Source organism: Gopherus evgoodei, chromosome 9, assembly GCF_007399415.2.
Source record: "Gopherus evgoodei ecotype Sinaloan lineage chromosome 9, rGopEvg1_v1.p, whole genome shotgun sequence".
Lineage (NCBI taxonomy): Eukaryota > Metazoa > Chordata > Testudines > Testudinidae > Gopherus > Gopherus evgoodei.
The window spans coordinates 104,110,982-104,232,877 of NC_044330.1; the positions used below are offsets into that span (position 1 = coordinate 104,110,982).

The 121,896-nt window shown below is 42.7% G+C and overlaps 2 protein-coding genes and 3 long non-coding RNA genes across 9 annotated transcripts; 3 read left to right on the forward strand and 2 right to left on the reverse strand.

The window, feature by feature from the left end:
- The first annotated feature begins 4,461 nt into the window (after positions 1-4,461).
- On the forward strand, positions 4,462-13,406 carry LOC115658124. 2 transcript variants are annotated; one of them, XR_004002164.1, is made up of 5 exons: positions 4,462-4,545; positions 7,003-7,152; positions 8,975-9,053; positions 11,063-11,381; positions 12,404-13,406. It is a non-coding gene; the product is annotated as an uncharacterized LOC115658124 (long non-coding RNA). The 2 variants fall into 2 exon arrangements; XR_004002163.1 differs by lacking the exon at positions 12,404-13,406 and having other exon boundaries at positions 11,063-11,642.
- Positions 13,407-32,223: 18,817 nt separating this feature from the next.
- On the reverse strand, positions 32,224-58,051 carry HPRT1 (hypoxanthine phosphoribosyltransferase 1). Its single transcript, XM_030576675.1, is given in 10 exon segments — positions 32,224-33,385; positions 34,009-34,085; positions 36,859-36,905; positions 39,559-39,631; positions 39,634-39,649; positions 42,871-42,888; positions 44,250-44,315; positions 52,582-52,765; positions 54,392-54,498; positions 57,970-58,051. Coding segments are annotated over 10 exon segments (663 nt in total). The 5' UTR covers positions 57,997-58,051; the 3' UTR covers positions 32,224-33,337.
- A 32-nt stretch (positions 58,052-58,083) lies between these two features.
- On the forward strand, positions 58,084-94,113 carry LOC115657196. The gene is made up of 3 exons (XR_004001908.1): positions 58,084-58,151; positions 87,572-87,631; positions 93,771-94,113. It is a non-coding gene; the product is annotated as an uncharacterized LOC115657196 (long non-coding RNA).
- On the forward strand, positions 58,671-69,859 carry LOC115657197. Its single transcript, XR_004001909.1, has 3 exons — positions 58,671-58,688; positions 68,796-69,003; positions 69,552-69,859. It is a non-coding gene; the product is annotated as an uncharacterized LOC115657197 (long non-coding RNA).
- PHF6 (PHD finger protein 6) lies at positions 74,775-114,185 on the reverse strand. Of its 4 annotated transcripts, XM_030574649.1 has the most exons (13): positions 109,689-109,759; positions 107,723-107,905; positions 107,403-107,504; positions 103,176-103,309; positions 102,859-102,902; positions 91,518-91,573; positions 91,109-91,229; positions 86,507-86,670; positions 86,194-86,337; positions 82,361-82,465; positions 80,988-81,121; positions 78,516-78,645; positions 74,775-78,232 (listed from the first exon to the last, which is right to left on the reverse strand). In XM_030574649.1, exons 2-12 carry the CDS (start codon positions 107,858-107,860, stop codon positions 78,516-78,518), a joined length of 1,272 nt encoding a protein of 423 aa, XP_030430509.1. In that variant the 5' UTR covers positions 107,861-107,905; positions 109,689-109,759; the 3' UTR covers positions 74,775-78,232. The 4 variants fall into 4 exon arrangements, with proteins under 4 accessions (XP_030430509.1, XP_030430507.1, XP_030430508.1 ...); XM_030574647.1 differs by lacking the exons at positions 91,109-91,229; positions 91,518-91,573 and adding an exon at positions 114,042-114,185 and having other exon boundaries at positions 86,507-86,673; XM_030574648.1 differs by lacking the exons at positions 91,109-91,229; positions 91,518-91,573; positions 109,689-109,759 and adding an exon at positions 114,042-114,185.
- Positions 114,186-121,896: the final 7,711 nt, after the last annotated feature.

Below are 121,896 nucleotides of genomic sequence, written 5' to 3' on the forward strand. Positions count from 1 at the left end.
CTAGTTAATCTATAACAAACCTTCCTCCCCTTGCAGGGAATAAGGCTCCCTGCTAACATTCTCCTGCTGCCCTCTGGCAATGCTGTATTACAGCACTTAAACCTGATTATCAGTGATTTCAGCTGCAGTGGTCACTTAACAGAACAAAATACTATCTATGGAGCCTAATCAGCTCTGTCTTTAAACAGTGGAGAGGGACAGGTCCCCACCCTCTCTTTTGATGCCCTCAATCAGCACAGGCTAAGTACAGTTCTACTGCCCTTTACTCATACAATAAGAAAAACATTTCATTCCCAACCCCCCACCCCCTGCATTCAAGTGATTTGTAACCCAACCCCAGCCAAAATCTATCACTTGGGCAACACAACTCTGTTTGCTGGATAGCTAGGTAGATTAGGTGTGAATGTAAATACAATCTGGTCCTGAAGCCTTTCCCCCCCAGCCCCCAGCTCATCACTAGCTGTCAGGGAGAGCTCAGTTAGACTTTGCTTACAAATCATCATTTGAAATTATTAGGTTGGCCAACATCACTGAAATGAATGCACTGACATTGTCATAAAAAACAGCAGCTGTAAAAGGAAGCTAGTCTATGTTCATACTTTTCAAATCTATTATACTTTCTGATACACTTATTTTTTATCATATACTATATATGCTTTTAAAGTGTGTATTAATGTTTCAATTTCAATTCAAATTTCCAAACAGTCACTAAATTGGCATGTTTCAGAGTAGCAGGTGTGTTAGTCTGTAGCCGCAAAAAGAACAGGAGGACTTGTGGCACCTTAGAGACTAACAAATGTATTTGAGCATAAGCTTTTGTGGGCCCACTTCATCGGATGCATAGAAAGGAACGTATAGTGAGGAGGTATATATACATACAGAGAACATGAAAAGGTGGGAGTTGGCCAACCAACTCTAAGAGACTAATTAATTAAGATGTGCTATTGTCAGCAGGAGAAAAAAAACTTTTGTAGTGATAATCAAGATGGCCCATTTAAGACAATTTGACAAGAAGGTGTGAGGATACTTACCATGGGGCAATAGATTCAATGTGTGTAATGGTTCAGCCATTCCCAGTCTCTAAGCCTAAACTGATTGTATCTAGTTTGCATATTAATTCAAGTTCAGCAGTTTCTAGCTGGAGTCTGTTTTGAAACTTTTCTGTTGCAAATTGCTACCTTTAAATCTGTTACTGAATGGCCAGAGAAGTTGAAGTGTTCTCTTACTGGTTTTTTGAATGTTATGATTCCTGATGTCAGGTTGTGTCCATTTATTCTTTTGCGCAGACTCTCTGATTTGGCCAATGTACATGGCAGAGGGGCATTGCTGGCACATGATGGCATATATCACATTGGTAGATGTGCAGGTGAACGAGCCCCCGATGGCGTGGCTGATGTGATTAAGTCCTATTATGGTGTCATTTGAATAGATATGTAGACAGAGTTGGCATTGGACTTTGTTGCAAGGATAGGTTCCTCGATTAGTGTTTTTGTTCTGTAGTGAGTATTTGCTTCAGGTTGAGGGGCTGTCTGTAAGAGAGGACTGGTCTGTCTCCTAAGATCTGTGAGAGTGACGGATCATCTTTCAGGATAGGTTGTAGATCTTTGAGGATGCGCTGGAGAGGTTTTAGGTGGGGGATGAAGGTAACGGTCAGTGGCATTCTGTTATTTTCTATGTTGGGCCTGTCTTGTAGTAGGTGACTTCTGGGTACTCTTCTGGCTCTGTCAATCTGTTTTTTCACTTCAGCAGGTGGGTATTATAGTTTTAAGAATGCTTGATAGAGATCTTGTAGGTGTTTGTCTCTGTCTGAGGGATTGGAGCAAATGTGGTTGCATCTTAGAGCTTGGCTGTAGACAATGGATCGTGTGATGTGGTCTGGATGAAAGCTGGAGGCATGTAAGTATAGTGGTCAATAGGTTTCTGGTATAGGGTGGTGTTTATGTGACCATTGCTTATTAGCACAGTATGGGATTGGTCTAGGCTGAGGTTGATGGTGGGATGGAAACTGTTGAATTGGTGGAATTCCTCAAGGGCTTCTTTTCCATGGGTCCAGATGATGAAGATGTCATCAATGTAGCGCAAGTACAGTAGGGGCGTTAGGGGACGGGAGCTAAGGAAGCGTTGTTCTAAATCAGCCATAAAAATGTTGGCATACTTTGGGGCCATGCGGGTACCCATAGCAGTGCCACTGACTTGAAGGTATATATTGTCCACAAATGTGAAATAGTTGTTGGTGAGGACAAAATTGCAAAGTTCAGCCACCAGGTTTGGCATGTAACTAGTTCACAAAACTGGAGGGGGTGCTGGGGAAATTCAGGGGGGGTGCAGGGAAATCACTGTCTGTCTCTGACTGACCAACCCACCAGGGGACTTGGCATGGCTTATTTTGGTTGCAGGTACTTCAGCGCAACTCTCCCCCCACCCAAGGCACAGCTCTGCTTCCCCACACACATTGTCCACCCCAGCACACAGCACCACTCCCCCACATTACCCCCCCCCGAAAGCGCACAACCCCACCCCCTCCTCCTCCCCAGGGCATCGCCCCCCAGTGCACAGCCCTGCCTCCCTTGGGGCATCATCCCTCCCAATTCACAGCCTTGCCTCCCCCTGGGGATTACCTCCTCCTATCGTGCTTCCCATGAGGCATCATAACCCTCCCCCCAAAAAGATTAAATATTTTCCACTGCAACAGTAACTCAGAATGATGTTAAACAGCAGCTACTAATTTGAACATTTTAAATCAGTAAGTCCAAATAACTTGTATCCAAGAGATTTAAAGGAGCTGGCCTTGGAGTCTTGGAACACTGAGGAACTCCACAGGACTAGATCAAAGCAGTGTTTAAATGGGATGATCTGAGTAATTGTAGGCCTGTCAGCCTGAGATCTAGCCCAGGCAAAATACAGACTTAAAAGAGGGTAATGTCATGCCAATCAATGTGGGTTTATGGAAAATAGGTCTTGTCAAATTAACTTGATATAGTTTTTTATGAGATTACAAGACTGATAAAGGTAGTAGTGTTTAGGTAATATACTTAGACTACCGACAGGCACCACATAACTTCTTGATTCATAAATTAGAACAATACAAAATTAACATCACACATTAATAACCTGGCTAACTGATAGATCTTAAAATGTAATTCTACATGAGTAATCATTGAGTGGATGAGTTTTGAATAGGTCCCACAGGGATCAGTTCTTGACCCTACGTTATTTAAAATCTTCATCAATGACCTGGAAAAAAACAAAACCAATATAGATGACATTTGCAGATGAATAAAGCCTGGGATGGGGGTAAATGATGAAGAGGGCAGGTCACAGATAGAAGAGTGATCTGGATCACTTGGTAAGCGGGGCGCAGGCAAACATTATGCATTTCAGTATAGGCTAACTGTAAGGCTGTGCAAAACATGCAGGCCATACTTACAGGATGGGGGACCCAGCTCCGGCAAGCAGTGACTGTGAAAAAGGCTTGGGAGGTGGGGGGTCATCATGATGGACAATCGGCTGACCGTGAGCTCCCAGTGCAACCCTGTGGCCAAAAGGGCTGACGTGATCCTTGGATGCACAGAGAACCCTGAGTAGGAGTAGACGGGTTGTATTACCCCTATATTTGGTACTGGAGGGACTACTATTGGAATACCGCGTCCAGCTCTGCTGTTCACAGTTGATAAATTGGTGTCAGTTCAGAGACTAAATGATTAAAGGATTGGAAAACAGGCCTTCCTGTGATAGATTCAGGAGCTCGACTCGTTTACTTCATCAAAGAGAAAGTGAAGGGGCTACACGATCAGTCTATAAGTGCCTATATGGGGAACAGAAATATGATGCTAGAGGGCTCTTCAGACTAGCAAAGATCTAACACTATCCAATGGCAGGGAGTTGAAGTTAACCAAATTCAAACAGGAAATAAGGTGCAAATCTTTAACAGCGAGGATACTTAACCACTGGAAGGACTTACCGAGGGCTGTGGTGAACTCTCCATCACTGGACATTTTAAAATCCAGACTGGATGTTTTTCCAAAAGCTCTGCTCTAGTTCAGCCACAGCTACTGGACTGGAAAGCAGACATTAATACAGGGAAGTGCTAGGACTGGTGTCATGCAGCAAGTCAGACTAACTACAACCGGCCCTTCTGGCCTTGGACTCCATGAACCAGGGCACAGAGGGTCACCCTCTCCCCTCCCAGCAGGGCACAGCCTGCTTCCCCAGGTCCCTGCCTCCCACCCCAATGCACAGCTTTCTTGTCCCCCAAAACTCAGCGTCACTTGCCCCAGAACCAGCACATCATCCCAGCACCCAGCCTGGCTCCCGCCCCCACCCCGCTTCCCTTCCTCCCTTGCCCGTCCGGACCCGTTCCGGCCCGCGCGCATCCGCCGGCCCGCGCGCAGCGCAGCGCAGCGCAGCGCGGGCGGTGCCGGGCCGAGCCGAGGCGGGGGCGGTGCCTGCCCCCCCCAGCCCCTCTCCCAGCAGCCCTTGCAAACGCCTACAATGAAATTTGCGAAGTTTTTTCGGTTTCGGCGCCATTTTCGAGTGGACTCGGAGGTGAGGAGGGAGGGGGGCGCGGGGAGTCACCGGCTGGGCCGGGGAGGGGGTGCGGGGGAGGGGAGCCCCGGGAACGGGGGGGCAGGCAGGCAGCGACCCCCCGCAGGCCGGCGGCGAGCGGGTTAAAAACTTTCCAGGGGAAGAAAAGAAACCAAAAAACTTTCAATTTGCAAAAAGCCCCCAAATGCAGCATCCCCCCCGCGCAGCTGGAGGAAGGGGGCTGGGGGGGGCATGTTTGAGTCGCACGCGTCCACCGCCGCGGGGGGGGGAGGGGGCAGGAGAGTGCTCATCGGGCGTGGGGAGTAAACAAGTTCTTCGGGGGGGCTGCTTCGGAGCCGGTGATGCAGAAAGGGGGGCAATCCTTTTTAACGAAAACCAGGCGCGTGCCGTGCAAAAGCCCCATGGTGGCAAAAGGGTTAAAGTGCAACTGTCCCCTTGCACACTGTCCCGCTCACATCCGGCGCCTCCAGCCCCTTGCACACTGCCCCGCTCACACCCGGCGCCTCCAGCCCCCTGCACACTGCCCCGCTCACACCCGGCGCCTCCAGCCCCTTGCACACTGCCCCGCTCACACCCGGCGCCTCCAGCCCCTTGCACACTGCCCCGCTCACACCCGGCGCCTCCAGCCCCGGGCTACCCCCTTGCACACTGCCCCGCTCACACCCGGCGCCTCCAGCCCCTTTCACACTGCCCCGCTCACACCCGGCGCCCCCCCGCAATTGACGACACTCGGCCTGCGATCGATGCCCTCGCTATTGTATCAGCTAATGACGCAGTTGAGAAGTGACAGGAGACACTTTGTAACCTGCCTTCCCGGGGGGCACATGCGCCCCCCCCCTCAGCGAGGGGTGGGGGAGGGTCTAGGGTACAGGCCGTTACAAAGCTGCCGGGCGCCGGGAGGGGACGGGTTAAAAGACGGGACCAATTAATTCAATCCAAGCAGTTGAAAAATTGCAAAAGGGATTGGGAGTGTAATTTGGCCGCGTGTGGACACATTCAACCCAGGGCATTTTCAATTCGACTTTTGTTTTCGGAACGAGTTTATACGGAAATGTTGTTAAACTAAACGTTTTGGGGAACTAGATCTGTAACTTGTTTGTATATATGTTACTGGGGATATACATTTTAATGCAGGTTTTTTTTAATTATTATTTTACAAAAGGTCCATTTTTCAAGTATATGCGTCTTGTTTTATTAAGGGGGAACGTCAGCAGTTTTTTTTATTGACTTGTCAACAATACTGACGTATTTTGTAATTAAATGACTGGATTCAGGATCAAAATCTAATTTAACTTGTACAGTTCTGCTTCTGAAAGCCTTTAAAGTGCTTAAAACTGAGTTTTATAGTGTTTTAAAGCTATTGTATCTTGTGGGATAAACCTTGTGATTCTGTTAACGTTTGTTTTGACGGCTGGAAATGTGAAAAGTGACACTTGAATTTCTAGATCTAAGACTCCCACTCCCTCCCCAAATTCTGTTTTGAAAAATTTGATTTTCTAATAACTTCCAACGAAAAATTTAGTTTAAAAATATTATTGTATGTAATATTTTTTATTATTTGTAGAAATGTCTATTGTAATTTAAAATATTAATTTATATTTAATATCTAATTTGGTATCAGAATTTTTTTTTAAATATTGGATTGTTTATGTTACACATGTAACTTACTAAAAATGCCAGAATTAACATTATTTTAAACAATTTATTAGTGGTGGAAAAGTTGATGACTAAATTCTCATAAAAATATAAATATGTGGATGTATATAAAATAGTAGATTATTATAATAATTTAAGACTGTCTGAAGTGCTAAATAATTGAAAGAAGGGGGGTAAACAAAAAATCCTTAAGTAGTTAACAGTTTTCTACCGACCTGTTTCATACAGGAAATATGAATATCCTGGCAAGCATGTGAGATTCTAAATTATGTTTTGGTTAGATGAGTTACTGTCTTTCTGCCTGTTTACAGTGAGGAGAGCAGTGTGTATAATTTGTGCATATTTTTTACTGCATGAAAATATCAGATAAGTAAAAGCAATATTTCAGTGTATAGGAAAATAATTTTCCAAAGCTAGAACAACTGTGCAAAATAAATATTTAAAAAAAATGTACTGTTACATGTACATACGTAGGTGTGCCAACATCTGTCTGTCTTCAGCATAATCTGAAGAAATCAAAATAACTTCATTGTTCATCATCTTTATGAATATTTAATAATCTCAAGGAGTCCATTTTTATAGGAACCTAGTAAAACAGTGAACTGCAAATACAGTAAATGCTTACAGAATCTAGGAGGGAAGTTTTAGATGGGCTTTAAGGAAACTGATCCAAATGTGAAGAATATAATTACTGCATGCTCGTTATGCTTTGAATGAATATTCATCTGACCAAAAAAAAAAAAAAATCACAACAAAAAATCCATAGTTTTTCTTTCTGTTCTTAACAAATAAACATTTTAGGAGTTCAGGTTCCAGATCCTTCCCTTATTATTTAAAACTGGATGAGATGATGGTGAAAAAATGGAACCAAGAAGCACCGTACTGTTCTTCAGTTCTGCAGTTTTGAGGAAAAACTGGATCCTGGAAATTTTACTGACGTTCTGAAGTACAGTAAGTTAGGATCTGATCTTACAGGCCTTGCAAGCACAAGTAGTCCTTTCTCACATGAATAGACTTATTTAAATAAATGAGACTAGTCATGTCAGCATTTGCAGGATCAAGCTCTTAATTTTGTAAAACTAGAAGCTTTAATATATTTTTTAAAATCAAATGATTATGCACTTTATTGTAACAGTTTGATATCCAATTTTCTGTTCCATTTCCAATACCTCCTTAAAAGAGAAGTTGAGTACTTAATCATGTAACTTTTAAAGGTAGAGTATGCCAAAACTTAGGCATATTTATGTTCATATAATGCTCTTTATTTTAAGAGAAATAGTAGAAGTTAATTTGTGGTGGTGGAGAGGATAGATTCAGTACTTTCAATACAAGTGCACTGGAAAATATAAAAATTTAATCTTCACCCATTTTTTTATATATTATATTATATATATGTGTGTGTGTGTGTGTATATATATATATATAATAAATTTTAAAATTATTTTATTTTGTTCACTTTTATATGGGTACCTTGCTACCCAGTAAAGAGTGCTTAGTAATGATTGTTGCACGACACTTTGCATGCAGATTAGTTTCACTTGAAATGTTGGTGCAAAGGAAAACAACTTCACTATGATACATCTATTAATACAGTGAGCTGTTAATTTAATAGGTAGGATTTGTAAAGAGAAATTACTAAATCCTCAGCTCAATCTCGGCAGTCTGCGAGTTGAATTGTTAAGGGAATTTAATAGAGAAAAACACATGGTGGTTGTCGATAAAACATAGGGTATAGTTCTGCCTATTAACTATGTTTGTGAATATTAATACTTTACACTATTTAAATTACATTTGTTCAAATTAAAACTGAGATGAAAATGACTGACTTACTAGCACAGTCAGCTATGAACTATTTAAGTGGGTGGGACTTACTACTTTAGTTTTGTTTCATCACCATATTCAAAATGAGTGGTGTCTTATTTGTTGGATGTCTGTTTTCAGATTGCAATGAGGATGACTAGTTTTAAATATTTGTTAGAAAGTAAATGACTTGTCTGATATTCCCCCCCATGGCAACGTTAGTGTTTCTGCTGTGTCAAATGTCTCCTAAATAGCCAATTTGATAGCTGATCTCAATTTCTGATCCCCTTCATTGCAGACAAGATGGACCATATTTAATGTTCTTGTTTAATGGTAGTATATCTTTAAAATCAGCATAAATAAGGGTTTTTCTTTTCATCTGGTCTGTCCAACAAATCTGCTTCTGTTGCTATTGTGTATGAAGCAAATGTATGAAGTGGTGACACTTCCTTTTTCATCATATTTTTGTGTGGTATTTTTATGCATTAGGTTATAGAGCCCAACTCACCCTCATAACTGCAATTTCTTCCAATATGAATTCTACACAGAGAACTCATTGCAAACAACCTTCCTAATATTACTGTATCTAATCCCATTATGCATATTAGTATGGATTGTGTATAATTCCTAATAAGCAAAATCCAGGCAACCAGTCTTCAGTGATCCCGGTATTATATAAATTATAGTACAATGATGAGGGAAGGGATAGATCTGCTACAGCACTGTTTAAATACTTATCTTTGTATTACGGTGTATTTTGGAATGAAAGCAGGAGTCCCCTCGCTCCCTCCTCCTGCCCACCCAGTTGATAGGATGAGCACACATTAAAGCCTTTAATAGTCTTTGTCTTTAGGTCTAACTGGCAAAAAATGTGATTGCTGTTTAATTAGTCAGTGCACTGCAATGTATATCACCTGTCTAAGGTACAGTCTGTTGGAACTCTTTATAAACTCTACTTTGTGTTGTTTTCTAGTTCATATTGAAAAAGAAGTTAAATTGTGTCCAAAGAGAATCATATTTGCAGAACTGATGCATCATTGCGTTCAGTCAAGGTGAGTTGGAAAGGTGAACCTAATATAGCCAATAACTTTTCAAGTACCCTTAGGACAGGGATGGGCAAACTGCGGCCCATGGGCCACATCTGGCTGGCCAGCCATTTTAATCTGGCCCCTGAGGTCCCACTGGGGAGCAGGGTCTGGGACTTTCCCCGTTCGGGCGCTCAAGCCAGGGAGCAGGGTCAGAGGCTTCTCTGTGCTGCTCTCGGAAGCAACAGCATGTCTCCCTTCTGGCTCCTATGCACAGGGACAGCCAGGGAGCTCCTCTCCTCACATTGCCCCAGCCCCAGGCACTGCCCCTGCAGCTCCCATTGGCCAGGAACCACAGCCAATGGGAGCTGCAGGGGCGACATATAGCAGGGCCACCTGGCTGCGCCACCATGTAGGAGCTGGAGGGGGGATATGCTGCTGCTTCCAGGAGCTGCTTGAGGTAAGCACCGCCTGGAGCCTGCACCCGAGCCACACCCCAACTCCCTGCCCCAATTCTGATCCCCCTCCGAACCCCTTGGTCCCAGCCCAGAGCACCCTCCTGCACCGCAAACCCCTCATCCTTAGCATCACCCCACATCTCAGTATAATATAGTATATTATAGTATATTATATAGTATAGTATATTATACTGAGATGATTAATAGCATTATACCCGTTTGAGAGAATTGTTCTGTTGGCTTGCATGAGAATATTTTCTCATATGTGTATTATGTTGTACATCTCTGTTGGCCTCATGTTCCACTCCCAAATAACCCTATTTACATTGTGAAAACTGACTTCCTCTTTTCTCCAAGTAAGTGTTTGGTGGTCATAGATTGGCAGTGGCTTGGAAATGTCATCCTTTTTAAAAGGCAGGATCTGTTTGCCCTCTTGGTTTAGAAGTTGATTTATTTTAAGGATTTGAGGAGTTCTGCACACCCAGTCCCTTGAGATCACTATTCTGTAACTTGAATCTCAATCTAGAACAAGGATGGGCAAACTTTTTGGCCTGAGGGCCACATCTGGGTATGGAAATTGTATGGCGGACCATGAATGCTCACAAAATTAGGGGTTGGGGTGCAGGAAGGGGTGAGGGCTCTGGTGGGGGTGCAGGCTCTGGGGTGGGGCCAGAAATGAGGAGTTCAGGGTGTGTGAGGGGGCTCTGGGCTGGGACCAAGGGTTCGGACAGCGGGAGGAGATCAGGGGTGGGGCAGGGGGTTGGGCTGTGGGAGGGGGCCGGTGGTGCAGGCTTTGGGCAGCCCCTACCTCAAGCAAGTCCTGGAAGAAGCAGCATGTTCCCTCTCCGGCTCCTACGTGGAGTCACAGTCAGGTGTTCCTGCATGTTGCAGTGTTTGCAAGTGCTGCCCCTGCAACTTCTCTTGGCCGCGGTTCCCAGCCAATGGGAGCTGTGGAGGCAGTGCTTGGCCCTAGGGCAGTGTGTGGTGCCACTTGGCTTCCCCTATGTGTAAAAGCCAGAGGGGGGACATGCCACTGCTTCCAGGAGCCACGTGGAGTGGGGCAAGGCCTGGACCCCGCTCCCTGGCAGGAGCTTGATGGCCAGATGTGGCCCCTGGGCTGTAGTTTGCCCACCCCAATCTAGAATCAAAATTGAGTTCTAGAACCTTGGGCTTGTTTTTTTTTGCTTATTAAATGAAACCACTTACCCTTTTGGGTATTGTTTTATTTCCTCTCTCAAACAGACTTAAGCAGATACAGTCAAGCAAGATATTGTTAGAGGAACAGTACAAAATAGGGTTAAGTAGCATTCACCCTTTTAGAGTTGTTTGGCTGACAATACCAGTATTAAAGTGAGAAGGCAAAATAGGTCTGCTTGCAAAAAAGCAGTAGTGTAAATTTGCATAAATTGGAGCTTTTGAATTCCCATTTTAAAGTTCTGTTTAAATGGGGCGTTGGGGGGCATTACATGGACCCCCAAAATGTTTTCAGAGTGCTTAGCACAGGTGTAGCATACTGTTGTAGGAGACATCTCAATGATATATTTCTAACACTGTTCCTATTTTTTTCATGACGACAAGCCCTAAGAAGATGAGTTGGAGGAACATACCTGTTAGTACTGCTCCTAACTGATTTATCACATATCTGCATTTCTTTTTGACATTTTCACAGTTATGTCAAGCAATCTGTACTGGTGCTTAGGCTAACTTGTAATTACATCTTAAGGTTGTATACTGTGAAATCAGGGACCCCACAAAAAAACCTACTTCACACTCCTCTTCTCCCTCCCTTGCCTCTTCCAAGTTTGTTGTTCCCTATCTGCCTAGGCAGGGAATGTTCTGAAAAATTTCAAGACAGCTGGGATCATTTCTCATTGCTGACTTCATTCAGATTTGAAAGGTAAAATCTGAGCTGCATGGACCCTAAAAACAAACAGAAAAAGAGAATTATTTGCTTCAAATTATGTCCTGAAACTGAGTCTGAGGAATCTGGATCATCTAAATCGAAATAATTCAGGGAAATGGCAAACACTTGAGCACTGTAGCTATTTCTTACACAGCTATCACTGCTTGTAAGATGTCCCTAGCACCAGGGGTGGCTCCAGGCACCAGCATGCCAAGTGTGTGCCTGGGCGGCAAACCACAGGGGGCACTCTGCCGGTTGCTGCAAGGGCGGCAGGCAGGTTGCCTTCGGCGGTATGCCTGCGGAGAATCCGCTGGTCCCGTGGCTTTGGCGGACCTCCCGCAGGTGTGCTACTGAATCCGTGGGATCAGGGACCTCCCGCAGGCAAGCCGCCGAAGGCAACCTGCCTGCTGTGCTTGGGGCGGCAAAACACCTAGAGCCGCCCCTGCCTAGCACTGCAGTGTACACACAAAAAAAGCTGTAGACTATTCAGATTTCCCAATAGTCTATTTCAGAGGTAGGCAACCTATGGCACGGGTGCCGAAGGCGGCATGCAAGCTGATTTTCAGTGGCACTCATGCTGTCTGGGTCCTGGCCACGGGTCCGGGGGGCTCTGCATTTTAATTTAATTTTAAATGAAGCTTCTTAAACGTTTTAAAAACCTTATTTACTTTACACACAACAATAGTTTAGTTATATATTATAGACTTAGAAAGAGACCTTCTAGAAACGTTAAAATGTATTACTGGCACGCAAAACCTTAAATCAGAGTGAATAAATGAAGACTAGGCACAGCACTTCTGAAAGGTTGCTGACCCCTCACCTATTTGAAAGGGCCAGAAAGTAGTGGGGAGGGGGGGAGGGAGAAGAAAGCAGGAGTTCTAGTTGGTCTGAAAATGTAGCTAACTGCAACAAGTCTACTATGTATTTTGGGCAAATGAAGTAGGGTTTTTTTATTTTTTAAAAAATTATTGTAGTCAGATACTCTTGTATAACTACTTGCTCTCTTTTTTTTTTAGTTGCAGATTTTCTGGTAGAACAGGATTGAAGAACATTTAAACTTTTGTAAAAAGTGAATGTTAAAAATGTCTTCATTGGATTGTATTGTGCTCTTCAATACCTTATATCATGTTAAAAAATAGTCAAAATACCATTTGGAATTTCAACATTGTTGGGCTTTGAGGAGATGTAGCAGCACATCATGGTTTGTAGGGACAAGGAGATACAGACCATTCTGGGCTGCCTCATTACCTCAAGGATAGACAAGAAAGGGAGCTTCTGGGTGTCAGCTGTGGAAGCTGCCACATTCTCATATATCTCTTAGATCAGTTGAACAGGTATGTTTAGATACGTTTTTGTAGTGATTTTAATATGTACGCTTTCTTTCCAGCCTGCAAAGATAGAGTATTGGTTTTATGTCTTTGGTGAATTTGCCTAAAACGGCCCAGGGATTTGCGATATTCTAACCTGTTGACCTGATCACAGGCCATGTAATTGTTCAATATTTCATCACCTTCCAATATCAGCAATAGCTTCATCTTAATACACTAAGTCATCTTTAACGTTGTCTTCACAGCTGGCTTATACCAGTTGCATGTTGCTTGAAGTAATTCTGCTTCCTGTTTTGTTCAACATTCTTTCCTCTGTTTAAGACCAATAACAAATTATAGGTAGTATGACAACCAGCAGGGATTGTAAAAGGGTTCTGGAAGTCACGGAGACCTCTTTACAATGGAAGCATGTCAGCAGTGCTCTAGCAGCACGTAAATACTGGAGTTTAGGATTGCCTAGCTGCTCTCCAGTATTGCATTGCTGCTTTAGTGAGGCTGGATGGGTCGTGCCCACGGCAGGAACCAGTGCTGTCACTACCAGCCTGTGGTGCTTAGGGCAACAAAACAATGTTATTGCACTGTTAAATTCAGGGAGATGCTGCATGATCAGGTTTTTAAGAGGGGTATTAAGAGGTTTCCTGGTCTGTAGATCTGACATAAGAACATATTAATATAAAGGTGGGAAAAACTGTTTGTGAGCTGTGTATTATTAAGGGGTTGGTGGTGCTGGAGACAGAAGCAAGAGGCGTTAGAAGGATGGATAGGGAGAGATTCCTCTGCAGCGTGGGGCATAGGTCACTTGCTGGTGGATTCTCTGCAGCTTGAGGTCTTCAAACCACAATTTGAAGACTTCAATAACTCAGACATAGGTTAGGGGGTTGTTATAGAAGTGGATGGGTAGGGTTCTGTGGCCTGCTTTGTGCAGGGGGTCGGACTAGATGATCACATTGGTCTCTTCTGACCCTAGAATCTGAGTCTACTCCCTAATCTTGCCCATATGTTCACTTCACTGTCTGAATTGTGGGTATCTTAATTCGGTTTATTAACAGCAGCCCCCAGATTCAGAATGTGCTCCGGCCTCCACTGGTGCAGTTGAATAAGAATGCAAGGTGGGCCGGCTGGACAGGCCAGGGGCCGGCTGCGTGAGTGCAGAAAGAGGCTTGCGATGGCCAGGGCCAGCTGCTGGGGCTGGCTCATGACTTGCTGAGGGTGGGCAGAGCCATGAGTGCTTGCCTGGCTGAGCTGTTCCCTGAGGTGGGAGACTGGTGGGTTAGCGCAGACCTGCCTCTTGGCAAATGGGGGCCAGGCTAAGAATAAAAAGCAGCACTAGCCAGGGCCCTGGACTGGCCTCTCTCTCCCTTGGAGGTGCTGCTGGAGGCTAGGCTGTGCAAAGTGGGCCCTACCCCTGTAGGAGTGTAGTGAGCCTGTGCTCTTGGGTGGCTCACCGCGGGCTTGGGTAGCTACCACCCTCTATGAGGTGGGGAGCTGAGCCCCAGAGCTGTGCTAAGGCCCAAACAAAGGCACCAGCCAGCTGCCTACGGGCTCAGTTTGTTCCCGCGAGGGGCTGGGGGGCAGACGCTGTCTGTGGTTCCCAGGCAGCCTCGGGCTCAGGGTCCTGGCCCGCTGGGGAAGGTATCTGGGAAAACGAGGCTGCGAGTTCCCCGGGAGCCGCGGGACCCCAGCAAGCTGCTAACGCCACGTGCCCCGAGCGCAGGGGGTGTCTGCTGCGCCCCCGCCCGGCCTCCCTGTAACAGCAGCGCCGCCGGTCGCTCGGAGGGGCCCTGCAGCGCAGCCCAAAGCCGCCAGGGGGCCCCGCGGGCAGGCGAGCGAGCACGTGTCCCCGCGCTGCAGTTGGGGTTTGGGCGGCTGGGCAGAGCCCCCGGTTGAGCGGGCCCCGACCGGCCTCTGGCCCCTGCTCCCCGCGGCACGGGGGGAAACGCAGCGGGGCCGCGGGGCCTCCCCGCGCTTGCAGCAGCGATGCGGGCGGGGCTCGGATCCGCTTCCCGCCCGTTCACACCCGCCACGTGCCGGTTGCCGCCTCGCTTCGGCGCCCAGAGCCGGCGGGGGGGTCCGCGGGGTCTCTGCGGGCGCCCGGGGCTCGAACCAAACCCGACCCGACCCTCCTGCGGGAGAGGCGCCGCCCTCACGCCGGGCCCTGGCGTGGGGGACACCGCGGGAGACCTGACAGCCCTGCCCCGACAGCAGAGGCGTCGGGCAGGCTCCTGCCCCGGGCGCGCCCCTCCCAGCGTGTAAGGCGGGAAATCCTGAACCCAGGGCGCGGGGACTCGCTCCTTGCCCTGGAAGGCTCCGAGCCGGCTCCCGGCTCCGAGTGCAGCGCCGCAGGGGGCTCTCGCCCCGCTTCTCCAGCCCCCGGGGAGCGGCCGGTGCTGGGTGCCGCTCCTCGGGGCGCCCCGGGCAGCAGCTGCCCGGCCTGGCTGCAGCCTCCGGAGCGCCGACGGGCGCGGGCTGTTTCCAGAGGAAGAAGGTGGAGAGCAGAGCAGCAGGGGCCGGCGCTGCTGGGGGAGGTGTGGGCGGGGGAAGCCGGGAAGTTTCTGCTCTCAGAGGCGGCGGGGCCGAGGGTTTGGGGGAGCAGCGCCTCCGAAAGAAAAGGCGGGAACCTCCTCCCAAGTGTGACCCCTCAATCGCGGCCGGGGTGCTCAGTGCCGCTGGAAAGCGGGACACCCCGGGGACCCGGATTTCACAATTTGGCCAAAGCGTCCAGTCCTGAGCGCCTGTGTGGCAAACTCCTGTTGAAATCAATAGACACGCTCTGCTGCCGTGGTAAGGCAAGAGTAGAGAACTCAGCCTGGTTTTCGGGTGCCAGGTAATATTTGCTGGGCTGGTAGAAAAATATCGTTTTTCACGGGGAGTTTATCAGCTCTGGAGCCTGATTCTGCAACCTGCCTTCTCAAGCCCTGTTTTTGTAGCTATTTTTTGAAGCACACCAGCTACTCACCCTTCAGGAGCAACTTGTGGCAGTCTTTCACCTTCAAGCTACCACTGCCTTGCCCAGCACCTCTCAACCCTCCATGTTCCTAGGCTTCCCATCTGGCATGGTGCTTTTACCTGTAGCCAGCGGGGCAGCATCTGAGCACTTCCCAGGAGTGCATTAAGCAATCTGAGTAGCACCTGTTACTGGTGGTTCTTTCCCATCCTGCCTGGTGGCAAGTGGTTGGTCACAAGAGGAGCTGGTCCCCTTGGTGGTTTGTGGCTCTGAGAAGGGATCTCCCCTTGCTAGGGTGGGGAAAATCACAGCTAGCTCTTTAACCTCCGGGCTGGTGTCAGCAGGCAGATACCCGTGAGAAGTTTCTGCAGCTACAGTCGTCGCCCACTTGTCCTCAACTACATCATTCATTGATCAGAGAAATGTTTCCCGCATCTTTGCTGCAGCGTGGGTACATCATTCCAGCAGAGCAGCTTTGCCATTCTAACTGCTCACATTTCAGCCATTTCTTTCTCAGGCTTTAAAATGGGTTGGCTAAGTTCTAGCTTTGCATATTAACATGAGAAAGAGAACAGGGATTTTCTAAACCTCCTGCAGCTTCCAACAAACACACACACACATATGACAGTTTTGTAACTTCTCTTTGTTTTTTCCTTTAGTCATTTCTGAAGAAACCTAGTCACATACTAATCATGAAAGTCAAGGTAAGCAATGCAGTGGGTTCCATAAGTGAAATTGTTAGGGCTGTTGAATATTCATACTTTCTTGATGTGTACCACAGTAGCACCCAGAGGCCACCATCAGGATTGGGGCTTCATTGTAGTTGATATTGTACCGACATACAAAAGAAAGCAAGCCCCTGCCCTGAAGAGCTTACACAGTCTAATCTTTCCTTCTGGATTTAGATCTGTTATCCACAATTTACATTTGGGTCCCTCTGCAGAATACATCCCTGCCGCTGCAGGGAGCAGTTACATCCCTTCAGCCAGCCAAATAACCCATTCCTTCAAATGATTCCTATTTATATTCAGGACACAGGAACGCAGAGCCTGAAGTATAGCTGAGAGCTAGCTGGTGATGTTACCCCCCAAAGGAAATGGTGATTAGCTCAGGGTCCTCTTTTGTGGGAGGGTAGCTGGCTCACAATCTGAGGGGCTTGTCGGATCTCCAAATCCTATGCACTGACTAGCATTTTCTGGAGCTGCTCTTTAATCACCTGCATCTGGCAAGGAGGTTGCAGCTTTTTCCTTCAGATGCAGCCCTCAGATGCACCAGAGCCCCACCTGCTGCTTGTCCAGGAAGGGAGAATGGGGAAAGTAAGCAGGGGAGGGGGCAGAACAGAGATGGTTGGCACCACAGTCTGGTTGCTGGGGCCCCTTCTAAGTATGGGTCTGGCGCCACTGTAAACCCGGTACTGGGTCAGGTGAAAGGCCCCGAGGTATGGGTGAAGTAAACATCTGTGGGGTTGTGAGATCAGATCTGCGTGGGGCAGGAGTGGCAGCAGCTCTACTGCCAAGTGTAGTAGCCTGCGGAACCAGTGCAGGCAGCATGGAATAGTTAACTTTCATGTGTCCAGTAGTTCTGACTGTACTGCTGATATTCCACTCCTGGAGAATAGCGCTGGAAAGTAAGAGATAAATAGAAGAAAGCACCCATCTCCCATTTTTTTTTAGCCAGTTTTAAACCCATTTAATGTGTGCAATGTTCATTTTATATCATTTTAGTTTTTTAAGCCAAATGTCATGTGGTTCTAAGTCAAAACACTTACAGACGTCTTAATATATTATTTCAACACTATTACTTTTATCAACCAAACTTCTAATCTCATCAAAAAAAAAAAGTTAGTTTGACAGGATCTATTTTCCATATACCCGTATTGATTTAATTAAATTAACCTCCTTTAGTACTTTATTAATAGCGTCCCGTATCAGTCACTCCATTATCTTGCCCAGGATCAATGTCATGCTGACAGCCCTATAATTACCAAATCATCCCAATTACCTTTTTAAAAAAAAATATATATATATATATATATATATATATATATATTGCAATAGCAGGGAATTGATTAGGTAAGGTATACTCAGATGATCCCAGCAGGCAAACCACATCACTTGCTTCTGGGGAAAGCAGGACAAAAGAAAGTCCCTGCCAATCTGACCCATGGGAAAATTCCTTCCCAACTTCAAATAAGGGAGTGAGTCTGACCCTAAGCATGTGAGCAAGACACACAGCCAGGCATCTAGAAAGAGAATCTTTTGTGCCACCTTAGACCACTGGTCCACCCTGAATGATGTTCCAGTTCTAGCTGTAGCCAATCTAGTCAGCTGTACATCAGGGGAAATAATTCCTGCCTGACCACTGCAGGCAACCCACTGAAGTCCTGAAGCATGAGATTTAATTATATAGAGCTGCAAGTGTTATGAGCATCGTGAGCACACAATTATGAAGTGTAGCAACATAGCTTCCATATCCATCTCCCATTAGAAGGCAGTGGGATCTAGCCACCTTACCCTTCTGTGACTTTTGAAAATTCCCTTTCAGTCTACGATTGGGGCAAAGTTGTGGTATTAATGTACTCCTATAATGATGTTTGATTATTAATCAGAAACTGAGAGCTGCTGTAATATAATCAGTACGTGCAAGGCTTTCATATGAAAGCAACAGCTTGATTCTTCTGCATAACATCCACCTCTCAGGGCACAGTTACAGGGGGGTAGTTAAGAAGTGCTTGTGAGAGTCTAAATATTGTATGTTCTGTAGAACAAAGTTGAAAAATGCAAGTAGTTCAAACTGGAAGACCACACTTACTAGACACTTTAGCAATTAAAATTCAACATTTCAAACACTGGGTGAAAGCTATGTTGATAACTTTAGAATCCAGTTTCGAAGGCAGAAAATGGGCTAGGAGACATGGCAGGTACTATTATGGTAAGAGATCTGTAAGTGTAGTAGAGCTGTTGGCAGTAGGTGAATCATGCCATAAAGATAAGGGGGTTGAATCTTTCTCACAGTGCACATGGGAGAAGTCAGTAGGATTACTTGCATGAAGTAAGCAGTCTTTGGTCCAGGCTGCAGTAATCTTTAGATGTATTTCCCTACTAAGATTTGTGGTTGAAGGGAAATAGCTTATTCTCTACATACCATGTCTGACTGACAGAAATATCACAATACTACATTCATTATTTAAAAGCTTTAGTTTAAAGCTTGTAAATTACCACCCTAAAACACTTTTCAAATATTTGGCATAGCATTAATAAATCAAGTTAAATAATGGATAAACAGAAACCTTCATAACAGTAAGGGGGAATGTAATCTCCTTCTTTACACACACACTCTCCAAGTGTAATTTAGATTAACTCTTTCACTTTACATTGCTAGTCTCAAACTTTGTTAATGCCACAAAGCTGTAAGTATTACTTATAATATGAAAGAGAATCAAAATAAATGCACACAGTTGGGACTTGATTTTAAAGAGGCCTTACCTGACAATTTTACATGCAGAGTTTTGTGCCCAAAATTAGTTATAGGTACAAATTGTAGTATTGGGACATATAGCTACCTGATTGCAAGAGCAAATCAGGCAGGTATGTACAGCCTTTAATTTGCATGTAAGAAACTTCTGGAAAATCAGGTCCTTAATCACTGTGAAAAACTTATTTCCCTGCTAGTCATTTCACTTCAACATGGCAAACAATCAGAACTGACCATTGTAAAGTGGAATTTGTCAGAAAAGTGATTACATAATTCTGAATTTCAGTATTTCTTCACTCCATCAGATTTGTTTGGTTTTCAAGTCAAAGGATGTTTTGAATGAGCAGTCCTACCTATTGGGTCTGGATTTCTTAAATAATCACCACTGATAAGGCAGGGAGAGAGAGCTCAGTGGTTTGAGCATTAGCCTACTAAACCCCCCAGGGTTGTGAGGTCAATCCTTGAGGTGACCATTTGGGGATCTGGGGCAAAAATCTGTCTGGGGATTGGTCCTGCTTTGAGCAACAGATTGGACTAGCTGAGGTCCCTTGTAACCCTGATATTCTATGATTCTGCAATCAGAACTTGTCAATTTTGTTCAAGATATAGGAGGCAAAATCCACTTCAGTCTTCCACAGCTGTAGTTGTTTCACAGCATTAACTCAAGCAACAAATTTATCAGTACAGTAAGCAACTGTGACAAACACAGGGAAGAGTGTGGTGCCACTTTTCTGACCATGACCAAACTTTAACTGGCAAACTGAAGCTTTACATTTTAGGGTTATACACATCGAGTCTAAAAGTTACACAATATAAGGGTCCTGTTAGCTCACTGAGTCCACTCACTGCAAACAATCAATGTAGTGTGCTCAAAGGGGATATTACAGGTTTAATGTGATATTACACTTGTGCTGATCAAAAAGGATAAGAAGCTGCAAGAACTCTGAACAAGCAATTTTAGTGGATAAATCAAGCCAACAGGAAATGCCGTACCATAGTTAGTACAATACAGCCCTCATAAAAACCAGTTTAATGGAACATATTTACCCAGTTAATATGAACATCTCTATCTAAAAGACTAGAGCATAATCAAGTGGACGCATGATTTGTCATGAGCCACTGCGCCATTGTTTCAGAAATTAGATGTCAGATAGGTATGTCACTCTGTTTTTGTTGTTTTTCCAGTTCTTGGTGGTGTTTCTCCCTCTCTCGTTGGTGGGCTGCATCTTTGGCTGCTTGCTCTCTTTTGTAGGCTTCCTCTTTGATTTTGTCTTCTCTTTCTCTTAGCTCCACCTCTTTTTCTCTTATTTCTATTTCTTTTTGTTTTCTTTCCATATCTTGCTTGTGTGCGAGCCCCTGACATGAGCGCAGCGAAACAGGAGAACTGTTAGCGCAAGATAGCTCCCTGACTGGTATTTATATACTTGTAACTTCACCATGAACTAGGTACTGTACAAACACATAGGACTATATGTAGTACCTGCTTCAAAGAACTGAGGGTATTTCTAAGCATAAGAATATTTGTGCAGTCACAGCAAGGAGAACGTAAGGATGTTTCTGTGCCTTTGGTCTGTTGAAAGGGATGGACTGGCAGGGGGCCATGGGGCTCCATGCGCTGCCCCCGTCCTGAGCACTGGCTCTGTACTCCTATTGGCCAGTTCCCAGCCAATGAGAACTAGGGGGAAGGAGGGGTGCCTGCAGACAAGAATGTGGAGTTGCGTGGTCCACAGTGCACCCTGGCAGAGCCACCAGAGGTAGGTCTGTGCCCGCATCTCAATCCCCTGCCCCAGACCTGAGCTCTTGTCAACCCAGAACCCCTCCTGCACCCAGCCCCTCATCCCCAGCCCAGAGCCCTGACACCTGACTGCACCCCAACCCCCAGCCCTGAGCCCCCCCTCAACCCAGAACCCCTTCCTGCACCCCAAACCCCTCATCTCTGGCCCCACCCCATAGCCTGCACCCCCAGCCCAGAGCCACCTCCCACACCGTGAACTCCTCGCCCCCACACCCCAACCCTTTGCTCTAGCCCTGAGCCCCACCCAAACCCTTCATCCCCAGCTCCATGGGGTCACGGGCATCAACAATTTTCTTCAACTGGGTCCCCAGAAAAAATGTTTGAAAACCACTGCTCTAAAACATAACCCTTCCTCCTCCAAAACATGAGCAAATTGGCCTCAGGTCAGTATTCCAACAGTCTGCTTGACAGCAACACCTCCAGTCCAATAACAATGACTCGTTTTTTAAAAGGTTAAACCAGGGGTTGGCAACCTTTCAGAAGTGGTGTGCCGAGTCTTCATTTATTCACTGTAATTTAAGGTTTTGCGTGCCAGTAATACATTTTAACGTTTTTAGAAGGTCTCTTTCTATAAGTCTATAGTGTGTAACTAAACTATTGTTGCATGTAAAGTAAATAAGTTTTTTAAAATGTTTAAGAAGCTTCATTTAAAATTAAAACGCAGAGTGCCCCGGACCGGTGGCCAGGATCCAGGCAGTGTGAGTGCCACTGAAAATCAGCTCGTGTACCGCCTTCGGCACCCGTGCCATAGATTGCCTACCCCCGGGTTAAGCCAATAAAATAGCGTGAGAGTTGATCCAGCATCATGTTTACGAAGAGCTGATGGTCACAATGTGCTGCACCAGACTGATCTTATATAAGAAAATGTGTTGCCACGGGGATCTTTGGTTTTATATTTATTTTGTTTTCAATACTTGTCTTTGATTTTAATGTGTGTATGTGCATTAATCAGGTGAAGCAGTCCCAATACAGGTTTACAAAAAATAGGTACGTCTGATGCCATGGAAACATCAAAGTCGTGCGATTTTATGGCTGTGGAATAAGATTCTTTAATTTGTCTTAATGATCAGTTTATAAAGTTGCAGCCTTGAGGTACTTTATGATAGGTTAATGTACATCCCACTATGTTGCTTCCATTTAATTGCTGGGTTTAGGATGTAGGGTCTAGACAAGACAATTACCACTCATGGTTTCACTAGTCTTTGATCCAGACTGAAAATCAAGAGACCCCTTCCCCTCAACTTCTTATTTTAACAAGGTAATATGATGAGATCCATGTTAGATCTTCCCCCCATCTGCCAAGCTGTCTCATTGTCCTCCAACTCCTTTCATAAGACTCTCCTTTGCTGGAGTACCTATAACACCTCCCCCCTGCACACACACACTTGACTACGGTCAGGCTGCTGGTGTGCTGCTACCATTGTCTATCATACTGGCCTATCTTGTCTCATTGCATTCCCCCATCTACCTGTCTATATTCATCTGTTATCTTGTCTTATACGTAAGCTCTTGGGGACAGAAGCTGTCTTTTTGTTCTGTGCCTGTGCAGCACCTAGGATGCTAGGAACCTGGTCCCTGACTAGGGCTACTTGGCAATATGGGAACACAAATAATGATTATTAATTGGGTCTTATTCCTTGCACCAGTGGGTCTGGGAGTGCTGCAAAAGTACTTGGAAAGAGTGAGAATGCAAGAAGTACCTCCTTTTACTGACTGCTGTGTCATAAACAGATAGTTAAGGGTTAATATCTCTTTTACCTGTAAAGGGTTAACAAACAGGGAACCAAAAAAACACCTGACCAGAGGACCAATTAGGAAACAAGATATATTCAAATCTCGGTGGAGGGAAGCCTTTGTTTGTAGTTTTTGGGTTTTCCATCTCAGATGTACCTCTCTATTTCCTCAGGAACACCATCTAAGAACTGCTCCATTTGTATCAGGAGGTGCAGCTCGTCCATATTGTTAACCTTTGTTCCTGATATCCAGGCCTCATAATTCTTTGCAATGTAGTAGGCGTGTTGGGGGAATGACACATCTGGGTTCCATTTTAGGGTTCTGAACCGCCGACGGGCATGTGCAGGTGTTATCCCCATTCTGTATCTGGCCTTGGTTTGAAAAAGTTTATAATCGTTCATGTTCTCCTTAGGCATTTCAGCCGCCACCTCTGCTAAGGGGCCACTGAGCTGTGGCCTCAGCTCTACCATGTACTGGTCTTCAGAGATGCTGTACCCAAGGCAGGCCCTTTCAAAATTTTCTAAGAAGGCCTCAGTGTCATCACCTGTCTTGTAGGTGGGAAATTTCTTGTGAGGTGGAACAATCATTGGCGCAGGGTTGTTAGGACTGGCTGGAGCATCCTGCCTGGCCCGCACCAAGTCCATTTCATGCTTTCTCTCTTTTTCCCTCTCTTCACTCTGTTTTTGTTGTTTTTCCAGTTCTTGGTGGTGTTTCTCCCTCTCTCGTTGGTGGGCTGCATCTTTGGCTGCTTGCTCTCTTTTGTAGGCTTCCTCTTTGATTTTGTCTTCTCTTTCTCTTAGCTCCACCTCTTTTTCTCTTATTTCTATTTCTTTTTGTTTTCTTTCCATATCTTGCTTGTGGTCGGCGTCTCTGATGTGTTCCTCTGCATCCAATCCTGCCAGTTCCTGTTTCAGGTCCCTGGTAGTCATGGTTCCTGCTTTCTTGTGTTGGGGTGCCCTCTGGTGTTTTACTGCCTGAACTGCTGCTTCTTTGTTGCCTAGCAACAGTGCCTTTCTAACTGGCCTTCCTGGATGAAACTAGAACAAAAAGAAACCCTTCATTTGCATGTTTGTTGCCTGTCCCAAAAAACAGGTCCAATCCTTCTTAGGCTTGGCCAGGTATTACGGGCGATTTGTACCACACTACAGCCAAATCGCTGCCCCACTGACCGACCTGACCAAAAAGACCCAGCCGAATGCAGTCAAGTGGACTAATGAGTGTCAAAAAGCCTTTACCCATCTTAAGGCAACGCTCATGTCGGACCCTGTGCTAAGGGCCCCGGACTTTGACAAACCATTCCTAGTAACCACAGATGCATCTGAGCATGGTATAGGAGCAGTTCTCATGCAGAAAGGACCAGATCACAACTTCCATCCTGTCGTGTTTCTCAGCAAGAAACTGAGAGGGAAAGTCACTGATCAGTCAGTGAAAAGGAATGCTATGCCATTGTGTACGCCCTGGAAAAGCTACGCCCATACATTTGGGGACGGCGGTTCCAGCTACAAACCGACCATGCTGCACTAAAGTGGCTTCATACTGCCAAGGGGAACAACAAAAAACTGCTTCGATGGAGTTTAGCTCTCCAAGATTTTGATTTTGAAATTCAACACATTTCAGGAGCTTCTAACAAAGTAGCTGATGCTCTCTCCCGTGAGAGTTTCCCAGAATCCACTGGTTGATATTTGTCCTTGAAATGTAGAAAGTCTTGTAGTTTACATACGTAGTAGATATGTAAAGGTGCATGTGTTGTATTAATCTGTTTATTCTAAAGTTCTAGGAAGAAATCCCCGCCAGTGAGGTTCCCCACTGTCTGTGATTTGGGGGGCGTGTCATAAACAGATAGTTAAGGGTTAATGTCTCTTTTACCTGTAAAGGCTTAACAAACAGGGAACCAAAAAAACACCTGACCAGAGGACCAATTAGGAAACAAGATACTTTCAAATCTCAGTGGAGAGAAGCCTTTGTTTGTAGTTTTTGGGTTTTGCTTTGTTCTCTCTAGGCTCTGAGAGTGACCACACATACCTACAGGCTCTCTAATCTTCTGTTCCAATTTTGTAAGTACAAAAGTAGAAAGACAGTTTGTTTTTCTGTATTTGCAACTGTGTATCTGGCTGGTAGAGTTTTAATGTGTATTGGGGTGAAAGTATTTTAAATTGTATTTCTGCTGGAGAAAGCTTTCTTTCTATTGTCTATAAGCTGAAAGACCCTGTAACTTTTTACCATCTAAATTGCAGAGATAAACCTTTTACTTTTTTTCTTTCTTTTTTATTAAAAGTTTTGCTTTAAGACCTGTCTGATTTTCTTCTCCTAGTTTAGGCTCAAAGGAATTGAGTCTGTACTTTACAGGGAAGGAGAAGGGAGGGGAACGGTGGAATCCCTTTGTTTTAGATTCACGGAGCTTGAATCTGGATCGCCTCTGGGGGAAGGTATCATTCCTCTCTGTGTAGTGATTCAAGGAATTGAATCATGGTAATCTCCTAGTGTACCCAGGGAGGAAAGATCTGGGAGGAGGTAAAGGTTTATTTCCCTTTGTTGTGAGACTCAAGGAATTTGGGGAGACCAGAGTTTATCAGGTACTCAGAATCCTGATTGGTGGCAGCCTATCAGATCTAAGCTGGTAATTAAGCTTAGGGGAATTCATGCTAGTACCCATATTTTGGACGCTAAGGTCCAGATTTGGGAATTATACTATGACATGCTGCCTCTGCTTAAGTAAGATACCGACATGGCTAGGACCAAGAGGGCATCCTATTATGCCAGTTATGTCAGGCTGGAATGACTCTGTCCATGACATGCCATGAGATCTGTAAAGTGAGATACAGCATCACAGCTTAAAGATGTGGAAGGCACACAAGCATCTAGCAAACCAGAATCCAAGTCAGAGCTCGTAACAATAAAGCTGAGCCCCCTACAGCAAGACTCCAATGACCTATTCAGAGAGTAAGTGGTGAAGGGTCTCCTGGATGCAGTGATGACTGCAGGGGTCTTGGAAATTAACTTGCTGTAAGAAAAAAAAAGTACAACTTTAAATCTTACTTTTCTGGATTGAAAACTGCCAAGTATCATGAAAGCAGCAGATTGCACTTACCTTACAGAGTCTCACATGCATAAGCGAATGGTTTTCATGCTCAAACAACAAAGGAGGGTATTAAAAACTACTCAAGATACAATTCAATATTCAAGTTCAATATAAGTCTCTATATAAAAACTATCCAATATCTCAGGTCTCAATCTATGCTGTGCCAAACCAAATCAGAGCACACCTATGGCCTTACCCCATAAAATGAAAACAAATTACCTTTGAGTGTGCATAACTGGCAGGAGGTGTATCAGACATGCAGAGAAGGGAGTGTGGAAGATACACAAAGGCTGGTGCTCTGTAGCAGACAGAAAAGCTAACTAACTTGTGCTGTCATATATCGCACATGACATTTCTAATACTAAATAAGTTTTCTTATCAAATCTCTATAAGTAATTTTTGGTGTGTTTGGGAGAGGGAGGGTGGAGAGAAGGAGGAAATGCCAGGAAGAGATGTTTAATGGACAAATGTGTGATAAATATATTGCAATGTTTTTTAAAGGTGACCCTTAGTGAGCACCTGAGTCTGCCTGAGAGTTTGCAGTGCACAATGAAGCCTGCTTGTCACTGAGTGGCAGCAGCAGCTTCTAAAATGGAGTGGTTAGACACCAAATTGAAAATGACTTGGCAGCCAGTGTTATCTGGGGGAGAATCATTCTTTGGAAGGTAAATAGCCTCTGTTTTGCCCTAATGCTCTTTGCAGTTGTACATTGAAGATGGGCTTTTCAGAAGGGCTTAGTGAAGTCAATGGGAGTTTTACACTATCTGGAGCAGCCTTAGGCTGGCACCGAGCCCTGTGAAAATCGTGCCCAAATGCATGAGCATGTTTACAACAAGCACTGTCCAGCAGAGGGTGATCTCCTCTACCAAAGGCAGGGTCAAGAGGAAAACCTCCTGAGACCCGGGGTCGGCAACCTTTCAAAGAGGAGCCATTTTTTTTGTTTTTGTCTTTGACCAAAATATTTTGAGAGCCGCATCATATGCAAAGCTACTTGTAGAGTTAGAATTTAACAACTAATAATAATTGAACATATTCAAATTATTACTACTCACCAACACTTGTTTTGATTGAAGGTATTTAACTGATCTATTTTATTTCTGACGTTAAGACTTTTTCAAACCGCTGGACGTTGGAACATATTAGTAATGCAGAGCACATCTGCTCTTTCACAAGAAATTCCAAGAGTTTGATTGGTAGACAGCAGTTGCCTTGGTAATGAGCTGTTCGAATCTGAGTATAAAACAGGAGAGGGCTCCGGGCTGGGGCAGAGGGTGCAGGAAGAGGTGCGGGGTCTGGGAGGAGTTTGGGTGCAGAAGGGGCTTCTGACCTGGGGCATGGGGGTGGGGGTGAGAAGGGGTGTGAGGTGCAGCCTCTGGCCAAGAGGCACGACTCAGGCTGCCTGCCTGCTCGGGCCCCACACCACTCCCGGAAGCGGGCGGCTGCTAGTGGGGGTGGGAGGCAGCTCCACGTGCTGCCCCATCCCCAGCGCTGTCCTCACAGCTCGAATTGTCTGGGAACCAGCCGATGGGAGCTGCAGTGGTGGTGCTTGCAGGCACAGGCAGCACACTGAGACCCGCTGCCCCCTTCCCCCCAAGGGGCATGCAGAGACGTGCCAGCGGTGTGGGGCTAGGGCAGGCAAGCAGCCTGCCTGAGTCCTTCTGCGCTGCCGGCCGGGAGCTGCCTGTGTAAGCGCCTGCACCTTGCATCCCTCAAAAAACGGCTGCCAGCAAGGGGGCAGCCGGAGCCGCAGGTTGCCAACCCCGTCCTAGACCCTAAACAGCAAGGTTCAAAAAGTTAACAGCATTTACTGCACCCACACAATTTAATAGACTCTGGAGTAAAGGCATTTAAACATGTCATATAAAATAGAAAAAGCTACCACAGAAATAATAAACATTCTGATGGAAACTGGTGACTTTGGTTACTATTGACAGAGCAAGTATAAAGAAAAAGAAATTGGGCCAAATTCTGACCCCACTGATACCCTGTGGCAATCCCAACAACAGAAGGTGTAAACTGGGCAGTGGGCAGGTCGGGAGCTAATTACCTAATTGCAGAGGCCAATGTACCATGGACATGTGAGTTAAATGTTGGACATAGACGTGGAGTTTAAAAGGGACCCAGCAGGACACTGCTGTTGATTTGGTTATTTTTCTGCTGCAGTTGTGAAAGGGCGGGAGCGTAATCAACACTGTGTGCTCTCACAGGAAGTGGCTATCTTCTGGGAAGAGGCCTTTTCTAAAGCCACGGGTTTATCATTCACAATAGGCAACTGATTGTCTGCAAACTGAAGACCTCAAAAATCACAGGCAAGTGTTTTTTCTGATTGTAGTTGGAAAGGAAGAAGCCAAGAATCACAACAGCAATTGCAAGGAAGGGGAGGATTCAGCTATATCTGAACTAACAAGATGCTGACGGCCTGCAGCCAGACCTGCGTTCATTTTAGTGTAATACTAGAGAGGTTTTTCAGCATCAGTGACTGATGAACTCAGAGCGGAGTCAAGCTAAAGAAACCTGTTCACCCTAGCCATCCCAAGTAGCTTTTTCTTCACCCGCCTGACAGTGGCAGCAGATACTTTTGTTACCTGACCACTGCTAGTATGTTCCCTCCCTCAGCAGCTCCCGTAATAAAAGACTCCCTCACCTTTACCTCTGTCCTTTTCTTCCCCCCCACTCTTCACATGGCTCCTGATGTGCTTCAAGAACTAGTGTCTTTATTTTCAGGCATGCAACAGTTGTAAGCGTGGTGGATCCTGGTACCTTTACAGAATCAGGAAACTCTCTCACAAACAAAAGTGCTTCCCCCACCTTTTTGCCTGTGAAATAAAGTGATTTTCAGACCCTCATAAGGGTTTATGATGGTAGAGGGGGAAAAAAGGAGTGACAACTGCATAAGAACATTGTACCTTCTCCTTTCACTAACAAAAGAGTGTGCACACACTTTCGAAACCTGATCCTGCGAGATGCAACTGGAATGAGCAGTTTGCACCACACAAGAACAGTCCTCTGGTGAACCCTGGGCACCTACTTACCTACCAGGAGTGTCAGATTGCACCGTTGATCTACTATAGAAACGTAAAGGGACTTTAGAGCATATTTAAGATGCAATGCAACTAATGTCTAGTAATCAGTTAAATGTACAATTACAAGGCAATTTAAATGTGTTTGTTCGGCTGGATCCTCAGACAGTAAATTTTCTATTGCAATCGTATCCAAAGATGAACTGAACAAACTGCAAGCACCTCACAACTGTATAAAGGACTTTTAGTCAGCTTCATCAACGTGTTCTCTAGAATACTTTTTCAGTTCAACCTCATTAATGCTTCGTTGATCTCGAATACTTAAGCTTCACTTTATAACAAAGACTGGAATTTTTGTTTTTTTCACACACAACAGAATTGTAATTTGTAGCTCTCAGGCAGCTAAAATAAATGTGTTCCATGGTTTGAATTATCCAGTATAAAATTATAGATGCATCAGGGATTGTGTATCACCTGTAAGCATTCAAAAGCAAGCATTCCCCCCTCCCTCGCCCATATGCATGGCTCCTGTAAATGAAGCAGGTTGAGTGTCCCTGTGCCAGAACAGGTGCTCCCAGTTTGGTCAATTCAAGAGGATGGGGCAGCATCTGGGGCCATAATAAAAATCAGGGAGACCTGGAGAGTCAGGGCTTTCTGAGGGTCAAGTCAAGAAAAAGGTAGTGACAGCTGCCTGGGAGTGAGCACTTGGCAGGTGAGAGCTGCCAGAGCCAGTATGTGGCTCCTAGGGGAAAACAAGAGAGCAGCAAGGGGCATTTCCAGCTGACCTCCCCGATCCAGGGCCAGAGCAGCAGAGGGAGTTACCTATTGTTGTCTAAGCCAGAGAGCCAAAGCTGCAGGCCAGAGAAAGTGAAAGGCAGGGGAGCAGCAAAGGGGCATTCCTGCTGCAACCTCCACACTGGAAAGGTAGCACCAGGGGAATGAGGGATGCAAGCACTGAGACGGGTGGGGGTTTCCCCACTGGGAAAAGTGGGGATTTTAAGGACTACATACACTGGCTTTGAGAAATGGCCTTTTGCTGGAGATTATTTGAACTATGTGTTGGGAATAAACCAGCCCCAAGGAGGGGTATTAAGCAAGAGAGCCTGAAGTGGAATCACTGGGAACAAACTGGAATCTGACGCAGCTGAGCCTGCTGTACCACAGTCACCCATAGGAGGGCGCTCAAGGCAAGGTTACCCTATGAGAAATGTCTATTTGGGTTACAGAAAGAGAGAGTTTAACCTAAAAAAAATGCCACTCAACCCCCAGCCCTTTATACCACATAACAAAGTAATTTATTTTTTATTTCTTTTCAGGTTTTGACTATGTCATTTGTATCTATGTGGTACATTTTAATGTTTAAAATTAGACAGCAATAATTCAGAAGTGTTCTAGCTAGGACAAAATAGTGTACAATGAAGTTTCTTATTATGAACAATATTTTTTAAATCAATAAACTTTTAAATCAGAGCCCTGCTTCCTAAGGATGAACAAAGTTCATCTATGATGTATACACAATTTTATATATGAAGTGCAAAAAAGAAGGGTCTCTTGCTTCCAAGAATTCTATATACTGAGAAACTAAACAAAACAGATTCAGAACAAAATGTTTCACAACTGTTATAATTTATCAGTCCACGCATGACACTGTTTTTTTAAAGCCTACAGGCTGTTTGACCCTACAAAAGAATGGAAGAACGGTTTTGTGGTTAAGCCAGTTTCATGGAACTCAAGAGATTAGAGTAATTCCCAGTTTTTCCACACCTCCTGCATGACCATGAGCACGGCACTTAAGACACATCTACACTGCAACCAAGGGTGTAGCTGTACCCAGGCTTGCTTTAACCCAGCTACCTTGCTAAAAAGAGTTAGGAGGATGCCGTGGTGCGGGCTTCAGCTTGCTTGACCCTCTCTGGATACGTACCTGTTTATGCAGCTTGCGCCACCATATCCTCACTGCTATTTCCAGGGAGCTAGCTGGATTCAAGCCAGCGCAGGTACATCAACATGAGCTGCAAATCACAGTCCTGGCTGTAGTACAGGCATACCCTTCATCTTCCTCTGGCTCCGTTCCCCATCTGTTACGGGTATTGGGAGGATAGTAGATTCATTTATTTGAGACACTCAGACACCACAGTGATGGGGTACGTGCAAGGACCTAGAGAAGAATACTTCAGGACAGAGACTGTTTATGGGCCTAATCCTACAATGTGCTAAACGTCCCTGACTCTCATTTTTTGTCTTTTACCTAGGTAGGTACATACATTTTCCCCTCCAGCCCACCACTGTAGTATCTGACGGCCTTAGAAACATTAATGGATTTACTCTCAGAGGACCCCTGGTGAAGTAGGGAACCATTACTCAAGTCAGTGGGTCCTCGGTATTTTGAAGGATTGGGCCCTAAATGAAGCCAGGACTAAGGCTTTGTCTACACTAGCACTTTTGTCGGTCATGGGTGTGAAAAAACTCCCCAAATGGGCATAAATTTCACCAACAAAAATGCCGCTGTGGACAGCGCTATGTCAGTGGGAGCCACTCGCATGCCAAACATAGCTGCCACTGCTCCTTGCGGCTGGTTTAATTATGCCGCTAGGAGAGCTCTCTCCTGCTGGCTTAGAGCGGCTACACGGGAAACCTTACAGCGGTGCAGCTGCAGCGGTACAACTGTGTCACTGTCAAGTCCATGGTGCAGACATAGCCTAAGTCAAAGGCCAACTAGGTGAACTGATTTTGGAGGGTTTTATGCATTTCTCTCTTCAAATATTTATTTTGCTCCTAGTCTCCTTTTCTTGGCATTGCCAAGTATACCGGATACCACATATACTCAGCAGTCGAAGGGCCAATGCCTGACCTTGAAAAGACACATGCAAACACCATTTTAGATCCTAAGACAAAATGCTAAATAGTCAGCTACTGCATAGTGGATTTAGAGGAACTCTTTGGAATATTAAATATAAAACTCATACCACTAAAAACATTTAAAAATGCAGTTCAGTCACACATGACCTGTATACTATTCCGGAATGACTAGATTCACAAACAAAAGCCTTCTACTGATTATGACTATTAAGACTAAACTACATTTTGTAAATAATGCATGTTGTACTTATGCCAATTACCATACAGCTGGACCAGAGCACACTAGGCATGGACAATATATCTCAGAGAATGTGCACTACTAGGAAAAATTATGGAAACAAGTTACACTTCAAAAAGAAAAACAAAATGATCCAACATATGCTAAAACATTTAGTGGATCTTGCCTGGAAAGAAAACAATATGTATTATGCCCTGAATTATGTAAAGTCCTGAAAAACAAGGAAGGAATCTAAGTATGTTGTACAGGAATTGTGAATGTCAAGAGACTAAAAAAAGTGACCGAGATGGACTCTGTACATCCAGAATAATATCAGTATTCTTCAAGGTTTCTCCAGGGCACAGACAAGTCAACAAGACAAAACATAAGGATCACTCACAAAATATTTGTATATTTCCATATGAATGTGTTTAATAAGCAATTATCTCCACTATTTACCTTGTCAAAGCAGACCAAACAACAGTGTTTAAACACCATATTCTGTGAATCTAGTTTGATGTAGCACATGGAAGCATTTCTATGTTTCCGCACCCAGTGCTATATTTTTTCTATATATGGTATACTAGAATTAACTGAAGTCTTTGAGAAACTACCAAAGGCAGAGAGTCTGCCTTCCTGCTGGAAAGACTTAGGACCAAATATAATTAGCAAAAGAAAGCACATTTCAAGAGCATTTTAATGTATACAATGAGGGTGTAGGTGAATAGGTTTCATTTTAAAGAAACAGTCTTTAATTTAAAGTACTTTGCTCTGTGGATCTTATAAATATTACCATATTTTTTCACAAATGTAAAATATATTATAGCTGTTTAGATTTAAAAGGCAATTCCCACTGGGTGATAAATATTTTTTAAAAAATATTAACCTACAAGAAAAGGACAGCTCCGTGAGAACTAGTTTTTAAACATTCAGTTGTCATCCAACTGGCCAAGCTGACATTTTTCACTCAGCCTTCCTTTAATGGCATAAGGCTACTCTGCAAGCCGTGGCAATTACCACTGTAACGGGCTGCTCCTCATGCTAACACCCCAAGAGTGCACTTATCAATAATCACAACTGCGCAGTAAAATAAATTTACACATTTCAAAATATTGTTAATAGACATCCCTATTTTAAAATGGCTTCCATTAACAGGACTTTGAATTATTTCAGCTGTGTGTTGATTAGGTTTAAGCAATTCACCACTTCACGAATGCAGCTCACAAACAACACAACCCACCAAGGGGTAGCGATAGTCAATAGGATTCATAGTGCAAATGAAAATCAGAATTGCACTAAATTATTTGACATTTCAAAAATATAAATGAACAAGACAAGTTTCTTATACTGTACACGCAATAAGGTATAGTGAGCATACGAAAATGAGGCTGGGACATTCTACACAGTTAGCTGGTGTTCCAGACTTGAATCTGTTCAAAGACAGGACTCAGTAAATAAAATGTTGCAAAGCAATGTTGTTATAGCACTTGAACTATGCTCTCAAGCTTTGTATTTCTGTTTCCCAGTCTCACTAATCACACAAATATGCTGAAACAAAACAGAAAGCTCATGTTAGAAAACTAACATCTACGAGTCAAAGACTGAAGTTTCACACATTTATTCAATAATGCAATTCTGGGGGGGAGGGGGGAGTGCATCACACATTTCCATGTTATTAATCACTCATTTAATGAGTTGACTTATATAGAATAATTTTAAAGTCTTGTTTTTGTATCAAAATGTTAATTCCCCCATAACCCACCTGATCCCTGCCAAGAGACTTGCGCCGCCCAGAGAACAAGGCTCAGGAATGGGCAGGAACGCAAGGGCAGTTCATTCTTTATTCCAGATTGTCCTTTTGTTGTTAATTGTGAAAAAAACTGGTAAGACAAGAAACTCCCCACTACAGCTGTTCCATTCTTTCCCATCTAGTCAATAAGGAGCATGTAAGGCTCCTTTCTCCAGAGCTAAGCAGAAGATCCATGTTGGCCTGACTAATGAGAGTTGAATGGCTGCTCTCCTGCTAACGTTTTCCCCTGGTCACTATATTACTAACAAAGTGATCAGGCTTGTACATGAAAGTACAGTTGAAGTAGGAAAAAACTGAATTATCCTATTTCCTCCTCCCTAGTTTTGAAAGAGTAAAAAGTATTAACAAAAACATTACTTACATTCAAATCTCGAAAGTATTCATTATAATCAAGGGCATAACCCACAACAAACTTGTCCGGCACTTCAAATCCAACAACTGAAAAGGACCATAATTCATCATTTTGTTAGACTTCAGGTACCAGTATTTAAAAAAAAAACAAACAAAAAAAAACAAACTGTCATTTTAGCATATATATTTTTAAAAACCCTAATGTCCTTATTTTCTCCTCAAGCATCCTCAGTTTCTAAACTATTTAACAAATCTAACTGACTTTTCACTATCTAGTCCATTAACTTCATTCACTTCACTCATCTTAGAAATAAAAACAAACTAGATAATTTCATTTTCTGGTTTTCATGCAGTAGCACAATGCTGCAATGTATAGCTTACAAATGTTTGCTTCAAATAAAAATCTATTTGTATTGAAATTCATGAATGCATTTCTACTAATCTAGATTTTATTTTAAGTTTCATACACAAAAGTTACTTACTCTATAGTAACCATGGTCCTTCAGGATGTGTTGGCCACATGAATTCTACTTCTGGTGCACATGCACCCTGTGCAGACAAGATCAGATTTTTTTGAACAGCAGACTCTGCTGAGGCCATGCCTGTATCCCTGCACCCAAGGGCATAAAAGGCAGAGTGGGTCAAACTGACCCTCAGTTCCTTCGCTAGGACAGAATGCAGGTAACTACAGGATTCCATTGTGGTGGGGAAGAAGGGTGGGTCATGGAATACATGAGGTCAACACATCTCAAAGAACCACTGTTACTGTGCGGTAAGTGACCGTTTTTTCCTCCTCAGGCAACAGTCCATGTGCAGCCCACATCTTGTGACTCAAGCAGTGCCATGGTAGATAGGAAATGGACGCTTGAATTGCATCTGAATACAGACTACTGGGAAACGCTGCCAAAGTGGGCATCAGATCTTGATGCCTCCACTTTGTAAAATCATAGACTTTTCCTGCACTACTTCTACAAGGATCTCAAGAGTGTCTGCCATTCAGCGCAGAAATTCCTGGAACATCTTATGGTTGTCAGGCTGTGAAGATGTAAAGGGCACTACTGCCTTGTCTGGTGAGGACAAGGAGATAGCTGCGGTTCTTCATTTTCATGGTCCTGCTGCTGACAGCGTGAGACACCCGTGCCTTTGCACAGCCCTAGGGGATCTTGTAGCGGAGGGAGAAGTAGCCTTAGAGAGAGCAGTAGAAGTTGGCTTTCTTGTTGCCTGTGCCCCAAGGGGCCCATGCAGAGCCAGGAATGACCCTGTAATAGCAAGGGCAAGGGTAAGGGGCTACAGGGGTGGGCACCATGGAGAATGCTCTTCCCTAGATCCCTAGGTTTGTGTGTGCAAGAACAGGTCCTAGGTGCCCTGTCTGACACATAGGGGTCATACGAACAGGACCACGGTAGGAGGGCGGAGGACGCCTCCTTGCTGTGCTCAGAAGCTGAGGAAGCGAGTACCCCTCTTCTAGATGTGGGACGGCTTTAACAAGGTTCCCAGGGTGAGGTATGGACTCTGCTCTTGCCAGGATCAAGAAAGTGCTCGGTACTGTAATGGCACTAGTGGTCAGCACCACAGAAGGCACTCGCACCATTGAAGACAGTAGTGGTGATTCAGGCTGAGCAATCAGTCAGATCACCTGCTACCAAAACTGGCTTCAGTGTCTAGGTCAGTACCGAGAAGAGCTGTACCGCAGTCATCAGCACGGGAGTCGTAGATGCTGAGGCTGTCAGCACCAGGTGCACCGAGGTCAGCGCTGGGCGAAGCACAGAGCTCTGCTTGAGATGGTACTCTTGCCTGGTCTCTGTGATGGATGTCAGAGGGATCCCTTCTGGGCCATAACCTATCCTTTGAGGAAGCAGGCTGAGGTGATCTCCGCCTCCTGCTACTAGGTCCCTCTGAAGGGGACCTAGACCTGTGCTCTCTAGAGGAACCACGTTCTTCCCTACCCCTCTCAGATGACTTAGCTACTTTGTTGGTCTTGGCTGACGCCTTCTTAGATCAGTGAGATCTAAGATCTGCAAGATGAAGGCTGTTCAAACCCAGCAGGGCCTTTTTTCTCCAGATAGAAGGAGATTGTTCTAACCCAAGGCAAGTCTCTTGCCTTTTGTGTTCTTTTATGGAAAAATGGCAGATAATACACAATACAGCAGATATACGCCTCCCTGAGGCACAAAGACACCTCAGGTGTCCATCCTTCACTGGAATAGCTGCATTGCAAAAGAGGCAAGTTTTGAAGCTGTGCTAGATCCCTGTACTTGATAAATCCCTAACTCAAAGATTTTTTTGTTGCTTTGTCTGTCTTATAGTCCACAGGTATCAAATACTAGTACTAACTCCACTAAACTGTCACTACCCTGTCTATATTAACATGCTCATTATTTATAAAATAAGTCAGGTTTTAGGTTGCACAGTATGCAAGAAAAGCAGAACCTATCTAGGGGTCTGGCTTATGGCTACAGGCACTAGGCAAGAACTGAGGGAGGTTTGGACCTACTCTGCCCTATCCCAACAGACACTGCTGGCCAAAATAATCCAATCTTGTGTGCATTGGGAACGTGTGTGTCAGAAGTAGAATCTATTCGGACAATCACTGGAAGAACCACCTGTATTTTGGACATACTTACTAGACAATGTCCCTTTAACATAAAGTGTGTCACAATAAGGTACATTCTGCCAACATGTAGTGTAATGGACTAAATAAATCAGAGTACATTGCCCAAGAATTTTCAGAAAAAAGTGAACTGCAGACAAACATTCCAAATATTCTTACAGTTTGACTATAACATTTCTCTATACTTTGATAACGTTTCTTGGTTAATTTTAAAATATTTATTGATGATTGGCAGAAAGGGTCACTTACAGTCAGGCCGATATCCCACACTTCGAGGAGTTCTTTTTACCAACAAGCTGTCAATTAAAACCAGTAGAAAATTAAATATGGAAATCAGCAGCTAGAAGGTGTTCAAAAAAACTAGACAGAGAATTAATTACTAAAAACCAAGCCAGTCTTGGACTTCACTGACACTGAATGGGTGTAACTGAAGGCAGAATTTCATCTATTAAATACATCCTGCATTGATCGGATCAAGACTTCTGGTTGAATCACAAACAGTTGACAATCTAGCTAAAAGGACAAGAGTCAGACATGTGCCTGAGGCAGAGAGTAGACATGTCAGCCAGGAGTTATGGTAAAATTCAGTTCTGAAAAGTGATTCTGTAAACTGGCATAATAAGGCTCCATGTTCACTCTGTCTAAGAAACCTCAGCTACAATGCTCTGCTCACAAGAAAAGAGACAGCTTTTCTAGTTATCACACCTGCAAATTCAGCCTGTGAGCTGAGAGCCAAACTGGGTTCCTTCCTTCTTATGTACCATCGCCGGTAAATAGAAGTTCTGCAGGCCAAATTGCATCCACCTTTACAACAGTACGTCTTCAACAAGTTTGCACAGGTGCTCCTGATTATCTCTGTTAGTGGAATTTAATAAACATTCCTGTTGATGAGGCACATCGAGGCATGGAATCCAGCTCCCCCTTTCTCAGCTGTGGTGACTCTGCAGAGCTAACAGTATTGTCACTAAAGTCAGCAGATGTAACCGAATCCAAACACGGCGCAGATTTGCCAAGACCAGATAGTGACATTTTTACTGTCACTTTTCAGAACAAAAAGGCACTTTCCAGGAAGTAGAGAGAAAGGAGAACAGAGTGAGTGTTCTCACACTTTTTGCCCATCATCATATATTGCGGTACTATTTCAGTGACTCAGGGTAGTCCATGGATGCTCCTACACCCACATAAAGGGCCATTGTGGTGTCTGGTATTTAGTTGCAATTGTTTGGGGAAGGCTTGTGGGGAGAAAAGAAAAGAGAAGGTCCCGTGTCTGATGGATGAACACTGGAGACAGCTCAAGCTGATTATGTACTCAAAAGTGTCACCTACTTCAGGGAAGAGGCTCTCTCAGAAGAAGATGGAAGAAGAGGCCCTGCTAAGCCCCATGACCTGGTATCATGATGCCTTTTGTCCTTTCTCTCAGGGATACTTGCCCTCTGGTCAACTTTTCACAAGCCTCTCTGTATTCCCCCATACGCCTTTTCCTACCTGCAAGTCAGCTACATTCCTTAAGGGTGGAAGAAGATCTGCCATTGCCTATCAACATAACACTAAATCCCTTTGTATCTCTGAACCTAGCGTTCAGTTGGGTTTCTGAAAACTTGTCAGCTTTCAGACTTTGTTGACATTTGAGGTTTACAGACGTTTTGGCTGGATGAGTTAATTTTTGAAGGCTGTTATCAGTTTGGGATTTGACCAAGGAAGCTCAAATCCACTTGAGATGTGTTGGAATCTCTGCACAACATCTGCATCACACAGCAATGCAAAACACACAAGCAGGCAAGTGTTACAGGTATAAAATGTAAAACATCTCACCTTTATGCCAACTCTGGTATTTGCATATTTATGGCTTAGATGTTTGACAAATTTTCAGTATTACAAAAAGCTTTCTTCTCTTTTTTCAAGTTATATGATGTGACCAGAATGTAGTTTTACTATTACACTATATGTATATGATGTAAAATGTAACGGCAGGGCCCATGGGCCTTCTTAAAAGAGCTTATCAGGCACACTCTTCAAACTCCTCAACATGTTGTCATGACCTCAGAGATAACGAACCAATAAGAAGTCTGTAACCATCTCACCCTCAACATGTCACTCCAAGATTACCAGCAAAAGAGGCTACCTGAGACACGTCTAACTGCCTGACTAGATGCCACCTCCACCCTCAGTTATCTACAATTCCTATCAGTTAATATACCTGTATTGTGAAACGCATATAAGACTCAGTTTGACAATGAAAGAGAACAAGCGATCTGAAATGTAAAAACCATTAGGCTTGACAGCTACTTTGTTAGTAACATTAAATTATCATCAGTTTTGGTTGTTTGGTCATAAGTTTTTTAAACAAAATAAGTCTTACAAATATTTTGACTAAAAATTTAAAAATCCTAAACAGTAAAACCCAGCAGATGATATGGCCTGATTATTCTTGGGCATTTGATTGTTATAGCCGAATTACACACAGTTACTGCAGGCTAATGGCAATTTTAAAAATTGCTAACCAGGGTTCCAATTTTGCAATCAGATCATGTGCACAGGTCTGCATCCAACAACATTAAAAAAAAACCCTTAAGATTAATGAGAAAGCCCAGAGCAGAAACATTAGGAGGCTTTTAAAAAAATCCTAGAGTAATCAAGATAAAATGCATTCCCAACACACTCATACACACAGACCCAGTCCGTACATCCTTCTTTACTACTAAATCTCGTAAGCAGTAGGATACAAATAATAGAAAAGTGCTCCTCTCAGTCTAAATAAATGCACCTTTTCACAGTGAAGAGACCCTATACTAGAAAAAGTGAGACCATGCACAATACATGAAAGGTGTTTCACCTTTTGTGTCATGGGGAAAAAAAAATTCCCTTCAAATATAAAAGCATTCTATAATCCTATTTCACTATTTTTATAGTTCTTTAAAAAGTATACATAATGCAAGCAGCCATAATCACAACTCAACCTGACTACTTTCCACCATCTTTGGATTGTACTGCTTCAGCAGAGACAGCAATGTTTTCATTGTTTACCAGTGTCAATTATATCCTGATGATAAAAAAGCCACGTCAGAAAACTATATAAAAGTTGTTAAAGTAGCACTTCCAGATTCTAATCATAGAGCCCATGTCATATTGAGTTGCGCTGACATGAAAATAACTTGTGAAGTGGAAATCAGGCTTTTCCTGCACATAAACAAATATAGGTGTTATTCCCTACTGCACTGTTGTGGCCATCCTTTATGTGTAATAGTTAATTTCTATCGGCAATAACCATCTATTTCTATCATATTAATAACCATTGCAATGAAAGTGTTACCACTGAAGCATCAGAATCACTCTCCACTTCCTAATTTGGGTTGGATTAACACAAAGCCACGAAGTTCCTCCTAGAGGAACATTCTTCTATCTGGTCTGAAGTCTGGTGTACATAAAGAAGTAGGTGGCACTGAAGGCAAAACTGATTGCTGCATCTTATCTTTATATAACTTCCCCCTAAAAACCCCCAACCTACCTCAGGATTATGCCAGGCTGTATTTAACTGGCGCTTCAAATCATGGATGTTAACACAAGTCTGAGCAAGGGCCCTGGGTGTGCACACTAAACAGATCAATGCATGGACAAAGGTAACCAGGCCTAACTGCCATATCAGTAGCTTTTAAAGTCGAGAGAGAAATCAGCTACATCACTGACTTGTCACTGTTTGACCCTGTGGTTACATGTGGCAGATCTGTTCTCTAGAGTCTTTTTTGCCAGCCACAGGAGGCACCATATGAAAAATCAAGGTACTATCATATATAAGGAGATAAGTTATAGCAGAAGTTATTTTTATTGTTTGATTGATTGACAAGCAGAATGGTGATTTGTAATGGTGTTCATATTTTACAAGAATCTGCTATGTAGAAGACATATGTCACTGAACAGATGAGAAACTAATTTATTTAGCTGCCTGGTACTCAAAAGACATAAATTAATTAATCTGAAATGGCACCCATATAGAATTCAATGTACTTGCCCTTCAGAAGTAAAATCCACTTCAAAAGAGACAATGATCACATATGTGACTGAAATGTTTGTGTGGAACAACAAGTAGGAAAGTAAAAATTGATGCACACATACTTTGGGAATGGGTGCACTAACACAGAATATATAACTGACAGACTAGACCAGCCTTCCTGGATCAAAGCAGGATCCTGTGTAAAAACCCAGGATTCCAAGATAGGAACTTTGGTCTGACAAAAGGAAGTTCTCACTCCCTTGTGCCATAAAAGGATCAGTTTTAGGAAATGGCTCTTAAATGACAATCATCGTTTATTTACGTGAAAAGAAGTTGATATGATTTTAAGTCTCCAAACACTGTTTGTGTATATAGGAAGTTGTTTACTTGTTTATTGCCACTGCTTCTCTATCCTATGGTTAAAAAATAAGGCCCTACTTAATTTGCAATACTGCGTAAATTGCGAATCCCATAATATTAAGTTTCCACCGCAATTTGCCAGCTGTCCGGGGCTGACAGTGGGAGTCCGGGTTGTCAGCCCTGAGCGGCTGGGCAGTCCCGCTATTAGCCTTGTGCATTAATGACTGTAAAATAGTTGCAGCAAAATATCTGATCATCAAAAAAATAGCAGGCATAACATAATACTTGAACATTTATATTGTTCCAGCAAATTTTTCTCAAACAAATAGGTCTTCTTTGGCTTTTCCAAATTCCTGCAATTAATAAAAGGTCCTTGATTACTTTTCTGCGATTTTCCATGTCTTGTCTGCAACTCAGCTGCAATTATTTGATAATCGTCCCACAGTGCAAGTAGGGCCTTAGTTATAAACCTTGTTCAAGAACACTATCTGCAAATAAATCAATATTTGTTCCTGGGGGCATTCTGCACCAAAAAATTAAAAATTCTGCAAATTTTATTTGTCAAAATAACACTACATAATAAACCAGTTTCAATTATTTTGGTAATTTATTTCAAAATACCTGTCAGCAAGTATGTCTGTAACAATAAAGAAACATACAAAAATTCCCCCAGGAGGAGAGTGTTAGAAAAACCCTTACAATAACCCAGTCCCTGTTTCTCTATCCTACCCCCTCCACCCCCCTGAGCCAGACACCCAAGACCCCTCCTTCCCATAGCCCAGCTGCAGCCCTTCCCCTCCCTCCCGAGCCCAGCCATGGGTCCCCCTAAGTGCAGAAACCCACATCCCTTCGCTCCCCCAGAGCCCAGCTGCGGGGCCTCCCCAGGCCCAGATACCCACTCTCTTCCATCCCAGAGCCCAACCAAGACATCCGCCCCCCCAGAGCCCAGGGATCCAGAGGGAGAAACAGCCTGATATGCAATCCCAGGTTTGCATGGAGTTTCCTGCGCACCGCCCTGTCCTTCCCTCAGGGCATGCTGGGAACAGCAGCGGTGTCAGGAACCCTTTAGCTCCCTGCTCCTCCCCCTGGCAGTATCTTCTATGTGCGAGCTGGGCTCTGTTGGGTCCAGCAGCACCTAGAGACGGCCAGCAGCACCGCAACCCATTTCTGTAGGGGAAAGGAAATTCTGTGCGCACAACATTCATTTCTGCAAAATTCTGCACTGCGCAGTGGTGCAGAATTCCCCCATGAGTAAATATTGACTGGATGGAACAAGCCTCCGTCCATCAATGAAAGGAGGCATAATATAAGAACTGATTTACCTTAACAGCTAGGAGTCAGATTAAATTATATTCTGCATATTAATGTCCAGTGGTGCATGATGAGCAGTAGGTGAGACTCTTTATGCAACAAAAATGTATTTATTTTTAGTACACAAATGATGCGTGGAAACATCAGGTACTATTGAGTGCTTTATATTTTCAGATATTCCTAATAAGAATCTTTTATCTATAACTATTGCAGTTTAAATTCTTGTCTGTGCATTAACAAAGTGACAGAGATCCTTAATTTCACTTTGTTCAAGTTCCTTTAGTACCAGTATGATTAAATAGGATCCCAGCAAATTGAAAGTAACAATAGCAAAACTTTGACATGGACATTCTCTCCCTGCAGCTAAGTAAGAGGAGATGGGGCCAACCTGGGGATTCAGATCCAGACTTCACACACTCCTAACTTTGAGGGTATGTGGGTCAGCTCATTATGAAAATTAGGGGCCATTTGCAAAATTCAGACCTAGATTCAGGTTTCACAGCCCGCTGAAATATAGAAGTGTTCACATTCAGGACAATCTCCTGTTAAAATGTTATCACAAATCACACATTACAGAAATCAAAGTGAAACATAATACTTACTTCTACAATCAAGACGTTCTAGTGGGGGGGGGAGGGAATAAAAAAATCCATGAATATTTAGTTGGCGATTATGTTGATTTCATTAGCAGTTTTCTGTTAAATTACTTACATTATCAATGCACTGAAATATGCTTATGTCACCATTTACAGAATTTCACATTCTCAATAGCTGAAAACTGTAGGAAAAAAAAATCTGCAATATTACACCCAATTCAAAGATATTATGCAACACTGCAAATTCTATTTAGTTAACATTTCTGAAGTGCTGGCAAGAAGATTCTCATTGATAACAGTCTATTGACACATGCAGAATACTAACTGGTCTGTAGAATTCTTAGACTTTGAAAAACAGCATTATAAGTATGCAAAGTTAGATCAAAATATAAGAACCTACACATTTTTGCACGCTTTTAATGAAATATTCATCATTAAAATGGCATCACACTTTTCAAGGGTTTATGATTCTGGCATTAATATCTCTTCTATTTTGAAACTTTGCATGCATTTTCATTTACAACACATACACGTCTTCACGACTGATTTGCTTATATGTCTAGTTGTAGGGGAAAAAATGTGTTTTGACACTCAGAATATTCTAATCTTTTTGGCATTCCACTGATTTGCCAGTTCATTTTTAAATATGAAATTTTGTAGATGATTAAATCCACACACCTTCTGGTTACTAAAAAACACTTTAAAAGAGTGCTATTGCAAACATGGAATAACTGCTTTATAAATGCAAAGTTATGGAACTGTTGTGACAACAATAATGCTAACGCCTCATGATTTCACAACTAGATATTGCATATTGTCATGGTAACAGCTTCACAATAGGTAGCCACAGTATCCTGCTATGGAATATACCATAGTTTTAATCCAGCTACAGTATCAGAGTCTGTGTTGACGTAAAATTAATTATGTAATTAATATGGAGATATACCTATCTCACAGAGCTGGAAGGAACCTTGAAAGGTCATTGACTCCAGTCCCTGCTTTCACAGCAGGACTAAGTACCATCCCTGACAGATTTTGGCCCAGATCCCTAAATGGCCCTTTCAAGGATTGAACTCACAACCTTGGGTTTAGCAGGCCAATGCTCAAACCACTGAGCTATCCCTGGAAAACTGCTAGGTGATAATCTCTGTCAAAGCCAGAAAACACAGAACTAACTGCCCTTCCAACAAGACATAATATAAAGCAATTATAAAGTGGTAACCTTTGGAATGCCATTACCTTAAGTTAGATCATTAGACTAGTACTATATGAACACAGATAAGTCTTAAAAATAAAGCTATCTTGAACAGTTTAATTAGAAAAATGATGCAGAGCAGCTTAAATAGGTGTTATTTACTTCTTTTGTTTCACACTAAAAGACATACTTTTCCTGTCAAGGTTGAGAGGTCATCCCCACCAATTACTTTTATCTCTCCAGTTGACTCATCATTCTAGTTAAAAAGGGAAAAAAACAAGTATTAGTGTGATTAGAAGTAAATAAAATAGCTAAACATCTAATCGACTATCCAAAGTTGCAAGAGATGGTATTATCCAGTGAACATTATCACACAGAACTACAGCACTTTCAGAGAGAGCATCTATGAGCATCTCTCCACTAACCAGAGAATTACAAGTCACTCTGACATTTAAATTAACATTTCTGATCACACAGAACATATAAAGTAATAGAAATGGACCCACAGCTTTGTCACTCAAGGTTATAGCTTTATGGTAAGTATGAGTGAGGGTGGGTGAATGTGTGTGTTGCGCTAGGAGAGTTGTGTGGATGGTGAATGAAAGATGTGGGCTACGGTGACAAACGGTGTGTGTTTGGGGTTATCATGTATGGTGGTTGTGTTAGTTTGTGTCTTGGGGGTTGTACTGGGAGAGTGATGTGAGTGGCAAATGAGGGCTGTGTTTGTCTGCAGTTATTGTGTATGCTGGTTGTGGTGTTGTGGGGCTGTTTGTGCTGATTTGTATCTTTGGGGCTGTGCTTAGTGATTTGTGTTCATTTGTATGGATGGCAATTGGGCACAAGGGTGTGGCAGTTGGGCCAGGTAATACATCATCTGTGCAAGCTTCCTCACACAACTAATTAAATGATTGCATGCAAATAAGCTGTAAGAGTAAGGTGATTGGTTGAGTAACCTCTGGTATCACAATGGTCTAGGACTCTGATACCTGCCTTACTGTAGCTGTACGGGTATGATTTCTAAAGTCAAAATACTGTATCGGAGAACTTAAAAGTTGGACAATAACAGATCACTAAACCCAGTGATGATTCAACCTGGTGATATTGTGAACAAAAAGAGCTCTCAGCCATGCTTGTAGCTACTTCCATCACTTCACACCAACTCAAGACATTTTAGGTTGTGGAGTGACAGGGTGACATTCCGAGCACCTTCTTATATAGATGTCTAGCAGGAGAATTCATATGAACATGCACTGTCCATCACACTATGAAATAGGGATTCACGTGGTCAGGTAGGGGTTAAACTGAGTACACCAATATAAATGAGAAAAAGTACTTTAATTCCTAAGCTGTATTCTGCCACAAAGGTCTGACAATTTATATTTTAAATGGCAAGACTTTATTTGTAAAGTATTATTCTTACAGACTAAAGAATTCAAGTTGGTAACCAGGCCAAACCACAAAGGTGGAGACTAGGTATCAAACAATAATTACAACCACAAGTAGTTACCGTGTTTAAAATCAGATCCTAGCAATGAAAGCTCCAATAGGAGTTTTGCTTTCTGTAATGAGGCAGAGTGGCCTCATTCCAGCACAGAGGGGGTTAACTCACCCTGTTGGGCTCAGCTAACTCCACCCTTTCCATCTGACAAGAAATGCAGGGGCGGGGCAGGTCATATAAGAGCAGGGCCCTGCCTGCAGCTCAGTTGGAGCCTGACATTCTTCCCAACTGCCAGCAGAACCCACAACTGGCTGTGGCGGGTGATGACCCTCTGCAGCCAGCTTGGAGGGAAGGCAAATCACTGTCCCAGGAGACCGAGAAACCCAACAAGGGAGCGGAGACCTGGCTGCCTGACAAGGAGACTGCCCCAGCAGCCGTGGAACATCCCCACCAGACACTGGTTGGAAGTAGTCGAAGGAAAAGAGATACTGGTCTGGCTGTGTTGCTGGGAGGGCCTGGGCTGGGACCCAGCCATCAAAGGGGGCGCCCTTGGCTCTGAGATTCAGCAATGTTACACTTTCATTGAAACAGTTATTAATATATTGTTAATGATGATTTAACCGTAACACTGGCTATTGCCATACTAATAAATTACTGAAACAAAATGCCATACAACTGAACCTCAAACTACAAAAAGAACATACAACCCAACATGTAGGGATAAAGTGAGAAAGGCTAAAAACCAAGTAGAGTTGAACCTTGTGAAGGGAATAAAAAACCAATAGTAAAAGGTTCTATAGCCATATAAATAAGAAGAAAACGAAGAAAGAAGAAGTGGCACCGCTACACACTGAGGATGGAAAGGAGGTTAAGGATAACCTAGGCATGGCCCAATATCTAAATAAGTACTTTGCCTCAGTCTTTAATAAGGCTAATGGGGAGCTTAGGGGTAATGGAAGGATGACAAACGGGAATGAGGATATAGAGGTGGATATTACCACATCTGAGGTAGAAGCCAGACTTGAACAGCTTAATGGGACAAAATCGGAGGGCCCGGACAATCTTCATCCAAGAATATTAAAGGAACTGGAGCATGAAATTGCAAGCCCGTTAGCGAGAATTTTTAATGAATCCGTAAACTCAGGGTTTGTACCGTACGACTGGAGAATTGCTAACGTAGTTCCTATCTTTAAGAAAGAGTGATAAACTATAGACCTGTTAGTTTGACATCTGTAGTATGTAAGGTCTTGGAAAAAATTTTGAAGGAGAAAGTAGTTAAGGACATTGAGGTCAATGGTAATTGGGACAAAGTACAACATGGTTTTACTAAAGGTAGATCGTGCCAAATCAAACTGATCTCCTTCTTTGAGAAGATGACAGACTATTTAGACAAAGGAAATGCGGTAGACCTAATTTACCTCGATTTCAGTAAGGCATTTGACACGGTTCCACATGTGGAATTATTAGTCAAATTGGAAAAGATGGGGATCAATATGAGAATTGAAAGGTGGATAAGGAACTGGTTAAAGGGAAGACTACAACGGCTCGTACTGAAGGTGAACTGTCAGGCTGGAAGGAGGTTACTAGTGGAGTTCCTCAAGGATCGGTTCTGGGACCAATCTTATTTAACCTTTTTATTACTGACTTTGGCACAAAAAGTGGAAATGTGCTAATAAAGTTCGCGGATGACACAAAGCTGCTAACACGGAGAAGGACTGGGATATCATACAGGAAGATCTGGACGACCTTTTAAACTGGAGTAATAGTAATAGGATGAAATTTAATAGTGAAAAGTGCAAGGTCATGCACTTAGGGATTAATAATAAGAACTTTATATATAGATTGGGGACGCATCAGTTGGAAGCAACAGAGGAGGAGAAGGACCTTGGGGTATTGGTAGATCGCAGGATGACTATGAACCGCCAATGTGATATGGCCATTAAAAAAGCTAATGCGGTTTTAGGATGCATCAGGCGAGGTATTTCCAGCAAAGATAAGGAGGTGTTAGGACCGTTATATAAGGCGCTGGTGAGACTCCATCTGGAATACTGTGTGCAGTTCTGGTCTCCCATGTTTAAGAAGGATGAATTCAAACTAGAACAGGTACAGAGAAGGGCTACTAGGATGATCCGAGGAATGGAAAACCTGTCATATGAAAGGAGACTCAAAGAACTTGGCTTGTTTAGTCTAGCCAAAAGAAGGCTGAGGGGGGATATTCTTGCTCTTTATAAATATATCAGAGGGATTAATATCAGGGAGGGAGAGGAATTATTTAAGCTTAGTACCAATGTAGATACAAGAACGAATGGGTATAAACTGGACACTAGAAAGTTTAGACTTGAAATTAGACGAAGGTTTCTAACCATTAGAGGAGTGAAGTTCTGGAACAGCCTTCCAAGGGGAGTAATGGGGGCAAAAGACATATCTGGCTTTAAGATTAAGCTTGATAAGTTTATGGAAGGGATGGTATGATGGGAGAGCCTAATTTTGGCAACTGATCTTTGATTATCGCCAGATAGGTATGCCCAGTGGTTGGTGATGGGATGGGATCTGAGTTACAGCAGAGAATTCTTTTCTGAGTGCTGGCTGGTGAGTCTTGCCCACATGCTCAGGGTTTAGCTGATCGCCATATTTGGGGTCGGGAGGGAATTTTCCTCCAGGGCAGATTGGCAGAGGCCCTGGAGGTTTTTCGCTTTCCTCTGCAGCGTGGGGCATGGGTCACTTGCTGGTGGATTCTCTGCAGCTTGAGGTCTTCAAACCACAATTTGAAGACTTCAATAACTCAGGCATAGGTTAGGGATTTGTTATAGAAGTGGATGGGCAGGGTTCTGTGGCCTGCTTTGCGCAGGGGGTCGGACTAGATGATCACATTGGTCCCTTCTGACCCTAGAATCTATGAATCTATGAAACATGAAAACTGGCAGGTGCTCAAGAATGAACTTTGAATTTCATTGTAGGCATCCAGCTGACTTTGATCACCTTCAGTTTTCCAGCAGCCAGCATTAAGTATGTGTTATTCCTATTACTGTGTAGACTACAAAACAGACTTGCCATCATAACCCATCACTGGGGGGAGGAGGGAGAGGATGGATAAGGGAACTGAAATAGTAAACATGGCCTTCCCTTTTTACTTTAGTTTTTCCAATAGCTTAAAGAGTTCTTACGTACAATTCATCCATCAAAAGAGTATTTGAAAGGTGTAAACCCAAAGGAGGGAAAGTAATTATTTAGGGGACGCACAATGGGTTATATAACTAGAAGTATTGAGATGAAGTTAAGAATGAAGATTATTTGAAAAATGTTCTGACACTAAGATCTGTTAGGCTCTGGAATATTCTCCACAAAAATATTGAAAGTTCAATAGCTGGGGATGTGAGAAATGTGACTGGATGATCTAATAGAATCATCCATCTCTAATTTTTAGGATACAGCCTCAAGCCAAGTAAGAACAGAAATCAGGGCTTTGGAGCAGAGCCCGGAGCTGGAGCGCAGAGCCGCTCCAGAGCAGGGGAGCTGCAGGTTTCAAATTGGCAGTATTGGTACCTATAGTTTCAGACTATAAACCAATTTCCAGTCTTCTCCAGTGTTAAGAACTTTGTTATTTAATAATTAAACAAAGAATTTTCATTTCACATAAGGACACTATTTGAGACATTAGTAGCAGCATGGGCCCAGTGATGGACAGTGAATCAGTTTCAATATTGATTTAACATTCAGAAGAGATTTACTCTTTAAGACTGTCCCTAGACTCCACTCCTGCCATTGCCAAATGATAGCAGTATTTCACATGATGGAGGTCACTAGCTAATGGCTCAGAAATAACTTTAGTTTTAAACAATTTAAAGTACATGTGCTGTAAAATACTTATCATGAAGTGTTTTTCAGAACAATGCGCTAAGCAGATTGCATTCAGTTTTAAAGCCATTTTAATCTAAAAGAGGAAACCCTGACAGTTTTCCTGGAACACTGACTAGTGGTAACGGTAACACCTCTCCCGCCTTTCCTCCCTCCCCCCGAAACATCTAGTGTTTTTGGTTCTTCTTCATGACTATGCAACTTTTTTTTAATTTCTAAATTTAGATAAAGAAGGTTTATCGGAACTGACTTTTGCCAGCGCAGCACAAAATAAACAGTCTGTTAGAAAGGAAGAGTTCTTATTTTGTTCATAAATGCTGTCTTTCCATCCCAGGATGGCATGCCAGCTCACTCTGGAAGCATTCATTTGTAAAAACTGTGAAAGCAGAAGTTGTAAGTGAAGTTTAATTGCAATCACATTATGTTCTTTCTGTTCCACCGTTCAGGAGCTGTATATTTCTATACACTGAAGCAGTCAATGAGACATATAAGAAAGTTATCTCACAATTCCAGAATAGTTATACAAGGTTCAGCTGTCTCGCCTAGCTAATTATGGCACTTTGGATTCCTTTTTTCCAGATTATAAAATCTGTATAATGTGGAAGGGCTGTGTGATCTAATAATTGTATCCAAGGCCTCGGTGTCAAGAGACCGGGGTTCAACTCGCAACTCTGCACTAGTTAGTTATGCGACCATGGGGAAGTTACAAAGCCATATGCCTCAGTTTCCCCATCAAAATATGGATAGTATTTATTCACTTCTGTATTTGAAATCACTGGAAAAAAGCATTAAGTCCTGAGTAGTGGTAACATTAATAACAGAAAGATTAGTCAAGCAGTTCCATGGATGTCTGTGTTAGGACAATCTTCTCCAGTCCACAGTGTTTTAATCTAAAGACCCTAGCTCTGGATACTCATCACCATCTTACAGTGCCTACAGAAGTAAAATGCTAGTAAATTTTGTACTAATCCTGTGCATCAGTGACCAGACTTCCACACTGATACAGAGCAGGACATACTTTTTTGCATGGTTGCCTGATAACTCCCACCCCTGTCCCCACCCCATTCCACAAAGAACCAACACCCCAAGAAAGCATTCTGTTTAGAAAGCTTCCCATCCAGGATATTCTCTGTACTTCTCTTCTCTTATTCTTTATTACTAAGAAAAACTGCATAAAAATAGGATCTTTATTTTTTTTTAATTCCTCTCGATGCTTTTCCCCTCTTAATGTCAAAGGACTGATATAGCAGAGGACTAAAATTCTGGAGCAGAATAAGCAGAAGGAGCAGAGATACTAAAGAAATTGATGTAAATATGTCTAATAAACTAGGTAAGTGAAATACAGAAAGCACACTACATAAAACCAACCATTTTTCAACAGAAGTTTTCCCAAGTGGTGTTACTGACTCTCGCTTTTTCAACTGCAGTCTTGTTTTTTAAACAAACCACAGAAATGAATTGAAAATGTCCCTTGGACTAAGTGTAAAATATATAGGGTTTGTTGTTTTTTTCTGCTCAGAAGAGCTGAAAATCATTATTTCTTCTTCTTTTATTGTCCTTCTGTAACTCCATCCATTCAAGAAAATTAATTATCATAGGCCAAGTGTGTATGTGTGTGTGTACACTCCTGTTGGTGGTGGTGGGAGAACTAAAATCTTTCAATGGGCACTGGGAGAAAAGCCTATACAAGCAGCTTGTACACTACTTCATTCATTAAGGGGCAGGGTGATAAGGAGGCACATCCCCCACTTTCCCCAACCATGCCTCTCCTTTGCTTCACTGGCTGTAGCAGTCCACCATGCCTCATGTTCAGTGAGGGCAAATGCCCTGCCTAATGTTCTGGCAGCCCCCTGCATGTGTGCACAAGGTGGAGGAGGGGGGCAGTGTGCTCTCTCACCCAACTATACAACCGCATGGAGCAAATCCAGAATCAAGCACTTATATCTCGCTTTTTTTAAAACGAGATTTTAACGGACAATACCACATCAGTGTACAAGTTCATAAAGTCCTTCCACAGTCAGAACTCCTAATGTTGCAGTTTAATCTCTGGTTTCATGGTCTAATCAAATGAATGACAAAGTTATGTTTTCAATTTAATAAGCTACATGGATTTTTTTCTTCTTGTTTACTGGAATGGGCTCTCATTCATGATAAACAGTTTGGACTACTAATTGGTTCGTTGGACATAGAGCTAACAGAAAAACCTCCTGAAATAATTTATTTTTAAAATGATTTTCGGAGTTTCATCATTTTATGGTTTTATTTCCACACTAATTGCAGTGGAGTCAACCCAAAAAGCACCTTTTTGATTTATTTTGAAGAAACAAAACCAGGCTTTTGCTAAGTCAGAAAACATCTAGCATTTGTGGATGTAGACTCCTTCCTTAGATCTATGTAGTTTAGTCTTATGCTTTCTAAAGTTTAAACATAACCTTGTGCAGTGCTGCAGTCTCCATTTTCTTATAAACTTAAATGCTTAAATGTCAATAGAAAAGCAGTCTTAATAATCACCTACAGCTGGTCTCTAGAGGGTAGAACGCCCTTCACCAGCAATTGATTGCAAATTAAGCCTTATAAGCCTCACGTTTTTCCAAAGCTAAAAATACTACAAGGTTTAGTTCTATTGGTTGATTTGGGTAAATAAAAGATGGGCAGGTAACGTTGTGGCTCTCAGCATATTCAGTGCAAATCAATGGATATCAGATGTAAATATTTTTATAGTTTTCTAATGTTCCCTATCCAGTCAGTAGAGTCCTAGCCATATAAAACTTTCCGTAAACGATGCCATAACTTGAGGAAAGATTATGTTATAATCACGGCTCTAGATTTTGGAGAGAAGCAGGGTGAGGGGGAAGGAAGTTGGATAGCTGGAAGTTACATAAGGAGTCACTTAGCTCTGGAAGATTTTCACGAGCTGGTGTGTTGGAGACAAGGGGGTTGTATGTAATGGAACATATTTTGTAGCAAGATGTGTGAACAAGTAGCCACATCACCTCATTTTTTTAACTTTCCTCCATCTTACTTCCTATTTCCCCACTGTTACCATGTTGCAATATGTTTAAAGAGACTGAATCTGTAGCTTTAAACACACATAATACCTAGCATGTTTAGGCAATAATAAATAATAATAAATAATAATAATAATAATAGATTTAAAACCACCTTCATTTAATAACTTCAAGTTAATCAATTTTATACAAAGTCATGCTGTGTCAGCAGATATACTTACACAATAGCTCTTCAACCTGATGAAGTCCACGGTCATAGGGATTGATTTGTCACTGTTTCTATTCAGTGCTTTGATATAATCCAGTAAGTCAGCAAAAAACTTATAGCCACCCTTTAGTACGCAGAGGGCTACAATATGATGCTCCCCCATGCTCTTCATAATGTCTCGTGCCAATCTTTCTGTCCTGTAGAAAGAAAAAAGTTACTACTACTCCTCTGTTTTGTTTTTTAACTACAGCAGCAGCATTTGGTATTGGCGCCAACAGGGGGAATACACACACACCAAATTGGAAAACATCTTCCTTGCTTAAGGTAATACCTGCATACCGCTTTATAGCCGATTTTACTGTTTACTTGTCAGCAAGGCTTCTCTCACTTTTCAAGGTTAATGTAACAATAACACTACTAAACTTCCTCAATTTCACAGGTTACCACAGCCAAAGCTAATCTTAATTGATTACTGGATGGCTGCCAGAGATGTGAAGCAGACACTGTTTTGTTTTGTTTTTCAAGTAAGATAGGTTTGGTTTCTCAGACACAGAGCAGTATAAACTTATTTCCTAATACACCTAGCAGATACAGCAAGTCCTAGATAAATCAGGAAAGATCAAGATATTACTCAGATTTTAAACTAGTTCTTTATAGCCAGGTTAAAACACTAGAGAAAAAGACTTTACATTAACTCCAAAAGCAAGGACAATAAAAAAAACCAGATCACATAAATGATACCTTCTTTGAAAAATTACTGCTAAAAGTAATGTAATCTTCATTCCTAATTTATTTTGGAAAGTGCTCTGTATATTTACAGCACACCATCCAGCAACACACTTCCTAGGAAAAGATTATAAATTCAGCACTTCATTTAATAAAATATTACTCAAACAACAGGTATTTTATCTGGATTTTATTTCATATTGGAAGCCCATCAGTAATTAATGTTAATGCTGGAGACAGATATAAAAAAAAAATCCAGTCAAGTCATTGAGAATTCAAAACCACAATGCATACTGTAGGTGTATCCCTATCTTCACTTCAGTCTTTTAAATCAGAAAGATCTTTTCAGAACCACAAAACTACTTATTTAAAAATGGGAATGGGAAATAGATAACAATGCAGTACTCGCTGAAACAAAATGCTTCATAATTATACTACCCCCTTCTCTAATCGGATGCAAGATACAAACTTCATGACCTCGCCACGGATTTCAGGAAGTACAGAAATGAAGAACTAGTATTTTGCATTTCACAGCAAGGAGGAGAATGGAGGATGTTAAGTCCGCCTACAATACTAACTTGAAAAAAGATCTGAGACAACAAATGTCTTCAATAACTTACGTTCATGACATTAGATTTATCTTCTGATGAAATTCAGGAGGCTACAACACTTCCACTTTTCAGTCTAAACTAATGTGATAAACATAATGTGCCTTTTACTTAATTCTTTAGACTGCAAAGGGCCCTAGAACTATTCTGAAAGAGGTCATGTACTATATATATTGTATAGGATCTCTTGATAGCTATGCTGTAGTTTTGAAACAGACGACAATAGCAAATGTGCCAATTCCTAGGGTCTGCCATAAGAAAGTAATTTAAATATTTCTTAGTGTTTGCACATCTCTCTAGAAAGGAACATGTGGGTCCCAATTAAAGGTCTTACATGTGGTCCTGCACTTACACCATCTCCACCACCAGAAATCAAGAGAGCTACAATTCTCTTAACACTGTTATGACTGTTACGAATAGAAACATTTTAAAAACTATGATTTTCACGTAATCAATTGCTGTAGTGTATTATCTGAAGTCAAAACTAACCTGTCCATAATAAGCCCGTGAGGAATATAGACTTTTTCCAAATCATCTACATAATGTTTAGGTATGCAGAACAAGTCCAGATCATAACCCTTTTCATCATCACCAATCTAAAAAAAGAAATATAGAAGATGAGATTGGGTACAATGCATAAATCCTTGCAGAAAAAAACATGATATAGAACCATTCAGGCACTACAATGATCTGGGTAATTTTATCCTTCCCTCATCAAGAAGACACCAATATATTGAATACAGTGCAATGTATAGGTTAGTAGTTATCATCTAAGTGCGTAAGAGTTTCCTCAGACATTGCCTGAGTAATTACTTAATAAAACATCAAACATGGGGAGACATTTATTTAAAATTCTAGCAAAGTTCTCTGGATCTGAGAATAGGAAATGAAACTATACTCCAATTTGGGTCTCAATTCCCTGCAAACCCAAAATCATACCTTTTTGAAAAAAAATTCTTCATTTCTAACACGTTCAGTATTTCAACTATACAAGCAACAGATCAAGTACTCTTTATAACATGGGCAGCTTCCAAATCCGTACACTACCAAGTCACACCAAATCCAGGACTCAACTTCTAATACACACAAAACAGTTTTATGAATATCACTAGTTATGCTTACACAGAGAAAAAGTTTGACAAGTTTCTAAGGTTCTGCAGGTTCTCAGCGTCTCTCAGGATCAGATCCTAAAGGCCCAATTTAACAAACTGTTTTGCACAGGCAAACTGTTGTATGGTATTGATTAGGATTTGGGATTAGTATATGTATATCATTAGACCAGACATTGCATTTAGGTTCAGGATATATCCTTATATATCCATCAAGATCTGGGCTTTCATGCATCTTGATGTTAATAAGGTAAAGTTTATTAATCGCCTCATTTTTGTTTTCACAGTTTATCACCATTATATGTAAAGCACAGGTAGGAGCCTACTGAGAAAACTGAATCCTATTGCTGGTAATTCAACAGTGTATGCATTTGCAGGGTCCATCTTCAGTACTCAGAGTAGCAGCCGTGTTAGTCTGTATCCGCAAAAAGAACCGGAGTACTTGTGGCACCTTACAGACTAACAAATTTATTTCAGCATGAGCTTTCGTGAGCTACAGCTCACTTCTTCAGATGCACAGAATGGAACACACAGACAGGAGATATTTATACATGCAGAGAACATGAAAAGATGGAAGTATGCATACCAACTGGAAGAGTCTAATCAATTGAGATGAGCTATCGTCAGCAGGGGAAAAAAAACTTTTGAAGTGATAATTAAGATGACCCATAGAAGGTGTGAGGAGAACTTAACATAGGGAAATAGATTCAACTAGTGTAATGACCCAGCCATTCCCAGTCTCTGTTTAAGCCTGAGTTAACTGTGTCTAATTTGCAAATTAATTCAAGTTCAGCAGTCTCTCTTTGGAGTCTGTTTTTGAAGTTTTTTTGTTGCAAAACTGCCACCTTCTAGTCTGTCACTGAGTGGTTAGAGAGGTTGAAGTTTCTCCCACTGGTTTTTGAATGTTATGATTCCTGATGTCAGATTTGTGTCCATTCATTCCTTTGCAAAGAGACTGTCCGGTTTGGCCAATGTACATGGCAGAGGGGCATTGCTGGCACATGATGCTGAACTCGAATTAATATGCAAATTAGACATAATTAACTCAGGCCTTAACAGAGACTGGGAATGGCTGGGTCATTACACTATTTGAATCTATTTCCCTATGTTAAGTTCTCCTCACACCTTCTATGGGTCATCTTAATCATCACTTCAAAAGTTTTTTTTCCCCTGCTGACGATAGCTCATCTCAATTGATTAGACTCTTCCTGTTGGTATGCATACTTCCATCTTTTCATGTTCTCTGTATATATAAATATCTCCTGTCTGTGTGCAGGACCGGCGCTAGCGTTTTTAGCGCCCTAGGCGCACGGCCATTTCGCCGCCCCGCGTGCTGGTCCTGCGGCTCCAGTGGAGCTGCCGCAGCCTTGCCTGTGGGAGGTCCACCGGAGCCGTGGGAGCATCAGACCGTCCGCAGGAATGCCTGCGGCAGGTCCACCGGAGCCGCCTGCTGTCCCCCACTCCCCCCGGCAAAATGCCACCTCCCGATAATCCTGGTGCCCTAGGTGATTGCCTAGGCCGCCTAAATGGAAGCGCCGGTCCTGTCTGTGTGTTTCATTCTGTGCTTCTGAAGAAATGAGCTGTAGCTCACAAAAGCTCATGCTGAAATACATTTGTTAGTCCCTAAGGTGCCACAAGCACTCTTGTTCATCTTCAGTACTGTTATTCCTATGGAATACCCAATATCTTTTCAATGGCAGATCAAGCTGCAAGTTTTTGCTGTGCTACCATTTAAGGATCATTTCCTACAGGAATTTGTATTAGTACAGCTTATAAACTACTAGAATTTGTATGACTAACCTGTACACCAGACTCAACATTTAGTTACTGGATTACAGATGTCTGGAAACAATAGTAAGCCTATCAAGTAGTGAGATAGCTCTCTGAAAACCTACAGACTTTTCCTAGGTTTCAACCCTTGAATTATATTTAACAACTTATTTGACAACCCACTTTTTTTTTTTTGTATTCAGAGAAAGAATGGGTCATTCCTACAATTTTAGGATGTGGATTCTTACTGAGATAGCAAATTATGTACAGTTGTGGGGGAGGAGTGGTCACAACTCCTACAGTTAAGCAGAATTTTAAAGCATGGAACAAAATACAAGCCGCAAAGTACTGTAGTCATCCATGGACACCAGTGGATGTCGTTTTTTAAGAATCTGTAATATCCTGAGCAGAAATACATTCTAAACAGACAAGATACTCCTAGAGTCCCTTCAAAATAAAGTTACTCATTTCTAACTATATTATATCATTGTAAGTAGCACACCACCCTCCAACATATTATACCATTATATGTTAGTTTCCATATTACAAACAGAGACAGACACCCGACATTATTTCATTGTATAATTTGGGAAGGAAAGCAGAGTCTGACTATCCTCAGGAGGTTACTCTCATGGGCTTTTTTTAAGGTCTCTAGCAAAACACTTGTCTGTAATTGAAAACAGGGCATTCCTCATGTCAGTGCAGGTTACCGCCATCGCTGGGGCCCCTTTCCCCCCCACCAGCCCCAGAGCCCCCCCATCTACGGGGTCCCCCCCGACACTCTCCATTTCCGAGGCCCCTTTCCCCCCACCAACCCCAGAGCCCCCCCTATCTCCGGGGTCCCCACCCAGACACTCCATCTCCGGGGTCCCTTTCCCCCCACCAACCCCAGAGCCCCCCCTATCTCCGGGCCCCCTTTCCCCCCACCAACCCCAGAGCCCCCCCTATCTCGGGGGTCCCCACCCGACACTCCATCTCCGGGGTCCCTTTCCCCTCACCAGCCCCAGAGCCCCCTCCATCTCCAGGGTCCCCCCCCGACACTCCATCTCCGGGGTCCCTTTCCCCCCACTGGCCCCAGAGCATCACCCCCCCATCACCGGGGCCCTTTTTCCACCCCAGCTCCCGGGCCCTTCCCACGGCTCCGGGGAGGCACTGGGCAGCCGCCTCGCCTGGTCCCGCCGCGCTCACCACGATGTAGGGGCAGGAGGTCGCCATTGAGCTCGGCTCTGCTGCGCCGGCTGCGTGGGGCTGGGGCGGGCGCGGCCCGCGTCGCTCCAGGGCGGGGCCCTGGCGCCGCTTCCCGCCTCCTTCCTCCGCCGGCGGCCAAAGGAGGGTCCGCGCGCCGGCCCCGCGGGGTCACCCCACAACAGGTAAATCCTCCCAGGGGTCCCCCCATCCCACGCCGGGTAACGCCCCCCCAGGGGTCACCCCACAACAGGTAAATCCTCCCAGGGGTCCCCCCATCCCACGCCGGGTAACGCCCCCCCCGGGGTCCCCCCACAACAGGTAAATCCTCCCAGAGGTCCCCCCATCCCACGCCGGGTAACGCCCCCCCCGGGGTCCCCCCACAACAGGTAAATCCTCCCAGGGGTCCCCCCATCTCACGCCGGGTAACGCCACCCCCGGGGTCACCCCGCAACAGGTAAATCCTCCCAGGGGTCCCCCCATCCCACGCCGGGTAACGCCCCCCCCGGGGTCACCCCACAATAGGTAAATCCTCCCAGGGTCCCCCCATCCCACGCCGGGTAACGCCCCCCGGGGTCACCCCACAACAGGTAAATCCTCCCAGGGGTCCCCCCATCCCACGCCGGGTAACGCCCCCCGGGGTCACCCCGCAACAGGTAAATCCTCCCAGGGGTCCCCCCATCCCACGCCGGGTAACGCCCCCCGGGGTCACCCCGCAACAGGTAAATCCTCCCAGGGGTCCCCCCATCCCACGCTGGGTAACGCCCCCCCTGGGGTCACCCCACAACAGGTAAATCCTCCCAGGGGTCCCCCCATCCCACGCCGGGTAACGCCCCCCCAGGGGTCACCCCACAACAGGTAAATCCTCCCAGGGGTCCCCCCATCCCACGCCGGGTAACGCCCCCCCAGGGGTCACCCCACAACAGGTAAATCCTCCCAGGGGTCCCCCCATCCCACGCCGGGTAACGCCCCCCCAGGGGTCACCCCACAACAGGTAAATCCTCCCAGGGGTCCCCCCATCCCACGCCGGGTAACGCCCCCCCCGGGGTCCCCCCACAACAGGTAAATCCTCCCAGGGGTCCCCCCATCCCACGCCGGGTAACGCCCCCCGGGGTCACCCCACAACAGGTAAATCCTCCCAGGGGTCCCCCCATCCCACGCCGGGTAACGCCCCCCGGGGTCACCCCACAACAGGTAAATCCTCCCAGGGGTCCCCCCATCCCACGCCGGGTAACGCCCCCCCAGGGGTCACCCCACAACAGGTAAATCCTCCCAGGGGTCCCCCCATCCCACGCCGGGTAACGCCCCCCGGGGTCACCCCACAACAGGTAAATCCTCCCAGGGGTCCCCCCATCCCACGCCGGGTAACGCCCCCCCAGGGGTCACCCCACAACAGGTAAATCCTCCCAGGGGTCCCCCCATCCCACGCCGGGTAATGCCCCCCCCCGGGGTCCCCCAGCAACAGGTAAATCCTCCCAGGGGTCCCCCCATCCCACGCCGGGTAACGCCCCCCCCAGGGGTCACCCCACAACAGGTAAATCCTCCCAGGGGTCCCCCCATCCCACGCCGGGTAACGCCCCCCCCGGGGTCACCCCACAACAGGTAAATCCTCCCAGGGGTCCCCCCATCCCACGCCGGGTAACGCCCCCCCCGGGGTCACCCCACAACAGGTAAATCCTCCCAGGGGTCCCCCCATCCCACGCCGGGTAACGCCCCCCCCCCGGGGTCACCCCACAACAGGTAAATCCTCCCAGGGGTCACCCCATCCCACGCCGGGTAACGCCCCCCCAGGGGTCACCCCCCCGGGTATTGTGTAATGTTCCCCCCACACACAGGGGTCACCCCATCCTGGGCATTGGGTAATGTCCCCCCCACACACACACACAAGGGTCCCCCCATCCCCACATGGAGGGGTCACCCCATCCTGGGCATTGGGTAATGTCCCCCTCTCACACACACACACACACACACACACACACAAGGGTCCCCCCATCCTGGGTATTGGGTAATGTCCCCCTCACACACACACACACACAAGGGTCCCCCCATCCCCACACGGAGGGGTCACCCCACCCCCATGCTGGGTAGTGGCCCCCACACGGAAGGGTCACCCCACACTGGGTAATGGTGCCCCCCCACACACACACACAGGGGTCACCTCACCCCATGCCAGGTAACAGCCCCCCACATGGAGGGATGACCCTACTCCCACCCCTGGTAATGGCCCCCCACACAGAAGGCTAGCCCCACTGGATAATGGCCACTTATGGAAGGCACCCCGCACCCACTAGATAGTGGCCCCCCACATGAAGGGTGCATCCCTACCCCCATACTGAGTAATGTCCCCTTCATGGAGGGGTCACCCCACCCCCTCATGCAATACCCCCCCAGAGGGACACCCCCTCACCAGGTAATTCCCCCTCCCAGAGGCGTTACACACCCCGCTGACACTACGGGAGGTACCTGACATGCACATTCCACATGTGCAGGGGGAGAGTTCCACCAGTGTTAGCAATGCTCGGAGCCCTAACCTAGGCTACTAGCTGCTGACACTGTTTTAATCACTGGTGAGTAGCCCAACTTGGAGCAGTGTTATATGCCACTAAAATGGTGAGTGCAGCCCAGCTGCACTAGAAGACCTCCCACTGTTGCTAACACCCTAATGTAGACACAATCCTATATTTTTCACGTAAAGGCAGAAGCGTTACTGTCTCAGGCTTGGTCTACAGTTAAAACCTATATTGTCAGTAAGGGCTGCGGGAAAAACATCTTTCCTGATTTACATTAACGGTTTGTATCTGTGCAGCTACACTTGCTACTGGCCACCAGTGTCTGAAATGGGTCCTAATTCCTAGTGTAGACAAGGCATTGGTTCACATCTTCAAGGTTATTTTCACAACAAGGAGAGCAAGACAGATAGGGCTTTTTTATTTTATAATAAAAATGTACAATCTGGAACACAGTTTTGTAGCAAGGGACAAATTCTATGGCTGCAGAACATAAGTAGGGCCCTATCACATTCACGGCCATGAAAAACACATCATAGACTGTGAAATCTGATCTTCCCCTGTAAAATCTGGTCTTCTGTGTGCTGTTACCTTATACTATACAGATTTCATGGGGGAAGACCAGCATTTCTCAAATGGAGGGTCTTGACACAATAGTGAGTTGCAGGGGGGTCGCAAGGTTATTTTAGGGGGTTACTGTATTGCCACCCTTACTCCTGGGCTGCCTTCGGAGCTGGGTGACCAGAGAGCAGCAGCTGTAGGCCAGGTGCTCAGCTCTGAAGGCAGCACCCCACCAGCAGCAGCACAGATTTAAGCCTGACAGTACTATACCAGGCCACCCTTGCTTCTGCACTGCTGCCTTCAGAGCTGGGTGGCCGGAGAGTGGTGGCTGCTGACCGAGGGCCCAGCTCTGCAGGTAGCAGCGCAGAAGTAATGGTGGCAATGCCATACCATGGCATCCTTCTGCACTGCTGCTGGTGGCAGCTTTGCCTTCAGAGATGGGCTTCCTGCCAGCAGTCACTGCTCTCCAGCTGCTGAGCTCTGAAGACAGTGCTGCTGCCAGCAAGCAGTGTGGAAGTAAGGGTAACAGTACCACAACCCTCCCAACAATAACCTTGCAACCCCCGCACAGCTCCTTTTTGAGTCAGGATCCCTACAATTACAACACAATGAAATTTCAGATTTAAATAGCTGAAATAATGAAATTTACTATTTTAAAAATCCTATGACTGTGAAATTGACCAAAATGGACTATGAATTTGGTTGGGCCCTAAACATAGGGACTGTACCAACATGTAACTATAAATATATGTATTAGATACTGTAAGCCATATAGATGTTTTACCTAATGCTTGGGTATATGTGTCTCAGATCATTACCTGAGTGACTAAGGTAAGACAATGCCATGGTGGAATGACAGAACTATGGTGGGTTATCCCAGTGCAAAGAGCATGGGGACTTTTGTGTACCCTCAGTACCTCCCCAGTAATACAGGAAATGTCTATGACAGGGCTGGTAGGAAGGATCCCTTGTGAATATCACAACTAATGCTGAATAGAAGGCACAAGTCGTGAGTGAGGCTTCAGATTTTGTTATTGTTCCTAGGATGCAGGCACCCCCATGTCAGCTCCTTTGCCTTTGAATGGCACTGCATGTCATCTCTTAAATAGCCCGGAGTGAGACACCATCTACTCTGAGAGGTGCTTGTAGATATCCTGATTCAGGTGTGAATTTCTTAGGCCAGGTCTACATTACAAACTTTTGCTAGCATAGTTATGTCAGTCAGGGTGTGATGAGGTGTGATTTGAGACTGACATTGCTGTGCTGGCAAAAGCCACTAGTGTAGACAGAGTTATATGGCAAAACTATGCTTTTGCTAGTCTAGCTTATGTCAGTCAGTCATGGGGCTGGAAGAAGCTATCTCAGCAAAATCATAGATTTGCTGGCAGGGCTGGCTCTAGGTTTTTTGCTGCCCCAAGCCAAAAAAATTTTGGCTGCCCCTCAGCCCAGCCCTGGGCTTCCGCCCTGCACTTCTCTGCTGCCCCAGCCCTGGGCTCTTCCCCCCAGCCTGCACTCTCGTGCTGTCCCAGCCCTGGAACACTGGTCACTCGCTCCCAGGGTGGGTCATTCAGCAGGAATTTTGGATTCCTGCACAGAACACAGACAGGATTGGTTCCCATATGGTTACAGAACTGCAGTAAAGTGGAACAATTTTCGGCTTGTGTGACTGGAGGATATCTGGATGCATATTATAAGACTGTCCTACATAAATGAGTTGAGATGCCTTTATTATTCTTTTGTTTCACTCTTTTTTTCTATGGGGAATTTGCCAATGCAATATCACTGTCTTCCTTTTAAACAAATAAAACTTTAAAAAAAAAAAAAAAAAGGGCAATAGCTGTTGAAAATAGCAATTCCAGTCCTGAAAACCACTGGATAGCATTTCTTGCTGCTTCCATTTCTTATCCTACTTTTTCTACAGTAAGTTACAGTGGATCAGTATATTTGATTTGGGAGAAATGAAGTAACAGCTCCTCAAATTGAGCTTGAGCACTCCTGAATTTTGAGGGTGTTCAAATCTGGAATGCAGGTGCTACATTCCCTTTCTGAATATTAGCTAAATCTGGAAAGGAAAAGTCAATTTCTGCTTCCATGGCTCAAAAGTGGAAATCCTCCTACATACCTGGTACTGTATCTAAAGTTGCTGAAGTCCCCTAGCAAAGCCTCCCCTCCCTCCCTTTTCATTTTAAATTCTAGTGGGCTCCATGTACCTCCCTTGCTAGGCTTCAGATAGAGAGGTGCACTATCCATTTAGTCCACCCAATTCCTTCTTTGTGAGCTGCAAGGTGAGGTCACACCCGTATCCCTAATGCATTCTGGGGAAGTCTTCTGAAGGGGATATCTGGGCCAAAGCCTTCTACTCCTTGGGCACGCTTGTTCCCCATTTGCAGTGCCACCCCTTTTGACTCACAGCATGGCAGAGCTACCTCACTCCCTTACCCTCCCTTTCCTGTTGATAGCTGCCAAGGGATTGCTGGGAAATGTAGTTCTTTCCCTGCTCCAGGGCAGGCTCTATAGGCAGGGAGCTAGGCAAGGAACTACAGCTCCCAGGCTGGATCCCCAGCTACTCCGTGGCTTCACTTCTGCAAGGTTGTGAGAGGGGAGGAAGTGAGATAAAAAAACAAGGATGGCCAAAATGCTGCCCCCTGGAAATGTGCCATCCCAAGCACCTGCTTGTTTTGCTGGTGCCTGGAGCTGGTCCTGTTCGCTGGTATGTTGTGTCTACACGAGGAGTGCTTTGCCAGTATCATATAACAGGATAGCTACAGTGGCAAAGCCTTCCAAGTGCAGAGTTGGCTTTAGTTGTGCCTGCACTTGCTCTTTGCTTCAGAGCCAGCAAAGTCAATGGCTTCCCTTCAGGCCAGGTAGACACACAGGACATTAGCGCACTTTTGGTAAGAAACAAAATGCTTTTGAAGGCTTGTTAGCATGTCAGTAGTTTGTTTCTAAAGCGTATGTGTCTTAGCAAGACCTTTTCAATTAAAGCAAGGGTGGACTTCTGGTCAGTATGACCCCAGGGAAGTGCTGTCAACAGTTACCAGACAAGTTGACTCTGCAGGAGCCATGCAGCCACAGTGGATGTAGGTGGCTATATTAGGACTCTTATGAGATAGCTCCCACTAGCGTAGAGTCGTGCTGGTTAATGAAAGGGAAACAAGTACAGCTGAAGCCCATTTATCTGAATTTCAACTAACAGCCTGGATCAAGTGTGTCCCATCTCCCCCATGTAGCCCCGTGTTAGTTAATCACCTGCTGATTAACAAACGTTAAGGCTGTGGGAACTGTGATTGGGAAGAGGAAGGAAAGAATGGAGATTAGCCATAGGAGCCAGGAGCACTTCACCATTTCCTGGCACTGGCTGCCCCAGGAACAGGAGCTAGCTATGTCCCTCACTTGGTACTGGCGCTTGCAGAGCACAGGGCTGTCAGTGCAGGGAAGTGCTGAAGCAGAACCAAGATGGCTGTTCCCCCCCCAACATATACAGGCCTGTTACTGCTAGGCCTAAATAACCTGACATTAAAGTTCATTTTACTTTCTAGTCCTGAGCCAAGGGGAAGACTGTTTTGGCCTGGCCCTAATCTTCTTGAAAGTGGGATGGCATAGTGCTGGGTACCTAGACAGAGTGGCTGAAGTTCCAATGTAACTTCCCTTGTGGATGCTGTTATTCCAGCATACGAGTGTCCACAGGGGATGTTATATCAGAACGAGTCTAAGTATGCAAGTACTGTAAATGTGCCCGTGAAGATAAGCTCAAGGATAAAAAGCTGTTGGTTTTTTTTGAGAATGATATGGTAGCTAGCCCAAGTTTTCAAGAAGGGGGCGGTTGGTGTGGGTAATGGTAACAACACATTTACTTTAAGAGCACCGTTCAGTCCACACTTTCAGAACTGGTGTTTCAAGTGGTCTGCAGGTAATGGGAGGTGCAGGATCTCTGTGCTGAACTTGGCCCAGAGCCAGGGGCGGCTCCAGACACGAGCATACCAAGCATGTGCCTGGGGCGGCAAGCCACCGGGGGGGGACGGGGGACGGCCTGTGGGAGGTCCGCTGGTAATGAGGATTCAGCGGCATGCCTGTGGGAGGTCTGCCAGTCCTGTGGTTTTGGCGGCAATTCAGTGGCAGGTACGCTGAAGGCCTGGGACTGGCGGACCTCCCACAGGCATGCTGCTGAATCCACGTTATCAGCAGACCTCCCGCAGGCATGCCGCCGAAAGCTGCCTGACCTTTGTGCTTGGGGCGGCAAAATACATAGAGCTGCCCCTGCCCAGAGCCCACCTGAATGGAGAACTGCAGCTGCCATGACCAACAGAACAGCTATTTGTTATGTCTTATTAAAGTCTGTTTGGACAGTAGGTGCATGGACAGTATGAGGCCAGAGCAATGCCTCCATGAGAGCAGGGACAGAGCAGCGGCTGTACCATCCCTGAAGAGGGTGCAACCTGCCCTGCATCCTGATGAGTTGTGAGGGGGCAGGGCAGGGACATGATTCCCTCTGTCCCCAGCATAGGTTAGCAAAACCAGTTTTGCAGACGGGAATATAGGGACTGAGGCTGTGCCCATCCCTGCACAGGAACCTTGCACCCCTTTGTAGAAGCTGGGAACAATTACACCCTTAATTCCTTAACTGTGAATTTGACAGAAATGGTTTTGGTCCCTGGGGAAGAGCTGGTATGTTGTACTTCCCAGTACAGGCTCAATCTGACCCCTTGGTCTAAGTGGTTGCCATGTGCCTCTTGCATTGGCATATCACATGGAATGAGTTACTTGGCTTTAGTTATCACTTTCTCTCACTGTATCATTGGGGTGGGGAGGAGGATGGGAAAGCTACAAAACTGGCCCTCTCGGTCCCTCACCATTGCATAAGTTTTAAAATGACATTTGTCATTGCATCTTTGTGAAGATTCTCTATATGCACATGTATTTCCATAGTGGCCTTGCAAGAGGGAATTAGTGTTCCTATTTTTAAGTGTTTGAATGAAAATTCTGTTCTCAAAGTAAAGCAATAAAGATTAAAAAAATTGTAGAGTTCCAGGGTCTGAAATGAGAATGGATTTTGGAAATGCAGAGACAACGCCAATATGATTCAGTGGGTCTGGAATCAAGGGACGGATTGGTTAAGAACTGTGCAACGTGATGTGGAAAATTACAATTTTTTAAACAATACTGAGGCAATATCAAGAACCTATCGAGACCTTTAATTGGTGGAACAGAGTCCAAGTACTATGTTCTTGCAGAGTGAATGCCAGTGCAGAGCAATGATTTTCAAATTTTTATTAACAAATTGCCAAAATAATCCTTCACTCCCAAGCCACACACAAGGAGAACTTATGGTGTATCTTCAGCATTATTATCACGTCTATTCATGAAAGATGATGGCTATCTGGGCTTGAGTCAAATTGACTGTAACTTTTCTTGAATAACCAATTTGACCAAATCTGCTGGACTTATTAACATTACAGGAACGGGGGTAACAGCTATATGTCCAGTAACTATTTGCGTGGGTGACTGTGGCTTGGCAAGGGTGAGCATTTGTAATAAAGCAGCAGAATGAAGTGGGACCTGCAACTGACTGTCACCAGGGGTATGTCATGATTGGCTCATTGCCAGCGCAGCAGCAGCTGCCCTGGCAAGCTTGCCTAGTCCTTTGACTATGCTGGAGAGTGGGTGTTAGAAAGACATTTTACTCTCTAATGTCCTGGGACCGGCCTGGCTACAATTACAGCAGAGAGTGAGTGGCATTCAGAGAGTGATTATTAAACCACAAAAGGACTTCAGGTGCTACTTTTATTTTAGTCACTGATGAAGTTTTCATTAATAGCTGATGTATTACTTATAAAAACAATGTAAAATTAAACCATTGTGACTGCACATAAGATTGTTGGCATTAATTCTGTGGAATTTCTCCTGAGTGGACAAAAAAGTTAGTCATCTTTTGCATTTCTGGTTGAATAATTTGTTTTTCCTGCCAAACAGCAGATTTCCAGATCCCAATCATTCCTGGTGCTGCTGGCTCAAATTTGAGAGGAAAGGACAGACATACAAAAGCAGAAATATGTGCTGAAGTTACAGGGAGTTTGTTAGCCCACTCAGCAGGGAGATATTTACCACTCATGGTCCAGTGCCACCTTACGTACATAAGCTACTTTATGATGACAGAGCACTGTGGATAGAATTGGTGTGTATATCTTCTCCCCAAGGGCCTCAAGCTCTGGATGTATTCCCTATTCATTCCCCACTCTATGGAACTAAAATTGATGGGCATTGCAGAGGTATTAGAGGTAGGTTGTGTGGAGACAGAAGCATACATTACATCTTGAAGCCTGCCCAAGGAGCACTACATTTGAATCAGCCCTGATAGTAAGGTTGAAATCTGAGCAATTTAATTGTCTGGAAAGCAATTATCTGTTTAAAATCGTTATTTTTGAGCTTGGTGTTTTCCAACAGGAATCCAGCATTTGGCGGATCCGTTGTGACTCAGGCTCTATCTGCACTGTGCACCTTACAGTGGCACAGCTCTGCCACTGCAGCCACGCCATTGTCAGGTGCTCCGTGTAACTGCTCTTCTATCGCTGGGAGAGGTGTCTCCCGGCAACACAATGAAACCACCTCCAACAAGCACGACAAAAGTTTTAACAACAAAAGTACCAATGTAGACATAGCCTCAGTTAACTATTGGGCCTACAGTAGCTTTTATAATATGAAGGTAAATGTTATGGGGCTGGTTATCCTTCAGAGTTCTCACAATGCTAACTATTTGCTGTAAGTCTGTGCAGAACCCTGGCTGACACACCCTCCTGGAACTGCCAGCATTTAGCAGAGAGAACATCATGTAGCATGTTAAACTCTGACAAATAATAAAAAGGAAGAGTAAGGCCAAGACTGAGCATCTTACCCACCAAACTCATCTCACCTCACATCTTCTGGTTCTCCCTCCATGAATGGCCCAGAGATCCATTCCAGTAGGCAAAGCAGTTGGGCTGAGATCAGTTGTGCAACGTGACAAACTGTACCCCACATTCACCACTTTTACAAGACTATGATAAATTTTGTTCAAAATGTACCTTGTGAGGTATCATTGGAAAATGCTAAACCTTATTGTCCTTCTCGAATATGTGTAGCAGCATTGTATGTAAAGTTATAAGATTCTGCTGTATAACATTGCTGTAACCTGCTCCAAGTTAGAAAGGCAGGCCCAAAACAGTTCTTCAGAGACAAAAGAGACACTGATGCCCCAGCCAGATATCAACATAATCAAATGGACTGTCATGGGCTATTTCAGGTGAGGTCTTAAAGTCATCCTGTCTTTATAAAAAAAAGATGGGGGCCCTGCCATGAGACCTTGTATCTCTCCGACCCTCATGGCAGATATTATTGCTAGAAAGCCTGTTTTGACAGAGATGAATTGGAGAACAAATAGCTAGTAGCTCAAAGGGCAGGCCCATTAATCCCATCAGTACAATAGTTAGATCCACAGGGCATGGAGGTTCCCCGACTGGGGATATACATGCATAAAGCCTTTCTAAAGGCAAATTATTGTAGGGCATGGAAATGTAGAATACTCCTGAACTGGGGGGTGGAAAGCTGAGATGGTTGCTAGGTGGACCCTAAGGGTGCTTGCCGAAAGTCCAGAGTTCTTCAGTGATAGAAGGTACTCTGCTATGTCTGGTATCTGAGTGAGAAACAGAGATAACTGGTGGTGTGCCCAGATGATTAGTCTCATCCACTTGGCAGAATAATGTAAATCTCATAAAGTTCTTTCTATAGTGGATGGAAAAGTGCAAGGCACGTGGATCCAGATGAAGGAACTGACCATCTCTGAGATATCTCCTCTGGCTGGAGAGGCAGTTCAACAGGAGGTTGAAGAGACAGATTAATTCTTCAGGTCCAAGAATCAGAACTGCCTCCATCATAATGGAGCTAGCTGAAACCTCCCTGAGCTTCTTGAGTACTCTTGGTTCAATAGAATTGGAAGGTAAGAATACACTGGATCAGGGCAACAGAAATGCATTGTACAGGAATCCCCAAATCCATCCTACCTTGGATCAAAACTTCTGACACTTCCTGTTTTCTTTGGTGGCAATAAGATCTCTGGCTGCATGACATCAGTTGAGGAATGTGTCTTGGATAATAGTGTCCTTTACTTCCTATTCAATGGTCATGCAAATTGCTGAGGTGATCACCTGCCAGCAGATTCCATAATCATGATAAGTGCACTGCCCTCAGAGTAATTCCATGCCTGACGCAGACGTTCCAAAGACATACACCTTCGTGACATAGAGGGGTGGATCTTACTCTCCCTTGTTTTATATAAAACATGTCTGTAGCGCTGTCTGTCATGATTTGAATTCTCAGATCTTTCAGACCTGTGAGGAAAACTCTGCTCCCCTGACAAATAGACCTTAGCTCCAAGACATTTATATTTAGTCCTTATGCTCTGAGTTTGAAGATTCTTAGTAGTATCATCTGCACCAATATCTTTGATCATAATGGTGAAAAGGGTATTCTCTTGCAAAATTTCAGAGGGTCTTTGCCACCAGTTTGGTGATGACAGACATCTGAGGGAATGTGCAATGTCGTATCCAGGTGATGCTTGCTTGGCTGACATACAGGCTTCAACAATCCTTGCACAGGATGAAGGTGAACTCTGGCAGGAAACCAAGGGCCCTAGAAGTCTGAGACAAGTTCTTATCGATATCTTGGGATGAACTTGTAGGTGGGTGGACAGAACCATGGCTTGGAATCTTTCTTGAGGCAGACAGGCCATTGCCATTGTAGAGATCAACACCACCCCTATAAACAATACGCTTTGAGCTGGAGTTCGTATTGATTTTTCTTTTTTATTCTTAGACTGAGAGAGGTGAAAAGTTGCAAAGTCTGCTGCGTGATGTCGGTTACCTGTTGATGAGACTTGGCACAAATGAGCCAGTTGTAAAGATCAACCTGGACTTTTTGTTTCCTAAGTGGCCATCACAGCTAGGCATTTTGTGAATACCCTTGATAGTGCTGATATGCCAAATGCTAGTATCTTGCACTAATATTGGGAATTGCCTGTCAGAAATCTCAGATAGTTTATGTGGGCAGGGTGGATTACTGTATGGAAATAAGCATACTAATGGTAAGGAACTGCATACCAGTTATGTGGATCCAGGGTTGAAGTTATCAAAGCTAGTTACGATCCTGAACTTGAGCTTGAGAATGAAGATGATAGAAGATTAGGGTTGGAAGAGACCTCAGGAGGTCACCTAATCCAACCCCCTTCTCAAAGCAGGACCAACCCCAACTAAAACTTCCCAGCCAGGGCTTTGTCAAGCCAGGGCCTTAAAAACCTCTAAGGATGGAGATTCCACCACCTCCCTAGGTAACCCATCCAGTGCTTTACCACCCTCCTAGTGAAATCGTTTTCCCTAATATCCAACCTAGACATCTCCCACTGCAACTTGAGACCATTGTTCTTTGTTCTGTCATCTGCCACCACTGAGAACAGCCTAACTTCATCCCCTTTGGAACCGCCCTTCAGGTGGTTGCAGGCTGCTATCAAATCCCACTTCACTCTTCTCTTCTGCAAACTAAATAAGCCCAGTTCCCTCAGTATCTCCTCATAAGTCATGTGCCCCAGCCCCTAATCATTTTTGTTGCCCTCCGTTGGACTCTCTACGGTCTGTCCTCATCTTTTCTGTAGTGGTGTGGACGCAAAACTGGATGCACTACTCCAGATGTAGCCTCACTAGGGCCGAACAGAGGGGAATAATCACTTCTCTCGATCTGCTAGCAATACTCCTACCAATGCAGCCCAATATACCATTAGCCTTATTGGCAACATTGGCACGATTGACTCATATCCAGCTTCTCGTCCATTGTAATCTCCAGGTCCTTTTCTTCAGAACTGCCGCTTAGCCAGTCAGTGCCCAGCCTGTAGCAGTGCGTGGGATTCTTCCATCCTAAGTGCAGGACTCTGCACATGTCCTTGTTGAACCTCAACAGATTTCTTTTGGCCAATCCTCCAAACTGTCTAGGTCACTCTAGATCCTATCCCTACACTCCAGCGTATCTACCTCTCCCTCCACATTAGTGTCATCCACGAACTTACTTAGGGAGCAATCCATCCCCATCATCCAGATCGTTAATGAAGATGTTGAACAAAACTGGCCCCAGGACGGACCCCTGGGGCACTCCACTTGATACCGGCTATTCAGTTGTCTCAGGTCCAGTGTAAGGGACCAGCCCTTTCTTTCTGGGAATCTAAGTAACGATAGTAAAACCAGTTCTCCCCATGTCTTTGAGGTACTTCTACCACTGCTCCAAGATTCAGAAGTGATTGCACCTCCTTATGTAGCATGTTTTTATGAGAGGCGTCTCTGAAAATGGATGAAAGTGAGTGGAGATTAGGGAAGGTCTGGAATTAGATAGAACAGCCTAACTCTATGATTTTCAGGATCCAGCGATCTACAGTGGTGGTGTGCCAGGCCCTATGAAAATGAAATAAATGATTCCCAAGTAGAGGTGATAACCAGATCAACAGAATTTGTACACTGCTCCTGGGCAACGAAACAAATCTGCTGCCTTGAGGATGATGAGGGCCCAGACAGTGGTGGATGCAGAGGACTTCCTCCTATGGAATTTTTTGATGCTTTGTAGATGGTTGCCTACACTGTGTATAGAATGACTTGAAATTTTAAATGTTCCCACTTTGGTGCAGGAGTATTGACTCCTAAGGATCTCAGTGTCACCTGAAAGTCCTTCAGAGAGCGTAAAACTTCATCTGTTTTCACACTGAGAAATTCATATCCTTCAAATGGAAGATGCTAAATTGTAACTTGTACCTGGTTAGGGATTCCTGATGGCTGAAGTTAAAAGGATCTCCTCATGGTAACTGAGGTAGCTATGGATATAGGACTGCATGTGTCACAAGCTGACCTTCAGCAATCAGATTTAAACTTCTCTCCATTATTTTGAGGAATGTCTGCAAATTTAGATATAGAATCCCAATGACAATAATCATATTTTAATAGCAGGACCCAGTAATTGGTGATTCTCATTTGGAGACTGGGTGGAGAATAATTTTTCCAGTCAGATAAATGTCATTTCTTGGGCTCCTTGTCTTGAGATGTCACTTTGTTGCCTTCTCATTCGCTGCAGTCATAACTAATGACGCAGGCACACATAAAATTGCTCAAAGCCCTGTTTTGGTTCAGATGCCCCTAGCCCCATGGGACAGGAGCCACCCCTCCAATCTCCACTGCACCAGGCTGAGATTAGGGTTGCGGTGCCAGGGCTGACCATGTTGCTGCAGGAGGTTGGTGCTCCCTTTGTGGGGTGAGGAGGCAGGAAAGGACACTGGCCTTTGATTTTGGGCCCAATGTGTGTTAATCCAACCGTGGGTACTCTCAGGGTGCCTGGATGTGACAGCAATGCTCAATATAGCTCAGACTGCTTTCCCTTTACACAAAAACAATGTTGTGTTGCAGTTACAGGCTTTTGAAAACAGTGACTAGTTTCATATACACACACACACACACACAATACGTGCAATGGTGGGCTGCACAAAAGGCAAAATGCAGCTGGTGAGTCACCTTAGTAAAAAGGGTGGCAACTGCTGTTTTATGCCCAGCTGGAGCCACAAGGCCACTCAGGATATGTTTTCACTGCAGCTGCAAGGTGTGATTTTCAGCCAGGATAGACAGACTCACACTAGTGCACTAAAAATAGCAGTGTGGATGCAGCAGGATGGTCAGCAGCTCAGACTATCACCAAAGCGTGAACCAAAGGGATCAGGTGGGCTCGACTTCATTGGCTAGTCTGAGCCACCACCCATGTTCCAACATCCACACTGAGCTAGTGCAAGTCTACTTGCATCGGGACTCATACTTCCAGCTGCAGTGCAGACATCTTCAGAGCCCACAGGCAGCCCCAATGGATGCTGCTGGCCAAGAGAATCCAAACTGGAGTTCACTGGGCATATACACACCACCAGTAAATATTTAGGAACAAGCACTTAAAGAACAAGTTTTGTTTGCAATATATTCAGCTTTGCAAACCTGAATTAAAGAAGAAACCAAATTTGAACACAATGGGTGGATATTCTTGGGCTAACCCTGAAATCCACAGGAGTAATAGTTTTTCCTTGGATTTAAGTCAACAGTTGCCTCAGTAAGGACTTTATGATTAAGCCTCTTTTCCTCATTGTGTACTTGTTTAAAAGTTGCCAAAACAGGTCCACCTCTACCCTGATACAACGCTGGCCTCGGAAGCCCCAAAATCTTACTGCGTTATATTAAACTTGCTTTTATCCATCGGAGTGCACAGCGCTGCCTCCCTGGAGCACTGCTTTACTGTGTTATATCCTAATTTGTGTTATATCGGGTCACGTTATATCAGGGTAGCGGTGTAACATTTATTTTCAGCAAAAACTTATGCAAGTTTTGCATTTAGCAAATCCCCCTCATATGCAGTTTGTCTGCAATACAGCTTAATGCTTAGAAACCACTGAACACACTTGCCATCTTACTCCAGGCAGTTATAAAATCCTGGCACTTTGAAAATGAAAATAAAAAAACCCCTCTGACTGCTGATGTTGCTGCGTCTTGCATTTCAGCCTACAGCTGAAATGTGTATTTCCCCCTGCACATGGCTAGCTATTAGTTTCTGCAGAGGACTGATTATTGTAATGACGTCTCACTAAGTAGCTCATTATGAAGTAATATATCACTAACAAGATACACTGCAGTTATGCATGAAAGTGACATGCAGAAATGGGCAGTTTTAACATTATGCTTTCATAAAAAGGAGAGCTACACAAATGAAATTCATAACTCATTTATTTATATATGCAATGATACCAATAAAAAACTAATACTGCAAACTACAACTTTGGAAGTAAAGCCAATATAACAGGAACAAAATATACATAACATTGCAGATAGGAATGTGTTTACCCTCTTTATACATTCCTTGTCTTTACATCTGGTGTAAATGTATGCTAAAGCTGGTCTAATCTGAGTGCTTTTCAATAAGCAACAGTCCTCCAGAATCCTTTCAGGGTTGAGATGTCTCTGCTGACTAATGAGCATGCGTACATATGCATACATAGAAACTGCTTCAGCAAGTATATATAAATCAAGAGCTGAGCTCTGTTAACCTCCATCATTACTATGATGGAATCAGTTTTTAGTGAAATGGAAGGAGAGTTACAAATTGTTGCAATAGACTTTCAGTCCTCTAGTAGTTGAGTTTCGCTGTGCTGATAACAAAGGTTAATTTCACTAACATATTGGTTCAACTTTACTTATCTTCTTGGATTATAGCAATTATCACATCAGATAGGTGTGACATTTCAGGGGGAGGGGAATTATCGCCTCCTCTGGTCTGGTATAAGAGAAGTTACCCCTTCCTATCTGGAACAACAGTAAGAAGCAATTCCTGGCTGCTGTCCACTAGAACAGCGGTTCTCAGCTGGGGATAGGTGTACCCCTGGGGTACACAGAGGTCTTTTAGGTAGTACATCAACTCATCTAGATATTTGCCTAGTTCTATAGTAGGCTATATAAAAGCACTAACAAAGTTACAAACTAAAATTTCATACAGACTGTTTCTACTGCTCTATATATTGTAAGTACAATATTTATATCCCATTTAATTTATTTTATGGTGAAAATGAGAAAGCAAGCAATTTTTCAGTAAGTGTACTGTGACACTTTTGTATTTGTGTCTGATTTTGAAAGCACATAGTTTTTAAGGGAGGTGAAACTTAGGCTATGCAAGACAAATCAGCCTCCTGAAAGGGGGCACTAGTCTGGAAAGGTTGAGAACCACTGTACTAGAAGGTGAGACTTAGGTCCAAATTCAGCAAAGCTAGCACATGGAGGTGTAATTATGCCTCCCTAAACTAGCAAAGTCCTTGTACAGAAGGGAGATTCATCTTTGTGGAGTGTAAATGGTGCATTCACTGCTGCCCTCCATGGGTTTTGGCAGGTGGAACTCCCACCAGGGCTCTTGGAACAGGTTCTTCTGTTGGCAAACACCTGCTGAATGAGTGAACCCTTTAACCACAATGTCCATGTCCCCTTTCCAGCCAGTGCCACACTGATGCTAGGTTGATCCTTTATAGCTTCCCTCACAAATAAATTTGTGGCCACTTTGTGCCACCACCTGGAACCTCTTCAAAAGCGTATAAACCAGAGTCTCTGGGAATTTTGCCAATAGCCTTCTAGAGCCCTTCCTCCCCCAGCTGCCAGTACCCTATAACTGCTCAGGTAGACAGATCCTGCCAGCTCTCCTGGGAAAAGAGCAGTAGAAGGGATCTTTTTAAAGGCAAGCCCTTTGCTGATATGATGAAACTATTTAATATATTATTTTGTGGGGGGAAAAAAGTCCTCCATGAGTCTCTTGAACAGAGACACACTACTCTTGAGCAAGAAATGCCAAAAAGGCCGAAAGTAACTAAATTCAGTTAAATCAGTTTCATAAAACAAGTTTTCTTAAATTCGAGGTTGTTTTCTGATCGTGAGATGAAAGCAAAAGCTGCCTATTTGAAAAAAAAATGCCAGGAACAAATAAACCTTATTAATTTAGCTAGTTAATTTAAACAAATCTATTTTACTTATAAAGCACGTTCGTTACTTCTAACTTCTGGGAAGGCAGTAAACGCTGCAGAATAATCTTCAGTATATGCTTGCAAAGGTTACATTGCTTTACAAAAAAAAGACACTGTCCAAAATTTCAAGCTAAAATGCACATAAAATGACAGTAAGGGCAGTATTTAGTCTTTAAAAAATGATGTAAATGTTGTATACCTCTCATACATTTTCATGCTTATTAAAACCACAGTTAAAGACATGGGAGATGTACAGTCAATACACTGCTGAGGTACATTTCTTCTAAATATTAACACCATGACAGAATTACTCCTCAGCAAGTGATACTACTTGGGAACATATAAATACAATTTTTACACTGTAAGGCACTTTTACCCAGCATACATGACAAGAAGTAAATTATAACATGAATTTGAGGCATATAACAAAAATCACTTTCGGTATTGACTTAGTTTTCATGAGTTCTGAATTAATGATAGTTTAGTCAGCCTCAACAGGTAGCCAGCCACTTGCTCTTCTGCTACTCAAAGGTAAAGAGTGTTGTTATGGTTGCTAGTGGCATGTGGAGAAAAATGATTTTACCCATAATGAATTATGAGACTATTAAATCCAGCAATTGACACAATGTGGATTAGAATTTAGTGAAAAATACAATGATTATATTGGCAAATCTACCGCATTGTACCTTTCATCCTTCCTTAACCAAAAATACAGTAGTTGCAAACATTAAAGTGCCTTTATTCCAGGGGAAGGCCATGTCTGAGGCACACAATCTAGAACCTAATCTAGGCAGTGTGACAGACATTTTGCATTCTGAAACTGTTCTGTGTAGCTGAAAAATGTTCATATTCTAGAAAAAAGCAAACACCTTGGTAAACAATCTCAATCAATCTGTCATTGCAATTCAAGTCATGCCTTTAATTTTGAAAGTTACAAATACAAAATAAGAATGATCAATGGCATGTTTAGAGCAGTAACTGAGTTTTTTCTGTACACAGTAATATTTATACTAAAAACTGCATTTTCCCCAAAACAGATTGAATTCTAACATGGTAAAATGTTAGAAATTTAATATACAACAGTTGAGTCCCTTGAAACATTAAGGAAACACATGAAAAGACAATGACATGTTAATTCTTTTAAAAATACAAGTAAAAATGCTACAGAAACTTGTTACAAATGAACTGCTTCTTAATATCAACTGCAGATGAACCTTCACTGTTTTTAGTCAAATTGTCAGAGTATCTTGCTTGCTGCTTTACTTCAAATCTAAATGGTTTATTGGGTATTCAGAAAGAGTCAGAACCCCTCCTAAGCAATGAGATGCCCTGGATCTATTAGACAGACTTACTTATTAAGTTTTTGGTTTTATTTTAAATGAATCTGCTAATGTGCTTCAATAGGACCAGCAGAAGATGCTATTTATTAGCAATTAGACATGCCAGACCTATATTAAAAAAGTTAGGGAACTGAGCTGTTAGATTTGGTATAATCTAAACCTGATTATTCTAATGGAACATTGACCTCCAGGTATATGAAATGCCATGGCATGATTGTTGATTTGACAAGAAAAATCAATCAAATGCTAAAAGCATTAAGAATGGTAAGAAAATCTTATATAGTGGTCACAAGATTCAAAATAAATACTGATCTTAAAAAAAAAAGTTGATTCCTCCTCCTTACAGCATGTGAAACCTGTATATGTATTTTGGACAAAACGTGAAGTGTTCCACGCAACACAGAGTGCTTGAGGTATGGATGTCAGATAAGGTGGCTAAATTCCACAGAAGTTAAAGTAGTAACTCTTCGAAATCTAAGAAGTTGGGTTGCAGCTTCCAAAAGTTAGTTTGAGTCACACTTACTGAGAGGTTCCTGGTACTTTAGGAATATAGAGGAGGTGGACTGTTGGGGAAAGAACAAAACTTACAGCCCTTTGGCATGAGTACTGAAGCTTGCAACCAACAACTGCTCAAGTAAATCTCCGGCAAGGAATGCTGGGCAGTAGGAACAATCACAACAGGAACAAACTGAAAGTTTCAAGCATGCTTCTGCATGCTCTGTGTTCTTTTTCTACTGTGTGCTTGGCAAGCAAAAACAGAGAGCGATTCCCTCCCCGCCCCACACACATTTATCCTCCATATTTTTATATAAAGAAAATGCAAAATTCATGAGTTACCAGATTGTTGCCACCATGGACTTGTCTGTCCATGTTGTGAATTAATCTTACTAAGACCTTCCCTTGGTGCATGAATCCACTAAACAACTTACACATTCCAAATCTTAGATTTTTATTCAGTCCAGAAATATAGAGCTTACTTCATTTCAATGTCTGCCTTAACTTTTGACACTGTACATATTACATATCATTTATATAGTGTTTCATTTGTTTCCAGACACTGCAGACTACAAACTACATAATATTGACATGTAAAACTCTGCCACTTATTGAAGGCTCACACACATGAACGTTTCAGGCAGTTCAATGAAATTTCTAACAGAATTGGGTCATAAAAAGTTACTAACCCTTTCTGATCTTAGAAAACAATTAAAAAGTATTAGTAGTTATGGATGTCTTATTCATTCCCCGTTCTCTAACTCTGTCCCTTGAACCTGTTTAAAAAATGATGAAAACAACAGTAAATTTAAAATCATATAAAGAAGAGCATCTAACAGATCTGACATTACATCTATATTTATTGACAGATGTGAGGCCTCCCTAATATATTAAAATCAGCTGAAGTTTAAAAAAAGTTCCCTATTCTTCTGCAGTACACCAATAAAAAGAAGTTATCTGCATATACTAGATTTAAACATTTTACTGTGATTAACTACATTAAATGTATGTTGTGTTTCTCAGACTCAGTAACAGAGCTGCCAGGAGTAACTTCCATACCTAGTTTCCATTGAGTTGTTGCTGAGGAATGCTGCTATGGTCAGAGCCTGATTTCCCACGACTTTTGCTTTCTCTTTCTTCATCCTCTTCATCCCTTTCATCGTTTCCACTATGGTTTTTACAATAGAGTCTACAACAATAAAAGAAACAATGGAGGATTTACCAGGAAACAAGTAACAGTCCTATATATTTTATAACATTCTGGGCTCTCTTCACTAGTAAAGAGGCTCATTTTAAAAGTGTGTTGAATTAATGTACAAGGCACCTGTCAGACATCTGACATTAGAAATAAATATTAGCTAGCCTGACTAGATCCCCGGCTAGAACCAAAGGCTCCTGTTACGGGGGCAAACCCAAGACCACTAACCAAACAAAAAAGGGAACAATTCCCAACTGACAAAAGATAACAAAGAAGGGTTAAACACAAAAACAAAGACAGAAGCCCCAAAACCAGTCAGTGGTACCTATACCTTTTATATGCCTATAAAAGCCACTGCCTTGTGTCCTAAAAAGCAACCAAGGAGGAACACCAGCAGACCTCCTTCTGAGAGAGTTCCACCGCCAAGAACCTTAGACTGAGAAAGCGCTACTGACCTGTGCCAACCAACTGTAACAGCTGGGCTGAGAGAACGATTTAGTTTATGATAGGATCTGCTAATGCCAGCAAAGCCTATTTACTCTCTTTTTCCTAAAAAGTAACCACTACCTATTACACTAGCAAGCTTGTTCCAATATAGATAAGGCTGTGACAACATTTTCATTACTTTCAGTCAGTTTTCACAGGCAAGATGTAAGCCATTGAGATATACCAAGGCATAAGCATGGGACAATTTAAAAAAAACCAAAACTTTAAAATACAAAATCAGTTTGCTTTTGTCTAAAATGCTGTCTGAACTGTCTAGGTGTTTAATGATTGCATATGTAAGGACCTACTTTCTCTCAGCTCTACCATAAGAGAATGAACATGGTTAGTAGTACCAGTGATAGATTGAAGAAGTTTTGCGATAGATTTTCTGTCTAAAATCTACACAATAAAATGGATCAGAAACACTGTTCTCATGAGTATTTACATAACAAAAACAAAATAGACACTCCGAGGGAGAATGGGCGCTCAAAAAAAAAATTGTGATTTTGTGTGTGTCAATTTGTAATCAATTTCATTTGTTCATAGCTCTTAAGCTATCAATCGGAAATCAATAAACAAGTTGAAATAAGCAGAGGAAAGCCAGGCTCCAGTGCAGTCTTTATAGACTAGCACAGGCAAAAAAAAATTTAAAACTGACCAATTCTAGTTCTCAAGAAGCAGTATGGCTATCACACTGCTCACAGAATGCCCCCTTGTGGCCAAAATGAGATGCAATCTGTCAACTTTAATTGCAGTAGGTCTGTGGTAGCAACTGGGAAATGAGGTTGGAACAGTACAGAAATAGGAAAAAAGATACATCAGTTATCCCTAAGAGAGTATAACATGGCAGGAGTTTACCTGTGACTTCAGCAATTTGAGTTACAAATTTCACTAATCAGAGAAAAAGAAATTGGTTTTGCTTTTTTTATTTTTAAAATATTTCATGTATTTTTAAGTGGATAAATGGAGGTTCTGAATTAAGTTAGGATCACTAAAAATATTTTGTAAATGTTTGAAAGTTATTTGAAAATTATGACAGTTATTTTAATTCGCACAATATTTTTCATGTTTTATAATAAACAGAAATACCTCCACTTTTGCATATGTATTTATCCTCATCTGACTTGGTAAAATGAGCTTAAATAGCTTCAGGTTAAAGAGAAAAAAATATGAAGTCAGTCCAGTGGTCTAGTGTCAATGATCTGCAATGCCACGAAAAGCCATGGCGTGTCTATTAGTGGTCTGGCTCTATTGCTCCCTGGGTTATTAAGGGCTAAGAGCCTTCCGACAGCAGTATGCTGAACCTAATTGGAAAGGAAGAATCTCAGAGCAGTCAAACAGCAATCAAGGATGGCTGCTGACAGGAGCACCCATCTAATTCTCCTAATTTCTTTGACAGTGATGATGCAGGGCCTTGGAACAAATGGAAATTAAAGTGAGAAGAATACAAAAGATTCTCTGAGCTCTGTGCAGATAAATTTATTTTTCCCACTGTGTTGTAGGATAGGATTGCTTTAAAAAAGTTCCAAACTTTCTCTGCATTTATAACAGAACTTGATTTAATTTATTTTTCTACGACACTCAACTTGAACAAGGTGTTTGAAGTACTAAAACCGATTGCACAAGCTTTTACCTAACTAGCTTTTGAACTGCAACAGTCACCTTATCTGAACTTCCAAAAATATATGATAGTTTTGCCTAGTGCCTGCAATGCAGTGGAGTGATGTGTTAATCAGCATTACTGTGTGATCGGAATGTTTTATCTGAACAGAAAAGCAATTCTTAAAGTCATCTCAGAGGAGATCAGAAAAAATTGTTATTAGAGAATTAACTGTTAGAGTTCTTACTTGTAAATTCCTCGAGACATATTCTCAATATATTTAGCTTTGTCTTGTACGCCACAGTGGTAATGGTAAGTCTTGATACAGGCTTTAATTTCACATCCAATAGTAGCCCCAGGCTGACTGCACAGAGTGCATTTCTGTTGAGGGAAAAAAGACAGTACTCTAAGTTATGGTGTTAATCCATTTAATGTCTTGTCACTTAATGCTCACTTTGATGTCCCCAAATTTTAGTCATGAACATGAAGTAATTTTTCTTGTAGCACAAACGTATCTTTATAGCAAGCCAGAAACAGTTAAATCTGCATCAATCAATATATATGAACAACAGAGTACTGTTTTGCCTCTCTGCTGCAAAAATAAGGAACAGCAAGATTTGCACAGATTGCTGCAGTCCCAAGTTCTATTTGTTGCTGCTGTTGAAGTTGAAGCTAGCTTTTCCAAGTACCAAAACTCACTGAATATGAATTGTGCTTTAGGCAATGATTTTTTTCAGATGGTAATGGAGTTCCATTGTTAATGAATTCTAATATGCATGAAACAGTGTGCCATATTTTACTTATAAAACATACCTGAGTGCCTGCCACATACCCTGGGGCCCTTATATGATTTAATTTTCACACTAAAATGTCATAATATACTGCTCAGACCATTCAAGAATAAATACGTGAATCAACAGACATAAGATGACAAAACACCTCCCAAGCAAGCATCCTCATCATCATGAAAAGTCCCTCCAAGCTTCAGCCTAGCTCATGTCATGGGAGAAAAAATGAGCCTTGCAGATGCCCAAATGATTAGCAAATCTGGCCCTGGACCAACCAAGGGGATGTGAATTTGAATCCAGGAGCCGTGCTACTAGTTGAAGACTTGAATAAGGTAATATCGTTAGGGCCTTTGAGACCCCAAAACAAGTATTTAAAAGATGCAATTCACCAGAGATATGCATAGGATTCATCTTCCTTTAACTGGCAATACAGAGATTCAGTGTCCTTTTAAAGGGTGTTGAGAATGAACTAGCCACCATTTAAAAAAACAAGTTTGAAGTCAGTCAATAATTACACAAATTAACTCCCATAACCTATTTAGCAATTTCATGCCATACAGATTCTGTGGTATGGAAAAACTGTCAATTCCTTCCTTTCTATTATGGTCTCCAAAGGGCCAACATACTGCATTCATAAAGTATGCTGTAGCTAAAAAAACCACAGTAATTGTTGAGACACTTTATATCCTGATACTTAGTAGTGATAATACATTTAAACTGTTTTCTAAAAAATTAAGTGAAAAGATTTGTTCAGATAAGGAAAAAAAGAGAATTGCAATATACTCCCAACTGAAATCACTGAAGCATTCCTTACAAACCCAAAGACACACACCATTCTTTTTCCTCTCTTGATCTCCTGAAGTACAGTTTTAATATCAAAATCACCAAACTCTGCCCTTGATGTTGTTGTTAGCTGGACAGTGCCAGAAGAGAACAACTGTAAAGCAAACAAATGCACAATAATGTTAGGAGGTGACAGATATGTGGCCATAAGATGATTAAGGAGCAGGAACAACAGAAGGGGATGCACTGTACTCAGTTATCTGCTGGTAAACTGTGCTTTGCCAATGAACTAGAAAAACTGCAGATTGAGCATATCAGTAATTTGGATATTCCTTCCAATGCCCACTTGATTGCTTCAATTATATGTGATTGCATTTCAGAGGATTTTTTTGAATGACAAAGCAGTAGTTAAAGGATGATTATGATAATGGAATATACGAAGCAATAAATGAGTACCGCAGTCAGTTAAGGCACTGAAGACATGCCTTGGTTCTGATAAGGATATTTCATCTCCACTCACTGCCCCACCTACATAATTCAGTTTACTCACACTGCCAACACCAGCCCCTGGAAAGCCAGAAATGGTGACAACAGGACATTTCCAAGTAGTCTCAAATCTCTCATGTTTTCATTACCTGCAGCTTTTATTGGCTGAATGCATTTCCTTTTACAGTTAGGCCAACATCCCTCACAAGACTTCACCTATATAGTATATGCAGTAAAAGCTCCTGAAGGACTTCAGCTAATTTGGACATTCAAACAGAGGTGGGGAACGCAAAAGTCCAGCTCAACTTTCAGATGAGGTAGTTCTTTTCTGCTTACCTGCTATCTCAGCTGGATGTGTGCCTCTCTTTGTAGGATAGGAAAGACCGTCTTTTCGCAGGTACTGGGATAGTGGGCTCAGGCCCATCCGAAACTAAAGACCAGCCCCCACAACCAAGGGGGAGGAACCACCAAATCCTAGTCACAACTCAATTTAGGGGACAACAAATGCAAAAACAGCAACAGGAGTGTGGGTTGAAGGTTCATAATCAGAGTTTTGGATGGGGACACTTGCCAGAGAACTCTGGGCAGTGCCCACTGCTCCTCAAAGTCCAAGGAATCACTCAGCGCCTCCCAGAGGAACTCTCATAGACTTTAAGATCCAAAGGGATCATCGTAATCATCCAGTCTGACCTCCTTCATGTTGCAAGCCACAGGACCTCACCCACCAACTCTTGTAATAGACCCCTAACTTCTGGCTGAGTTACTGAAGACCTCAAATCATGGTTTAAATACTTCAAGTAAGAGAATTCACCATTTTCACTATTTTAAATCTGCAAGTGACCCATGCTGCAGAGTAAGGCAGAACTCTGCCCAGGTATGTGATACAACAAGGAATTGGAAACAGATCACACAGTTGCACAGCATTCCCCTCCAAGCAAGCGTCCTCCTCCAGGTCTGGTGGATGACCACCTTGGCTAGCGCCAGGAACAGGTGGACAAAGTCTCATGACCCTGTGGGGCCCTGGGTAGGATGCTTGTATATAAGCAGGAGTGGGAGAAAAGTACAACCAGAACCTTAACAGGAGGTTACAGAGGAGCCAGAAAAGGGTCTGCAGTCTGACGCCCTCTATGTAGATATGCGCCAGGTGTCCCTGTTGCCGCAGAAGACGCGGATGTCAGGAAACTCTATAAACCACACAACTACATACTCGTGCTCACAGCACCATGGAAGAGCCACCAAGTCTCATATCCTAAGGGTGTGAGAGACCAGACTAGATTAGAAGCTGGCCACCGGAGTTCCCCTCAACTCCACAGGTTGCAGCAGGTCCCACTACTTTGTGTCAGGGGAGGACACGAGGGTGAAGAAGTGGGTGGCATACAGAGATGCTCATGTGATACAGTCTGGAGATGGACCAGCTGGATGGTGTCCAGCTGAGTCAGGTGGTGCATCACTGGCATCTGGGGGTTGCAGGGTAGGGGCCTGATAACAAGCTCTAGAGGGCCAGGTGTGAAGGGTGTGTGGCACCCTCTGCAGGATCTGCCCAAGAAAAGTGAGAGAAGTGGGGGTGGGGGGCAAGGCTGCACTCACCTCCTTGAGCACACAACAGGGTATGCACAGGGTGGGCAACCCCATATGCTCGCCAAGCACCACAGGCTATACTCATTTCCTCCAACTAGCCCAGGTGGTCTCAGATTCTGGTGAGAGCAGCCAAGACCAGTCTCTGGTGCATCAAGGGAGATTCCAGCACCCTTACATGAAGATTAAGGTCGTGCACCAGGAGTTCAAAAGCCAGGAGGTTTTCCCCCTCAGTAGTTGCTACAGACCTGGTTGCTGAAACTAGTTTCCAGGTCCTGTGGAGGTCCTGGTAAAATGTAGCATCTCAGAGAGGTCTCAGGGGAGACCTCTTGGGAGGAAAGGCGGCCTTATGTTTAAGGCAGCAGAATGAGATGCAGCAGGATTATATTCTGTTCCTACTCTGTCATGAACTACGTGACTTTGGGCAAGTCACTTCATCTCTATCTGCCTCTGTTCCCCATCTGTGAAATGGGAGATAAAACTGAGAGGGATAAGAGGCTCAGATTCTATGACTAGTGATGGAGGCCACAAAACCACATAGATCAGAGGTTGTAAATAGATGGACTGCAAGCCAAATTTGGATCATCAGAAGCTTTTCAACAGGCCACAAAATCTTTTTATTTACTTATTACTGGGGCGTGAAAAATGTTTCTCTGGAGTCTGGACCTTGACCAAGAAATCTGGGCCTTGACAAAAAACAATTGACTACCCCTGCCAATCTCCTATCTCAAACTATATTGTCTAATATTACTGTATGCTATTAAACAGCTGTTTTCACCCAGAGATGGATGCATCAATTCCTTTATGTGGTGTTTTGTGAACCTTTTGCATGAAATTAGCTGTATTATGAAGGTGCCAGTTTGGGCTTGAAATTTAAATGTGAGTTGAGTTTTGCACTCAAAGCACACATCTAGTCTGTTATAAATGAATGTTAGAATATCACTGTATTTTCAGTTTAATCTGCTTCTCAGCATTGCAGCTCTTCTTTCCCAAACTCATGCATACAATAGAGCAAAGAATACTCAAAAGCGACAAAAGGTGTGGCTCTCTGCTTAATGAGGCTAGCCCTACGGAGAAAATTACATCAAAAATCTACCAGCTGCATTGGCTAGTTATTCATTTCCAAGTACAACTCAAGGTGCGGACTTTGTTTTGTACAGCCACACCTGGATCAAGGACCTAGCCATATGAAAAACTGAATTCTCTGCTTACATTCTTCAAGAGCCACTGAGATCAGTTGATGCACATGAGTTAAGAGTTCCCTAGATGTGATCATTTAGAAGTAGGGAGTTTACAGTGGGGAGCCACTTATTCCGGAGGTCATTTCCCCATCTCTTTTGACACTGCCCGAATCAACTGATCTTCAAAGCATTGTGCAAAGCTCATCTGTTTCCGCAAACGCTTTCTTTTTTTTTGTGTGTGTGTGGGGGGGGGCCTGGAGGCCTGAGGGAAGAGGGCAATAGTGGTATTTTATTTCGGGGTGTAATCTTTTAGTTAAAATTTAACGTTATTGAAGTTATATTTTTGTTTTTTAAACATTGTACATACACGCACCAAGGTACAATGGGATTATTTGTATTAAGCTGAAGAGTCTACCTGAACTAATTCCTCCATCTCTAAACACAGTAATTATCAACAGTGCCTCTGGTGAAAATAAATGAACTGCTCAGCTCACAACACTTTAGTGGTCAGAGGGATAACTGGAAGCACAGGCTGTATTAATATATAACTATGTGTTAGGGCACTGTACTAACAATGTATCATATAGCAGGACAGTTCGGAAGAATTAAAACCCCACACTAACCCAAATATTCTACTTACCATGCACTTATAATGTGCTGCTGCCTTTTTGGCATTAAATATATGAAGCTTTCCTCTAGCTTCATTTTCTTCTTCACCTGCATGACAGAATCCACATTTAGGTTTTGTATCACTGGGACTGCTTCTGTGGGGAGACCTGTCTCTCTGAAAGAAAAACATTTTACTAAAATATACTGCTGGGTTCCAAATAAGGTCATAATTTAACAAGTCTCTGGCCACCAGCTGGAGACTCAAATGCTAGTTTTAATCAAAATCTTTAATTTCAAAGAAACTTTCTTCTAAGAAGTTTAGCATATTTATATTTACTGCTTACATAGGAACTGCTTTCTATTTCATCTGTGCCATGTGAGGATGTAGATCTAGTGTCTTCTGACTGCCCTTTGAGATTTGTTTTTCTTGGCTTTCCCTTCCGACCCCTCTTTTTTCCTTTGGGAGGTGAAGGCTCCAATTCGTGTTCATTGACACCTTCTTCTAAATCTGCTTAGAAATTAGAAAACATCAAGTAAATCTCAAAAATGAAAACTGTTTTACAAAAAATTATATAAGAAAAATGTTTATAATTTTTCTTACCTATGTTTATAAAAATTATTTCCAATTTATTAAAATTTTGTTTTACAATCTTCAACCATCTACCATTATCTTAATGTATATTAATATAATTGTATTGTATTGATGCATATTAATCTAATACATCTCTGAAAACTACTGTCTAAAATGCTTAAAGTTTCTTTACAGTCGTACACAATACATTTAACATGTCGTCAACATCCCATTTCAGAGCTAAAATCTGACTTTAGACACACTTGCTAATCTCCCGCTGAAGGTAATGGGAGCTGAGCAAGTATCTGAAAGCAAGAATTGACCATGTCCATTGGTAACCTAATTTACTCTAGGTAACCTGCTGCCCTCTGTGAAACAGCCGAACTTTTATTTTGAACCACCAAGTGTGCTTTGCTGGAATGAAATTTGATTTTTTTTAAATGAGAAGCAAACAACAATGCAAGTCACATTCACTAAGGAATGCCTCTCTCTCCCCTTGCTTTAATGCTTGAAATCTTCACAGCTTGTTTAAAAGGAAATTCCAGTGAAATGAATATTTAGAACTGTAAAAATCATTTATCTCCATGAAGAAATTATAAAACAAATTTGAATATAACATTTTAGTTACAACATACTTTTAAGTCTACTGATAGTGGCAGCCATCAGCTAGCTGGAGAGGAACCTCCTGACACTGGAAATATTACAGCCCAAAGACTTAAGTGGTTTCTATAAATAGACATTTTATATATTATATATATTAGCACAAATAGGTTAAAGCTGGTTAATGTTAGATTTTCATGGTCTTTACATTTTTTGATCCTCCTCTCTTGACATACAGGTACTGTCTGTTCTCAGAAACTCAACTATCTTATAACTACTTTATCAGAAGAACTTACAGGTAAAGGTTCCCTTAAAATGATAAAGTACTAAAACTTTTAAAAATCATGTGTTATCAGATATTAAGGCCTAGGTTCTTCGAAGGGGCCTAACGGAGTTAACCATCCAACTTCCTTTGGCTCCTTGGAAAACATCAGCCTAAATGTTTAATTGCTTCAGCCAGCTGTAATCAAACACTGAACAGCCCTCTGATTATTCAAAATGTGTAGTTAACACAGACCTAGGGCAAGCCTTTCAGGCTTGTTTACTTTGTTGCCCAACTGACTTGCATTTAGTATTAAACAGCCAGTTCTTATGCTCAGTTGCTAAGATCTTTCCTGACAGTCAGCCATTTCTAGACCAAAATGCAGATTCTACAGCTGGATTTTTCTGTGGAATCATGCGCTGTACACACTGCTAGACAAGCTACGCTTCACAATCCAAAAACCAAAGATGTAGATGAACCCCGAAGTGGAATGGAGTCCAAAGTCAGAAGGTCTGCTCTCCCACTGTTTACAATAGTGACAAATGTAGTGTTTCTTTTTATTTAGGCATTACGAGGACACCTATCACCAGGGTACCCTAGCCGCAATATCTAAGCAAGATATTCCTGTTTCAGGACTGAACACTGTACCACAAATCAGAAGATTCCAATTTACACCATTTTTGTTTTTTTTCCCAGTTCTAGGATATGACGAAACCTAGTTGCATGTTATTCTACCCTGATGTTTAACCTAGTGTACTTAACCAAGGCTTACAAAGATCAATTCCTAACCCTTGGATATACCCCTCTGCTATCATCATCTAGCATAGATGACAAAGCCATTGGCCTGAGACTTAACATATAAGCCATTCCTATCTTACCCTTCCTACTGTAGCTGTTGCCAGTCTCCAACAGAATTAGACACTTGCACTTCTCTTAATTCAGGAGAAAAGACTAATCCACATGCTCCCACCACAGGTTAAATACAAGCTCAAATATAATGCCTAAAAAGCATTTTTCTGTTGTATGTTCTGAAAGAGGCTAAAATTTGAGAAGCTATGTAATTCTCACAAGTTTCTGTAAATCAATTTGGATTAGATTTGCCAGGTTTATCAACAATACACATTTTTCTCAAACCTCTACATAAACTTAATGAGTCAACCTAGCTCAACAGGACCTACTTTTTAGCAGGTAATATGTTTTATTGAACCAACCTCTGTTGGTGAAAGAGAAAATTTCAAGCTACACAGAAGAAGTTTGTTGAAAGCTTGTCTCTTTCACCAACAGAAGCTGGTTCAATAAAGATATTACCTCAACCACATCTTGTATGCATCATATTCTAGGAACACCACAGCTACAACGCTACAAACTACTCTTTAACAAGAATATATGCCACATTCCATAGTTTAAGATACAGAAGGGCAACAGAGCAGCACATTTTCTTTAGTGTGTATATTATATCTATCTATCTCAGGACCTCGATTGTGCAGTGAAACACAATTAACAATTTCATTGTTAAAGAACAGTTTGAGAGCCACAAAAGATGACTGCCATATTAGCCTAGTTTATTTTGCATTTCAGATTAACTGTTAAATAGCCACAATCAATATGGTTATGCAGTGGTGAAACCCAAAGGAAACATCACTCTCCACATTGGGTGTGACAAACTGAGGGCTTGTCTACATCAGAAAGTTGCAGCGCTGGTGAGGGAGTTACAGCGCTGCAACTTTGAAGGTGTACACATCTGCAGGGCACCACCAGCGCTGCAACTCCCTGTTTGCAGCGCTGGCCGTACTCCCGTTTTGTCTCGGGTGTAGAGGATCCAGCGCTGGTGATCCAGCGCTGGTAATCCAATGTAGACAGTTACCAGCGCTTTTCTTGACCTCCGTGGAAGGAGGAAGCCTCTGGTAATCAAGCTGGTTTCCTTTCCCGGTTTGCTCTCTCGGTCCCGGAGCCACCCAGCAAACCGCAGGGAAGGAGACCTGCTTGCTCGGGGTTCCGGGACCGAGAGAGCAAACCGGGAAAGGAGACCAGCTTCGCCGCGGTTTGCTCTCGCGTTCCCGGAGCCACCCAGCAAACCGCAGGGAAGGAGACCTGCTTGCTCGGGGTTCCGGGACCGAGAGAGCAAACCGGGAACGCCGCGGTTTGCTCTCTCGGTCCCGGAGCCACCCAGCAAACCGCAGGGAAGGAGACCTGCTTGCTCGGGGTTCCGGGACCGAGAGAGCAAACCGGGAAAGGAAACCAGCTTCGCCGCGGTTTGCTCTCTCGGTCCCGGAACCCCGAGCAAGCAGGTCTCCTTCCCTGCGGTTTGCTGGGTGGCTCCGGGAACGCGAGAGCAAACCGCGGCGTTCCCGGTTTGCTCTCTCGGTCCCGGAACCCCGAGCAAGCAGGTCTCCTTCCCTGCGGTTTGCTGGGTGGCTCCGGGACCGAGAGAGCAAACCGCGGCGTTCCCGGTTTGCTCTCTCGGTCCCGGAACCCCGAGCAAGCAGGTCTCCTTCCCTGCGGTTTGCTGGCTGGCTCCGGGACCGAGAGAGCAAACCGCGGCGTTCCCGGTTTGCTCTCTCGGTCCCGGAACCCCGAGCAAGCAGGTCTCCTTCCCTGCGGTTTGCTGGGTGGCTCCGGGACCGAGAGAGCAAACCGCGGGGAAGCTGGTTTCCTTTCCCGGTTTGCTCTCTCGTCCCGGAACCCCCCTTGAAGCCGCCCAACAGCGCTGCAGTGTGGCCACATCTAACACCACTTGCAGCGCTGGTTGCTGTAAGTGTGGTCACTCTGCAGCGCTGGCCCTATACAGCTGTACTAATACAGCTGTAACAACCAGCGCTGCAAAATTTTAGATGTAGACATGGCCCCAGTCCTATACTTCCGAGAAACACTTCTAAAGAGTAGAACCCTGTTTTATCATGTCCTTCCTCATATGCATGTAATTCTGGGTCCTCCGCTAAAATACTAAAGTCTTTCAAATCCTAGCCTTAAATCTTTCATTTATAGTAATCATAGGTGTTTCTTGTAACAGTAGGTAAAAAAATTCAGACAGATATGTAAATTGGTGTCCCTTTAATAGCATCAGTGTTTGAAAAGTTCAAACTGTTCCTTCCAACATGCATTTGTCTACACTGGATTTCACCCACCATAATGCTGTCCATTCACCTAGCTCTGTTAAGTTTTACCAGAGTCCCTCAATATTTTTCAGTCTTGACTAACCTCAATAATTGCTAGTAAGCCACAATTTTTTCCACCTCTAAGTCCATCCTCTGGCCCCAATAATTAACAAACACTTGTGACACTGCTCTGCTCACTACTGTCAATGCTGAAAACAGGACTATCAATAATTAGAAGAAAACGAACATACATGATGAAAACCAACTTATTTATAAATAACTCACAGGCTTATGACAGAATCCTTTCTGAAATAATTATTTTGTAGTTTTTGCTCTCTTGTAATAGTTGTTTTAATACTAAAGATTTAAACAGTAAAAAGACCATACATTTTAAAAAATGATTTTATTATTAATATACCAGAGGAATCCTCAGTTTTCTTCAAAGAACAGCCCTTTCTGCCCCAAAACCAGTATCTCCAACAAAGTTCAGAATTCACTGAAATCCACACACTGTGTGTCCCTTTCCTGAAGGTTGATCTAAGTAAATAAAAAACATCCAAGAGAGATTTATGTCCCAATCCTACACATAGTGTGAACCTGGGGACTGATTTCGAAGGGACTCTTGTGCTAGCACATCTAGTTTCAGGACTGATTCCTTGGAAAATTAGTTCTTCTCTTATTAACAGCACTGTGAACTAGTTTAACAGTACAGAAAATAAAAACCTGTAACCAGGTTTAACACAACAGCGCCTTGGATAGTCTTTGCTATTTAATAGACAATTTGGTTTGTGCCCTATCCCTCCCCTCAAGCCCACTGCCAAGCTTACCCTGTTTCCCTGGCATCTGATGGTTGGGTGTTTCCAACTTCTCATGTCAGCTTGAACTAAGGGAAACACAAAAAGTTGTTCAACACCTCCCTGACCATATGAAGTGTTATCATGGGCCCCACCCATATTGTGAAATCCCCTAAGGTTCCCTAGATGCTCTTCACCTGCCCCCCCTCCCTGCCCCATTAGCCTTTCATAACAAATTCTTATGTCAGATAAGCTGCCCTCAAAAGTACCTAAATTGCTGTATCTGAAGAAGGGCGTCTTACACGCCTGATCCAGTGTGTGCTCTCAGAATAACATATTCCAGAGAAGACATTCTGCATTTTCAGATGCACTTAAAAATGTTTTAATCAACATACTAACTTCAGATCAGCTATGACAAAATCCAGGAGTGAGAGAGTCCCATATTTGTAGCTTAGAATTCCACTATCAGTACCAAGCAGTATAAAAAGCGGATTTATATAACAATTGACTCCAGGAGTTATCAGCCTGGAAGTCCCAATTCTTAAGAGGTTGAGGGAGTATCCCTTTTGTTATGGGTAGAAGGAAACTGGGTCCTGAAACTTTTTCCTGTTGTAATGTGGAGTCATGATACTGAAGAGGTTGAGATCCACTAGTTTATTCTTTATTGTGTGATTTTTAACTATGTTGGGGATTTCCTCTCCTTTAAAACCTAGTGTTTAAGCAAAGTAACACAAATAACTATATTAAAGTAATTTTAAGATGGTGACAAACTAATAAAAAGAGGACATATAAGGTGGAGGCTAACGCTGCTATATCTAACTACCAAAGGGGTCTCTAGACTGCAATACATAGCACAGCAGAGCTGTTACACAGGAGGAAAAGAGACTCAAGATGATAAAATAAGGATGGTACTAAGCAAACCTGATTGGTAGTTTTTAGAAAGGGGTATTGTAGATACGTGATTCAAGTTTAGATATTGTGGAGATGTCTCAGTGTGCTTACTTCTATTAAATCTACACAGAGTATATACATTCTGGTTTAAAATTGTTAAAGTGCATTACAAGTAAAGAAGGATTTCTAGAAGTCAGAGCAAGTCAGTATTAAGTTTTACAAAATAAAAGGGGTTTAAATTAAGAACAAAAAAGTATAAGGATAATAATGTTAAATATTCTTTAAAATATCAGAGGACTGAAAAATAAAAAACACAAGGTGACAATGTAATTATTTTTACTGGAAAAGAAATGGCAGACAAACTAAACAGTTTTTTTGCATCTGTATTTGATAATGAGTATGAGACTGCACCCACAGATACTAGTAAGGATAAATTAGGAGAGACTGACATAAATGTAGTGGAAAGTAAGTATTTGAATACATGGACAAATCACCAGGTAGCAGTAAATTACATCTATAAGTGATGTGAAATTACAGATGAAAATGTTCAACTGCTTATTTTCAGGAAATCTTTTTGATAGTAGAGAAAGACCAGATCAGAGGAAACTATCAATATGATTCTAAAGCATAGAGATTTTCAGGGGAAAAGGCTTAAAATTCCACACCTGTAAGTCCAATTATTATTTTATATTTTCAAGTATACTAGATTCCACATAGAAAACAGTAATGACATGGACCTTGACCAAAAGACTTTATAGTCTGAACAGCATTTATATTAGGAAGTGTTTGAGATTCTTTCTGCATATAATTTAAAGATGCTTTTGTAAAGTTTGACACGGCTGACCATGAGATACTGCTGTCTCACCTGAGAGAGGTGGCAGGAGACTAGGGTAATGTGTTAAAATTATTTGAGTCCTTCCTGAAAGGACACTCCCAACAAGTAATGATGCCCTGCATCTCCACCAGTAGGCCCCTCACTTGTGGACTTCCACAAGGATCAGTTCTTTTTCTGGTCCTTTCCAATAGCTACATACAACGACTAGTCACTCACCACAGACTTGAGTGCCAGCACTATGCAGATGGCACACAGCTATGCCTATCCTTCATCACATATAACCAGATCACTACCAACATGATGGCCCAATGCTTGCGTGAGATCAGGTCATGGATGAAGTATACCTAGCTGAAGTTGAACTTGAGCAAAATAGAGGTGATGCCAGAGGGAGGAGGGATGTATTTAGAGGAGTTTGCAGGCACAGTACAGTCTCCTTGGTTGAAGGCTCACATCCACAAATGGTCATTTCAGTCTATAGTCTAGGAGTACTATTGGATTTCTCACTGATCCTGAGCTCTCACACTGCAACATTTGTGAGTAATGGTTTCTATCCTCTCCAGTTGGCTACGAGACTCCACCCCATCATGGCAGAAGAAGAGCTGGCTTCAGTTATTCATGCCTTCATCATCTTTCAGGTGGACTACAGCAATGTGACATACCTGGGCATGAAACCTTCAGCACTCTGGAACTTCCAACTACTATAAAACACTCCAGCACAGTCTCCTCAAAAACACAGGCTACTATGAACACATCCTACTCTCTAAACTGGCTCTGGATAGAATTCTGAATCAAGTTCAAGGTATTGATCCTTATCCTCAAATTTTTCCATGGCCTGGGCTCAAGATACAAAAGAATCTCAGAGTTACGAACGCCTTGGGAATGGAGTCAAGTATCAGAGGGGTAGCAGTGTTAGTCTGGATCTGTAAAAGCAGCAAAGAGTCCTGTGGCACCTTATAGACTAACAGACGTTTTGGAGCATGAGCTTTCGTGGGTGAATACCCACTTCGTCAGATGCATGTAGGGGAAATTTCCAGGGGCAGGTATATATATGCAGGCAAGCTAGAGATAATGAGGTAGTTCAATCAGGGAGGATGAGGCCCTGTTCTAGCAGTTGAGGTGTGAAAACCAAGGGAGGAGAAACTGGTTCTGTAATTGGCAAGCCATTCACAGTCTTTGTTTAATCCTGAGCTGATGGTGTCAAGTTTGCAGATGAACTGAAGCTCAGCAGTTTCTCTTTGAAGTCTGGTCCTGAAGTTTTTTTGCTGCAGGATGGCCACCTTAAGGTCTGCAATAGTGTGGCCAGGGAGGTTGAAGTGTTCTCCTGCAGGTTTTTGTATATTGCCATTCCTAATATCTGATTTGTGTCCGTTTATCCTTTTCCGTAGCGACTGTCCAGTTTGTATATTACATTGGTGGACGTGCAGGTGAATGAACCAGTGATGGTGTGGCTGATCTGGTTAGGTCCTGTGATGGTGTCGCTGGTGCAGAGATGTGGGCAGATTTGGCATCGAGGTTTGTTGCATGGATTGGTTCCTGAGCTAGAGTTACTATGGTGCGGTGTGCAGTTACCGGTGAGAATATGTTTCAGGTTGGCAGGTTGCCTGTGGGCGAGGATTGGCCTGCCACCCAAGGCCTGTGAAAGTGCCAGCAATGCCCCTCTGCTATGTACATCGGCCAAACTGGACAGTCGCTACGGAAAAGGATAAACGGACACAAATCAGATATTAGGAATGGCAATATACAAAAACCTGTAGGAGAACACTTCAACGTCCCTGGCCACACTATAGCAGACCTTAAGGTGGCCATCCTGCAGCAAAAAAACTTCAGGACCAGACTTCAAAGAGAAACTGCTGAGCTTCAGTTCATCTGCAAACTTGACACCATCAGCTCAGGATTAAACAAAGACTGTGAATGGCTTGCCAATTACAGAACCAGTTTCTCCTCCCTTGGTTTTCACACCTCAGTTGCTAGAACAGGGCCTCATCCTCCCTGATTGAACTACCTCATTATCTCTAGCTTGCCTGCATATATATACCTGCCCCTGGAAATTTCCCCTACATGCATCTGACGAAGTGGGTATTCACCCACGAAAGCTCATGCTCCAAAACGTCTGTTAGTCTATAAGGTGCCACAGGACTCTTTGCTGCTTTTGGGAATGCAGGTTTTTCGTAACTCTGAACAAAACATTACGACTGTTCTGCCAAAAGTTTACAATTGAACACTGACTTAATACAGCTTTGAAACTTTACTACGCAAAAGAAAAATTATGCTTTTTTTTTTTTTTTTTTAGTAGTTTAACACAGTAAGAGTAAACCTTATCTGTGTGACAGATAGATCCTTCATCAGGACTGTTTGGAGACTTTGGAATGAACTCTCCCACAATCTAAGGATAATCACAAATCTCCCTATTTCCCAATCCAAATGTAATGCACATTTATTTGATCTTGCCTTCCCTAACAAACACACAACAGGTATTTTTTAAAAATAAGTTTGAAAGCCCCTACTAAAACAAGTCACTACTGCACACACTTGTCCCTCTCAGGAGAGGATGAGAGTACAAATAGCATGTGATATATGTAGTCTCATTGCTTAATACACTGCTTGAAGGCACTCAGCTACTACAGTGATGAGTGCAGTATAAAAAGTGTCACAGATTCACACTGAAGAATTACATATGTCTTCAATAAACACAATGCACTGTTCCAATATCAAGGTAAAAGACACTTCTTTTCCTCTAGTTATCAAGTGGACTTTTTCCATGGAGAGAAGTCTTCGCAAATCAGACTATTGAAACAGTTGCTATGAGGATGTTTGTTCAGACTTCTAGGATGGAGTAACTGCTTTTTGACATAAGAACATGTAGACATTTTGGGCGCATATTTAGAGGAATAGTCTCCAGAAGATACAAAATAAGGTGGCTCTGGTTAGTTGGGCCTAATCTGTCTTCCGCAGAAAGACTATGCAACCTCTCTGCAGTAGGAATGGAAAGACAAGAGGACCAGACCTTGTGAGTTAGGATGCCACTGTGGTTTTTACATGTGACTAGAGAAGTGTGTGCCTAGTGAGGCAACTATACAGTGTGAAACGCGTAGTGTGTGCCTGACAATAAAGAAAATGAGCCTGCGTCAAGAAATACTCTTGACTAAAACGCAAATCTCATCCCAGACGAATTAGAACATTGTCTAAATCTGATGCCAATATGTCTTCGATGTTTCTCTTGTTGTCATCTGGTTTATGCAAAGCATGGAATAAAATGATTGCTTTGGTACAGAATGTGCTATTTCTGAATGGGTTTGCTAGAGAAATGTTGTCCTCACTCAATTCCATGAATTACGTGAGATTAGATCAAATATGAACTTTGTAAAGAAATAAAAAGCACGACGACTAAGGGAATCTTTAGATTTCCATTTGTGGAAAGACCATTCCCTTTAAATCCCTGAGAGCTTTGGGTGCAGCAACTGCGGTAATTATGGACACTTCATTTTCTGACCTCACAGCTTCCAAGCATCTGTTCCAAACATTAACAATGTGTACAGTCATATGGCCTCTTATTATTCTCCATTTGATTAGTATGTAGCAGATATAAAAGGAATGAGATGCAAGTGTTCCTTTCTTGAAATATTCATCATCAGTTAAGTAAGGACAGTTTGGAAGGACTAAGACAACCCCATTCGGGGAACTGAAGGATAGAGTTAGTTTTTGGCCATCAATTACTTCTAACAAACAAGTGTGTTTAAAATCATAACTCAATAACGTATCAAAGCTATAGGGCCAGATCTTCAGAAGAGCTCAGCATACAGCAGCTACTGTTCTAAGTGGGATGCTGAGCACTTTTTAATATCTGGTCCATACTCTGGAATGAAGAGGTAAATTTACCATCTTTATAGTAATACTAGCAATTAAGGCTATTGGCAAGGAATTCCTCCGAGAAAGCTCTTGTCTAGATTCCAAAAGAAGAGTTAAATTACTGAAAGTTCTTTTCTTATTCTTGAGGATATTCACAACCAGGTACTTAAGTACGTACTGATATTCAGTAAGCTTTACTTTAGCACCTCAGCTAAGTATTGCATAAACCTGGGACATGACCAGGTACTTCTCTGCAAGAAGAGGAAGTGATATCTGTGGGTTGGTTGCATAAATTAGAATACCAGTAGCATACAAAAAGTGGACACCTCCACTAATGCCCTGAAAGTATTAACTGGTTCTAGAAGTAGGCTGTCAAGGATTCTACCCCAATGGCAAAAAAAAATATATCAGACAAGGGACAAACTTGCAAAAAGCTAAGACTGATTATCCAATATGAAGTAGAGTATCGACAAAAATTCTGTTAATCTAAGAATGATAAAAGTTTAACATTTGAAGGACCTGTAATTGCCCTGAGAGTAAAGCATACAACTGACAATCTTGGTTCTATTCCTGGCATTGACACTGGCTTACTGAGTGACCTTCACCACATCACCAATTTTATGTCCCTTAGTTTCCCCAGTTCACTTGGAGATCCTCAAATGTAAGGTAAAGAAAAATTATTTTTGAACCAAACCATAGAAAATCAAAATGACTGACCAAAATTGCAACTAATGAAGGAAATAAGTATGGGTCAACTTCAGTCCCAAACTTCAAAACATAAGTACAATTGTGCCAAGCTGCATAACAATTCAACTAATGAAATGCTATGATATCATTTACAAGCCAAACAGAACAATGATAGCAACTCCCACATGATGTTGGGTGTTGAAAAAAAAAATCAAAGAGCCCACTGGGTTTCCCGAATAAAATGCTTAATTTGGGGTTGGATTTTATTTCATTTTCTAGATAAAAGATTTCTAAGCAGTGAGAGAAATTAAAGCAAAAATCTAGACAGTTTAGAGGACAATGCACTTCAAATAGCTCTCAATCTGCTCTTCTGAACAGCAGCCTCCAAACTACTTTAACTGACATGCTCTTCTAGTTAGCAGGAATACTGCATGTAAGATTCCAGCTTGGTCTCTATGCCTATGCAGTGACAACTAGTTAACCCTTGAGTTATTAGATTAAAGCTACTGTGTAGAGGCATGCATCTGTCTGGTGTAGCATTTGGATTTTATTGCGATTACTTCTGCATCTGACTTAAGAGAAGAAATAGATTCATCACATATAACTCTGATGTCATGCGAATGCTGGACATTAAAGAAATATTAAAGGAGATCAACAATTTTAGAGAATTACTAAGTATAGCTTTTTGTGCCACCAAGCTAAATTTATTAAATTCAAAAACAAACAGAAGACACTTCATACTCCTGGGGGAATTCTGCACCACTACTCATGTACAGAATTTATGTCCCCCACAGATTTCTTTGCTTCCCTACAGAAAAGTGACTTTCTGATGGGGAAGCAAAGAGAAGCCACAAAAGCAGTCATGCAACCCTCCCTAGCAGTATGTTACGGGTGCCCAGAGCAGCCGGCAGAGAAGTAAATCACTGTGGGGCAGGAGGTGGGACTAGGGAAAACTCAGCTGGTGGCACCTACCCTGTACTCAGCTGCCACTCCTGGCTGAGCTGCGCAGGACAGGACATCCTCTTCCCCTGCATGACATCCAGGGCTAGGTTAGACCCACCCCAGATTTCTCTCCACACTGCAGAAAGCTCTGCAAACTCCCCCCCATGTGCACACACCATCGCTCCTCAGCTGCCAGGGGAGGGATCCCTGTACAGGGAACTGCTCCCCCATCTGCCCAACCCCCGTGCATCCAGACCTTCCCATGGAGCCTCATCACCCAGCACCCCATCCATAAGCCCGACTACTCTTGCACCTGGACAACCCTGATGAGCCACCCGCACCTGCATCCGGACCCCCTACTGAGACCACCACACCCAGACCCCCCTGCCGAGCTCTATCCTCCCCACACCCAGAGCCCCCCCCACACACACTTTCCTCTGGACCTCCCTGCAGAGTACCATTACTGTTGCATCCAAAACCCGCCAACGAGCCCCTGTGCATCCAGATTTCCCCTGCACCCAGATCCCCCATTGAGTCACTCACACCCAGATTGCCCCACACAAAACCCTCTCAACGCACACCTGGATCCTCCCATACTAAACTCCTCCACACTTGGATCCTGCTTTGCTTAGCCTGCATGCCCACACCTGCGGCACCTGACATGGAGGGGTAGGGTCCTGGGATGTTCTGGGGCAGGCCCAGTCCTTGCACTGTGTGAGGGTTGGGTGTAGCCTCACCGCTGAGTGCATGTCTCGGGGGAAGGAGGCTGCACAGTGATCTATCACCTCTGTGCAGCCAGTGGCCTGGGCTCCCCAATGCCATGCTGGAACTTCCACATTTGGCAAATAAAATTTGCAGAATTTTAAAGTATTGTGTGCATAATTTTTAATTTTTGGTGCAGAATGCCCTCAGGAGTAACTTCAGCATCTCCTTCCAGACATTAAATGAATAAGATCTTGCATTAACTCATGAATTGGTCCTGGGGAGTAGGGAAGGATTCAGCATAATGAATTCTTGCCCCACTTGGGCTTCATGAGAGATTTGGACATCAAAGAGTAAATGTTCATTAGGGTAAACAGGTTTTTAGCTGTTCAACTTTAATTAATGTTAAAGTAAGTAGTTTAGCCAAATCTCTGTGCACCACACTGAAAGTTTCCCCAGCAGGTACTGGATGGCATACCATTCCTCCAGATGGGAGAAGGGCTTGGTATGCAGTAACATATTAGCCTCTACAGCTATTGGCCCACCAATCTGGAATTGCTAACAGACACAACAATACACACCTCTCAGGCTTTAGCAAGAACTCCAAAGAGAACAACCATTTTCTAGATAAAGTAGGAAGAATAATTGCTGGTCTTAATAGATATTTTGGGGCAGCACTGTCCACAGAATTTAAGTCCCAATGATTCTTGATTGTCTAAACCTGACATGACCCAAATGAGAAACTATTCTATTAAAAATGTTCTATTCCAACAGCTGCTTCCAAAAGAGCTAAAATAAAAACAACAGAACTACTGCAATTAGGACACACAACCAGAACTGCTCTACACTGATCAAACCTCTCTCCCACAAAAACCCAGCCACCAAGGGGCAGGGTTCATATCCTTCCTTCGCATCTGACTTTCGGTCCCAGTACCCCACACAGAAGCGGTGAGGCACATGACCACAGATCAACAGCATTAACTGTTCTGGTATGCAAACAACCCCAAGAGTGAAATTCATGGAAACAAAATATATGACAAAAAAGTTATTATAACAGCATTTGATTATTCAGTCCAATTTGTTTACTCTTCTCTACTTGTCTTTTCTAGTGTGCCAAGCCCTAGTTTCCCTCTACACATTCAACTCCCTACTTGACACTCACTTTTTCCATGCTGGCCACAAAAAATAAGCCAACAAAATATGTAAGAAAAACTCTTCTGGACTTCTCATTGTGCCATGTTTTTGTGACAGACTCCCTATGTGCCCGTTCCAGTCTTGAGCACAATGTCAGCACTTAAATAGTAAATAACACAGGAGATCCTTTAAGCCCCTTCTCAAAGTGCTGAGGACCACCTGATATCACATTCTTTTGAAGACATAGCAACTATCTCTCAGGATACAAGTATCTAGCAGCATACATCATTCTGTAGCAGCAACATTTGGGTAAGGTGTTTCCTCGCCAGAGACTAAATGTGCTTGTTTTGTTATATTTGTACATGGCCTAGGAAAACAGGCCCCTGGCCTGGTAGGCACTACCAAAATACAAACTATGAACAACAGCACTGTTCTGTCAGTATAGCATACTCAGTCCCCAGAAGCCTGAGAACAAAGTGACAAAGTCAGATTTTCAAACTTGGGACCCTCACTAAAAAGATCACACACACTATGGCAACATACTATTGACCCAAATCCTCCATTTCGATTCAATGGAGTGAAAAATTAAAATCCAAACAAGATATAATCAGATTTTTTGTCTTCAACAACTCAGATAGACTTAAACCTATTTTAAAAACCAAAACTGTTATAGAAAACACTGCTTGTGTGTTTTTCAAAAAACTGCAATTATCTGAAAAAACAGCTCTTGCTCTTCAGCAGTAATTTTTTCATGTCCTTTCCAATACAAATATCCATATGAAAATACAGAGCTCCTCACAGTAAAGAGTCACATTTTAGAATAAGCAGAAACAGCTCTTGCAGACTCTCAAATACTAGCATAGACCATGGCCCTGCAAGGAGCTCCACAAAGCAGCAGAGGTCCATTCCCATGGAACAACTTGCAGGACTAGGATCACAGTTAGGTTTTTCAATAGATGGCAATAGCTATGAGCCAACAGTGCGTATATGTACATTGTGTCTCTGTCTAAAATAACTATTTACATGAGAGACTAGTCTAGTCCTTCACTTCACTCCAAACATCTTTCCATAATACAATACTGTTTATAAAAAACCCCAAACAGAAATTAAGACACCAAACTACAATAAAGTAACTAGGTCTAGTCTATTTTAAATCCATTAACTATTAATACAAATTCTATGCTGTTTCTCCAGTCTCCTTAAATACAGCCTTGTTAGTTACAGAAGTCATAGTGTGCAGTGCATGTTACATGCAGAGTGCACTACGATAGTTAGGTATGACTGGATAACAAAAATCCAGTTTTACCCTGGAATTTCTGATTTACATTGTGCAAAAAGACTGCGGGGGGGAGATTAAATTAAATCTCTATTATTAATATAATTTAATATGAATGGCACAATATATATGCTAAATAAAAAGCATTTGGCAGAAACAAATGACAATTTACAAGCAATTTAAAAACACCACTAAATGACATTTCTTCATTGTTTCAATTTGAGGTTACATTTCAATTTAGAATGATACAAAGATAAACTAATTTCTACTTACCCAAATTCAAATTCAATAGAAAAATGGCAAAAACTACCACCACACATAATTGAGTAACGGTTTTGAATGTCAAAAGACCATACAATATATTAAAGCTATTTTTAATGTTTTGTCCAACTGCCTCATCCATTCCAAAAGTCTCCCCTCAGTTATGAAACGGTTGCATGAGTGCTTTCATACAACTGCTTGTGTTAATCAATTCATCGGCCAAATAGTCAAAGGGAGCATTTCAAAGGGTAATCTGACCACAACCCCTTAAATATAATATCAGATCTCTTTTCTAATTTATGACAAAATTATCAGGAATATTACGAAAGGAACCCTAAAGCTTAATCTTGCAACAGATAAAAAATACTGTAGTTTTGTAGGATTTTGTTACAAACAGTTAAGAATAGCCATTGCCTGACAAAATTGACACATTAAAAATGTAGAATACTTACCTGAACATACAAATTAGATTCTTCCTAAAAGGGACCGTCTCTTCCCAAGAGGGAACACATTACCTTCACAGAATTTTTATTATGACAGAGCATCAGAATTCCAGAGCATTCTGGGATTTAGGTTTTGTTTTTTTTAAACCAGATGCCTACCTTTTAGCATCTTAACGCCATACGCAAATTCCCTATATGTTCAGATTCTAGATTAATTCTTTCAGAAACGCATCTAATTCTAGTCCAGTCTAGTTTGCCCAAAACATTTATATTTTCCACAAAATTTAAGATGTAATCAAAGTATCTGTTGAGGTGGGGTGGGGTGGGGTGGGGTGGAATTACATTGAATAGTTTTACCTTCAGAGTTACGTGTTGTTTTCTTGTGTTTTCGGCATAAAATCCTATAAAACAAAGTAGTTAAACTATCAGATAAATCATGATTCAGAGCTTATTTAGTTTAATTTAAATAACAGTACATTTCACCCCATTTACAAGACTCTCTACAATTCCAATTTTGCAGTTAAAAATGTAGACAGTCTAGCACACTGTTATATTAAACTCCATATTCACCATTATAACTTTTTTTTTAAACCCAAAATGTTTGTATTCCAATGATAGTTTTACAAAGAGGGTGAAATATAAATACAAACAGAAACATGATAAATAGTAGTTACATGTAAATGCCTTGTGAGGGTTTCTCTCTTATTTGAGCTTTATCATGCAATGCACAGTAGTAGTGATATGTCTTGTGACACGTTTTCACATCACAACCAATGGTTGCTCCTGGACAATGGCATAAAGAGCACATCTACAACAGAAGGAGAGAGAAAAATAAAATTCATGCTAGCAATAGTTTAATACTTTTGGCTTTGGAAATAATTGGAACTAACAGGCATAAAATAACTCCCCTCCTCACCAAACAGTTGGCATTACTGAGAGCAATGTACTCAGTCATACGGTCTTTGTCCACATTTTTCCCAAGTGTCATTTTTAATTAATTTTAAAAGGAGAGATAGATGTGTCAGCTACTCAATTTATCATCTTAATTATTAATGCAGTGGAAAAATAATCCAATAACTTTAGCTAAGTAAGAAGTGCCATACTGGAACAAACTTAATTTTTCACTTAGATGTTATGCTTCCAAAAGTGGGCTACACCAAACACTGATCAACTGTGGATTATACTATTAAAGAAGGAGAGAAAAGGGACTTTCTTGCTGACCTCAGCTGGCAAATCAGTCCTTATGATTCAGAGAATAAACTGAATGGTTTAAATTTTACCTTAGTTAACTGCAGCTGCCTGCCATTTTTTCCCCTACAACTGTCTAATCCTCTTTCAAATATACCTCTACCTCGATATAACGTGACTCGATATAACATGGTAAAGCAGTGCTCTGGGCGGGGCTGCACACTCCGGTGGATCAAAGCAAGCTCGATATAACGCTGTTTCACCTATAACGCCGTAAGCTTTTTGGCTCCCAAGGACAGCGTTATATTGAGGTAGAGGTGTAATTTGCTTCAGTCATATTCCATGACACTGTGGTACACAAAAGGAATTTCTCTTATTTGTATTAATACCACCACCTTTTTGTTTTTATGCTGCAGAAAAGGCTACAACAGAGGGCTACTGCTTTACTCTTCCTTTTCCAAGGATAGACACTTTCCACACTAATTTGTAATGGGTTCTCATTTGAGAAACACCTCTTATGCTTCTAAACATTTTCATGGCCCTTCTTCATGTGCTGAATTAAAGGGGAAGACACACAGTCAATGTATATAATGCCATTAATATTCATCATATTTTTTCTAGATTCTTAAAACTGCTCAAACTCTTACTGAGTTTTTGACTGATTGAGGTATGTTTACTGAGCTATATATTTACATCTACTTTGCTTCCTGAAAGGTTATAACATTCAAAACCCATCAGCATACATGACCAGTTTAAATTGTTCCTTACAATATGCATTACCTTGCATAAGTCTATCAAGAGTAAAATTACCCATCCATCATCTTGCCTAACTGTCTTGCCTATTAGGTCCTTCTACAGATCTTCCAATTCTGCTTAGTCTTAACTAACTTAAATAAACGTGCCACCAGCAAGCCTTGTAACCCCACTATTTACCCCATCTTGAAGTTAACTGAATAAAACAAAACAAAAAATGAGCTGAATCTTGGATCATTCTGCTATTTACCTCCCTACAAATTGAGAAAACTGCTCTATTCATACTGTTCCATTGCTCTTAATCAGTTTTTAAATCCATGGTAGGTGTTTAATCAACCCTCTGTATTTCAAGTTTCCTAAGTAACTTCTTGTGAGCAACTTTATTAAAATGTATTTACACATTAAAAATAAATGTATCTATCAGTTCCCTTTTATCCACTATTTTAATTCTTTCATATATTTTAAAAGGTTAGATGGGCACAATTTACTCTTACATAAGCTGTGAAATCTCTCTGGTGAAATGACAAACTGTAAGAATCTTTATATCGATTTACTGATCTATTTCCCATTGAAATAAGTTTTTTAATTTGTTGGAATGATTTTTGTTATCTGATTGGCTTGTAACAACATGTTTAATTCTCTAGGTATATCAGGCACATGGAAAGTTCTAAGCACAAAAAAGACCACTTGTAAGAATTTCTTCTCACATACAGCTAATAGAAGCAATAATGACCTCAGATCAGCGCATTTACTGGAAAATAAGAACAAGCTGATATTACTGGTCTATCATTATAGCTCAACCCCTCAACTATTACCAGGAATATTCTGCATTTCTCCCATCACTGCTTTAATATGCAGAAGTAGCTTCAAGTCCTCAGTGCCTATTCGCTAAGTATCAACATCTACCAAAAGAGGACAACTACTTAAACTCTGTCTGCAATTTAGTAAAAACTATCAATATGACTATTAGATTTGGAGAACCACATTGAGTGCTTTACTGTGTCTCCTATAAAGGACCAGTCAAGAATGGAAAGCAATCACTAAGTGCAACATGTTTGAAGAGAGTGCACATTCAAGCTTATCAGGACAAAACCATTTAGCCTCTTCATATAAAACTTGGACCCAGTTCAAGTGTCGGGTTTCTCTAGATCAGGGGTCAGCAACCTTTCAGAAGTAGTGTGTTGAGTCTTCATTTATGCACTGTAATTTAAGGTTTCCTGCACCAGTAATACATTTTAACATTTTTAGAAGATCTCTTTCTATAAGTCTATAATATATAACTAAACTATTGTTGTATGTAAAGTAAATAAGGGTTTTAAAATGTTTAAGAAGCTTCATTTAAAATTAAATTAAAATGCAGAGCCCCCCGGACCGGTGGCCAGGACCCAGGCAGTGTGAGTGCCACTGAAAAGCAGCTCGCGTGCCGCCTTTGGCATGTGTGCCATAGGTTGCCTACACCTGCTCTAGATGGTGTGCTTTAAGAATCCGTCCTCTTCCAACATGTTACTGATAGAACAAAAAAGATTCAGAAGCACAAAGAAAATCTATATTCTCATGAATCCCTAACATACAGATCTCATAAAACCATTTAAAAAGCTGTAATTTTCAAAAAGTGTCTTGTTGGCCCACATAGCCATATGCTACTCTGCTCTTTATATATATCAAATCTCCAATCACACTTATAGTCTCCAACTAGTATAGCTCAATGAAGACATAATATAATTAGACCAAATAAAACTCCACACTGAAAAAGACTAAGCAAAGTATTGTACTGTTTAGTGACGAGGCTGTAAGTATAATGAGGTGCAACATCATGTAACTTCAGCCTCCAAATAAAGCATCCCTGGTAAAACCTCTTTCAGACCCCCTCCCCCATTTCTCCCCAAAAAAATGAAAGTGTCTAAGGACTGTTTTAGTTATACCGTATCACTTGTTAGAAAATATTTGCAAAACCAATCATGTCCCAGATAAGAAAGATGATCGTAATACCACCTAGCTCTTACATCAAACAGAAATCTGCTTAAAAATTGAGAAATGCCTTGTAAACAAATAGCAGTCATATCACACAGTTCCACAGCAGTTTGGTGAGCTATGACTAAACTAGTTTTCAGTATGTGCATCTCATGAAAAACCTGCATCCCAAGGCTCTATCAAAACATTAAAAAATGGAAGCAATAAGTATCTTGGCAGTAAAGGACAGTTTTTGGCAGTGAAACCAAATGTTGGTAAAAGAGCAGAGTTACACTTGCATCGCTCCCTGGAATGTGCTTCCATTGTGAAATCTGTCAGAAAATATTAAATAGGAAAGTAAATTTAAGAAATGCTTGTTTCTCTTTGTATGCAGCCCATTAAAAAGAAAATTTATTTTGTTAGTGAGTTTTAAAACTTGACTTGAAAAATTATGCCACATATTCACTATAACCATCTTTATTTGCTGATAACATAAGGACAGTGCTAGTGAAAATATTAAGATTTGCAGTTCATTTTTAGGAATTCCAAAAATATTCCACAATCTCCAAAATAACCTATTTATATATTTAAATTAGACTATACACATTATGATTAAAATAAAAAACTGATTGCTTTAAGAAGCTTCTCATCATTAGTCATTTGACATTTAGAACTCAGTCCTATTCCTATTAAAATCAACTGCAAAATTACTATTGATTTCAATAAGGGATCATACACCTGTTGGTGGCTAGCCATCTAGCTACTATCCTATCCTTTCTCTGAGATCTATCCTCATTTTTAAAAATGCGTGACTGGTTTTATCTTAATGACTCCTCCCATGGGTTAATTACCTATTACACTAGAGTTCACAGACACAGGGAAAACATTTCTTAAAAAAAGATTGATCAATGGATAACTTCAGTGGTACATTGAATTACTTCATTAGTTACTTTGCAGAAGTTAATAAAATGCTACTTTTCCATTTTCAAGAGGCAAAATTACAGACTTACCAGTTTAGTGCCTCTTTTTATTTCCTTTTGAACATCTTCAATAGAAAATCCACCAAGACTCTCATTATCAGAGTGTGAAGATACCAATGCAGACGAAAATAGCTGCAAGTTGTGTAAAAATAAAACTTAAATTTAAAGGGTTTCCAGTAATATGGAATAATTATATTTGTAAAAAGGAACAATTTCAAAATAAAAATAAACAGTGGTATTAGTAACATATACCACTGCCACAAGTGGGCTGAAATCATTCAGGATTTCGTTTGTTTACATAATGTAGTTAACAACTCACTGCTTTAACTTCATTTTCCTCTGTTACTTACCATACATTTGTGATGTGCTGCCACCTTCTGGTTTTCAGACATCAATAATTGTCCACATTCATTATCTTTATTAGACCTACAAAAACCACACTTCCGTTGCCTTGAAGACCCTTTTTTCTGTCCAATTGAGCTTGTCATGATTTTTAAAATGGCTTTAGAATGACACTTCAGTCCTCACAAATGCTACAGAGAATAAAAATGTCCAATAGTGATGTTAATTTCAACTTAAATCAAATTTAAATTATATTTACTCAAGTTACTTTGTGTTTCTCTTAAAATACCTGAAACATCCACCATGTCTCAGAGTGGAATAGAATTTGTCTCATACACACAGCTAGAGTATAATATATGAATAAACATGTATATTGCAAAAGCTGTATTTCCCAAAATCTTTATAAGAATGTGGCAACAAGGCATATAATGGTCCCCAAAGTAAGAGAAGTTATAAAATTTATACCAATGTAAAGGCTGAGAGAGGGGAGGGAAAAGAGGAAATTAAAAATTTAACAAGTATAGCAACCATTAGGACTCTTAGGGAAATACTGATGCAATATTGTCATATTCCATTTTATTTTTATTTATTCCAGAAGCACACTGCACAGGGGGAGCTTTACCTTAGCATACAATAAAACCTATTCTACTGAACTACTTCAGAAGCAGCAATAAAAAAACTAGGCCACAATCCATAAAAGCTAATAAGTACTGAATTTAAATACACATCTTCATCTTTACAAATATGAGTAACTGTCCTCAGGAGATGAAAAGATAAAATGTTACCATTTTAGGTATTACACAGATACATTGTGGCTAGTTAAAGTTACAAAGTTTTAGAAGTGAATATTTGTGACTAATATGCTGCAACAGAAACCCTTTAAGATCCAGGGCTGTTTTTCACAGCTTTATCCTAATTCTGAGTAAGTGCATGACAACACCTGTTCTTATCCTAAGTAATTTAAAATTAAACTCCACATAAATCACACTTTTTTTTATGTTTTACAAGCAACATAGTTAAAAATACAACACCAAGGGCTCAGTTCAGCAATGAGATTCACATAGATGGATCCACTTCAATGAGGCTTCATACACGAATCTGCCTATGTGGATCTCATTGCAAGTTTGGGCCCTAAAACACCCAATATTCAAGGATATACACTTTCTGGACCCATTCTAAAGTTGAAGTTTGTGTCCATTCACCTTTACATCTCTAAAAGAAAAAAATGTTATAACATAATATAATTTATATAATTAACATGGTCTAATTCAAGAACCTAAGTAGCATGCTTGTTTACTGCTTTTGCTCTCTGAAGATCTGGATCTCAGTATCTTTCTGGTCACAAAGGCAACGAATATGGCTCTCTCACACTTTGTCCATTAAATCAGGAAGACCACTACATTAGTTCAGAACTTCTACTAAAAAAGGTCCTTGGCTACAGTGGCAGAGGTGTCATTGGTCAGGACTGATTTGCAGTTACACAACTGACTGGTGAAATTTGCATAGCCGAACTCTGCCTGGTTCTTGAAAGTGCTACAAATTCCTCACTCTCCTAGACACTAACATCACTCCTTATTTTTATTACAGAAAGTTGAGGAACAGTGCTAAGTTTATATACCTCTATATGTAATTCGGTTAATGAAGATCCTTTCAATTCTCATGTAGTATTATTCACAAATTTTCATAGATATAATTTAAAAACATTTTTTCTTGCCATGCTTAATACAAGATACATTTACATTTTGATGTACAAACATCTTATCTCTAGTGCTTGTTCTTTTTACTGTTTCATTTACTTCCACTTTTAACTATAAAGCAATTTACTAGATTGGTGACATATATTTGTAACAAAAATGCGTATGTTCTAGATCTAGCTGATTTACACACAAAAAAGTGCCAATGTGAATAAATGAGTCACACCCTTTTGCAGTGGCAAAAGAGAACCCTTAAATGTTAAACAAAAAATTTACTTACTATATTCTTCTAAAGAGAAATCAAAATCAAGTAACTCTGCAGTCCATTTATTAAACAGCAAGAAGGGCTGGCTTTTGAAGAAAGGAAAGAAAGAAAGACTTTCAAAATGTTCTTTAATTCTTTCAAAATCTAAATGAGATTTTGGAAGCAGGAAAAAGAGCTTCAGAAGAACAGAAGGAAACTATATAAAAAGATTTTTTGTTCTTGAGTCACATTCAAAAGCTTCACATAAATCATGCAATAATGGGTTGGAGATACTGTAACAAAATTTAAAATGCAAGAATAACTTCTGTTTGGATATAATTAATATTGCAGCACTTATATATATACACACACATGGACATAAGGCTAAGTGCATTCATTGTGCGTTAGCTTTGACTTCTTTTTTTGTTACATTGCATTTAATTTTTCTTACTTTATTTTCTTATTCAGGAACTAATTCTTGTAGCAGCAACAATGACAGTCCTTATAAAAGTGACTTAAGAAATTTAAAGTCAAATTCTGTCCTTGGATGTGTGTTCACAAGTCCCATTGGCTAAAACAGGAGTCATACACACAGTCATATGGAAAATTTGGTTTTAAGTGTGTCAATCGCTCTTGCTGCTACATCAATAGACTCTCCCTTTTACTTTCAATCTGAATGGCAAAATAAGATTTTGGAAAATCTGAGTAATTCATAACAACCGTGGAAGTCAAAATGATTGCTCACTAATATTTTGCTTCTTGGAAGTTACTGATAAAGAAATACGTTCTTCACAGGTGGCTGAAGTCACCTAGTCTTCAGCATTATGTTGTACTGTGCATCTAACTCACACATATAACAAGGTTTCCGGTTAATAGGGTATGTACTATTGTTTATATGACCTTACACCTTGAAGTAATTTGGTATTTTTTATAACTTAGAAAATGTGCGTTCCGTTCTGTTAGCATAGCAATGAAAAGATGCAACTAACTGGCTGAAACTGTGTTTTGGCATGCTTATTCAAATACTTTACAAGATTTTTTAAAATGCAAGTACATCAAAAAGCAAAGATTAGCCCAGAAAGGTAACACACATTCCTATTTTATTATTCCCAATGCATTTTTAAAGGAAACCTAAATATGCTCTCTAATTTTGTGCTTTTTGTTTGCATGTGTTTTCTGTATACCTAGGCATTTGTAGATTATTTATACATTTTTAGGGTTCGCAGAAGAAATTGATTAGTACAAGAAGTATTTTATCCATACTACTGACTTTAAGTTACATTTGTTCACCTATGATGTATATTAACCTGTTTTCATAGCATATGCCAATCTGGTACGTACTGGAAATCCTTTCCTTCATATCATAGGGCGCACTCGGCATCCTTTTCACATGTATATTTTTTGCATAAATTCACATCACAAACCACCACAGAATGTATATTAACATAGGTTAAGAACGAGCAAACTATTTAGCAGAGAAAAATTGCTAGGTTTAGGTTTTCGACAGAGTATTTACAAATAAGAAATGTATCTGACAGTGTTTCAGAAAAGCAGAAACCTTTATTTTTAGCTCTATTTTAGCTAATTTACATTTTCTGAAAACAGTTAGAACCAGTTGCCCTGCCACATTACAGATCCATAATCCTGAATGCAAACATTTAAAATCTTGCCATTTAATTTCTTATTGAAAATAGTTTAAGAATGTCTAATCCAGACTACTGATTAAACACCAACCTACTTCTCACTTGAACACCAAAAGAGGTACAATTAAAAATCAGCAAAATATTCTTCCAATCCACTTTTAAAAATAAAGCTATAAACAGGGTGTTGTTTTTTTTTAAATAAAATAAAAATGTGATGTGTACATATATCCTTGGACTGAAACCTTACTCACTAAGTTTCAGTCAAAGGCAAGATTTACAGTTAGGCTATAAACCCTGTAAACAGAGGAATATCACAGAAACATTGACTATGGAGACAACTATCTATACCAGTACTAGGCAACCTATTTAAAAGACACAGAGAGAGAGAGTGTGTGTGAGTGTGAGTGTGTGTGTGTGAGTCTGTCTGTCTCTCTCTCTCTCTCTCTGTGTGTCAAGGGGTACCTAATTCCACAATAAAATCTCTCATAAAATGAAAGCTGTGATAAGAGATTCTCAGCTACAGAAAGGGATTCTTTTTGTAATTCTCTCTTCAGAATTGTTCATCTGTATAGTTCAATTGATGCACATTAAGACAGTACTCAAGCTCATCTTTCCCTTTTTGATTTTTTTTTTTCTGGCAAGAGTTTTTCACACAAACTACATTAAGCCCGGCACTCTAGTTTTATTGCCATCTTCTATAGGACTAATTCTAAATGTGCAACAAACAGGCATACTCCTGCAAAAGATGAGCTTGAATTCATAACTTTGCTAGACACTAAAAATCATGGCCTTAATAAAGACATTTGATTTACCACTTATTACAACAATCTGTAACTCACTAACCCCCCCACCGCCCTTTTTGTCCTATGTATACAAGGATGTTAACAGGCCACTTTGCCTTGAATGGTCCCTTCCAATATGTGCTAATGACTTATACTAAACTATCTGATCAATCTTGCATTCAGCTGTGACACTGAATACCTTTCCCAGACCTGAGAGTGAGCTCTGTGTAGCTTGAAATCTTGTCTCTCTCACCCCATAGAAGTTGGTCCAATAAAAGATATTCCCTCATCCATCTTGTCTCTCCAATATTCAACATCTCTCAGGGAACAACAAAAAAAAACCCAAAAAACCACACACACACACACAAGGAGGGCACTATCCCAATATATGAAACATTACTCAGCACTGAGGGAGGGAAAGTAAGATAAGAAAAAAGAACAGTAATTGTGGCACCTTAGAGACTAAAAAATTTATTTCAGCATAAGGTTTTGTGAGCTATAGCTCACTTCTTCAGATGAAAGCTTATGCTGAAATAAATTTGTTAGTCTCTAAGGTGCCACAAATACTCCTGTTCTTTTTGCGAATACAAGCTAACACAGCTGCTACTCTGAAACCTAAGATAAGCAAGTATCAGAGGGGTAGCCCTGTGGCTCCTTATAGACTAACACACATATTGCAGCATGAGCTTTTGTGGGTGAATACCCATTTTGTCGGAATATAAGAAAGGAAGTTCAAGAGCTTTTCTTCATGCTCTATTTCTTTGCTAAAGTCAGGCCCAAGCTTGCTATTTCTTACATAAAATACTGGATTATAGTTTATATGCAAGGCTCTCCACAGGAAAGTTTAATTGTTTTGTTAAAGCTCTGGATTCTTCATGACTAGAGATACTATGCAAACACAGGATTGTTTGGGTTTTGTTTTGTTTTTTAACATGTAACAGAATTTGAGACATCTGGGAGAAGCACAAGAGAAACGTGCCTAGACATTTTTTATTTAAACTTGTTAGAAAAAGTGATTTTGGATACTTTCAGATGAAAACCAAACAAAAAACATATTTAGGCAAGTATTTTTACAAGTGACTGGTGATTCTGGGTACTCAATTTGAAGTACTTTAAAGGGGCTAATCTTCAGAAAACATAGATTACTCATCCTCTGCCAATCAAGCCCCTTTAAAGTGTCTAGTTGAACAACGAGCACTCAAAATCATTAATCACGTGGAAATCTCAGCTTTAAGGTACATGCAAACAAGCTTTTACATGTACTTCATACCTACAGAAAACACTCACGACTCAAAGAGAGGTTGGTGTAACAAGCCTACAGCAGATAAGTTGGATTTATTTTCAGGAAAGTTTGGGGTTCCCACCCAGGAAGGGGGCGTGGAGACCATGACCTGGGGCATCCAAGTCGCAGAAGGGGCGTCAAACCCGGGCTTGAATAGTTTGGTGGGGCGGGCAGCTAAGCCACAGAGCTGAGTAGGGTGCGCCTCTCAGAAGGAAGAATCTCCTCTGCCCTAGCCGGTAGTGTCCCTGCAGTGGGATCCTCAATCGGAAACCGATCCCTACGGCTCCGTTCAAGGCAGGGGCGCTTCCCACTGGATTATTAACGCCAAGAGAAGACGGGGGCCCTGAGAGGTGGGAGAACAGTCTAGGCTTGGAGGAAAAGGGCCCCCAGTCTTGGGGTCCCCTTACAACAAGGGCACGAATCCCACCGGGCGCAGGGGGGTCGTGGGGCCCGGGAAGGGCGAGCCCCCGCGAGGCTTAGGGGGCTGTTCGCCGGGCGGGCGGGCTCCTCAGGCCTGCGCCCCGGCGGCCCCGCAGCTGAAGGGGCGCGCGCCGTGGCGGGCTGGGGGTCTCTCCTCAGGCGGAGGGGCCGGGCAGGGGCTCCGCCGCCGCCCACAGGCGGCTGGGCCGGCGCCGAGCGGTGCCTCGCTCAAGTGTGCGCGGCCGCTCGCTCGCTCACTCACCCAGGTGGGCGGGGCGCCGGGGAACGAGGACTCGGGGGCCCCTCGCCGCTGGGCGCTCAGAACCGCTCGCTCGCTGGCGCTGGGACCTTCCCTTTCATTCGGGGCAGGGGACGCTGCGCCGCCGCCGCCGCACGCACGTCTTCGCGCTGGCGCCAAGACGTCACGACGTTCCAACCGGCGCCTGATTGGTGCACTAGGCTGCGAGGCGCGGCCGAGAAGGACTGGTGCCGGAGCGGCCCGCGGTTCCAGCGCAGGCGCACACGAGCATCCGAAGTCGTCGGCTGCCGGGGAGGACGGGGGCAGGGGCGCGCGCGCGAGAGAGAGAGAGAGAGAACCTGGGCGTGCGCAGTTGGACTTGACAGCTGGCGGGGATGGGGAAAATGGAGAACCTGCGCCTGCGTAGAATGACCTTTGGGTTACCCGAAGGTGACCCGCGCATGCGTACAGATCATTTCGAAGCCTGCTGTGGGTAGAATGAACCGGAGGTTGGGAGGCTGCGCGTGCGCATGACTGAGCTGGCTCTGCAGAAGGGCTGGAGAGCATAGAACCTCACATAGCGGGGCAGGGCCTTGCCTGCTGCATTCACACCACCAGACCCCCATTAGGACCCCAGGGCAGGGGATGTGCTCCACAAAAAGACAACTCCTGCCTCAAGGAGTTCACAACAAGCCACTCATGGCTCTTGTGTCACCTGCTATGGCTGGTTACATTAACACAAAAGCTTTGCTTAGTGACATCCATTGCATCAGGACCCAGCCCACCAACTCTTAAAAGCGTGTCAAGAGGGATGTAGAGGGAAAAGCTGCTTGCGTTGCCTGCCTCCTGCTCTGTTGGTAACATGCACTAGCATTGGGTAAAGGTTTTATTTCCATCTCCAATCAATAGCTACCAAAAAGCAACACATACCCAAGCTCCATCAAACCTGCACTCTGATGCTAACCCTTAACAGTGACTTCAAACCCTCTTGCATCAGCCGATCAGCACATCTAATGATCACATTTCCTGGGCGTTTGGGAAGTTATTCTGCCTTAACATTGCTGAGGTTGCCATTAAGATTTCGTCTTAGAGTGCAAAGTTGATGAAGCTGGAATAATATTATTTTTTGGTAGTTGTGTCACCTGTGTCTGCCCCTGTGACGCCTACATTCAGACTTGCCAATGTATGACAAACAAGTGAAATAAAGTATGCATCACACCGTAATACAAAGATGATAGTAGTTTTTAGGTTAAAAAAGATGTTTTACTGCATAAATTAAAATAAACCAAAGTAAGTACTAGTACGTACAACTCCGCTGTGGGCTGTTAACAGGGTTTAACTCTGGGCTTTGAGACTCAGTTCAGTACACTTGAACTACAGGAGTAATTACTAGAGGACCTGACACACTTTCAGTGCGTTGGCTGCACAGCTATTTGTTAGTAGTAGAATGGAGGTCAGGAATCCTAGGGGCAGAGCCACAGCTGGTGTACATTGCACTGAAGTCAATGGAACGATGACAGTTTTCATCAGTCGAGGGTCTTGTCCCTGGACTCCACCCTGGTTCTGGGAGGACAATGTGGTGTAGTAGTGGTTAGAGATGAGAGAACCTACATATGGATGAATTGATCTGAAAAGCAACATAGCTAAAAGTCAAGCCTAACCCCCTTCAGAGCTTGTCTTCACTGTAACAGTTAGCTCAAGTTACTCCATTTGAGCTAGCCTAGGTGGAGTGAAAGTATCCACACTGTGAAGCTACACAGAGTGATTAGATTAGAATCACAAATGTGCTAACTCAGCTTATAGCCAGTAGCTGCATCCTCACTGCACTGCTAGCTTGGGCATTAGCAGCACTCAAACTTCAGTCCAAAACCCTTGACTGACTAGCTAGCTTGAGTTTAAAGCACCACTTCACTTGAGCTGGAGATTTTTGTGTGCGGACAAGAGTCAGAGTGGGGTAACACCGAAATTCTACCTTGAGCTGACATTACAGTGAATACAAGACCTCAGAAACTTGAGTTGTATTCCCAATTTATTATTAATAATAATCATGTTTACTGCCATAGTGCTTAAGGGACCAGCCTAGAATGGGGTTCCATTGTGCTCAGCCAGTGGTGGGCAACCTGCAGCCCACAGGCCGCATGCAGCCTATCAGGGTAATCTGATTGCGGGCTGCAAGACATTTTGCTGATATTGACTGTCCGCAGGCATAGCCCTCCCCTCTGCGCCCGGTGGCTGCAGTTCACCGTTCTTGGCCAATGGAAAAGATTTTGAGGGATGAGCAGGAAGAGGGTTGGAGCAAACAGCCAATCAGCACAGGGCAGAGAAAGTGCATTCAAAACTACTATTGTTCAAATTGTCGTAAGTGGAGTAATGTGTAAGACAAAGATCAGATCCCAGGAGGTTACCCATTTTTGCCAAAAGAAATTTAAAAGAGGTGAAACACGGCATGGATTTCATAATGCAGCATTCTGTCAGATCCAGAGGCATTAAGATTGGTGATCTCTCGCTCTCAGACCTTGACTGTGCAGATGATGTTCTTCCAGTACGAAGCCCTGACCGCAGAGGCAGATTAGAGATTTGTGGGGTCTTGGGCCAGAGCAAGTGGGGGCCCCTCCCCATCCCTTCCACCTGCAATCCCCCGCTCCTCAACCGCCACCCCACAGTCCTGCTGGGGAAACAGGGTCAGGGCACGGGGCTTCCCCTGTCTGCCTGGCACTCCTGCTGGGAAGTGGGGTCACCGTCAGAGCATGAGGCTTCCCCACTCTGCCTGCCTGGCACTCCTGCCAAGGAGCGAGGTCAGGGTGCAGGGGCTTGCCCTGCCCTGTGCACCCTGCACTCTTGCCAGGGAGTGGAGTTGGAGCACAGCAGCTTCCCCTGCTTCTGGAAGGAGAGCCAAGCAGGCGGAGCAGGTCAGGGCACGAGGGTGCCCCAATTATCCAGGGCCCCTTGGCACAGGCTCCATTGGCCCAGTGGCTAATCTGCCACTGCCTGACAGATTTCGCAAGGCACTCCAGCAAATGGAGGAGGAGTCAGCTAAGGTTGGCCTCCACATTTTGCAGTAAAGGACAAAGCTGCAAAACCTAGGATCAGGTCCACCCTAGGGATTTAAATATTGGTTTAAAAAGTTATCCAATTAAATGATTAAAATTATATTGTTTAACTGGTTAATCATTAACCAGGGTCGCTCCGGCTGGCCTGGTGTGGCAGGGGCTAGGGTCCCGCCGGATCTGCAGGGCTGGGGTGTGGCTGGCACAGCCAGGGCCGTACTGGGCCTCCCGCTGCTGCTGAGGCTAGGGTCCCACCAACATGGCGCAGCCAGCACTGGGGTCCCACTGGCACAGCGCAGCCAGAAATGGTACAGCATATCCAACGCGGCTGGCGGTGGGGTCCCGCCGGCACGGCACAGCTGGAGCTGGAGTCCTCCCGTCCCGGCACAGCCAGAGATGGTCCAGCCTAACCAACGTGGCTAGGGTTGGGGTCCCACTGGCCCAGCCAGGGCTGGGGTTGCTCTGGCCTGGCGCAGCCGGGCTGGCTTGGTGCTGGAGCTGGAGCCCACCCGGCCCGGAGTGTCCGGGGCTGGGGTCCTGCTAGCTCAGCTGGGGCTGGTGTCCCTCTGGCCAACTGGACACGGCTGGGTCTGCTCCGGCTGGCTGGCCCAGTGCAGCCAGGGATGGAGTTCCTCTGGCCGGCCAGCTAGGCCAGCCAGCTGCTGGGGTTAACAGTTAAGGTCCGGTTAGCAGTAAGCCCAATGCTGACCTGTTAACCATTTAACCTTTTACATCCCTGGTCCACCCTTGACCCCAATCTCTTTGAATAATGAAATTGTCAAAGAAATCTCCAGTTTTTACTGTTTGAGTTCTATTCTCTCCAACTCTCATATGGAGGTTCTCCACTGGATTGGCATTGCAGCATCTGCCATGGGTCATTTACAATTATTCTGTGTGTATTAACCCCAGGTGCAGCAAATCAAGATAAAAAAATCAAATATTATGTGAATTTTAATGTCCGTGTTTCATCCACTGCCACTTTTAAAGCATTTCTTAAAAATAAAGGTTCAACATTCCTGTCAAAATGAAAATGATGGTGCAGCCTTAATTATGGCATCACAATCCTGCCATTATAACATTGTCTTAAAGAAAGACTCCATGTGAAATCTCCCAGGGTTGCTGTTTCCTTCGGAGCATGAGTAAAGAGGTCTGGCATAACTGGTTATAATCAAGCAGAAGAGCTTTGAAACCAGGCATAGCTGGAGTTGCCTTGAGATTTACCATCGGGTCCTAGCTTCCCTCCACCAGTCCTCTAAAACAGTTTTTTAATGAAGACTAAAGTGTACTCCTAGCCCTCCTGCAGCTGCAAACAACAGCCAAAGAGCTGTCAAAAGTCAATTAAAAACCTGTTTCTTTTTTGACCTTTACATGTTATGGGTTACTATGATCAAAATGTGCTAGAGGCCTTATGTGTAGTACTGAGGCCTTGAATTATTATATTTTATAGTTGCTTCAGAAGCAAAGTTTTTCTGAGCTTAGATTATATAGCTCAGGTTCCTGAGATGCCTCTACTATACTCCAGCATCTCCAGGCACTTTGGGATGGAATGTAAAAGCAGCAAAGAATCCTGTGGCACCTTATAGACTAAGACTTTTTGGAGCAAGAGCTTTCGTGGGTGAATACCCACTTTGGGGTGGAATGGAGAAACATGTGCAATTCCCTCCCTTGTGTAATTGCAACTACAGAACCCAGAAATCTTATTCCAACTGATGCTGGAGGCTCCTGGGGATTATACAATTGCTGAATAGAACTATTCTACAACAATTCGCAGTGGTGAATGCAAATGCCACTAGACATTACTTGAGGTCATGCTTGATTTCTAACTCAACCAGTGAAATGCAAACCATTTTTTTGCTTTGCATTTATATTATCCCTGTAAAGCTCCATGATATTATTCCTAATTACTCACTCCTTTTCTGAAATATACGTCATTCACTGGGGTTTGTGTTTATCATCTGCCTACAGACTTTGTTCTACTTTGAGATTCAGTTCTTCAGCAAAGCCCAAGTTTGTTTTCTTGGCCTTTCTCTGATTTTATGACGGAAGGGACCCACAGTACGTCTTTGGTTAAGCCTATTAACCAAAGAGAGGAGAAGCAGTTGTAGAACTGATAAATGAAATTGTTTTCAATTGTTCACTTTATTAATGTAACTTCTGTTCACCATTCACTACACTTGCCTATACTGTAACTTCTGTTCCATATTGTAATTCAAACCCCATTTTAAAACACTCACTCCATTTTGTAAAAGCTTCCTCCAACCTTCATTTTTGCAAACCCTGCTGTAATCTTATTAGTTTAGTTTAGATGTATGAATGAGGTATGTATGAATGATGGAATCAACCTCCAGCCCCAGCCTGTCCTGATGAGATAAAGTTCAAATACCAACGGCTGAAGACCTAGACAACAGCCCTAAACAAAGTAAGAAGCATCCACCCTAAAAAGAAAAGGACAACAGAACAACAGAAGGAAGATCAAAGCCAGGTCCAAGGCTGAAAGTCACGCCTGCAATTGTTGGGTGATCAATCTAAACCCAGAGGCAGTGTGACACAGCAATACCTATAGACTTTGAATCCAAACTAAAAGCCTATAAAAAAAGAAGGATGAGATGAGAGACTTTGGGTAACATTCTGCTGCCAACATGGAAGGACATCAGTGCCTGCCCAACAGAGATCCAGCTTGTCCTTGTGCCCAGCTTTCCTGGCCAGTTAGCTGCCACAAGCTACGAACCCAAGCTACAAAATCAAGCCATGAACTTAAGCTATCTTCAGGACTGGTAACTATGCAGCAGCTGCAGAACGCCTGATGAATGTGGGGGTGTGTGTGTGTGAATGTGTGTATGTGTGTGTGTATAGGTATTAGGTATTATAATGTGTGAATGTGTGTGTGTGTGTATATATAGGTATTAGGTATAATGTGTGTATAAGAATTAAGATATTAGTTATTAGTCATAAATTGTTATCATAATAAATGTGGCATCTTTGTCTTGTCCCCTTTAATAAGATCCTGCTGGTTTTTACTGGTCTAATATAATTGGTACAACACAGTAAATTAATTCTGCTGGGCAAGAGGGGAATCTAAGGAGCAAACTCAAACTGCTGCTTTGGTTTTGGGTGTGAGCCTGGAATTCCAAAATGCATGGAAGTTGGACAGAGACTATCCTACAGCACAGGTTAATTCTCCATGGAAAGGCTTTCGACACAGACCTATATGACATTTTCACAAGCAACCTGGGAAAATGTGGTCTAGATGAAATTACTTTGAAGTTGGTTCACAGCTAATTGAAAGACCATACTCAAAAAGTAGTTATAAATGGTTCTCTGTCAAAATGGGAGGACATATCTGGTGGGGTCCCACAGTGGCCTGTCACTATTCAATATTTTTATTAATTACTTAAATAATGGAGTGGAGAGTATGCTTATAAAATTTGCAGGTGACAAACTGGGAGGGATTGCATGTATTTTGAAGGATGGGATTAGAATTCAAAATTACCATGACAAATTGGAGAATTGGTCTGAATTCAACAAGATGAAATTAAATAAAGGTAAGTGCAAAGTACTTGACTTAGAAAGAAAAAAAAAATCAAATGGACAACTACAAAATGGGGAATAACTGGCCAGCTGGTAGTACTGCTGAAAAGGATCTGAGGGTTATAGTAGATCATAAATTGAATATGAGTCAACAAAGCAATGCAGTTGCAAAAAGAGTCTAATATCATGCTGGTGTACATTAATAAGACATGGGAGGCGATTGTCTGCTCTACTCAGCACTGGTGAGGCCTCTGCTGAGTACCGTGTGCTGGGTGCCACACATTAGGAAAGATGTGGACAAATTGGAGAGTCGAGAGGTGAAAACAAAACTACTAAAGCATTTACAAAACCAGACCTATGAGGAAAGCTTTAAAAAAAAAAACTGAGCACATTTAGTTTCAGTTTAGAAAAGAAGCCTGAGGGGGGACCTGATAACAGTTTTCAAATATGTTGAGAGCTGTTACAAGGAGGACTGTGATCAGTTGTTCTCCCTGTTCACTGAAGGTAGGACAAGAAGATTTAGGTTTTCTAACCATTAGAGGAGTTAAGTTCTGGAATAGATTTCCAAGAGAAGTTGTGGAATCTCCATCATTGGAGCTTCATAAGAACAGGTGAGACAGACAACTGTCCAGAAAGGCGGTTTACTTGAGACAAGGTGGGTAAGGTAACATCTTTTATTGGACTAACTTCTGTTGGAGAGAGAGACATGCTTTTGAGCTTTCATGGAGTTCTTCAGGTCTGCGAAATGTATTCAGAGAATCACAGCTAAATACAAGGTGGAACAGATTGTTGAGTGTAAGGCCTGGTCTACACTTGGGGGCTGCGGGTGGGTAGGAAATCGATCTAAGTTACGCAACTTCAGCTATGTGAATAATGTTGCTGAAGTCGACATACTTAGATCAACTTACCATGGTGTCTTCACTATGGTGAGTTGACTGCTGCCACTCCCTCATCGACTCCGCCTGCGTCTCTCATGGTGGTGGAGTACAGGAGTCGACATGAGAGTGCTCAGAGATCAATTTATCACATCTAGACTAGATGTGATAAATCGACCCCCGCTGGATCGATTGTTGCCCGCCGATCCGGCAGGTAGTGTATACATACCCTTAGTAGTTAACACATACTTCAAGGGACCATTCTCTCTCTCTTTGGCACAAGTAGTCTTAAAACCTTTAAAATATATATGACAGAAATGACAGTTGTTATGATGGTCTGCTTCAAGTCCTGCACAAGATCATAGTATACATCATGATGCTATACAGTCCAGGCAAACTTGGGGAAAAAAGTGGTGCCAGGGAGTCAAT

Excerpts from the sequence above, each read along its gene's own strand:
- PHF6 (XM_030574649.1), bottom strand. The coding sequence starts at position 107,860 with ATGACAAGCTCAATTGGACAGAAAAAAGGGTCTTCAAGGCAACGGAAG. Across the intron at positions 102,903-103,175 it reads CCCTCACAAGGCATTTACAT|GATTTTATGCCGAAAACACA; the intron begins GTAACTACTATT and ends TTTGTTTTATAG. Across the intron at positions 86,338-86,506 it reads AAATAGAAAGCAGTTCCTAT|AGAGACAGGTCTCCCCACAG; the intron begins GTAAGCAGTAAA and ends TTTTTCTTTCAG.